This window comes from Schistocerca cancellata, chromosome 8 (assembly GCF_023864275.1).
Source record: "Schistocerca cancellata isolate TAMUIC-IGC-003103 chromosome 8, iqSchCanc2.1, whole genome shotgun sequence".
Taxonomy (NCBI): domain Eukaryota; kingdom Metazoa; phylum Arthropoda; class Insecta; order Orthoptera; family Acrididae; genus Schistocerca; species Schistocerca cancellata.
In genome coordinates, this window is record NC_064633.1 from 90199038 (window position 1) to 90333009 (window position 133972).

Consider the following 133972-nt stretch of genomic DNA (forward strand, 5'->3'; position numbering starts at 1 on the left):
GTATATTTCACACATATTTATACACGCATTTCACCCATTTCTTTATAGAATTTCTCACTCAGTTTCGTTTCCACGCATCTCAATATTTATGACGTCATATCTCTTGAACTATGTGTCATACAACGATATAATTTTGCGGACACCATCAGTGGTATACAGCGGGTGTTCGTAATTTCCATTTAAAAATTCTAGGCCTTGTAAAGGGGAGGGAGAAAAAAATATTTTGAATATAAAACCATGTACAGAAACGTAGTGTTTCCGTCATACGACGGTTGGAATTCCTGTGCGTAACGCCTTCATGTCTGTTGAGGCAAATGTAAATATGTAAGAGTTGCTTGTACTTACATGATATAGGGTAAACAGGATGACACGTACTATGTCAGACAGTCAGTTAATGTCACTTTACGTGCGCCTTACAAAGTTAAATTTACGAGATTCCTGTAGAGACTGAAGAAGACGACCTGGCCCGAGTTTGTCAGCTGCACTAGAAACTGAAAAGACAGAAGATGGAATGGAGAGTATGTACGAGAACATGTTTCAAAGGTGCAACAATGTCTGTAACAATGTTGGTGGTCGCCACATGCGAGATGCTGTTGTAAAAGATCAGTACTCTTCTGTAGAGTGGGTTCTATTTGTTGTCCAGTAATGTCAACACGGAACGTATAAGTGTCGATGTAAAAAAATGTACTTAAGTGATAAATGGATGTTTCACTATGTTTCCTTTCGAATTGTTCCCTAATAATTGTACTGCGTCACGGATAATTCACTTCCTCAACCAGAAGTGGATGAACCTGAATAGAAACCGTCATAGAACGGAAACAGTACTTTTCCGAACAAGGTGTTGGTCTTCAAAATATGCTGTACTCACTCCCCTCCACAAGTCTTACTAGTCTGCAACACGAATTTCCCAACACCCTGTGTATGAATACTGTCTGCGAAATGTGTTGTGAATACAGTTAGTAGTAAATCAGTAACAAATTGAAACGTGTTACCCGATGCCACAGTTTTTCTGCATGAACAGCGGAAGTGTAGTAAGTGATAAACTCGTTCCGTTTGATCATTTTATGTTGGGGACTGTCAGTGAGAAAGGTGGTTGCTACCCAACAGCGATTCTCTCCAGACAGTAAGTGATATGTGAACCAAGTTTGGTTGACATCGGTCCAGTTGTTTAGAAGGAGATGTGGAAAACGCACGTAAGCGCACTCGAGCACACACACACACACACACACACACACACACACACATTATTATTTATTATTTTCGATTATTCCCTTTTGAGAGAGCGATTGAACTTGAGAAGTCATGATTTCTTCTTCTTTCTTCGTGACTGTGTTCTCTCTTGCGTTCTTCCGACCATCTTTTTCCCGTTCTGTTCTCCGTACGTTGTTGTTTAAGTGTGTGACATTTCTAAACTGTTCTCTATTGTTTATGTTGTCATGTGTGATCCCAAGTTCTTTAATGTCTTCTTCTGCTTTAGTGATCCACTTTGTCTTGTTTTTACTCTTGTTTACTATCTCAAAGATTTCTCTTGTGAGCCTGCTTTTATTCATCCTGCTGATGTGTCCATAAAATTTCATCCTTCCTTTCTAATGCTGTCTGTTATTGTTTCTATGTCTTTGTAAATCTTTCTAGTTGGCCTCTTCATCCAAATTCCTTCCGGAAACACTGGTCCATATATTTTCCTCAGAATTTTTCTTTCCTGCTTTTAAATCTCTCTGATCTTAGTATGACCATGAATCACTGTAGTTTCTGCAGCATAAAGTGCTTGTTGTAGGAGTACTGTGTTCTAATGACTTAGTGTCACATTGACAGAAATATATTTTTAAATTATAGTGTTTACAAGTAAGCGTGTATGCTTTTTGTAATCTGGAGATTCTATTTTTATTGGCTATTGAATTCAGTCCTGACGGTTGGATTATCTCTCCCAGATATCTGAAGTGGGCAACTTGTACCACTTTCCGATATTGAGTAGTAATGGGGAGATTATCTACAGGTTTGTTTTCGATATACTGTGTTTTCCCGTAGGAGATTCGTAGACCGGTTTTCTGTAATATTTCGTGTAGTTTTTCCAATGCAAGTTTGGCTTTCTCTCTATTGTTCGCTAGAATGGCAAGATCGTGCACGAAAGCCAGACACTACACCCTAATTCTCTGCTCTTTTTTAATCCGAAGTTGAATTCCTTTTATTTCCTTTTCCCATGTCCTCACAATTTCTTCCAGAACCATGTCAAACAGGAGGGGGGACATTCCATCTCCTTGGCGAACATCAGTATGGATATGAAATGCTTCGGATGTTTCTCCCATGAGTTTAACTTTCGAGGTTGTATCTGTAATGCCTGTTGAATAATTGACCTTGTTTTCTTGTCAATCCTGAACTCGTAAGTTGAGAAATAATGTTTGTCTATCTATTGAATCGTAAGCATTATATATATATATATATATATATATATATATATATATATATATATATATATATATATATATATATGTTTGCTTAATAGCCTACACATACTGTGCAGATGCGGTGAAATACTGATGAATTGGATACGCAAGCATGTGGTACACTTCGTTTAACGTTCGTGAATTGCTGTATTTATAGTGTTGTAAGCCGGCCGGAGTGGCCGAGCGGTTCTAGGCGCTACAGTCTGGAACCACGCGATCGCTACGGTCGCAGGTTCGAATTCTGCCTCGGGCATGGATGTGTGTGATGTCCTTAGGTTAGTTAGGTTTAAGTACTTCTAGGTTCTAGGGGACTGATGACCTCAGGAGTTAAGTCCCATAGTGCTCAGAGCCATTTGAACCATTTGAACCATAGTGTTGTAATTTCAGTGGCCAATGGTGTAATTGAGATCTCGTGTTTAGTGATAATTTTCTTCGTGGCTCTTAATTTGTTCGAGCCGGTGGTGTTCGTAACGTCAGCAGGGTGCTCCGAGCCTCCGCCTGGTGCGAGGGCAGCACCGTCGGGCGAAGCGTCGGGGCGCCGGCGGCAGCGTCGGCGGCGGCGGCAGCGGGCAGTGCGCGCCGGCCGCCCGTCGCGACGCCCGCACACCGCGACGCCGCACCGACGCACGGCCGCCGCGCGACGCCTCTCTCCGTCCGCCTTCAGCAGCCCGCGTGTGCCTACCTGCCGCGCCGAGGACGCTGTCGACGGCGTCTCGTCCACACTTAGCTGCCACCATCTGCTTCTGGAGTGCTGAGTGCACTGTTCAAGCAGCACTACGCGTGCGTGAAAGTGTAAGAACGGTGCTGCGAGACCAACAAACACACCTAGTGTGAACTGCATTTTGAGCTCCGCTGCTCTCGTTGCGTAAGCTAAAAGAAAGCGGGAACTTTTCCCAGTTTGAAAACCCTTGTCACCTTGAAAATTTCGCTAGCTAGTGACTACATTTCCCGTCTACTAGCCTGTAAAATAAATGCCCCGAGCCGGTTAATTAACACTACACCACTTCCAAGTTACAGATTTCACAATTCATAATTCACATTCAGTTTTGATACTCCTTTACGATTTCAGCTTAAGTAATTTGTGAACCACTGATGAACCATAAATGTTGTTCATCGATGGCGAGAACATAGATGCAACGGCAGTGGTTCTTGTATTCCTAATAACGAAAATGATGAAGTAGACCACTTTAGTAGTTCTCTCGTTCATCGTTACGGCTACAGACTACGTTGCAACATCCTTGTGCCATTGAAAATGGAGACCAATTCATCTGCCCAAGTTCTGTGTACGAAGAAGAAAATGCAGAGCTGTTTTGAAATTTCTCAAAGTGCTTGAAATCGACTGTAATGTCTGCCACGGAATGTAGTCTTTGAGGAAATGACTCAACATTATACTGAATTAGCCTTCACTTCCTACTAATTAATGTAGGTGCGTAGTAAATTCCAATTGCTTGTGCTACATTTCTCCTCACTTTACCGACTAATCCACCCTCCCAATTAACTCTCCAAGCCCATCTCTCTCTCTCTCTCTCTCTCTCTCTCTCTCTCTCTCTTTGTCTCTCTCTCCCTCTCTTTGTCTCTCTCTCTCTCTCTCTCTCTCTCTCTCTCTCCCTCTCTTTGTCTCTCTCTCTCTCTCTCTCTCTCTCTCTCTCTCTCTCTCTCTCTCTCTCTCACACACACACAGCTCATTTCAAGCTATAGGACTGAAAGCTTAAGAGCCATCATAATACGAACAGCCAATGTCACAATTTACGTCATCCATAAATGTTCAGGTGAATCCGGTTGATCGAAGACCAACTCTTCATGAAGACTCGTGTGTAGTTATGATTGTGTGATAGATAGCTATTCATATCTGGGTCCGTTCGATACATCACATTGCGCTGTAAATCCGTTTTTGTAATAATGGTAGTGTAGTAATATCATCAACATAAAAAAAAAACGTATAGCACTGTGTAATCACGTCCCTGACATTGGAGGCGTATCGAAAAGCTTCTCACGTTCGCTTTATACTCATTATGGCACTGCAGTCTGAGGTGTGTAACAGGAAGAGGGTGTCGCTACTATTCTCTCATTTCTTGTACTCTTTACACTGCGAAAGACATTGACGCATCCCTCTACAGAGAAGAAGATTAGCAAATTTTCATTTCCGCATCAGTTTCGAGAAATTATATGCTAGCTTCCTGCTTAAGGACTCTGGCGTTAGTGGGAGCCTCGTAAAATTTGTCCCACGTTTAGCTGCCACTTTGTATTTAACAATGTGGGGAAAATAGAGCGATAAGAATCGAAGATTTTTCTACTGTCGCATTTGTTTATGGTAATGCTTTCCTGCGAATGGCATGCAGTGCATTTTCGTTATCTTGATAAAACACAAATCCCTCTGTTCTTTCACTGAAATCAAACAAAGAATCAGTTTGTTTCTAATTGGATACGATTCGCAGATGTGAGGCATACATCGGACGTGTAATTTTCTACTCTACGTGGCATTGTAGTAGGCAGATTGGATTACCTTCTTGTCATGTGAGTAATATGCTCTGATTCACGTCTGGTTTCTATTAGATGCACAAGTACGAGTAATAGTTCCGGTGCGTGAGATCAAGGCGGCAAGATAGTCTGTGGAGAGGGATACTATTTGTACTGAGTATACAAACATGATGCAACATCTTTCTGACCCAAAGTAGCTGTAGAATTTCATGCTCTAGGAATATTTTATAGATGCCATTGTGGGTTACCTTTTATTTGTCTCCTGTAGAGTCATCTATGATTTCCATGTGGTTACTGAGAGGAGTACAAGCACGAATGATATATTTTGTGTATGAGAGAACCTCAGCACGATATCCTGTGGCAACGGACTCATCAAGCGAGTAGTGTCCGAAACCGTTTCGGTCAGTCATCAAGACAAAGGGGATACATTTCGCTGGACTGTACGTGACCAAGTTTCAGGTCCAGGTGAGGTACCTCTCTTCAGAAAGCGGTGGTTGGAACCTGCCCGGTAGGCTACGGAAAGCGAGTTGTCAAGCTAGTGAACACTCTTCTTTCTTTTCCTACCATTCATCCCTTCTAGCACGTGGTTCACCTTTCCACTATGTGGCAGAGTTTTGGTTTTATTGCTTATCTTTCTAGCCGGCTGGCATACCTGATGGCATGATCGTCAACCATAAGAGAGGGAAATCGTTTGCAACATCAATTTAAATCGTGTGAATTTTGTCGTGTGTATTATAGAATGTAAGTATTTGTGCGTCGTATTATCCGAGGCGGAATTTGCAGTGCAGTCCAGCCTTTTCCTAAACGAGCGTCGGAGACTGACTAAAAACCATACTCACACTAGTTGGTTTACCAGACATGGTCGTTAAACCGCCGCGCAAATCGGACACGGATCTGGATTACCTCCTGGTCTCGAAAGCTATGGCGCAGTGTGTTGTACTATACGAGTGGGTCAAGCGAGTGCAGTGTTAATGCTGGTCGACAGTCGAGAGGAAGAAAGCACCCTTATCAGGCATGGAAACGACCACGTTTCGGCCTCATATATGGAACCTGTCATCAGACAGCGTTGATAGGAACAGGACACGATAGGCTGTTGCTCTAGGGGGTGCGCAGTGTTTCGAACAATTTCACTCCGTCATCAGCAGAAAGAAAACGCATCTCACCGGACATGGAAGTGACGACGCTTCGGCCCGAGGTGTGGAACCTGTCGTCAGTGGGCGGCGGAGGCGGGAACTGGAGCTGCGAGCCGGCGCCGACGCTGACGCAGGCGTCGTGGGTGCGCGCGTGGGTGCTGTCGGCGATGGCGGCGCTGTCGCTGCTGGGCAACGCGGCGACCATCGCCAGCATCCGCCGGCGGCACTGGGCGGCCGCGCCCGGCAGCTGCCGCCACCAGCCCTCGGCGGTGTACGCGCTCATCCTGCACCTGTCGGCCGCCGACCTGCTGGTCACGGTCTTCTGCATCGCGGGCGAGGCCGCCTGGAGCTACGCCGTGCAGTGGCTGGCCGGCAACGCCGCCTGCAAGCTGTTCAAGTTCGCGCAGGTGTTCAGCCTCTACCTGTCCACCTTCATCCTCGTGCTCATCGGCATCGACCGCTTCGTCGCCGTGCGCTACCCCATGCGCGCGCTCGGCGCCGCCAACCGGCTGGGCCGGCTCGTCGCGGCCGCCTGGGGCCTCAGCGCACTGCTCAGTCTCCCGCAGGTAAGTCCCACCACAATCTCTGCACACTGTGCTGCACTAGTCCAGTTTCTACCACTGTAGAATCGCAGATAGGATATGGCATCCAGGCTATTCCGGAACTATTCGCTTGGGTTACTACAGCAGGTTGAGAACATCAGAATAAATATATTTAGTTATGGCACATATGGTCCTCGACGGTAATTTCTGATCCTAGGGACGATTAACACATACGGTACATTTTTCTTTTATTTTTTGACTTTTTGGTCTTCTGACTGGTTTGATGCGGCCCGCCACGAATTTCTGTCCTGTGCAGACCGCAGCTCATGGTCTAGTGGCTAGCGTTACTGCCTCTGGATCATGGGGTCCCAGGTTCGATTTCCTGCCGAGTTAGGGATTTTCTTTTCAGCATCATCATCAACATTCGTGACAGTGGCTGGATTGGACTGTGTAAAAATTTGGAGTTCGTGCAGGTGCTGATGACCATGCAGCAGAGCGCCCCACAAACCAACCATAACCATCATCATCATAATCATCATCATCATCATTTTCTTCTTCTTCTACACCAACCTCTTCATCTCAGACGTCCTCAATCATCTGTTGGATGTATTCCAATCTCTGTCTTCAAAAATGTTCAAATGTAAAATCTTATGGGACTTAACTGCTAAGGTCATCAGTCCCTAAGGTTATACACTACTTAACCTAAAATATCCTAAGGACAAACACATATAATCACGCTCGAGGGAGGACTCGAACCTCCGCCGGGACCAGCCGCACAGTCCATGACTGCAGCACCCCTAGACCACTCGGCTAATCTCGCGCGTCTCTCTGTCTTCCCCTACAGTTTTTGCCCCCTACACCTCCCTCTAGTACCATGGAAGTCAGTCCCTGATGTCTCAACAGATGTCCTATTATCCTGTCCCTTCTCCTTGTCAGTGTTTTTCACGTATTCATTTCCTCTCCGATTCTGTGCAGAACCTCGTCATTCCTTACCTTATCAGTCCACTTAATTTTCAACATTCGTCCGTAGCACCACATCTCAAATGCTTCGATTGACTTCAGTTCTGGTTCTCCCACAGTTCATGTTTCACTACCACACAATGCCGTGCTCCAAACGTATATTCTGACAATGCCTATGTTTTATAACTAGTAGACTTCTCTTGGCCAGTAATGCTCTTGCTGCCAGTGCTAGCCTGCTTTTGATGTCCCCCTTGCTCCGTTCGTCATTGTTTATTTTGCTGCCTAGGTAACAGAATTTCTTAATTTCATCTATTTCTTGACCATTAATCGTGATGTTAAGTTTTTCGCTGTTCTTGTTTCTGCTACTTCTCATTAATTTCGTTCTTCATCTATTTACTCTTAATCTGCACTCTGTTTTCATTAGACTGGTCATTCCGTTCACCAGATCATGTGATTCTTCTTCACTTTCATTCAGGATAGGAACGTCATCAGCGAATCGTGTCATTGATACCCTTCCATCTTGAATTTTAATTCTAGTCCTGAACCTTTCTTTTATTTCCATGATTGCTTCTTCGATGTACAGATTGAACAGTAGGGGCAAAAGAATACATCACTGTCTTACGCTATTTTTAATACGAGCACTTCGTTCTTGCTTGTCCACTCTTAATATTCTCTCTTGGTTCATATACTGACGTATATCACCCTTCCCCATATTTTGCTCAGAATTTCGAATATCTTGCACTATTTTAAACTGACTGTCGATTTTTCTAGGTGGACATATCCTATGAACTTATCTTGATTTTTCTTTAGTCTTGCTTCCTTTATCAACTACAACGTCATAATTGCCTCTCTGGTGCCTTTACCTTTTCTAAAACCAAGCTGACGGTACTTTAGCAAGCTAATTACAGCCGCGGCATCCACAGGAACTGCTCGATTGCGCTTCGAATGGCCTCTATTCACCTAGTACAACGTCGGACCATATTCGTGCGAAGATTTCAGGCATGAACGCAGTAGTACCAGAAGCGGTGGCAGTTCTAGGGACGAGATGCTCTTGTGTTTCTACAACAGTTTCATACCCCAGTTGTTTCATACGGCTCCGAAGAAAGAAATCCAGACATGTGAGGTCAGGTGACCTGGGTGGCCATGCCACAGGGCCACCTCGGGGCATCCACTGATAACGTAAGGTGGTTCTCAGAAGATTCCTCACAGCAATACTCAATTTGTCTAGAGCCCCATCGTGAATGCCGGCCCATACATTAATATCGAACCTTTGTTTATGAGCACAAGATCGAATACCTCATTGAGTCACGTGTCCCCGAACATGTGAATTGTTGATACTTGAATGTCACCACACATTCCCTGTCAGTGACACCAACACAACAGCTTACTTCAGCACAACTAACAAAATATTCTGCGCAGAGGACTGCAGTAAATGACCTAAAAAGAAAGACAAACCAAGAAAGAAAGATACTTTTAGAGTTAACCAGGATATGTATGTCAGTTCTTTAACCTTTGTTTCAACCATTTGCTTATGAAAAAGGCAATTCCCTCGCACTGCGAGCGTAAATGCGTGTTACTTCCACAGCGCCATTTCGTTCATGTAACGTCGTAAAGGAATGGCTACTTCTGATCAGACATCTATCGTTAACGTAGTTTATGTAGTTACACTGCACTCGGTTCACACCGCTGTCGCTTATAGAGCTCGTCATAGTCAACGAAGGGGTTTCTGCTGCTACTTCGCTACGGTATTGGCTCGTAGGCCGGCGAGCGGCTGCTGAAGCAAATATGCTACTTGACCCAAGTCTACCGCTTACTGCCGACCCATCATCGGAACGAGACGCGCTGGCGAAGGACATAAGCTGGAAACAGGGGGACAGCATATGCTGTATAGTGTACTTGCCTCGCCAGCCAGTACATATGATTCTACTAGCTTTTAGTTGGTACGATCTACACAATGGAGTAGCTAGTGTTTATGTCTATAGGCAGCTGTAATCTATGCGTCGAAGACGAATTCTCGTGTAAACAGACGTAGGCTGTGCCATTGGTTTCAATTTTCAAGCATTTCGTGTGTTAAGAACACTGAAAGTAGGTCTGTCGTTATTGTCCTCTTGAGTCAGAAGACTGGTTTAATGCAGATTACTACGGTACTCTATCCTGAACGTGCCTCTTCATCTCTGAACAACAACTGCAATCTTCATGCTTCTCAATTTGCTTCATGTTTTCATATCTTGGTCTCCTTCCACAAATCTTATCCCTTCCCCGCCCCCTCCCACCCTGACACACACACACACACACACACACACACACACACGCGCGCGCGCGCGCGCGCGCGCGTAGACACCTCCCGCCAATACTAGATTTGACGTCTCGGAATGTGTCCCATGAACCGACCCCTTCGTGTAGTCAAGTTGTGACACAAATATCTTGTCTCCCCGGGTTCTATTCAGTACCTCTTCATTAGTTATGTGATCTACCCATCTAATCTCGAACATTTTTCTATAGTACCACATCTCTAAAGGCTCTATTCTGTTCTATGTTTATTGTTCATGTTTCCCTTTCGTACATGGAGATACTCCAGACTAATACATTCAGAAAACAATTCCTAACACATGAATCTACAGGGTGAGTCTCTATTGCCACCAAGAATAACTCCGCAAGTATGATAGGAGCTGAAACATTTGTAGGACAAAAGTTGCACGGGGCAACGGGGGCCATAATATGACGTTGGTTTTCTGTTGCTAGGTAGGGTCGCGTCAGAGATATGAAGGTCAGCTTTGTTTTTTAAATGGGATGCTAAAATTTGGCACTTATTTTCTGATAGCGGCCATCGAGACGAATCTACATCTACATCTACATCTACATTTATACTCCGCAAGCCACACAACGGTGTGTGGCGGAGGGCACTTTACGTGCCACTGTCATTACCTCCCTCTTCTGTTCCAATCGCGTATGGTTCGCGGGAAGAACGACTGTCTGAAAGCCTCCGTGCGCGCTCGAATCTCTCTAATTTTACATTCGTGATCTCCTCGGGAGGTACAAGTAGGGGGAAGCAATATATTCGATACCTCACCCAGAAACGCACCCTCTCGAAACCTGGCGAGCAAGCTACACCGCGATGCAGAGCGCCTCTCTTGCAGAGTCTGCCACTTGAGTTTGCTAAACATCTCCGTAACGCTATCACGGTTACCAAATAACCCTATGATGAAACGCGCCGCTCTTCTTTGGATCTTCTTTATCTCCTCCGTCTACCAGATCTGGTACGGATCCCACACTGATGAGCAATACTCAAGTATAGGTCGAACAATGTTTTGTAAGCCACCTCCTTTGTTGATGGACTACATTTTCTTAGGACTCTCCCAATGAATCTCAGCATGGTATCCGCCTTACCAACAATTAATTTTATATGATCATTCCACTTCAAATCGTTCCGCACGCATACTCCCAGATATTTTACAGAAGTATCTGCTACCAGTGTTTGTTCCGTTATCATATAATCATACAATAAAGGATCCTTCTTTCTATGTATTCGCAATACATTACATTTGTCTATGTTAAGGGTCAGTTGCCACTCCCTGCACCAAGTGCCTATCCGCTGCAGATCTTCCTGCATTTCGCTACAATTTTCTAATGCTGCAACTTCTCTGTATACTACAGCATCATCCGCGAAAAGCCGCATGGAACTTCCGACACTATCTACTAGGTCATTTATATACATTGTGAAAAGCAATGGTCCCATGACACTCCCCTGTGGCACGCCAGAGGTTACTTTAACGTCTGTAGACGTCTCTCTATTGATAACATCATGCTGTGTTCTGTTTGCTAAAAACTCTTCAATCCAGCTACACAGCTGGTCTGATATTCCGTAGGCTCTTACTTTGTTTATCAGGCGACAGTGCGGAACTGTATCGAACGCCTTCCGGAGGTCAAGGAAAATAGCATCTACCTGGGAGCCTGTATCTAATATTTTCTGGGTCTCATGAACAAATAAAGCGAGTTGGGTCTCACACGATCGCTGTTTCCGGAATCCATGTTGATTCCTACAGAGTAGATTCTGGGTTTCCAAAATCGACATGATACTCGAGCAAAAAACATGTTCTAAAATTCTACAACAGATCGACGTCAGAGATATAGGTCTATAGTTTTGTGCATCTACCCGACGACCCTTCTTGAAGACTGGGACTACCTGTGCTCTTTTCCAATCATTTGGAACCTTCCGTTCCTCTAGAGACTTGCGGTACACGGCTGTTAGAAGGGGGGCAAGTTCTTTCGCGTACTCTGTGTAGAATCGAATTGGTATCCCGTCAAGTCCAGTGGACTTTCCACTGTTGAGCGATTCCAGTTGCTTTTCTATTCCTTGGACACATATTTCGATGTCATCCATTTTTTCGTTGGTGCGAGGATTTAGAGAAGGAACTGCAGTGTGGTCTTCCTCTGTGAAACAGCTTTGGAAAAAGGTGTTTAGTATTTCAGCTTTACGCGTGTCATCCTCTGTTTCAATGCCAGCATCATCCCGGAGTGTCTGGATATGCTGTTTCGAGCAACTTACTGATTTAACGTAAGACCAGAACTTCCTAGGATTTTCTGTCAAGTCGGTACATAGAATTTTACTTTCGAATTCACTGAACGCTTCACGCATAGCCCTCCTTACGCTAACTTTGACATCGTTTAGGTTCTGTTTGTCTGAGAGGTTTTGGCTGCGTTTAAACTTGGAGTGAAGCTCTCTTTGCTTTCGCAGTAGTTTCCTAACTTTGACGTGTGTAACAGTAAGGTCTTTGAAGGTCAAGGAATGTCAAAAAGGTGACATGAACTTCCATTTACAGAAGGTGTACGAGGTGATGACCCCTGGTATCAATGCAGTGCTCCAATCTTCTTATCATGGATTGAATGGTACTCCTTATCACATCGGCACTTATCAAAGCACATGATCTGACAATTGTCTCTCACATATCTTGAGGTGTAGTTGGAACGTCTTTATAAGCAATGTCTTTTATGAATCCCCACAAGAAAAAAATCCCGTGGCGTTATGTCTGGCGAACGAGCCGGACACCGCCGGCCGAAGTGGCCGAGCGGTTCTAGGCGCTACAGTCTGGGGCCGCGCGACCGCTACGGTCGCAGGTTCGAATCCTGCCTCGCGCATGGATGTGTGTGATGTCCTTAGGTTAGTTAGGTTTAAGTAGTTCTAAGTTCTAGGGGACTGATGACCTCAGGAGTTAAGTCCCATAGTGCTCAGAGCCATTTGAACCATTTTTTTGAGCCGGCCACGACACATCTATGCGTCCAGTCCAACGGTTTGGGAACTGTCTCTGCAACTCATTTCTAGCCATCAGCGAAAAATGTGCCGGACACCCATCGTGTTGATACCATATTCTGTTCCTTGTTCCTAAAGGTATTTCTTCCAATAACAGACCTAATGTTTCTTGCAGGAACTTGTTGTACTTCCTACCTTTAAGATTTACTTCGATGAAATGGGGGCCTATACTTCTGTCCACAATAATCCCACACCATACTTTCACGACCACGGTCGTGTGCAACTTGCCGCAGCCAACATGGATTTTCAGTTGCCCAATAATGCATATTATGCAAATTAACATTTCTATGGTTCGCGAATGTAGCCTCGTCAGTAAATAAAATCAAATTAATAAATGTGTCATCCCTCTGAATCTGAAGTTCAGCCCATCGGCAGAATTCAATGCGACGAATACAATCCGTACCAGTAAATTCTTGGTGGAGACTAATATGGTAAGGATGATATTTAGGGTGATGCAGAATAAGAACGACACTACTCTGGCTTATGCCAGATTCCCTTTCGATCTGACGCGAACTAACACAAGGATCTCGAACCACAGTGGCAAGAGTACCAATTTCCGTTACCTCGTTAGTAACTTTCCTTTGCCTGATATTTTTCCGTTGTTCTCAATTAATCGTACACATATTTAAATGTACGACGTGTAGGACGAGTACGTTGTAGATATCTTTCAGCGTATAAGTCTCTAGATCTCACTGAATTTCGTTGGCATTCTCGGTAGATGAGAAGCATATCAACGTGTTCTTCGAAGGAATACATCATTCACATTCGGTTGATTTGACGGTACTTTTGTATTAGTGTTGTATTGCGAAACCGTAGAATGGTGTTTACACGACAATGGCACGTTAGATGGATACGCCGTATTCGGCGAATATTTACTATTTGCACGATCTACGAGAGAGAATTGTCAGAGCATGTGCTTCGATAAGTGCCGAAGTGGCAAGAAATAGCACTCAATCCATGATAAAAATATTGCAGCACTGCATTGATATCAATGATCATCGCCTCGTACACCTTTCGTAAACGCATGCCACCTTTTTGACCTTCGTTGACCTTCAAAGATCTTATTGTTACACATCATTGGATTCGTCTCGACAGCCGCTATCAGAAAATAAGTACCAAATTGTAGCATCCCATTTATAAAAAACAAAGTTGACCTCCATATCTTTGACGCGACCCCACCTAGAAACAAAAAAACCAACGTCATATAATGGTCCCCGTTGTCCCGTGCAATATTTGTCCCACAAACTTTTCAGCTACTATCATATTTTCGTAGTTTTTCTAGGTGCCAATAATTAGTGACTCACCCAGTATATTCGATGTTAGCAAATTTCTCTTATTTAGAAACGCTTTTCTTGCCATTTCTATTCTACATTTTATATTTTCTCTACTTCGACCACCATCAGATAGATTGCTGCCCAAATAACAAAACTCATCTACTGCTTTAAATGTGTCGCTTCCTAATGTAATTCCCTCAGAATCACCTAACTGAAGTCGACTACATTCCATCACCCTTGTCTTGCTTTTGTTGATGTTCATCTTATGTCCTCCTTTCAAGACAGTGTCCATTCCGTTCAACTGCTCTTCCAAGTCTCTTGCTTCCTCTGACAGAATTACGATGTCATCGCCAAGCCTCAAAATTATTATTTTTCCCGACTCTACTTTAATTCATACTCCAAATTTTTCTTTGCTTTACTTTATTACTTGCCCAACGTACAGTCGGAGTAACATCAGGGACAGGCTAGAAACATGTCTCAATCTCTTTTCAATCACTGCCTTTCTTTCATGACCTTCAATTCTCAGCATTGCCTATTGGTTTCTCTACAAGTTGTAAATAGCCTTTCACTCCCTGTACTTTACTCCTGCTAATATTTGTTGCTATTCTAGCGTAAATGAAACTCTGAAATGGGTTACAGCAAGAGAAGTCTTATGTTTCTACGCTAATCAATCACAGTGATAGAATAACCAGCGAAGTATGGGAATTACTGGAGAGACAGTTCTCTTCTGCTTCATTTTTATTGTACTTAGAAAATATTTTTAAAAATCTATGTAGGCAAAATTGTAGAGACGTACTTTTAAGGTCGGTCCGCAGCTCGTGGTCTTGCGGTAGCGTTCTCGCTTCCCGCGCGCGGGGTCCCAGGTTCGATTCCCGGCCGGGTCAGGTATTTTCCCTGCCACGTGATGACTGGGTGTTGTTGTGCCGTCTTCGTCATCACCACTCATTACGGTTGGACGAAGGCAATCGTAAACCACCTCCGCTAGAACCTTGCTTAGTCGGCGGTGTGTTCCTCGGAGTATGGGACGTCATCATCGTCACTTTTAAGGTCTATGATGTACGGGGCGCAGCAATCACCTCCGTGCCGTTCTGGGGGGGGGGGGAGGGGGGCACATTCAGTTGTATGCACTAATAATTGCTTCACCTGGATTCTGTGTTCCCTGATAGCTTATCCAGCCTTTCTTAGCGGGAGAAGGACTTTCTGGATGTTCCAGTCATATTTGCCTGCTGGCGGATTTCATTATATAGGTTCAACCGAGTTAGAGGGTATCAACAGCAGGCGATGAATTCGTCAGTACTAATACCAATACGCCTCCTCAAAACCGCATATGATATCACGGAGGTCTCCTGCATGTTTTATAATTCCGTTTTCGAGTCTCGGTCTGGCACATAGTTAAATCATCCAGGAAGACCAGGTATAATTTTGTTCTTAGAAATTTGCAGATATTGCCAATTTTGTGACATAGTTGCCTTAATTTTCTAAGCATTTTCAATAATGGCTTTATGGAACAACCAAAAGGCGCTGTAATGTATGTTTAAGTGACAGATTAACAGTACATGAAATTAAATGAACATCTTTTGGTGTCAAATACAAAATTAGTCTGGAGCCCAGATTCTATTATGGACCGTAATTTTTTAATTACGTACTTGAATTTTGCAATAAAAAGTGACTTCCCATATGTCAATTTCTTTTCTATCATATCTAGGATGGTGATGCAGTTTCCGCAACTGTAGTATTTTGAACAAAACTCCAGCTCGAGTCCAAATGCTACTGGCATTTTATGTAAAATTTATGCACGTTCCCTGATAAGTACGAGGTGCATTCAAGTTCTAAGGCCTCCGATTTTTTTTTCTAATTAACTACTCACCCGAAATCGATGAAACTGGCGTTACTTCTCGACGTAATCGCCCTGCAGACGTACACATTTTTCACAACGCTGACGCCATGATTCCATGGCAGCGGCGAAGGCTTCTTTCGGAGTCTGTTTTGACCACTGGAATATCGCTGAGGCAATAGCAGCACGGCTGGTGAATGTGCGGCCACGGAGTGTGTCTTTCATTGTTGGAAAAAGCCAAAAGTCACTAGGAGCCAGGTTAGGTGAGTAGGGAGTATGAGGAATCACTTCAAAGTTGTTATCACGAAGAAACTGTTGCGTAACGTTAGCTCGATGTGCGGGTGCGTTGTCTTGGTGAAACAGCACACGCGCAGCCCTTCCCGGACGTTTTTGTTGCAGTGCAGGAAGGAAATTGTTCTTCAAAACATTTGCGTAGGATGCACCTGTTACCGTAGTGCCCTTTGGAACGCAATGGGTAAGGATTATGCCCTCGCTGTCCCAGAACATGGACACCATCATTTTTTCAGCACTGGCGGTTACCCGAAATTTTTTTGGTGGCGGTGAATCTGTGTGCTTCCATTGAGCTGACTGGCGCTTTGTTTCTGGATTGAAAAATGGCATCCATGTCTCATCCATTGTCACAACCGACTAAAAGGAAGTCCCATTCATGCTGTCGTTGCGCGTCAACATTGCTCGGCAACATGCCACACGGGCAGCCATGTGGTCGTCCGTCAGCATTCGTGGCACCCACCTGGATGACACTTTTCGCATTTTCAGGTCGTCATGTAGGATTGTGTGCACAGAACCCACAGAAATGCCAACTCTGGAGGCGATCTGTTCAACAGTCATTCGGCGATCCCCCAAAACAATTCTCTCCACTTTCTCGATCATGTCGTCAGACCGGCTTGTGTGAGCCCGAGGTTGTTTCGGTTTGTTATCACACGATGTTCTGCCTTCATTAAACTGTCGCACCCACGAGCGCATTTTCGACACATCCATAACTCCATCACCACATGTCTCCTTCAACTGTCAATGAATTTCAATTGGTTTTACACCACGCAAATTCAGAAAACGAATGATTGCACGCTGTTCAAGTAAGAAAAACGTCGCCATTTTAAGTATTTATAACAATTCTCATTCTCGCCGCTGGCGGTAAAATTCCATCTGCCGTACGGTGCTGCCATCTCTGGGACGTATTGACAATGAACGCGGCCTCATTTTAAAACAATGCGCATGTTTCTATCTCTTTCCAGTCCGAAGAAAAAAAATCGGAGGCCTTAGAACTTGAATGCACCTCGTATATGCAGGATGGTTGATTCAACTCAAAAAACGACGCAGCGTCTGAAAAAGAAACATCCTGGTGTAAAGTCAATATTAGTAAAGTGGACATCCGTCTCTGCTACAACTGGCCACTTCCTAACCACCCGTCATGTGTGGGCGGGGTATACTTTGTATTTCCCAATGAGTAGAATTCTACGCCAACAAATACGTACAGTTTACTCAAACGGTTCGTGGTATATGTTGCTGCAATCGAATATCAAGTTTTAACCTTTGTTGTAACCGTTGACACTCACGTTCAAACGTTATTAGTTTGCTGCAAATGTAATTGCACAATACAAATAATACGGCTACACACTGACGTTCACTGAACGGAAGAGAGGTGGTTGGCAGGTGGCCAGATTTCTGCTTCACTAATATTAACATTTCACCTAGAACTTTTTTTGTTCAATGTATGTTTTAGAGATAGTAAGTCACCTCAACTTAATACAAGCAATCTTTATATTATGCAGACCTCTTACCTTCTGGTTCTCAGGAGTGGACACTCCTGTGTCCAGAGAATATCAGCCTGCTTTCAATACGTCTGACATCGCTGGTATTTTATATACAGGGTATCCCATTTACCTTCACCACCCTTAGTAACTGTTTGTCCAGCTGCAAATTACAAAATGTTTCAAGCAAATGTTCTTTAACCGTCAGAGAGACATCAATCACCATGATTGCCTTCGTTGTAGGTCTGCTTTTTACAAAGATATGAACAGCGGTATGACTTTTTTAAATGGCACCCTGTATTTTTTATTTAGTAATTCATTTCCTCTCCTAAATACCTATTCAACAATGTATCACAGTGTACCATTCACTGAAACACAACTTTATTGATTACGTAACCCAACATTGACTTTGAGCCTGGGATCACAAACTCGTCCACTTGCTGGAGTTTTCAGAAAACAAATGAAAACCAAGTAAAAACATAACATAAAAGTGACTTTGACTCCCCTGTACCACTGCCCAGGAGTAGAACATTCAAAGGTGCTCAAAGCGGTGACCCTGTACAAATGTTCAAATGTGTGTGAAATCTTATGGGACTTAACTGCTACGGTCATCAGTCGCTAAGCTTACACACTACTTAACCTAAATTATCCTAAGGACAAACACACACACACCCATGCCCGAGGGAGGACTCGAACCTCCGCCGAGACCAGCCGCACAGTCCATTGACCCTGTACACCGATACACTGTGGCACGCGTTGAATGAAAGAATTATTTACTGCTTCCAGTGTTACCTGCTGAAGAGAATTACAAGCACGATACGTTCCTGCATGTCCTCTGCAGTTGTTGGAATATCGCGATAGACAACGTCCTTAATGCATACCCAAAGAAAAAAGTCCAGACGATTTAAATCAAGAGACCTAGTAGGCCAAGTAACTGTTGCTCCTCGACCAATCCATCTGGCAGGATATCTTCGGGTCAGTACACGACGTGCACGGAAAGCATTACGTGCTGGACATCCACCGTGTTGACACGACACAAGTATTCTGGTTCTTAGCAGCACTTCATCCAGAAGAGAATGGAGAATTCGTCTGAGAAAGTTGGAATACGCTGTGCCGTTTAGACTACCATTGATGAAAAACGGGTCAATGATTGTAATACCAAGCATCCCACACCAGACGTTAACTCTCCATTCACACTGATATTCCACCTGTCTAAGTCATCGTGGGTTGTCGCTGGACCAATAATGCATGTTCCTTGTATTTATCTGTCCTTCGTTTAAGAAGGAACATTCATTGTGAAATAGAACATCAGAGGAGAATTTCGGGTTCAAGAGGATTTGCTGCTGTGCCCAATGACAGAACTGTACACGATTCTGTAAATCATTCCAATGCAGTTCTTGATGTACGTGTACATGGTAAGGATGGAACCGGTGACGTGTAAGAAAACGATGCACACTGATTTTAGGAATGCCAATCTCGTGTTCAAGCTGTCGTGTGCTCACATGTGGATTCATAGCAACGGAAGCGAGAACAGAAACTTCGGCAGCTTCGTCTGTGCGAGTGCTACGACGATTGCGTTGTCGTGGCTTGAAACTTCCCGTTTGCTGAAGTGTCGCAACAAGACGAGAGAACATCTGTCGGGAAGGTGGGTTCTTGTCAGGATATCGCTCACTGTACAGTTCCGCTGCCTACGTAGCATTTCGCCTAACTTCAACATAAAGAACAATAAAAGAAACGTTATGTCGATGCAGTTTGTAGGAAGGACAGCCTTTAGTGTATGCATGCTCTACATAACAGTATTTAAAAGGACTTGACTACTGTACTAAATGTACCCGCGTATAAGAAAACAGTATTGCAATTACTGTTCTGCTAACGTACATTCTCCATAGACGAGTAGCCTTTCTGCCTTCTCTCCGTTGGTGTACATTCTACTGACAATGGGTGACGGAATGACGGGTGCGCATTCTACTTATGTTTACATTTGTCCTCCGTCAACGTCAGCATGTACTCTGAGCACCTGCACTAAGCGCTGGGAGCGTCAACGTCAGTGTTGTGTTATGTAATTAATAACGTTGTCTTTCAGTGAATGGTACACTGTGATACATTTTTGAAAAGGTCCTTAGAAAAGGAAATGAAGTACTGAATAAAAAATATAGGGGCGATTTAATAAAGTCATATCGCTGTTCATATCTTTGTAAAAAACAAAGCTACAACAAAGTCAATCATGGTGATTGATGTCCCTCTAACGGCTAAAGAACATTTTCATGAAACATTTTGTAATTTGCATCTGGACAAACAGTTATTTAGGGTGGACAAGATAAATGGGACACCTTGTACCGCTTAACGTTAATAAAACAAGAAGAAACGTTATTAAAAATTAAATCAGTGAGTAAACTAAGGAACATGAAACTGATAAAAATTCAGAACCAGTAACACTACCTCTAGTGAGCAAACAGTACCTTTCGCATATTCCATTATAATAGAAGAAGATAGGATTTCCGCAGTCGCGCCCAATCCCTGCACGTAGGACACTATAATTCACCTGAAAAAGCTGGCTGGATAAGGTACCAGCGGACAGGGCAATTCGGGGAAAAGCATTAGCGGGGAAGGGGTAGGGAAGGATGCACGCTCTCAAAATACCATAGCTGAATGGGCCTGCTCCCCCCCCCCCCCCCCCTCCAATCTCCCTCCTGCTCTGCAGTCATCCTTATTTCCTGTGCTTTCCCTAGTAATTTCCAAACTTCTTAGAACCTGTCTTACAAATCATGCTTGACTAGCACTCCGAGAACAAATAGTGTCGCCGAGAAATTGCTTAACCGAAGCATAGAGCTTTGTTCTCAGAATTAATCTTTCGTTAAGCCGCAAAATGTGTCTGCCTCGAATGCTCCTGGTAGACTGTTATTCTGTGCTGGACAAGGAACTGAACCCAGGACTTACCTTTCACTAGAAAAGCAAGAGAGAATTACAGACAGAAGAGAAGCTGTAACGGTGAGTCGTGTCTCCTGCGTTTACAGCTCCGTCCCAAGGACCCGGGTTCGAGTCACAGTGCAACACACAGCTTCGATCTGACGTGAAGTTTCATAATAGTGTACTCTTCACTCCTCAGCGAAACCTTCGTTCGTGAAAACTGTTGTGTGTAACTGACGACAGTGATCCAAATTTAACCCCTGCACTCCACTTCGAAACCATGAACACGAGTCCCGCTCTACATTTCCTAAGTTTGAGCTCTGGCTGTGTCTGTTCTTTTCAAATCTGCCATGCTGGAGTAACAGTTGCAGATATCACCGATTACCTTCTTCCTATTTCCGTTGTGGTACGTACTACACCCTAGAACTAATAACTTTTTCTCTCTTTCATCCAGCAGGTGGATGTATACAGTTATGGCTCTTCCTGACAGGATAATCGTGTGCCGAACATGGACACTTGACTTTCTTGTGCAATGCAGGAATTGATGAAATTAGTCACGGACTCACGATCCGCTTTCGCTGCGTTCGGACCGTTGTAGAAAAAATGGTTCAAATGGCTCTGAGCACTATGGGACTTAACATCTACGGTCATCAGTCCCCTAGAACTTAGAACTGCTTAAACCTAACTAACCTAAGGACAGCACACAACACCCAGCCATCACGAGGCAGAGAAAATCCCTGACCCCGCCGGGAATCGAACCCGGGAACCAGGGCGTGGGAAGCGAGAACGCTACCGCACGACCACGAGATGCGGGCCCGTTGTAGAGAGGTCGTCGCTAACTGAGGATATGAATAGGACTCGGAGGTTGCACCTGGAGAGCTTAGTTTATAAGAGCTTTAGCCGCAGAAAGACAAGTGCCTGAGTAGCAGCAAATTCGCACCACTATGAGATTTGACGACATTTCTGGGCTAAGTATGATTAAAGACGGGACAGTTATAGCTGTTTAATGAAGTGAAATTGTAACGGTGGTCTTCATATTACCAACACATACAGATTCAGTGCTCTGCAGTATACATTATTAGCAGGAATGAATCTGTCCAAAGATATCGTCTACGTCAGTGTCACGAGGCTTTCACTGTCACACCCTAATTACACGATGGCCCCTCCACAACGCCTCCCTCCACCACAAAATGGCGGATATAGCTAACTTTTCCTAGGCAATGGAGCCAGAAGGTCGTGGGTTCCAATCCCCTCATGTTCAGTTTCCTTTAAATTCATCTTTTTGGCACAAATTTCTAAACATTTAATGTGCGTCAGAGTCTTAGCCCAAGTGGACGACTGTAATACGTGTACCTACCGTGCGCTATTTCTCCAGTTGTTTAAAAATGGACGCACAATTGTTTAAGTGACAGTCGTTGTGGTGGTTTGTTTAAATGGAAGTCGTCGTTGTGGTTTTGGTGATTCGTGGGCACCTCCGATAGTTACCGGACTATATAGAGCAAGTGAGCTACTGGAATTGTGCAAAGAGTCTTATGCACATTAAGTATGTCGAAGCTCGTGGAACACTCATCAAATTTAAGAAAATTAGCTATGGTAGGACTCGAACCCATAACTTTCCGTCTCCATTTCCTACTATAAGGCGGCTTTATCATCGTCTTGTATATAGGGAGGATGGGGAATGGGAGGAGGATGGGGGGAAGGGACATTGATGTAATTAGCGCGTGACACTGACGTAGACGGTCTATAACTTGTCTTCGGATTGTCTTACGTCCACTATTAGCGTTCTAAGTATGCACGCACAAAAGCAGACTTCATCATTTTGGCGAATTACTGTTGTTTGTGGAAACACTGCCAGACGGCTTACTCAGCGTACATGTATGATGGCTCCTTCAGATACAAAATTTCTATTGTGCCTGGGGATATTTCGTATGACTAACACATTAGCTCTAACTCGCTGCAATCAACGGAATGTACGACACTGCCGGTTTACAGAGACGAATACACTCCTGGAAATTGAAATAAGAACACCGTGAATTCATTGTCCCAGGAAGGGGAAACTTTATTGACACATTCCTGGGGTCAGATACATCACATGATCACGCTGACAGAACCACAGGCACATAGACACAGGCAACAGAGCATGCACAATGTCGGCACTAGTACAGTGTATATCCACCTTTCGCAGCAATGCAGGCTGCTGTTCTCCCATGGAGACGGTCGTAGAGATGCTGGATGTAGTCCTGTGGAACGGCTTGCCATGCCATTTCCACCTGGCGCCTCAGTTGGACCAGCGTTCGTGCTGGACGTGCAGACCGCGTGAGACGACGCTTCATCCAGTCCCAAACATGCTCAATGGGGGACAGATCCGGAGATCTTGCTGGCCAGGGTAGTTGACTTACACCTTCTAGAGCACGTTGGGTGGCACGGGATACATGCGGACGTGCATTGTCCTGTTGGAACAGCAAGTTCCCTTGCCTGTCTAGGAATGGTAGAACGATGGGTTCGATGACGGTTTGGATGTACCGTGCACTATTCAGTGTCCCCTCGACGATCACCAGTGGTGTACGGCCAGTGTAGGAGATCGCTCCCCACACCATGATGCCGGGTGTTGGCCCTGTGTGCCTCGGTCGTATGCAGTCCTGATTGTGGCGCTCACCTGCACGGCGCCAAACACGCATACGACCATCATTGGCACCAAGGCAGAAGCGACTCTCATCGCTGAAGACGACACGTCTCCATTCGTCCCTCCATTCACGCCTGTCGCGACACCACTGGTGGCGGGCTGCACGATGTTGGCGTGCATCCGTGCGTCGCTGCGGTCCGGTCCCAGGTCGACGGGCTCGTGCACCTTCCGCCGACCACTGGCGACAACATCGATGTACTGTGGAGACCTCACGCCCCACGTGTTGAGCAATTCGGCGGTACGTCCACCCGGCCTCCCGCATGCCCACTATACGCCCTCGCTCAAAGTCCGTCAACTGCACGTCCACGCTGTCGCGGCATGCTACCAGTGTTAAAGACTGCGATGGAGCTCCGTATGCCACGGCAAACTGGCTGACACTGACGGCGGCGGTGCACAAATGCTGCGCAGCTAGCGCCATTCGACGGCCAACACCGCGGTTCCTGGTGTGTCCGCTGTGCCGTGCGTGTGATCATTGCTTGTACAGCCCTCTCGCAGTGTCCGGAGCAAGTATGGTGGGTCTGACAATGTGTTCTTTTTTCCATTTCCAGGAGTGTATATCGACGTCGTATTACACGGAACAACAGAAATGGAATACAGAAATGTAGCTGTAGACGCGGAACTAGTTGTGTTCTAAGATTTGGTGGGTTAAAACCGGAAATTACGTTAGAGATTTCAGCAACCCATTACGCAGACGTAGGTGATATATACGCTTAATATCATGCCCTCAACCAAATCGTTCATGTTCGGTCCTCAATAAAAAAAAAGCTTAAACAAAATGGCTCTAAATATTATGAGATATGGTACCTCAACATTGCAGCGTGGCACATGACAGTTCCGGTTTGCAGAGACGAAGATATCCACGTCGTAACAAACGTAAAACGGAGATGAGATAATGTGATTATAGAAGCAGTAGCGGTGAGGCATTGCGAATAAGTGCCGAAGTGACGTAATCATGTTTTATAAGAGAATATTGAAAAGAAAGGTACAAGTCACCATGTACATTTCTTAACAGTTTTGCTAGGAGAAGAAACACCCGATCCATTTGTTGTGTGCTCCAGCCATGTAATACCACGTTCTTTAGCCAAGGGGGCCATAGACGTTTTCCTGTAGTCTATAAGATGGTTACCAACACCGTTGTCGCTGTATATGCGAGATGTCGCCTCCAAGCGAACCTTACACGGCACCTAGCAAAATCTTTATATAGAACTACGAAAGCATGCTGGTTGCGTTAATGTAGATTCAAAGTGTAGTTTCGTGAAATAGAATCATATGTGAATCCTACGTGTGCTGTGCAAAGATTAATGACGTCGTAGTATGTGCCACAAAAAATAGCAGCGAATAATCACGCAGTGGGATAATTGAATGGTAAGTATAGCGATTTGTGTTTGTGAGAGTATCAAATAGCGACAGACACTGGCGGTATTTTGGGGAGCAACGCTTCTCCTCTTTAAATACAGTACTTTTGTCGGAGTCAGAGCCGCTTATCTTAGCTGTATGCAGATAGAATACTTTTAATTGTGTAACTGTCATCCAACTGTCATCCAATTCTCTTACGCCATAAACGATCTGACTGCAGCAGGAAGGTGGAGTTACAGCGGTGTTACTGATCAACAACAAACCGATACTGCTGACATTGTGCTCTCAGACCACGTCATTCTAGCAAGCCTATCAGTTTATGTCACGGTAATACCATATACCAGTGGTGATGCAAACACTATTTACTGCTGGGAATTTCTAAATAGGGTCTGTATCTCGTAGTCTGAACATAGGCTGCTCTGACTCCGACAGATGCACTGTACTAAAATAGAAGCGTCGCTATCGAAAATAGCATCAGTGGTTTAGCGGTAGTCTGTCAGCGGCTATTTGATTCTCTCACACACAAATCGTGCTACTTACCATTCAGTTACCTCATTGAGTTCCCATTCACCGCTATTTTGTTTGTTTGTTTGTAGAATATGCTATGACCCCATTAATTTTCACAGTGCACGCTTAGGATTCACATACGAGACTACACTTTAAATCTACTTTAACTAAACCAGCATGCTTTGGTTATTTTAGAAAGCTTTTGCTACGTGGGGAAAATTTTGCATTACAATAAATACATAGTAATCTGTGAACTATGGAGTTTTGCATGTTGCCTAACCAAGAAAGTGCACTATCTGCTGCTTGGTGATACTGTCTTAATTATGTTAGGTGAATACTCTGACTGTAGATCCTGTAGATCTCCAACATGCAACACGTGAGAAAATGGAGAGCGTAATCTGAACACAGAGAGCGACGATGTGTCCACATGGATGAAACATTGCGCCCACCTGGTCTTTGAAGAAAATTTTACACGGAGGGTTACCCTCAATTACCTGCTGTTCGGATGAAACTGTTTTGTTCGGAATATCTGTCTCCAGTTTAATATTCGAGACAACGTTTGCTGTAAACTTTTCGTTCCACAGATAGTACCCACAAAGTCAACACCATTTACACAAACGAGACACATACATTTGCAGTACCACAGAGTGTGTAATGTCCATGGATCACCCTCATCATGCTAATGTTTCATCATCAGTACCGCTGTAAAAATACACCGCTTCATTCAGCTCATCTGGTCAGTGCTCAGTTACAAGAGGGCGCTCATCGAAAGATGCTAATCTACCCTCCTGTGTGGTGTATTTAGGCCACAATGGTCCTGGCACAATTTCAGCTTAACTGTTGATTTGGGAAAGGAATTGGGATGTATTGTGGAAAGGACTCTGGACGTACTCTGGAAAGGTATTTGGACGTATGTCCATCGCGTGCAGGTGTACCTCCTACACACACACACACACACACACACACACACACACACACACGCACCCGCACCCGCACACGTGGGGAGAGGGGAGGGCTGTTCCCCCGGCCCTGGCATATGGAAATATGTCATGGAGATAAGGAAGCGCTGATGATGCTGTCAGAGAAATATGACATCCACAATTGCCTCACCTGTCATATGACACCTGTGACAAAGGTGTTGACAGATGCTGAATCAGTGTTTTCCGCCAGAGCACACAGTGCAACCCTAACAAATATCAAGATATACCGGTTATTAAGAACTAAAATACTGGAATCGGTTTTACCGGTTGCTTTTTTCCACCCCTAGCACGATCTTGTACCACCGACCAAACAACATGTCTGTCCACTCGAGTGCTGGTCACGCAGGTCCTTTGAGACTCTCCTGGCATCATCAGTTACATATTCGTACTTCAGTCGTCGAAGCCTAGCCCATACTAACAGCAATATCGGGGAACAATAAAGCGCACCTCGGTAAGTCATAATGGTGTCACTGTCGACTTACGACACGCGATGGTTGACGTTTCTTCTTGTTACACGTCACATAAGGATCTTTTCACGAGCAACAAAATTTGAAATGCAATTTCTGAATGACAAAACCTGTTGCATAGTCTTAGTTTGTGCACTCTAGCGGTCGTGCATTCACAGACTGAAAAAAAAACAGGATTAAATATTACTTTATTTATTTCTCTGGTGGCTTAACAAAATGGCGAGGAATCTTCTGACCTCAGTGGCTAGTTTGGGCTGGCGTATCTGGCACTGTCCTCACGCTGGTGACTGGTGTGGAAGGCGTGCCACAGAGGTGACTACGGTGCGCTTGTCTCTCACGCGCCGTTCTGGGAGTATTCTGTCCCACGTCACATTCCCTGTTTTCCCTACAGATGGATCATGATGTTGGAAACCATGAGTCGTGTAGTATGGTGATCCTAGCCTGCCAGTTCGTTTAACCGTCTGACCCAAGCAATGAATACCCTCATTCCATTTTTGTCATCCGTGGTTATTTATCTGTGGTCTTCTCTTATGGCAGCAAGAGTATGAACGGTACTGAAGCAATCTCATGCATAAGATCCTACAATACAATCAACAGAGAATCGATCTGACTGACTGACTCTGGCGTGCCGGAGTCGAGGAGAGGTACTGCTTTCTGACGTTATTCGTCAAAACGAAATCGGTTCTGCTCTTTACAAAATGCCAGCAATCTCTCGTTCTACTACATTTCCCTAACCAAATTGTTTCGGTGTCTTACCTACTTTTTCAAATCCGTGATAGGTGCTATTGCGTCCTCCTTACGGTTTGTTACATGAAGCTACGAGAGTACGGAGCCAGATTGGTCTGCACTCGTCGAACCGTTTTCTGCTCAGCTCGCTCGCACTCACACACGCCATGTCTTGGTGACCAACTAACCGTTTTCCAATGCTTACACCTAGAAGTTTGCTCGTGTTGATACGTCTGTGTGCTTGAGCAATGCCGTCCTGTTCGGACTTTGAAAATTTTTCATTCCCGTCCCCTTACTTTGTTGAGGCGTAACAATGCAGACTGCGGACTGAGTTACTTATACCTAGTGTGTGCTGTTGTACTGATCTGACAATCATTTGCACACTCAGGATTGCAACCTCATGCAATTTTGACGTTTGCTGCATCCTTATTCATATTGCTGTAATTTTAATGCTCAGTAAAGTATTTACTTTTTGAGTCAGGTCAAGGATTAGGCAAGATCAGGAAATTGTGTTGTTACGGATTCAAATGGCTCTGAGCACTATGGGACTTAACATTTGTGGTCATCAGTCCCCTAGAACTTAGAACTACTTAAACCTAACTAACCTAAGGACATCACACACATCCATGCCTGAGGCAGGATTCGAACCTGCGACCGTAGCAGTTGCGCGGTTCCAGACTGAGCGCCGAGAACCGCTAGACCACCGCGGCCGGCTGTTACGGATTCTGTTCAAATGGTTCAAATGGCTCTGAGAGGTATGGGACTTCACATCTGAGGTCATCAGTCCCCTAGAGTTAGAACTACTTAAACCTAACTAACCTAAGGACATCACACACATCCATGCCCGAGGCAGGATTCGAACCTGCGACTGTAGCAGCAGCGCGGTTCCGGACTGAAGTGCCTAGAACCGCTCGGTCACAGCGGCCGGGTTATGGATTCTGTACACATGTTATTGTTTCATTAAGGCAAATGCAAATACAGTGTTTCTCCATGGCAGGAAAGAATAGTGACTGAGAAGGTTTACTTTAGGTGTAAACGTTCATTTCAAACTTTGTACCAGGCGAAGGTACAATTTAAAGCTCCAGCACACATCCAAATCAATGGGTTGAATGTAACACATTCAGCGATACTGTCTACCTGTGAGTCTTTGGCAGAGCGAATTATTAGTAGTAAACATCACTGACATTACTTTCACATTAATCTCACGAAGATAGTGACCCCTCCTCCCCCTCTCCCAGCAGCGTGATGGTGCTCTGTGTCTTGAAACAAACTTGATCACCTTAATACTGGACCTGCGCAGCTTGTGTGGATGAGAATAAAATTTTCATTCTGTAGGGAAGTGTTTGCTTGTATGAAACTTCCTGGTGCATTAAAACTGTGTTCCGGACCGGCGCGAGACGTCTGGCTTTCGCGGCCAAGTGCTCTGCCAACTGTGCTACGGAAACAAGACTCACTACCCGTCCTCACAGCTTTACTTCCTTCTCTACCTCATTTCCCATCTTCCACACTTCATAGAAGCTTTCCTGCAAATCTGTGAGTCTAGCAGTCATGGTAGAAAGGACAGCCAGAGTGATGTTCACTCTGGAATTTTCTTTCTGGAAACGTCCCCCAGACTGCTACTAACCCATGTCGTCGCAATATCCTCTCCTCCAGCATTACTAGTATTGCAAGTTTCACAGAAGAGTGTCTGTGAAGCTTAAAAGATAGTTGACCAGGTACTGAGAAAGTAAAGTTGTCAGGAAGGATCGCGAGGTGTGCTTGGGTACCTCAACCGGTAGAGCATTTGCCCATGAAAGGCAAAGTTCCCCCGTTCGAGTCCTGGCCCGGCACACAGTTTTAATCTGCCGGAAGATTTCTTGTCTACAAGAACTTCTATCACGAATACACACTTCACCTCTAATCTCCATAATCACATAAAGTGTGTTTCTACAATATCCATGTGTATGTACTTGCAATGCTACGCCATCAGGTGTGTAAAAGTTGTGGAAAAGTGTGCCAAGTACTTTCACAGATGACGACTACCGCATAACATGACGTGTTTCGAATAACCTATGGACGTTTTCGAAGCGTAAATGACAATCAGATTTAATATCTATAAGTTGTTTGAAATCTGATCTAGCTCCGGTGACGTTTCTCAGTTTTCAGTATCTTTTCTCGTAGTTAATGGTGCTTATTCTCTAATCTGTATTCTCTAATCTGTATATTCTGTAATCTGTATTCTCTAATCTGTATATTGAGCAAGCAGTGAAGGAAACAAACGAAAAATCCGGAGTAGGTATTAAAATCCATGGAGAAGAAATAAAACTGAGGTTCGCCGATGACATTGTAGTTCTGTCAGAGACAGCAAAGGACTTGGAAGAGCAATTGAATGGAATGGATAGTGTCTTGAAAGGAGGGTATAAGATGAACATCAACAAAAGCAAAACGAGGATAATGGAATGTAGTCGAATTAAGTCGGGTGATGCTGAGGAAATTAGATTAGGAAATGAGACACTTAAAGTAGTAAAGGAATTTTGCTATTTGGGGAGCAAAATAACTGATGATGGTCGAAATGGAGAGGATATAAAATGTAGACAGGCAATGGCAAGGAAAGCGTTTCTGAAGAAGAGAAATTTGTTAACATCGGGTATATATTTAAGTGTCAGGCAGTCATTTCTGAAAGTATTTGTATGGAGTGTAGCCATGTATGGAAGTGAAACATGGACGATAAATAGTTTGGACAAGAAGAGAATAGAAGCTTGTGAAATGTGGTGCTACAGAAGAATGCTGAAGATTAGTGGGTAGACCACATAACTAATGAGGAAGTATTGAATAGGATTGGGGAGGAGAGAAGTTTGTGGCACAACTTGACCAGAAGAAGGGATCGGTTGGTAGGACATGTCCTGAGACATCAAGGGATCACAAATTTAGCTCTGGATGGCAGTGTGGAGGATAAAAATCGTAGAGGGAGACCAAGAGATGAATAGACTAAGCAGATTCAGAAGGATGTGGGTTGCAGTAGGTACTGGGAGATGAAGAAGCTTGCACAGGATAGAGTAGCATGGAGAGCTGCATCAAACCAGTCTCAGGACTAAAGACCACAACAACATTCTCTATTCTCAGAGACACGTATTCAGAAACATGAATTCTACTACGCGGATTGATCAATTTGCGACAACATTCTGGTACTACTTTCCATACATCAACACGGTAATTCAATCACTCTTTATATCTGAAAAGTCTTACGCTTGTGTCACACTATACTTTAAACATATCAGTTTGATTCTACGTTGGCATACCTCCAGTCCTGAAGAAATACTTCGTGAGCATGTGGTATTTTCTTCTTGCTTATTTTAGGCACATTTCTCTCCTGGAAATGGTTGACGTATTTGTATACTGCATAGGGTACAGACCTGTTCTCCGTCCTGAGCTTATAGTAACTGCTGGAAAGAGCTTTCATAATTCATAAGTGATCGATACTTTTTACAAGGTATTTTGCAGCTGCTTCACAGAAAGAATATATGTTTTGTTTTCTCTAGTTGCCCCACATAAGGCTTTAAGGCACACCCTGAGACATGCAGCTACGTCTGTACTTCATCTACATCTACGTGATTACTCTGTTATTCACAATAAAGTGCCCGGCAGAGGGTTCAATGCGCCATCTTCAACCGTTCCCCTCTCGAACTGTGCGCGGGAAAAACGGGCACATCACTGTAACTTCTTGTCAGTAAACCAAATATTGTTCTGGAAGACAGTATTCTTGTTTGTTCAACCCTTTGTAAGCAATAGTCTGCCAGTTTGATGGTCTTATTAGTGTGTGTTTTACGAGAAACCACGGATTATATTTCGCGTCTTTGGATGCCCTTCAGATTGTCTTTGCCGATGACTCGGAACTTAAGAGCTCTTTGAGTCCCTCTATAAGTTTAAAACGACGAAAAGTCTTACGCTTGTGTCACACTATACTTTAAACATATCAGTTTGATTCTACGTTGGCATACCTCCAGTCCTGAAGAAATACTCCTTTTAAGTCTGTACGTACTACCGCTTCCTGGAGCTGCTGTAGCCAGACCTCGCCTCCCTCCACTTTCAGCGCAACTTTGACACTGCAGCCAAGGGACGGCGCTTCGCGCTGATGGCCAACCCTGCCTACGGCTTTTCCGAACTTTGAAAGAGATTTTCTTCCATCATGAAAACGAAAAAGATTAAGTCTTCCTCCCTTCTGCTGTCGACTTCTCCATTTTCATCCCAGACTGGGAGTGTATAAACTGAAAGCTTACGTGTATTACTATGTTATTTTAGTTCACGTCATGCATATGAATAAATTGACTCCATGACGTGGCGCGTTTACAGACGACGATCTTTACGCTACCACTGGCCACAGAAACTTACTTCCACCGCTTGGCTCCGAACAGAGTAGCACGGGATCCAGCGCCGGTGCACTGACAACAAAGCAAGGTAAAACGTAGACTTATCGATGTTACATTGGTAAGCATAAATTGAGCCATATGGTTTGTGAAGGCTCAGAACTAAAGTAGACCATGTCCACTGAAGCAAATTTTGAGTTAACTACTTGCACTGGTTGACCATGGTGTTTTACTCGTTTTCAGGGTTAAGATATGTTTGGTACGTGTTTAAATGGACTACCAGGGTAGTCAACTCTGTGGAAGCTCACAGGAAGTAGCTAAGCTCGAACTTATGGAATCATCGTGTGGAGAGATATTAGATATGAGAAGGATTTGGATACAGATGGCATAGCCCAACACGATAAGGCCCCTCCCTGCACTTCATACTGCAGATGGCCTGAGAATCCTTGAGTGACTTGTCAACCACAGAACGTGTCTAGGATGCAGCACAAAGACGTATACCTTCATAAAAGCCTTCATGCAGCAGAGCATGTGTTTCCGGCATGGCAAGAAATTCCCCAAGATGTCACTCGGAGACTGAAATATTCGCGCATGAGACGAATGAAAAGTCACTGTCTGCAGTCTTCGGTGAGGTCCCTAAAATCCATTATCGTATTCTCCTGATCCTCTACCCATGGTTTTACCCTCTTTTCATTCTGATATTTTATTTCGAGTAAGGTTGTTGGACGTGTGACCCAACAGAACAGTAGTGTTGAACGTGTGACTAAACATGACAGTAGTTTGCACATGATATGCTCTTTTTCTGATCTTGCTGGACGCTACATCCTAAGAATACTCGGCGTCTTCTGTTGTACCGTCGTTTGATATGCGCATATAAGGATATCTGCTGCTGCGGCTTACTTGTAACTGCCAGACGATATTCCGCTTTCTCTCATCTTCCGCCGCCAGGAACAATGTATACATCGTAACGTTCGTGGTGTAACTGAAACAGGCATTCATGAATGACACCGAAATTTGGAGGGTGCTGAATTTTGATCGGGTATTAACAACGACGCAACACAAACAGTTTCCTCTTGGTTTACAAAGTTAGCGATGTTATCTCTTTAGCAGCATGACGCAATACCATTACACAAGCACCTGATGTGTGCGATCCATCTCGACAAGAGCATGTGCGTGTAAAGAGTACCCAGACAATAGCCAGTGCATACGGACTCAGTCCCCATGCTACGATGAGTATACATCCTTTTCACCTCGCCCCGGTAATTTTCGCATCACTAAAGTGAGGGAGAGTAAATGAGATGTAAGCTCAGAAGAAATCTGATAAAACGCGGCGGAAAAATTTACTACCTAATCAGTGGTATTTTATGCACTTTTGTTGTGACTTCCGCATGCATGGATGAATGAACACCAATGCAAAAATGACGTGACGACTGATTTATTGTGGTGCGATTTTTGTAAGTATTTGCTCTCATTTAACAAAAATTCGATCTTAATCTCCGTCCGAAGAGGCCCCGGAATCCTCTACAGTACCTAGCGACGGATGTTTCAGCTTCAGTATACAGGCGTCACTGGATGTGGATATGGAGGGGCATGTGGCCAGCACACGGCTATCCCAGCCGTTGTCAGCTTTCGTGGGCGGTATCTGGTGCCATTTAGCTGCTCATTAATCTAGCAACTTAATACGCATTATTAGCGTGTAATCTGCAGCAGCGTAGTAATCTGATAATATTTTGGTACCAAAATACGAAACTTCTGCCGAAGAGATGCGATACGCCGGCCGATGTGGCCGAGCGGTTCTAGGCGCTTCAGTTCGGAACCGCTCTGCTGCTACGGTTGCAGGTTCGAATCCTGCCTCGGGCATGGATGCGTGTGTTTAAGTAGTTCTAAATCTAGGGGACTGATGACCTCAGATGTTAAGTCACATAGTGCCTAGAGCCATTTGAACCATTTTTTAAATGCGATACGTCCTTTAGCGTACACAAAATATTTCCAGTTGATTCCAGATAGAGGAGAAATACCGTTTTGCTTTAAGGGCGCACCATATCACAATAAAAAACACATAAATACTATTTGGGACCTTTAAAGTTATGAATTTGATGCAGAGGGTAAAAGACAGTAAATTATAATCTCAGTTTATGGAGATCCTAACCCGGAGATTTCCTGATTTATTCTTTTATCACACATACATCATGATCAGTGGTGTTGGTACATCTCACTGTACCAAGAAAACAACGACGTTTGCATTGGATTTTCGTGAAAGTATATGATCGTTTTAGTTCTGAAGAAACTCGTGCTGTTTTTAGATTGAAAAATTCACGACAGGAATCAGGAGAGAGCCATAAAGAGAACTATGGAGCACATTTAGAGCAGTCGACACAATCTAATCGTTAGGATACGCGTTCAGACTGCTGGTGGAATCCAGCCGCCGAATTTTCGCGAGGTAGTTTGATCGTCACTCATTATTAATGTTGTTGCTTCTTAACTTTTCGTAATGCTCTGAGCCCTGTAATTTGCTATCGTTCTGCTGTTACTTTTTACTTCACCGGTACATAGCTCACATGTTAATTAGTAAGACAATTTAGCGTCGCTGAGTGGTCGCGCGTTTAGAGGCGTCATGTCACGAACTGCGCGGCACCTCCCACCGGAAGTTCAAGTCCTCCTTCGGGCACTGTGTTTGTGTGTGTTGTTCTTACCATTAGTTAGTTTAAGTAGTGTGTAAGTCTAGGGACCGATGTCCTCAGCAGTTTGGTCCCTTAGGAATTCGCATACATTTGAACATTGAAGACAGTTTAATTTTAATTTATTCCCCTTTACAAATTACCTCCATTGGCAAACAGTAAGTGTGCCCATTCCAGCACATAATAGACTGTAACGCGGAACAACTTAAAATACTATACGCTTTCAGCCCTAAACATTTTGACACATCCTCAATAGCTTACCGAGTATACCTGAACAAAACGCAGTAAATGATATCCACAACATCTTAACTGGGCTCCACCCACGCAGATAAAAAGGGTACGAAAATTGATCTGCTAGAACGACTGGACATATTGCTACACACAGTGAAACGTTTAGAAAATGCGTTCATCATCATCATATTGGACAGTTTCCAGCCTCTGGCCGCGTCTTTATGATGGAACAGAGGCCTGTATATCGTCTTTTGTCTTGCCACCATCTCTCCGTCTTCACCTTGGACGTCTTCACCTTGGTCCGATCTTCTCCTTTCTTCTGAACGCATTCTTCCATTCAACAATCTGTCTCTTGGTCTTCCTCTTGGTCTCTTTCCTTCCAATTTCGTCTCAAGTAACCTCCAGAATATCTTCTTCTCCTCCATTCACTTAACGTGTCCATACTATCTCAACCTTGGTTTCTCTATCTCCTCCTGTAATGGTTCCACCTTCATTCACTCTCTGATCCTCTCACTTCTTAACCTGTCTATCTACTGTTTCTCAAGAACTTCATCTCACTAGCTTGTATTTTGCTTTTCTCTCTTCCATCTTCATTAACTCTCTGATCCTCTCACTTCTTAACCTGTCTATCTACTGTTTCTCAAGAATTTCATCTCACTAGCTTCTACTTTGCATTTCCCTCTTCCTTTCGTAACCCAGGTTTCTGATGCATATGTCAGGATCGGGTCATATTTTGACCGGCATATAACCATTTTACTGATTTTGCTAAAATGAAAATGCGTTAAACGAGAAAACTGTTACTAGTCACGGTTTCGTTTCCTAAAAAAAGCAAGAATTTTATAGTTGAAACCGTGTTGAAACGTAAGTCACATTAGACAATTAAAGGAAAAAGTTTTTTTGTAAGTAAATAATAATTTGATAGCTGTAAATCATCTTACATACACTGGAAGGCCAAACAAATTGGTACACCTGTCAAATTTCGTGTAGCTCCCCTCCCGCGCAACACGGTATGCGACATGGTATGGACTCGACTAATGTCTGATGTAGTGCTAGAGCGAACTGACACCATGAATCCGTAAGAGTACGAAGGATTGGAGATTTCTTCTGAACAGCACTTTGCAAGGCATCCCAGATATGCTGAATAATGTTCATGTCTGGGGAGTTTGGTGGCCAGCGGAAGCGTTTAAGCCCAGAAGAGTGTTCCTGGAGCCGCGCTAACAATTCTGGATTGTCGACGACATTGAAGGTATATTTAGGGGAAGGAAGAACTGATGAGATACCATTTTATTAAAGAGAACAATAGTTGACCAGGGACTGACGCCTGTGACATTGTTGAGAGAGCATGCTCCTAGAACGACTTTTGATTCCAACAGGTAACACGAAGTTTTCGCTTCTCAAGTAGGTCTCAAACAATATCAGTTTAAGTTGTCACATTTTTCTGATCAATATGATCAAGTTGAGTTTGCCTAATTACTCACTCAGTTTAAACATGAACAATTCATTCCACTGCTTTGGATACAGCGAATAAGACGTTGACTAGCTGCTATAAAGTGGTTGTGAAATTTCCTCCTAAGGGCACACCCTGCGGGGTGATGCCCTTGTTAGCACAGTGGAATTGCATTCGGGAGGGCGACGGTTCGAATCCGCGTCCGGCCGTCCAGATTTAGGCCTTACGTGATTATTCTAAATAGGTGCAGGCAAATGGCAGAATGGTTCCTTTGAAAGGGCACGGCCGATTTCCTTCCCATATATCCAAGCTTCTACTCCGTCTCTAATGACCTCACTATCCACGGGACGTTAAACCGTGGGCTGCCTTCTGTAGGGACAGATTGGATTATGCTTCTTTTCCATTGAGTCGGATGTATGCCATTAACGATAGAAAATTATCTTCCTTTAAGACAGGTAGTAAGCTTTAAGCGGCACTCACGATGATGATTATACCGATACCATCGTTGCCGATCATTTGGGAAGATATTCTAGTTACTTCTTTACTTTTTTGCGTGTTATGATAAACATCAGTACCCCCTCACCTCCCACCACCGATATTATACAGAATCGATGCCTAATGCATAGAACAGAACTTTTAATGTTTGTTAGAAATCGCTAAGGGATGTCATTGCCAAACACAAGATGAATACAGTCTAGGTAATTTGCTCTGCTTTTGAAGAACAGTTTTTCACGCAGTGTCTGTAACGTCGTGTTTCTTGAACTATGTGTTCTACAGTGATGTAATTTTGTAGGTACAATCAGCGTTATTAATGGATACTGCGAGCAAAATGCAGTAAATGTTACGAATAAAGTTAGTAGTAAAGAGTAATAAATTAAAATGTCATGTCTGATTCTGAAGTTTACTACATGAACAAGGGAAATGTAGCAAACCATAAACCTTTTTCCTTTCATTTTTTGTGAGGCTTCATAGAAATAAAATACACTCCTGGAAATGGAAAAAAGAACACATTGACACCGGTGTGTCAGACCCACCATACTTGCTCCGGACACTGCGAGAGGGCTGTACAAGCAATGCTCACACGCACGGCACAGCGGACACACCAGGAACCGCGGTGTTGGCCGTCGAATGGCGCTAGCTGCGCAGCATTTGTGCACCGCCGCCGTCAGTGTCAGCCAGTTTGCCGTGGCATACGGAGCTCCATCGCAGTCTTTAACACTGGTAGCATGCCGCGACAGCGTGGACGTGAACCGTATGTGCAGTTGACGGACTTTGAGCGAGGGCGTATAGTGGGCAGGCGGGAGGCCGGGTGGACGTACCGCCGAATTGCTCAACACGTGGGGCGTGAGGTCTCCACAGTACATCGATGTTGTCGCCAGTGGTCGGCGGAAGGTGCACGTGCCCGTCGACCTGGGACCGGACCGCAGCGACGCACGGATGCACGCCAAGACCGTAGGATCCTACGCAGTGCCGTAGGGGACCGCACCGCCACTTCCCACCAAATTAGGGACACTGTTGCTCCTGGGAGGACCATTCGCAACCGTCTCCATGAAGCTGGGCTACGGTCCCGCACACCGTTAGGCCGTCTTCCGCTCACGCCCCAACATCGTGCAGCCCGCCTCCAGTGGTGTCGCGACAGGCGTGAATGGAGGGACGAATGGAGACGTGTCGTCTTCAGCGATGAGAGTCGCTTCTGCCTTGGTGCCAATGATGGTCGTATGCGTGTTTGGCGCCGTGCAGGTGAGCGCCACAATCAGGACTGCATACGACCGAGGCACACAGGGCCAACACCCGGCATCATGGTGTGGGGAGCGATCTCCTACACTGGCCGTACACCACTGGTGATCGTCGAGGGGACACTGAATAGTGCACGGTACATCCAAACCGTCATCGAACCCATCGTTCTACCATTCCTAGACCGGCAAGGGAACTTGCTGTTCCAACAGGACAATGCACGTCCGCATGTATCCCGTGCCACCCAACGTGCTCTAGAAGGTGTAAGTCAACTACCCTGGCCAGCAAGATCTCCGGATCTGTCCCCCATTGAGCATGTTTGGGACTGGATGAAGCGTCGTCTCACGCGGTCTGCACGTCCAGCACGAACGCTGGCCCAACTGAGGCGCCAGGTGGAAATGGCATGGCAAGCCGTTCCACAGGACTACATCCAGCATCTCTACGATCGTCTCCATGGGAGAACAGCAGCCTGCATTGCTGCGAAAGGTAGATATACACTGTACTAGTTCCGACATTGTGCATGCTCTGTTGCCTGTGTGTATGTGCCTGCGGTTCTGTCAGTGTGATCATGTGATGTATCTGACCCCAGGAATGTGTCAATAAAGTTTCCCCTTCCTGGGACAATGAATTCACGGTGTTCTTATTTCAATTTCCAGGAGTGTATTTCCACATGGTTTGAAATTATACACGAAGTTTGCTGGAATTCGCTAAGTGCTCCCATTCTCAAATACTGGTTGAATATAGTCTTCGTAATTTACGCACTCTATGACATACTAACTCAAGAGATGTACACAGTTCCTAACTTCAGTATTTGACTTAGCATGTTAAGCTAAAATATGGCTAAATGGCTCTTAGCACTATGGGACTTAATTCTGAGGTCATCAGTGACCTAGTACTTAGAACTACTTAAACCTAACTAACGTAAGGACATCACACACATATATGCCCGAGACAGGATTCGAACCTGCGACCGTAGCGGTCACGCGGCTCCAGACTGTAGCGCCTAGAACCGCTCGGCCACCCCGGCCGACGCATGTTAAGCATTTAACTTTATATCTCTTAATGAGTACATTATGAGAGCATTTTAAATTTCTGAATTTGGGCGATAGTTACATAAATACCTAAAATTAAATTTTTATTGTCCATAGAAGCTGTTTTATTGGAACCTGAAATTGGAAATGTATGACCTTTCTAGCTCCTTAGTAACATAAATTAGACGAAAAGTGCCATGAAATGATCGTGTGGAACTATTATTGGCCGGCAGACCTCATCTGCAGTAGTTCGGTTGCTTGGTGCAACTCTTTCTATTTGACACACTTCGGTGACTTGCCTGTCGATGGTGATGAGATTAAATGATGAGAACAGGACGACAACACATTGCTCGAGCGAAGAAAATTCCTGACTTGACCGCTAATCGAACCCGGGACGTGCATCTACAGGCAGCGGCACTATTCACTTTTTCAAGGGCTCTGATGACTTTTATTTGTGTTCTGAGGATTCTTGTGACGTTTTTTGCAGCAAGCGGGTGACTGCCGCCGAACAACGATCCATATAGTTCGCCAAGTGAGGCCTGAAAACCGCTTTTTGAGTTTCTTTCCGATACCCAAGCTGCAGATATTCTCACACAGAATCTCGGGGCTTCCATCGCTGTACGCAGAGGAACACGCGCTCCCGAGTTTTGAGCTTTACGAACGCATTTTACCCTGTTTCTCAGTTTTCCGTGTTTACTGCAGTATTTGATTAGAAACTTCCGTGTACAGTATCACGGTTGTAGATCATTTGCCGCAAATGATGCCTGGAACAGGAAGTTTCCTTACCCGGTTTGCTTGGATAGCAGTCTCTTCGTCGTAGAGAGCCGTGAGCGCCAGGTTCAAAAATTTTACCACCAACATTGGACGCCCTGCTCCACTGATCCCATTGGAGATCTGAACAGTGTGGTGGCAGAGATATATTCTTTGCATGTTTCATGTTCCAGCAAGGCGTTTCACGCCACACCAGCTTTGAAGACTGACCACTAGACACGAATATCATATCATGTGCTGGAAAGCCTGGGGATAAAGACTGTCCGATATCACTTACATTGTCAATGATTTCGTTCACCCCAAGTGCCGACGGAGAACATACACGATATGCAGAGTAAAATGTCAAAGCAGGTTTTAAGTAACCAATTCGTTAAACTACATTACAAAGTTGTGGTGTAAAACATGGGTGCAAAGCGGCATGTACAGTAAAGGAGACAGAACAGAACCTCGTCGAAAAACTCTTTGCTTGTTCTACTTGAAGTAACTCTGTCATTAGTCTTACCCTTTCGTTCAATACGAAAGACAGTTGTGGATAAAGATACGCGGAATGTCTTGATTTGAGATGTGGTATCCAGAAGGGCTGGAAATACAATGTCATGTTGTTGTTGTTGTGGTCTTCAGTCCTGAGACTGGTTTGATGCAGCTCTCCATGCTACTCTATCCTGTGCAAGCTTCTTCATCTCCCAGTACCTACTGCAACCTACATCCTTCTGAATCTGCTTAGTGTAGTCATATCTTGGTCTCCCCCTACGATTCTTACCCTCCACGCTGCCCTCCAATACCAAATTGGTGATCCCTTGATGCCTCAGAACATGTCCTAACAGCCGATCCCTTCTTCTGGTCAAGTTGTGCCACAAACTTCTCTTCTCCCCAATCCTATTCAATACTTCCTCATTAGTTACGTGATCTACCCATCTAATCTTCAGCATTCTTCTGTAGCACCACATTTCGAAAGCTTCTATTCTCTTCTTGTCCAAACTATTTACCGTCCATGTTTCACTTCCATACATGGCTACACTCCATACAAATACTTTCAGAAATGACTTCCTGACACTTAAAGCTATACTCGATGTTAACAAATTTCTCTTCTTCAGAAACGCTTTCCTTGCCATAGCCAGTCTACATTTTATATCCTCTCTACTTCGACCATCATCAGTTATTTTGCTCCCCAAATAGCATAACTCCTTTACTACTTTAAGTGTCTCATTTCCTAATCTAATACCCTCAACATCACCCGACTTAATTCCACTACATTCCATTATCCTCGTTTTGCTTTTGTTGATGTTCATCTTATATCCTCCCTTCAAGACACCATCCATTCCGTTCAACTGCTCTTCCAAGTCCTTTGCTGTCTCTGACAGAATTACAATGTCATCGGCGAACCTCAAAGTTTTTATTTCTTCTCCATGGATTTTAATACCTACTCCGAATTTTTCTTTTGTTTCCTTTACTGCTTGCTCAATATACAGATTGAATAACATCGGGGAGAGGCTACAACCCTGTCTCACTCCCTTCCCAACCACTGCTTCCCTTTCATGTCCCTCGACTCTTATAACTGCCATTTGGTTTCTGTACAAATTGTAAACAGCCTTTCTCTCCCTGTATTTTACCCCTGCCACCTTTAGAATTTGAAAGAGAGTATTCCAGTCAACATTGTCAAAAGCTTTCTCTAAGTCTACAAATGCTAGAAACGTAGGTTTGCCTTTCCTTAATCTTTCTTCTAAGATAAGTCGTAAGGTCAGTATTGCCTCACGTGTTCCAGTATTTCTACGGAATCCAAACTGATCTTCCCCGAGGTCGGCTTCTACTAGTTTTTCCATTCGTCTGTAAAGAATTTGTGTTACGTTTGTGAAAACCATGAAAGAGATTAGACTGTGTACAAGCACACTACCAGCTATGAAGGGGCCGCACAATTACTAGCCCAAAGGATCATGACTATTCCAAGAAGTTACATGTGTTGCTCACGTAGCACGCTCATTGGTGACGTTTAGCCGTTCTTCTCTGGTGTGGATCTCCCCTCAGGCGTGCACGACGAACTGCGCCCCGTCTGTCAGGCTCAGCTGCTCTGGGCCGTTCCTCTTGCAGCGGCTCTACACGGTCGGGAAGCAGCCTAGCTCCTCTCTTCTCTCTCTCTCTCTCTCTCTCTCTCTCACACACACACACACATACAAATTCCCACATTCCCTGCTGTGCGGAGAGGAATTTCCCTCTCCCTGCTCCTCTCCACCGAATCTGAAAGCGACAAGATAGTGTGGGTCTTCTTCTCTCCGACGGAGGATTTAGGGGGCTTCCAAACGAGATTCGCGTATTTTATTGCATTTACGGTTGGTTTTATTTTAAACCCAGCGGCTTACTTCTGTTATTCGGCTGCCTATTCTACCCACCTCTCTTTCTATAAAGCTCAGACCGGGTATTAGTTGACACTAGTCTGGTTGACAGCAGCAATTACCAGTGGACCGACATATTTCTGCCCCCTTCACTTCTGTATAGTAGTTTATATTTTGTTACCAGGCGCCGTTTAGTCACGGTACTTCTCGTGTGCCCTTCGCACCACATTTGCTGGAGACAGAATTTGCCAATATTAGTTTCGTGCCAGGCTGCACACCTCGCTCATTTTGAGAGTGAGCACTGTCGCTTGCTCCTGCTGTTGCTCGCGAGAGCAGCAGTTGAGGCATGCTAGGGAGCGAGGGAAGTTACGCAAGCCACACGTGGCCGCGACAACACGGGTGAAGCTGCAGCTGCGATGTACGAGAGGCGGTGCCATCTGACAGCAGCAAAGATGGGACCGCATTGTGTAAATTCGACTGCACTTCAGTCGGCAATGCAAGAAATGTTATCATTTTATACAAAAAGGTGGCATCACAAAATTTTTAGTGCAACGGAAGACATTGAATACTTTCGAGTAGTTCAATTTACAAAGTCACTGCATGGCTTGTCAAGTCAACGTATTCGGAAACGGAATTGTGAAAGATCTAGCGTCTACAACATATTGTAAAATGTAAAAGGCAGCTCTTTGAGGAAGAGGGAGAAAAATCAAGTGAATGTGCCGTTCAGATAGGCTATAAAACTGAACGACTTTTAGCAAAGTCCTAGCGCCGTATTACGACTGGTGATTTAATAAGAGAATACTCTTACAAATTAAAAGTGCTACTTTGCTTCTGTTCTAGAGTATTACTTTTATTGTGTTAACCGATTTTCGGTTTACGGCGCCATCTCCAAACATTTACTGACAGTTGTCGCCAAAGAAGTTACAAGGTTTGTAAGCGACATTCAAAGAGAAGTTACACGGCTAGATTGAATCAGAAACATACAGTAAATAACCATCTCTCTGACAGTGTCGTGATAATGCAATGTAAAAAGAAAATGATGAACAGTAAAGAAATATAAACGGAGTAAACAGGAGAAAACTGGAACGGAAAGCCTGCATAACACTTTACATTAATAAACGAAACCAATAAAATTAAACAAAATTAGTACTTGATAAGCCTACTTCAGCAGACATAAAACACCAGTTAAAAGTAGAAAGAATTATCAGTGTAACTACAGAATATATATGGAACATAACCGATATCAGCAGAATAAACGGAAGTGAATAAATGCAGGAAAATTGAGGAGTGTGAGTGAACTCATGGCAAATGCCATCTGTGACAGTATAATGAATTCTACTGTAATTGATGAAAGTATGTGAATGCAGCTTGCCGCTAACTTCGTGTAATGTTTTGTCTGTACAGAGGTGTATCTGTCGCCTTTATTAGCCCTTCACTCTCACACATAAATCGGTATAATACAGTTAGGGCCTCCTGTTTTATCTTTTGGGCTTATCCGTGATAAGACAGGCAAACAATTATGCTAATTGAGGATTCTGAGTATTTTCTCGAGTTTCATTCGCTCTCTCTCTCTCTCTCTCTCTCTCTCTGTCCTTTATCTGTGTACAGTTTTAAATCTATTATTTTATTTAGGTGGAATCAGCCCAATAGAATCTCTGGTGGAGCCCTTCGTCTTAATATTCAGCGGCTGGTTTGCTGGAAAAGATCTTTACATTTGTTATTATTGTTAAGCGCTGCATTCAGTTGGGAAAAATCGATCGTTTGAACAATTCGTTCATTTTACGACAGATTTAGAATTTCAGATGTGGACGAAGCTTTTTGGACGATTTTATCAAAACTCGGAGACTGCAGGCACTCTTCGTCACAGCTGAAACTTCCCCACTAATTACAGGGCCAAGACAATCATCAATGATTCGGACAGAGAACTCATTCGTCATTCACTCTAGAATAAAAGGGTCACAAACCTTATTTCTGAGGAAAATAGTATATTCAATCCATCTCCATTACATGTTCCGTTTTCTGTTGATTCCAAGTCTTACGTAATTTTCGTTTACCTTTTTTCTCTATCCACCAATAACACGCTAGTGGCACAAACTTTACTAGCTCGTTTTAGCGAGAAGAAGAGCAAATATCTCATTTAGCAACCCGACAATCTTCCAACAGATACTTCCGAGGCTGTACCCGTTCTCTCTCTCTCTCTCTCTCTCTCTCTCTCTCTCTGTCTCTATAATAACCATGGAGAATACATCTATGTATCTCTGTTATTCCAAAGAATAATCTTACTAGAAAAATACCTTGGCGTCGACGGGCTGTCGGCGCATATATTACTAGAAATCCGATCAGATACTTTCTAAAAGTGAATAAATGTGGATGATTTGATTGACCATTATTAATTATTGCGTGGTAGAGGGTAAATTTCCGTGGGGGAGATTACAATGCCCCTCGCAGCGAGCGAAGTTTGTGAGCTCAATTTTGATATACCGAACACACTTCGCGAGCTATCTATTAGTGTGGATAACCCGGAAGTGATGATTGTCAGTCCTCCGACTCAAAATGAGAATATTATGTTTAAGACAGACGAAGAAAAGAAATGTTGAAAACAGAAAAAAGATAAAACAGGAGGCCCTAACTGTATTATACCGATTTATGTGTGAGAGTGAAGGGCTAATAAAGGCGACAGATACACCTCTGTACAGACAAAACATTACACGAAGTTAGCGGCAAGCTGCATTCACATACTTTCATCAATTACAGTAGAATTCATTATAACAATGTGGTGCTACTGCATTTCAAAAAGTAAAACGTTGAACCGCATAAAAGGAGCAAACAGAAAAAACATTACATTATACTCAAAACTGTGCCTATGTAAAAGTTTGCAATAAATAAATGAACCAAGTAAAATAATAAAAACTGTACTTGATGAGGCAGATACAAGAAGTCCATTATAATTATCCGGGCTGTTATGCCGTGGTCGGTTGATGAATTCTGTGGTGATTCCCAACGTTTCGTCTCCGACTGCGGGAGACATCATCAAGGGGGTCCGTAGCTCGATGGAAGGTCCAACACACACACTGGCTCGCTACTGACTGCCGCTAAATTCCGTGTCCGCGCGCCCCCGCGCCGCGGCGTGACGTCACGTGTTTTGAAAACGTCAGTGCAATTTGCCGCTGTCCGTCGCCGTCGATCGCCGTTGCCTAGTGGACGAGTGGTACACATCTTCTTTAACACCGGCATCCATATACCGTTTAATTTCACACCCTCCTCCTTTCGGTTGACATTAATTGTGTGTTTAGCGATTTCGATTGCCTCCCTGTGGAGCCTTTCGTAATATCCGCTCGTGGCCGCTAGTACTTGCGTCTCCTCGAAACGAATATTGTGGTTCCCTGGCTGGAAAGCATGCTCCGCAACAGCTGATCGTTCCGTTTCTCCTCTTCTACAATTTCCCTTGTGCTCTTCCAAACGTTTAGAAACAGTTCTTTTAATGGTACCCAAATAAACATCACCACAGCTGCATGGGATCCTATACACTCCAGATATTTCCAATGGTCTGCGAGCGTCCTTGGCAGGCTTAAGGTATTCCTGTATCTTCCTGGTGGGCTTGTAAATTACGGTAATATTCCGCTTCGTCAAGATCCTCCCTATTCTTTCCGTTACATTTTTAACAAACCGCAGGAAAACCTTAGATTTTGCAGTAGCCTGTACGTCAGTATGATTTCTGCGTGGCTGCCTCAACGCACGTTTTATTTCGGAGGACGAATATCCGTTCTTCGTTAGTGCATTGTGGAGATGTTCCATCTCAGCGTCGAGCAACTCAGGTTCACAAATATTTCTAGCTCTGTCCGCTAACGTCTTGATAACACCCCGCTTCTGTTGTGGGTGGTGGTTCGAATCCCGGTGCAAATAACGGTCCGTGTGCGTGGGTTTGCGGTACACTGAGTGGCCCAAACTACCATTTTCGTTTCTAAACACAAGCACATCGAGGAAATGTAGTTTGCCGTCTACCTCCTCCTCCATTGTAAACTGAATTCTCGAGTTTATACTGTTCAGATGTTCGTGGAACCGGCTTAGTTCCTCCCTACCATGTCTCCACAACACAAACGTGTCATCCACGTATCGGAACCATACATTTGGTTTCTTGCTGGCAATACCTAAGGCCTGTTCTTCGAATTTCTCCATAAAGAAGTTTGCAATTACGGGACTTAGGTGGCTTCCCATAGCCACGCCATCCGTTTGCTCATAAAACTGTTTATTCCACTTGAAGTATGTGGTCGTCAAACAACACTTAAACAGTTCTAAAATATCGGCAGGAAAAATTCGATCCAGCTGTTCCAATACATCATTAAGTGGAACCATGGTAAACAGCGATACCACATCGAAGCTGACCAATATGTCCTCCGGCTGGACCACTATGCCATTCAATATGCTGATGAAATGTGTCGAATTCTTTATATAAGAGTCCGAACGACCCACATGTGGTTTTAACAGCGTAGTCAAAAACTTGGCTAACGAGTAGGTGGGCGAACCAATGGCACTTAGTATCGGTCTTAACGGCACATTTTCGTTATGAATTTTGGGCAATCCATAAAGCCTCGGTGGTAGCGCAACCGAATTGCAGAGACCTTTCTGTACACTCTCTTCAATGGAGGACTTTTTGTGGGTACCACTAAAAGAACTGTTTCTAAACGTTTGGAAGAGCACAAGGGAAATTGTAGAAGAGGAGAAACGGAACGATCAGCTGTTGCGGAGCATGCTTTCCAGCCAGGGAACCACAATATTCGTTTCGAGGAGACGCAAGTACTAGCGGCCACGAGCGGATATTACGAAAGGCTCTGCAGGGAGGCAATCGAAATCGCTAAACACCCAAATAATGTCAACCGAAAGGAGGAGGGAGTCAAATTAAACGGTATATGGATGCCGGTGTTAAAGAAGATGTGTACCACTCGTCCACTACTGGGTGATGGCAACGGCGATCGACGGCGACGGACAGCGGCCAATTGCACTGACGTTTTCAAAACACGTGACGTCACGCCGCGGCGCGGGGGCGCGCGGACACGGAATTTAGCGGCAGTCAGTAGCGAGCCAGTGTGTGTGTTGGACCTTCCATCGAGCTACGGACCCCCTTGAAGATGTCTCCCGCAGTCGGAGACGAAACGTTGGGAATCACCACAGAATTCATCAACCGACCACGGCATAACAGCCCGGATAATTATAATGGACATGATATTTCCGGCCGTGAAAGTCTACATTTTAGAATCAGATACAAGAAGTATTAAACATGGAAAGTAATACAAGTACTAGTTCAGGGAAAGACTTAACAGCTGTAACTAAACTCTATGTGGATTACATAGACAATTTCAACAAAATAATGTAACTCAATGAATACAGGAAAATGGGGGAATATATAGGAATAGAGAATGTGGGAATAATGAAAAACAGTGGGGATCGTGTGAAGTTTAGGAGAGTGGCAGTGTTAAACTTTTATGTAGTCATTTAAGATGCAATCTGGACTGTGAGCCAGACGTTTGTTAATTTCCAGGTCTTCCAGCAGGTTGAGTTTTTGGCCTTAGTTTGCTAACTGAAGGTCATGGGACTCTGTGACCCTCTCTCAGTATATGCTCAGCAAATATGGAGTCAGACCCCGTAGGAGGTTCGAGTCCTCCTTCGGGGATGGGTGTGTGTGTGTCGTCCTTAGTTAGTTTAAGTTAGATTAAATAGTGTGTAAGCTTAAGGACATATAACCTCAGCAGCTTGGTCCCATAAGACCTTACCACAAATTTCGAAATTTGTGGAGTCAAAATTCTGCAACTCCATGTTCAGCTAGTTATTATGTCTCTGCCTGACTAACCGATGTAAAACTTGTCACAATCAGAATAGGTAATTATGTATATCACACTGTTGGCTAATAATTGAATCTTATCTTTGCTATTGAACATACGATGGGCTGTGTTGCCCATAACATAGGAGAAAAGCGTATACTTGCAAGATTTCAGTGTTTTTCCTACAATCTGTGATACCTCCTCTAGAAATGGTCATGTACATCACATTTTGCATAGTGGAAGGGACAGTACATGGGGCATAGTGGAGTATAATTTTCAGTTTTTGTTTCCTATGTAAAACGTGGCCAGTCAGGGCTGGATTGTTACCATTGTATGAAGCAATAAATTTTATAGTATCGAACTGTGCTTTAAAATCATCTGAGGACATGGGGACAGATATGAGACAGTGTACCAATGCGTGGAAAGCTGCATGTTTGTCAGGTAAGCGGTGTTGTGAGCAAGAAGGTATTATTGTCTCTGTAGTCGTAGCTTTTCTATAAATTTTGAAACAATGTGTTTGGGTAGTTTTGTCAATGGTGAGGTCTAGATGGCTTAGCTATGGGTTCTCCTATTAGTCCATTGTCGGCTGAAATATTCATGGACTATTTTGGACAACATTTCCTGACAAAGGAACCTGTGAGTGCAAATATTAAATTCTAGTTTAGATAGGTAGATGATACGCTGTGTATGTGGAGTGGCACTCCGAGACAGCTCAACACATATTTGCAAACCCTAAACAATCAACATAAAAATATTCATTTCACAATGGAGAATAACAACAAATCCACAAACTTCTTAGACCATTGACACCAGTACCCAAACACATTATTTCAAAATTTATAGAGAAGCTACAATTACAGACACTGGCTACAGTCCAGTCCTAATTAATCACATCTTATATAGGATCAAAAAGTGAAAAGTATACTCCTCCTCGACGTCCCATCTGCTACCCCTTCAATTGTCTGCAAGAAACGGTGTACATTACCATACCTGGAAGAGGTATTACAGATTGTAAAAAAACTCTGAAATCTTGCAAGTATAAGATTTCCTACTATGTTAAGAACAGCACAGCCCAGCGTATTATTAACAACACAGATAAAAGTCTGGCGGAGACGTAGCAGCTAGCCTGGCTGAACTTGGAGGTCGCAGACTTCTGACTCCACATTTCCTGAGCATGTACTGAGTGAGGGTCACAACTATCAACCAGAGTCCAACTTAGCAAACTAAGGCGAAAAACTCAACCTGCTGGAAGACCTGGAAATTAACAAACAATTGGCTCACAGTCCAGATCGCATCTTAAATGACCACATAAAAGCTTAACATTGACCCTCTCCTAAACTTCACATGATCCCCTCTCTTTTTCATTATTCCCACACTCTCTGTTCCTACATATACCCCCATTTTCTTGTATTCATTGAGTTACTTTATTTCATTGAACTTGTTTATGTAATCCATCTAGACTTTAGTTACAGTTGTTAAGTCTTTTTGTAACTGGTACTTGTATTATTTTTCCATGTTTAATATTTCTTGCAGCTGCCTCTTGAAGTGCTGTTTTTATTTTACTGGTTCATTTCCCTAATGCAAACTGTTACATAGGCACAGTTTTGAGTACAGCGTTAATGTTTTTCCTGTTTGCTCTTTTTATACAGTTTAACCTTGTAATTTTTAAAATGCAGTACGACCACACCCCTAAAGATGGCATTTGCCGTAAGTTCACTCACACTCCTCCATTTTCCTGCATTTATTCATTCTGTTTATCTTACTCAAATTTCTTAAGTTCTTTAGATATTTTTCTTTCTACTTTTCACTGGTGTTTTATACCTGTTGAAGTAGCCTTATAAGTATTAATTTCTATTTTATTGTATTGGCTTTGTTTATTAATATAAACAGATATGTAGGCTTTACGTTCCATTTTTGTAATGTTTACTCCGTTTATATTTATTTACTGTTCAACTTTTTATATTTCATATTGCATTATCACCATACACTCAAATAAGGCTATTTACTGTACCTTTCTACTTCATTCTGCATGTGTAAGTTTCATTCCCAACGTCGTTTACAAATATTGTAGCTTCTTTGGCGACAGTAGTAAAAAGCTGATGGTGGCCTTGTAAGCCGAAAATCGGTTAACACAATAAAGGTAATACCATAGAAGAAAAAGAAAAGTAGCGCGTTTCATTTATTATAAGTTTGCTGAATATTTTTAGCACTCTATGGATGTGTAGACGTCACAGACACAAAGCTGGATGTGATATTCTTATTAGTGTTGAAGAAAGTGCGGGAAATGTAAGTTTGTCATGGAATTTATTAGTTTGTGTGTCCACAGCTGTGACCAGTCATGTCAAAATAAATCAGGAACCGTACCGTAACTAAATTGTAGAGAGAAAAAAACTTCTAATACCAAACTCGCTCACGTCTGCAGCTAGAAGTAACTGATCTGCAGTGCGATAGGGAATACAAAACACCAGTACTCACTGCCCGCAGGCCAGGCCTCAGTGTCTGCTCACGGAGTGCGTTTTCTGTGAAACACTGGCTCCGTGGAAACAACAGCCACGCCAGCTCCGGGAAAGTAACGATGGTCTGCATCTCTGACTGGAAGAGCCCCTCCTCACTTACTTTCTGGAACACGGCTCCGTAATTGGCGCACAGCGTTGCAGTGGACACTTTGCAAGAACTGAAGCGCGCCTGAAGTTCAGACGCCAGAAACGTTGACGGACGGCATCAGTTTATTGCAGGATTGTCAGTGTGATTGTCAGTACTGACAAAAACATTTTAAGTAATTTAATGTACACGGTCGTATAATATGCAAACGACCGATTTTATTTTATAATGTTCATCACTACTCGAAATGGAACAAAATGAGCGAATAAACAGCTACAGTTCTTTTTCTTCTAAGCAATCACCATTGAGTGCAGTCATTTAAATGCTATCATCCTCATTATTTGCAATCACAGTTCGTCTGAACATTTTATTGACTCTTCATGCTTTATTGCTAATTTACCACAGGCCACACCTCTATAATGAAGCTGTAGTAAAAGTGTGGGCGATTCTCCCTTTCGGCTAGGTAGGTGAGCTACAGCAACCAGCTGGGTCTTACCGCAGCCGGAACCCATATTACCAGTTCGATTTCGAATTTGAGATACCTTCAGGTCCAACCGGGTTTCTTGACAACACACAATAAAACTTCCTTTGTACGGATAGTTCCAGGCCCCACCTAGCGAAGTAGCTTACAAACACAACGCAACTTTTTCGAATATTAACGTCCAGTCGCACCTCTAACGAATGTAACGACACATGTGATCATGTCTTGTTGCGCTCCTCCTTTTGCCAATCTGTAAATATTACCAGCTCCTATCCCTTAATGTCTCGCTTCCTTCTAAATTTCTCTCCGAATCATAGTTTCTGTTCTTAGTTTCTGTGTCAAAGGTTCTATCGAGTTACCTGTTCCTGCATTCAGCCTCAGTCATGCTGATAACATGGTCCAAAATCGTGACAAAAGCTTCTGCCACTTACTAATTAGAGATCTTTTCCTTGAATGTAGAAATTCTAAGTTAGTCTCCATGGCAGACAGAACTAATGCATGTCTTCATGGCTGAGTAGATTGGCAGCAGATTAAAAATCCAAATGTTAAGAGTTTGAATCTCGACAACACCCAGCCGTTTTATTCTCAAATATCGCTTTTTTTTTCCATGAACCATGGACCTTGCCGTTGGTGGGGAGGCTTGCGTGCCTCAGCGATACAGATAGCCGTACCGTAGGTACAACCACAACGGAGGGGTATCTGTTGAGAGGCCAGACAAACGTGTGGTTCCTGAAGAGGGGCAGCAGCCTTTTCAGTAGTTGCAAGGGCAACAGTCTGGATGATTGACTGATCTGGCCTTGTAACAATAACCAAAACGGCCTTGCTGTGCTGGTACTGCGAACGGCTGAAAGCAAGGGGAAACTACAGCCGTAATTTTTCCCGAGGGCATGCAGCTTTACTGTATGATTAAATGATGATGGCGTCCTCTTGGGTAAAATATTCCGGAGGTAAAATAGTCCCCCACTCGGATCTCCGGGCGGGGACTACTCAAGAGGATGTCGTTATCAGCAGAAAGAAAACTGGCGTCCTACGGATCGGAGCGTGGAATGTCAGATCCCTTAATCGGGCAGGTAGGTTAGAAAATTTAAAAAGGGAAATGGATAGGTTAAAGTTAGATATACTGGGAATTAGTGCAGTTCGGTGGCAGGAGGAACAAGACTTCTGGTCAGGTGACTACAGGGTTATAAACACAAAGTCAAATAGGGGTAATGCAGGAGTAGGTTTAATAATGAATAGGAAAATAGGAATGCGGGTAAGCTACTACAAACAGCATAGTGAACGCATTATTGTGGCCAAGATAGATACGAAGCCCACGCCTACTACAGTAGTACAAGTTTATATGCCAACTAGCTCTGCAGATGACGAAGAAATTGAAGAAATGTATGATGAAATAAACTAAATTATTCAGACAGTGAAGGGAGACGAAAATTTAATAGTCATTGGTGACTGGAATTCGAGTGTAGGAAAAGGGAGAGAAGGAAACGTAGTAGGTGAATATGGATTGGGGCTAAGAAATGAAAGAGGAAGCCGCCTGGTAGAATTTTGTACGGAGCACAACTTAATCATAGCTAACACTTGGTTTAAGAATCATGATAGAAGGTTGTATACATGGAAGAACCCTGGAGACACTAAAAGGTATCAGATAGATTATATAATGGTAAGACAGAGATTTAGGAACCAGGTTTTAAATTGTAAGACATTTCCAGGGGCAGAGGTGGACTCTGACCACAATCTATTGGTTATGACCTGTAAATTAAAACTGCAGAAACTGCAAAAAGGTGGGAATTTAAGGAGATGGGACCTGGATAAACTGATTAAACCAGAGGTTATACAGAGTTTCAGGGAGAGCATAAGGGAACAATTGACAGGAATGGGGGAAAGAAATACAGTAGAAGAAAAATGGGTAGCTTTGAGGGATGAAGTAGTGAAGGCAGCAGAGGATCAAGTAGGTAAAAAGACGAGGGCTAGTAGAAATCCTTGGGTAACAGAAGAAATATTGAATTTAATTGATGAAAGGAGAAAATATAAAAATGCAGTAAATGAAGCAGGCAAAAAGGAATACAAACGTCTCAAAAATGAGATCGACAGGAAGTGCAAAATGGCTAAGCAGGGATGGCTAGAGGACAAATGTAAGGATGTAGAGGCGTATCTCACTAGGGGTAAGATAGATACTGCCTACAGGAAAATTAAAGAGACTTTTGGAGATAAGAGAACCACTTGTATGAACATCAAGAGCTCAGATGGAAACCCAGTTCTAAGCAAAGAAGGGAAAGCAGAAAGGTGGAAGGAGTATATAGAGGATCTATACAAGGGCGATGTACTTGAGGACAATATTATGGAAATGGAAGAGGATGTAGATAAAGATGAAATGGGAGATACGATGCTGCGTGAAGAGTTTGACAGAGCACTGAAAGCCCTGGGTCGAAACAAGGCCCCCGGAGTAGACAACATTCCATTGGAACTACTGACGGTCTTGGGAGAGCCAGTCCTGACAAAACTCTACCATCTGGTGAGCAAGATGTATGAAACAGGCGAAATACCCACAGACTTCAAGAAGAATATAATAATTCCAATCCCAAAGAAAGCAGGTGTTGACAGATGTGAAAATTACCGAACAATCAGTTTAATAAGCCACAGCTGCAAAATACTAACACGAATTCTTTACAGACGAATGGAAAAACTAGTAGAAGCCGATCTCGGGGAAGATCGGTTTGGATTCCGTAGAAATACTGGAACACGTGAGGCAATACTGACCTTACGACTTATCTTAGAAGAAAGATTAAGGAAAGGCAAACCTACGTTTCTAGCATTTGTAGACTTAGAGAAAGCTTTTGACAATGTTGACTGGAATACTCTCTTTCAAATTCTAAAGGTGGCAGGGGTAAAATACAGGGAGCGAAAGGCTATTTACAATTTGTACAGAAACCAGATGGCAGTTATGAGAGTCGAGGGACATGAAAGGGAAGCAGTGGTTGGGAAGGGAGTAAGACAGGGTTGTAGCCTCTCCCCGATGTTATTCAATCTGTATATTGAGCAAGCAGTAAAGGAAACAAAAGAAAAATTTGGGATAGGTATTAAAATCCATGGAGAAGAAATAAAAACTTTGAGGTTCGACAATGACATTGTAATTCTGTCAGAGACAGCAAAGGACTTGGAAGAGCAGTTGAACGGAATGGATGGTGTCTTGAAGGGAGGATATAAGATGAACATCAACAAAAACAAAACGAGAATAATGGAATGTAGTCGAATTAAGTCGGGTGATGCGAGGGTATTAGATTAGGAAATGAGACACTTAAAGTAGTAAAGGAGTTTTGCTATTTGGGGAGCAAAATAACTGATGATGGTCGCAGTAGAGAGGATATAAAATGTAGACTGGCAATGGCAAGGAAAGCGTTTCTGAAGAAGAGAAATTGGTTAATATCGAGTATAGATTTAAGTGTCAGGAAGTCATTTCTGAAAGTATTTGTATGGAGTGTAGCCATGTATGGAAGTGAAACAAGGACGGTAAATAGTTTGGACAAGAAGGGAATAGAAGCTTTCGAAATGTGGTGCTACAGAAGAATGCTTAAGATTAGATGGGTAGATCACATAACTAATAAGGAAGTATTGAACAGGATTGGGGAGAAGAGAAATTTGTGGCACAACTTGACCATGTAATGGTCACCTGGTCGTAGATATTGCTAATTGCTATAATCGCACTATTTCACTCCCCTTTACGGAGCTTGTTAGCACTTGATGTTAGGTTGGCGCCATTACAATGCATTGTAGTACTCACTGCTGCTTGCTGGATCGCTGCTGTGTCTCGAGGTTGATGCTGGTTCTAAATCTGGTTGTCTAGGGTTAAAAACATGAGGTCCCGTGATTTGTTTTATGTGCTTTTGATGATAAAGGATGAACGAAACCAACAAATATGTAAACTTCAAATATTTATTTCTCTGGTGGCCATCTTAATTCCACTGTGCACCAAAGACTATGACACAAGACAACTTCCTTTACATGTTCTTTGCATTGTTTATCCACCTCAAACAATAACACACTAACACACTGTACCAAAGTGACATTCCGACTGCTTTTCGACCCTTCTTGCTGCTCGTATTTATAACATTGTCAAAGAACTACTAAAAAGAGATATAGTTTACAAGTCACATGTACATCTGTTATCATAATTTGTGCAGAAAAGTTATTAATTTGCATCGAGTGACATAATTTAACATGTTATTAAAATGACAGACAGATTTGTTGACTTGACAGAATAATTCTTTGTTACAAAAAGTCCGTTTTTTAGAAGTTTGTCAATTGACTTCTCTAATTTGCATAAATAAGTAATTAACATGAATTATTAAGAAATACATTGGTTTTCGTCTAAAACAGGATTGATTTCGTGAATACTAAGTGAAACCGCTCCTAGTGAACAAATAGGTTTCACTGGGTGATTTTTATTTAAGGAGATCCAAAATACCTAAGTTGTACACTATTTTTCGTACTTCATATTAATTATTTAAGATGAACTCAGTGTTTTTACATGATGACATTTGCTGTATCAGTGATCAAGTGACATTAACATTTGTGTGGGTTAGTTATTCAGTATAATTTAATGGGTTGACTGTTTATGGAGACATGTTACGCAATCATTGTTAACATACACAATAGCTTTTCTATAATCATAAATACTCGTTAAACTGGTTGAATTTGGAGGGTATCACATACTTCGGTACAGTAAAGCCTTTAATATGTTCCGTTACAATACCCCCCTCGGGTAATATCATTTACAGAATGTTAATGATTTTAGCCGACTAGGACAAATGTGTCAAATTGTTAAAATTTGGAAAAGTACTACTTTAATAATTTTTTTTGTTTTACTATGCATAATGTGTCTGTATGCAATGACCATTACACCGTTTCAAAATGACTTTTTCCTGCAAATATTTTAGTTGTGTTGTTTCAAATGCACTTTGTGTTATGTCATTCAGTATGACAGCATAATAAAAATAATTAGTAATATATGAAAGTAAAAAAAAATGTTAATCTTTGCTCCCAGTGAGCCACATGGAAAATGATTAAAAACAGACAGAAATATATCACATGCGATTTTAAGATATATCAAAAAAATATGTATATTGTTTCAAAGTCAGTTCTCATTGAGTCACAGATTAATCAAGATAATAGAAGGAACATAAATATATTACATAGATGGTCAGGTCATATGTCCATAGGAAAATATTGCAACTGTCTGCTCCTTTTGAGCCACATAAAAGAAATGAAAACAAAGAACATAAATATAAGTATGGACATGATATATAAACACAAACACTAGAGAAGTCACATGTATGAATATAATATGCACTTGCAAAAAAAAGGAAATATTTAAATAACTTGTCTCCCATTGAGACGCATAGTCAAGACAGTACAAGAACATATTAATACTAAAATTGGACACTTAAATTGGTCACAACATAACACAAACATCATACTTGGTGAACATCTGATTAACTGTAGAAAATTGTACAGAAATCTTATGCCTAAGAACACAATAGTCACAAAATGATGGGTCTTGCACAACAATTTTTTCATTGTCTTTTATTTGGTGCAAGTATGTCCCATATTCAACAATACAAAAGGAAAGTAATAAATGTTTGTCACCTTCTTGCCCGTTGCAAGTAAAGAAGATGTCTCAAAATTTAATATTCGATAGTGACAATATAAATATAAAAACATTCTCTCAGAGATCTGGAACTTCTCCGGGGTCTGTAGGATGAGTGGTAGTTGCTATTAGACACACCCAGTAAAAAACTTTGCTGATAACATGCTTTATGGAAAATGGGTAAGTAACTGTATTCAAACAGGGAAATGTGCTTAACCATGTTTATACGGTTTCAATTCAGTGATGTTTCTTAATCCAAATAACCTTCTTGATCTGGGAAAGATAAGTCTATACGCATTAGGATGTGGGCTTTCTTTTATTTCAAATGGACAAATGTCAATGTTTACTTTAACATATGGACAACCTAGCTCAACATCTTTGTCTATTTCAGTATTTTCAAACAATAGATCATTTTCAATTTCTTTAGTTCCTAAGTCTAATGTCTCTTTCCTACACTTAGACACACCCCTCTCTGTTTGCAGACCATTGAGAATTAAACATAAACCTTTGTTTTCACCTGTTCCTTTTAACACTGTGTTGTCACTTAACAAACTACTGTTTTCACCCCCTTTTTTATAAAGTCCACTACAGATTCTTGTCCACCATGTAGGATACAGGGTTGCACTTACCTTTGCTAATTCTTTCCAAAAGGCACCTTTGTTTATACAGTTTCCATAGTTGTTCCACAAAACTTCTAAAAACTTTCCCCCTTTTTGTTGAAAACACACATTCACATTCCATCCCTTCATATTTTCTTTAATATTATTATTATTACCATTCTCATAGATTAGTGTTTCATAGTTCCCAATAGGCAATAGCTTGTCCTCAGATACACATTCCCTAGTCTGCATTTCACTTACATTAACTTCATTATTACCCATGTTTGTCACACCACTTACCTTTACCTCATCATCACTTTTCAATTCTACAAATACTTTTATTTCTTCCTCCACACTCTCATCAACAACATCACTTGATTTAGGATCATTATTTAAATGTCCCTCTATTACTTCTTCCTCCTCCTCCACAACAACCCCACCTTCAGTTTCCCCCCTATATATCTGAATCTCAGCAATTGAGTCTTTGGCTCCATTAAACACCTCGTCATCCCCCTTCTTATTAAATAAACCCCCCAAAATAGATTCTATTTGTGGTGTGTCTGACTTGATATTAACACCAGTATCTTTTTCAGCCCAACTATGGAACTCTGCAATACCTTCAACTTCTGCACTTTCACTAACTACCTGTGCTTGAACACTGTTTTTATTTACTGTATCACTTTTACTCATAGTATCCCAAAACCTTTTATTAAATTCTAATTTATTCATTCTAACAACATCAGTGTTTTCATGGTACTTACTCTTTACATTGTATCCTCTCCTTTTCCAGTTTCGGTTATGTGTTGTCCTATCATAATATTGTCTAGCCCCAAAACTACGGACATCTAGTGGGACTGTCCACCATTCCCCGGCTGGTTCCCTCGGTCTGTCCGTTTGTAGTTGTCGTTTTGTTCACTAGTTTCAGCAAACCCCCTTCTATCTTGTTCTCTTCCCCAATACCTACTTCTATCATTCCTGTTATCTCTCCTCCATCCTCCCTCCTGTGTATTGTTTCTGAAATCATTTTCATATCTCCTATCTCCCCTATTTGGAGCATTATTTCCAGAATTTTCAAAGTCTCTCCTCCCATAATAATCTCTATTTACATTCCTGTTCCACCCCCCATACTGGTTGTTGCCAGAGCCAAAACTTTGGTTATTTTCTCTTTCCAAGGCCCTATCTAATCTATCTACAAATTTCAGGAACTCTTCCATTGAATCGTCTGGTCCATGGACCAATTCCCACTGCAGTCTCTCTGGTAACCTCCTTTTTAAAACATCAATTTGTGTCATAATATCAAAAGAGTTATTCAAGTGAGCAAGCTTTTTCAATTGATCTCTGCAAAATTTTTGCATTCCCCCACTTTCCCTCTATACACTGGTCCATTTAGAAATTCTGACTTTAATCTGGCTTGTATGGATTGTGACCAAAATTTGCAAATAAATTTAGCTTCAAACTCTTCAAAAGTATTCCAAGAATCATTATTCTCATTTGCCCAGGATAGGGCCTCCCCTTCTAGAAACCGTTTTACTAACTTAATTTTTATGTTATCTGACATTCCTACCACAAACATATCCTTACATTGGTGAATAAAGTCAATAGGGTGCAGATTTTCACCAGGAAAGCATTTCACTTGGATGTGCCCATACATTGTATTTTGATTGTAAATCGTTTGTTTGGACATCAATGCGTCCTCTAATTGTGTACATTTAGTGTGTATATTTTCTACTTTTGTATCTACATTAGTGGTATACAGGTTGTATTCTTGTTTAAGGTTTTCTGAAGTTTTGTCTGTTCTCTGATCTAATCTTTCAACTTCAGTATCTACTCTGTTGTAGATGACAGCAATGCTGTCTGTGTTAGCTTGTATGTTTTCATTTAAACTTTCAACTTTAACTTGAAATTCTTTTCTGAAGTGTATCAACTGTTCTCTAGTGTCCTTACTGAGAGTAGTTTTAATTTCCTCACACTTCTCATTGAGATGAGTACTTAATACATCAAAATTGAAACTTAACTTATCCAGTCTATCTGTGTTTTCTTTCAGTTTCACACTTATTTCTTCACTGGATTGTTTAAGTTGCGAGCTTATTTGAGTTGCAAACCCTGCTAGCCACTCTGTTAAGTTTAATTGTTCACCATCCCCTGGTTCGATTTTTACATTTCCTACGATCTCATCACTCTCAGGTAGAGACATGTTAACTATTAATTATTTTAAATGACAACAACAACAAAATACCTTGCTTTATGCTATGATGTCGTGTTCGGTGTTCCTGTTGGTTTCTTCACTTCTATTCGGTTTTATTGAAGCTGAGGTCTTGATTGATGACTTCTGTTGACATAATCCAGACGTTAATCTTCCGAGCGGTGTGATGATGGTTTTTGGTAGTCGCACAAACACACTTTATTTATTTATTTATTTATTGACATATTTTCACTGTTGCCACACTGCACAAATAAACTTTTTTTTTGGAATGTTAAGCACTTACGAAATTTATCGCTGCACTATTATCATCGATGCACTTAAAGATCCCGGCTGAGCCCCCACTTTTGTAATGGTCGCCTGGTCGTAGATATTGCTAATTGCTATAATCGCACTATTTCACTCCCCTTTACGGAGCTTGTTAGCACTTGATGTTAGGTTGGCGCCATTACAATGCATTGTAGTACTCACTGCTGCTTGCTGGATCGCTGCTGTGTCTCGAGGTTGATGCTGGTTCTAAATCTGGTTGTCTAGGGTTAAAAACATGAGGTCCCGTGATTTGTTTTATGTGCTTTTGATGATAAAGGATGAACGAAACCAACAAATATGTAAACTTCAAATATTTATTTCTCTGGTGGCCATCTTAATTCCACTGTGCACCAAAGACTATGACACAAGACAACTTCCTTTACATGTTCTTTGCATTGTTTATCCACCTCAAACAATAACACACTAACACACTGTACCAAAGTGACATTCCGACTGCTTTTCGACCCTTCTTGCTGCTCGTATTTATAACATTGTCAAAGAACTACTAAAAAGAGATATAGTTTACAAGTCACATGTACATCTGTTATCATAATTTGTGCAGAAAAGTTATTAATTTGCATCGAGTGACATAATTTAACATGTTATTAAAATGACAGACAGATTTGTTGACTTGACAGAATAATTCTTTGTTACAAAAAGTCCGTTTTTTAGAAGTTTGTCAATTGACTTCTCTAATTTGCATAAATAAGTAATTAACATGAATTATTAAGAAATACATTGGTTTTCGTCTAAAACAGGATTGATTTCGTGAATACTAAGTGAAACCGCTCCTAGTGAACAAATAGGTTTCACTGGGTGATTTTTATTTAAGGAGATCCAAAATACCTAAGTTGTACACTATTTTTCGTACTTCATATTAATTATTTAAGATGAACTCAGTGTTTTTACATGATGACATTTGCTGTATCAGTGATCAAGTGACATTAACATTTGTGAGGGTTAGTTATTCAGTATAATTTAATGGGTTGACTGTTTATGGAGACATGTTACGCAATCATTGTTAACATACACAATAGCTTTTCTATAATCATAAATACTCGTTAAACTGGTTGAATTTGGAGGGTATCACATACTTCGCTACAGTAAAGCCTTTAATATGTTCCGTTACAACCAGAAGAAGGGATCGATTGGTAGGACATGTTCTGAGGCATTAAGGGATCACCAATTTAGTATTGGAGGGCAGCGTGGAGGGTAAAAATCGTAGGGGTAGACCAAGAGATGAATACACTAAGCAGATTCAGAAGGATGTAGGTTGCAGTAGGTACTGGGAGATGAAGAAGCTTGCACAGGACAGAGTAGCATGGAGAGCTGCATCAAACCAGTCTCAGGACTGAAGACCACAACAACAACAACATCGCTTTTTTCAGCTCTGTTGGTGTTTTATATCAGTGAGAAATATCTAGCTGCCCCGTTCTCCGAAGACCAAGATGATCTGTAGGTCCACACGGTTGGGTCAGCTTCTTCGAACGTCGCAGGCGGACAAGGGCGAACCATCTGAGTTGGTAGCGTGTACAGTAAAGCCTTGCTGTATTCAGACCAACCTTCGCAATGATGATATTTCCGCCTTATACAGTGAAGTGCCAAAGAAATTGGTTCACCTGCCTAATATCGTGTGGAGCCCCACGAGAACGCAGAACTGCAGCAACACAACGTGGCTTGGACTCGACTGATGTCTGAAGTAGTCCTGCAGGGAACTGACACCATGGATCTTGCAAGGCTCTCCAAAAGTCAGTAAGAGTAAGAGGGGGTGGAGGTGTCTTACGAACACCACGTTGCAGTGCGTACCAGATATGCTCAATAATGTCCATGTCTGGGAAGTCTGGTGGCCAACGGAAGCGTTTAAACTCATAAGAGTGTTCCTGGAGCCACACTGTAGCAATTCTGGACGTGTGGCGTGTCGCATTGCCCTGGTGGAATCGCCCAAGTCCGTCGGAATGCACAATGGACATGAATGGATGCAGGTGATCAGACACGATGTTTACGTATGTGTCACCCGCCAGAGTCGTATCTAGACGGATCAGGGTCCCATATCACTCGAAGTGCATACGACCCACACCATTACAGCGATCACGAAAGCTGCCAAACAAGTACTAAGTATTACTTCACTATTATGCCATCCAGAGGACGCCACAGTGAACTCAGCTACATTCCTGCATTCCAACAGACCTTTGGTCTGGTGCAAAACAGTACAGTACCTCTGTAACACCACAGTCAAAATGGAAATGCCAGGGTACCAGTGGCTGAAAGGCAATGGTCAGAAACTAAGGCCCGCAACTTGACCAAAACACCATAAAATGTTACCGAAACCCAGAACGACTGAAGAGGTGACCGACATATGCAAAGCTTAAGCTAAACAGTCCTCCAACTTAGGTCAACTCGGAGGAGGCAGCAAGATATGCAGTCCACGGGTGGAGTTAATGATACACACCTATTACCCCGAATATGTCGGAAAGTATCCACAGTAGAACACCAGGTGGGCCTCCAGATTATTTGGATCAACACACGGAAGAGCCACAAAAGCTGCTACACATGGCTATCATCGTGTAGCGCCCCTGTGAACATGCAGAAGTGCCGCAACACGACGTGGCATGGACTCGACTAATGTCTGAAGTATTGGAGGCAATTGACACCATGAACCCTGCAGAGCTGTTCATAAATCCGTGAGAGTACGAGGGGGTGGAGATCTCTTGTGGACTGCACGTTGCGAGTTATCCAAGATATGCTCAATAATATTAATACCTGGGGAGTCTGGTGGCCAGCAGAAGTGTTTCAACTCAGAAGAGGGTTCCTGGAGCCATTCTGTAGCAATTCTGGACGTGTGGGTTGTCGCATTACCCTGCTGGGATTGGATAAGTCCGTCGGAATGCACAATGGACACGAATGGATGCAGGTGATCAGACAGGATGCTTACCTACGTGTCACCTGTCAGAGTAGTGTCTAGACATATCAGGGGTCCCATATCACTCCAGCTGCACACATCCGATACCATTACAGAGCCTCCACCAACTTGAACAGTTCTTTGCTGATATGCACGGTCCATGCATTCATGACATTGTCTCCATACCCGTGCACGTCCATCCGCTCGATAGAATTAAAACGAGACTCGTCCTATGAGGCTTGAACAGTCCAATGTCGGTGTTGACAGGCCCAGGCGAGGCGTAAGGCTTTGTGTCGCGTAGACATCATGGGTACACGAGTGGGCCTCTGCTCCGAAAGCCCATTTCGATTATGTTTCGTTGAATGGGCAGCACAATGACACTTGTTGATGGCCCATCATTGAAATCTGCAGCAATTTGCGGAAGAGTTCCACTTCTGTCACGTTAAACGATTATCTTCAGTTGTTATTGGTCCCGTTCTCGCAGGATCTTTTTCCGGCCTCAGCGATGTCGGAGGTTTGATATTTTACCGGAATCCTGATATTCATGCTAGACTGGTGAAAGAGTTGTCACGAGAAATCCCCACTTTATCGCTACCTCGGAGATAATGTGTCCCATCTCCGGCGATTATAACACCGCGTTCAAACTCAATTAAATCTGCATAACCTTCCATTGTAGCAGCAGTAACCGATCTAACAACTGCGCCAGACATTCTTTATGTTATATAGGCGTTGACGATCACTGCGCCGCATTCTGCCTCTTTAGGTATCCCTGTATTTGAAATCGCATGCCTGTACCGCTTTCTTTGGCGCTTCAGCGTATAACAACCACAGGCAAGGCGACATTATCCAGGCGTATTGTTCCAGGAATACACAAAAGCAAAAGGCCAAACCACAAGTCAAGTTGGTCACTATGATCGAAAATCGTATTCTGGATCACATCATATGGCCACTCCACCGAGTAACGGAAATTATAGGAGGTCACTAACAAGGGAACCTCCCAATCGCTAACCACGGGACCACGGCGCTCCTGAGCTCATGCTATCCTTGATGTTGCCTATCTTGGACTACTCAGTTTGTATATTTTGCTTATTTTTTTCATAGTTCCACACAACTTCTTCCTGTTTTCTCGATTGATCTGTGTTCAGTTTTTCAAGGCCTGTCCACTGTGCCAACTTATAACTAAATCTGATGGGGTTGCGATTTGGAGGTTCCGTTGTAAGTAATGGAAGCAGGACCAGGGCGGGAGATGATCCCTTCTACCGGACGCCAATACCTGTGGTTCTCGTTCTAGAAAACGATCGGGCCGTCTCCTGTCTGTACTGATGGTCGTGTCATAACTCCTCTTGCCATCCCCGTCCTGCCAGAGGTGTTCCACTCGGGCACCCTGCGTCGATCGTTCTGTCCGCCGTACTGCCTATCGCCTCCTCTGCGGCCACCGTCGCTAAAATCGGGCTGTCGCTGCGGAGCGAGCGCCTCCACCAGACCAAGAACACCCCAGAAGCGAATATACACTCCTGGAAATTGAAATAAGAACCCCGTGAATTCATTGTCCCAGGAAGGGGAAACTTTATTGACACATTCCTGGGGTCAGATACATCACATGATCACACTGACAGAACCACAGGCACATAGACACAGGCAACAGAGCATGCACAATGTCGGCACTAGTACAGTGTATATCCACCTTTCGCAGCAATGCAGGCTGCTATTCTCCCATGGAGACGATCGTAGAGATGCTGGATGTAGTCCTGTGGAACGGCTTGCCATGCCATTTCCACCTGGCGCCTCAGTTGGACCAGCGTTCGTGCTGGACGTGCAGACCGCGTGAGACGACGCTTCATCCAGTCCCAAACATGCTCAATGGGGGCAGATCCGGAGATCTTGCTGGCCAGGGTAACCTTCTAGAGCACGTTGGGTGGCACGGGATACATGCGGACGTGCATTGTCCTGTTGGAACAGCAAGTTCCCTTGCCGGTCTAGGAATGGTAGAACGATGGGTTCGATGACGGTTTGGATGTACCGTGCACTATTCAGTGTCCCCTCGACGATCACCAGTGGTGTACGGCCAGTGTAGGAGATCGCTCCCCACACCATGATGCCGGGTGTTGGCCAAGATGCCGGGTGTTGGCCCTGTGTGCCTCGGTCGTATGGAGTCCTGATTGTGGCTCTCACCTGCACGGCGCCAAAGACGCATACGACCATCATTGGCACCAAGGCAGAAGCGACTCTCATCGCTGAGGACGACACGTCTCCATTCGTCCCTCCATTCACGCCTGTCGCGACACCACTGGAGGCGGGATGCGCGATGTTGGGGCGTGAGCGGAAGACGGCCTAACGGTGTGCGGGACCGTAGCCCAGCTTCATGGAGACGGTTGCGAATGGTCCTCGCCGATACCCCAGGAGCAACAGTGTCCCTAATTTGCTGGGAAGTGGCGGTGCGGTCCCCTACGGCACTGCGTAGGATCCTACGGTTTTGGCGTGCATCCGTGCGTCGCTGCGGTCCGGTCCCAGGTCGACGGGCACGTGCACCTTCCGCCGACCACTGGCGACAACATCGATGTACTGTGGAGACCTCACGCCCCACGTGTTGAGCAATTCGGCGGTACGTCCACCCGGCCTCCCGCATGCCCACTATACGCCCTCGCTCAAAGTCCGTCAACTGCACATACGGTTCACGTCCACGCTGTCGCGGCATGCTACCAGTGTTAAAGACTGCGATGGAGCTCCGTATGCCACGGCAAACTGGCTGACACTGACGGCGGCGGTGCACAAATGCTGCGCAGCTAGCGCCATTCGACGGCCAACACCGCGGTTCCTGGTGTGTCCGCTGTGCCGTGCGTGTGATCATTGCTTGTACAGCCCTCTCGCAGTGTCCGGAGCAAGTATGGTGGGTCTGACACACCGGTGTCAACGTGTTCTTTTTTCCATTTCCAGGAGTGTATATTCGCACGGCGGACAATATAATCAACAAGGATGCAGGTTTTCAACTGAGCGCCGCCTGGAATCCAGCACTGGCTGCCATTAAATCAAAAACGGGGAAAACAAGAACTTCTGTTTCCTCAAGTGACGCAACGCGTAGTTGAGATTTAGTTCATACTTTACCCGCAGGAGCACCCGGCAGCACAGTCATTGGCCATAGCGCACGCGCGGATGGCCTTTCTGCGGCTCCCAGTATGGGGCACCAGGAGCGCCGCTTTCTTCCAACTACGAGTGTCCTCCAGCGCACGCGTAGTGTCTTCTCCCGGCATGATAAATTCAGCCGCGCGATAGTCATCAGCCGCGCCTTTCAGCAGTGACAGCAGCAGCTACCACCACCTGATGATGTCGAGGAGTTGCATCGAAGAAATATTGTGCGATTTACACAATACGATCCGGCGGCAAACCCGAGAAGCGTATTTACAATAACTGTTGTGTTTAGTTTTATTCTGTGTATACTGAATTTCTTGGTTATGGAACCAACTTTACGTAGTTTCTCTAGGGCAAGGGAAAGAAATACGAAGTTTACAATACAGTTATGAATGCATTTTTTGAGTAATTATTACGTAATTTCTAATGATGCCATTTGGAATCATTATTTTATTTATTAAGCAATAGCTTAAAAAGAACTTTTGCAATGGATATGGCATATGTGCAACATATACAGTAATTATTCACCACAAAAAAATTTCCCCAATTTTTTTCGAAATGTGACGCACAAACGGTTAAAATCCGCGCATATGCGCAAGTTGGGACTTCAAACAGAAATGGCCACATTTGGACGATAATCGTCTATCAGGGAAGCCTGTCAGTTGAAGTTATGTTTACATACTTGAGGAAAGAGCCCTCATCGCTGTCTTGAATAGCGTCTGTTTCTCTCTTAACCTCGTGAAAGGAAAAGAACATAGTGGATCGACTCGATAGCAGGCGTATTTACCTCCACGTGGTGGGCGTCGCCCTCCCAGTGGCAGTGAATGGCGCTGATAAGTCACAGCGCCCTCCTAAGCGACGTAACTGTCGCGGCCGCCGACCGTAATGCTGCGAGTTACGACCGGAACCCGGGTCTGTCAGCATAAAAGCGACCGAACGTTTGCAGGGCTGGTCCGATATCAGCAGTGAAGACAGCCCTTCAGCGAGCAATAACCACCCGCAATATCAGCGGAGGCGGAATAGCAGCAAGCAAGTTACGAAAACACAACATCCTGATATAAAATGTAACATCAGCAAGCAGCCTACAGGTGATCGGGGCGCTGCATGGCGCAAAAGATGACGGCTGTGCGGTTACGTAGTCTGTAAAAAGTCAAACCACGACATCAGCACTGGCAAACCACGGTGGCTGCAGGCAGGAACGCACAAAGAGTTGTCTTCTGATGGCTTTACACGTTAACAGCCTTGTTCTGATGTGCTTTTTTCTTTTGACGAGATTCACTTTGTAACGATGATGTGCCTTAAAAGTCTCCTTAGGTACCGATTCCTTAGTAAGCATGGTACGTCTCTTACTACACTCATCTTCAGAGAAAGCAGGACACCTTGAACGAGTAGAGACAGGACGTTCATATTCACAGGACATGTACATCAGTATGCACATGGGATTTAGAGAAGGGCAGGATTTGGTTTGGTTGGGGCCTTACCCAGTTACTGTTAGTTGCTCAGTATTTTTTAAAATCACGTACACTTTGTTTGGAACCAATTGCAAGTGAGATTGACAATAAGGAACAATATCAAAAATTGACTGCTAAGACACAATATCTAATAAAAGTTCTTCAGCAAATTGCACTCACGGCTGAAGGCCTTATTGACCAGAAACTCAAATTATTTGTTGGCTGAAGGCCCCAATACTGATAACTGAAAAACAATTTGACAGGTGAAGGCCTGCATAACAAATTCTTAAAAACAGTTAAACTTCTCCAAGGAATACCAAAATTTAAAGAAAAAAAATTTCACTATTAAGAGACAATGTCTAATTACAAATTCTTAAGACAGATCGCATTTATGGCTGAAGGCCTTAATTGTCAGCTGAAGGTCCCAATTGTAATAAAACAAAAAATAATTTAACGGCAGAAGGCCTGGATAGCCGATTCTTAAGAACCGTTAAACTTCTCCAACAGATACTACAATATTAAAAAAAACACAATCATCAAAATTTCACTATTAAGAGAGAATATCTAATTAAATATTCTTAAGACAAATTGTATTCACGGCTTAAGGCCTTACTCTCCAATTATTTGTTGGCTGAAGGTCGCAATAGTAATAACTCAAATTTAATTGTTTTTGTAAAAAAAAAAAATCATCACAATCTGATCAAACCAAGAGAGAAGTGGACCTCAGACAATGCTCGAAGGATCGGCGTGGGAAAGACACTCAACTTCGTAAACAATGAGACATGCAGCCAAGAGTTGTATTCACTTAACCGGATGGCTACTCAAAGTTGTGACAGCTTAAACGCAGACCGACACCCTTGCAAAATCCCCTTAGCGTCTGGTAACCAACACAACAATGCAATAACACAGGCCAGGCAGAGCTGGCGGACAGCACTGCGTCTTCAGAATCCGTTGTTTAGAACATCCAGAAGCAGAAGGAACCACTACGACCAAGTTAGTCAAAAAGAACAAAATATCCGAACCACAATCAAGGAGCTTGTCGAACTACACGCCTTACCGGAGAGCAGCGGCAAGGCGAGGAATGGTACACTGCCGCGAAAATACGCTAACCTACAGGGCAGGTAACTCAGGCTTTAGCGGCCACTAGGCAGAAAAATACCGCTGGTTGAACTTCATCAACAAACACAAGGAATTCAATGATTAAAATTAAAAGATGGAGGATGGCTAATTAATTTCGCCAACTCCAAACACTCCACTCGTTGCTCTTCGTCTCAGTGACCCTGCGAGCAGCAACACGTGATAAACAGCTTGATCTGAAAATAGTGGAGGTTTGACTACTGGTTAATGCTCACTCAACTAAAACGTCCTCGGTCCGGTGGAGAACGAGGTTGTCGCCATCACAACAGCCCCTCGATCTAGCAGTGCCTGTGTCCCGCCAGCGGTCCCGGCATGTCCTTGTGCTGTCGGACGTCACTGCTGCTCCGTCCCAACTGAACTACCCGACACATTCCGATCCGGATAACACTTGACGCCCTTCCAAAGATAGTACTAGGGTACTAGATATTGATAACTGCTGCTACTGCTGCCACTCACAGACAGACAACGCGGACAAATGTAGTGGCACCGGTAAACACGAGAAGAAAACGAGACGCGGCTACCCCTGTTACACGATGCCAATCCACCAACGGCACCAACGCCAGCAGCAACGTGGCTCAGAAATGATTAGCATTTGAACAACATCGGCCTGTGGGTTCCAGGTCATCATCGATATCGCGGCGCAGCACCACCTACCGGTAAAATCTGCCTTTGCTCTCATTATCGCTATAAACCAATGGATCATTGTGACTTGAGCAGACATGCAGGATGCCTCACAGACATATGCGCGAACCGTAGTGTCAAATCAGTGGGTTTGTAAGAGGGCTCATTATGGGCATAAGGGAATGTGATGCATCCATCCAAGAAACTGCTGCTCGCGTGAGACGAAGTGTTTCGGCTGTGCAACGCGTGTGAGCAGACTGGTTCACGTAAGGCAGTGGAACATGATGGGATTGGTCAGGTCGCACCACACAGACCACTCACTCCCCGAGAAGAACGATACCTCATCCGAACGGTTTCGGAGGACAGATCTGTGTCCTTCTCGACTCTGGCGAAACAGTGTAACAGAAACATGCAGAAGCATACTAGGCGGCAATGGTGTATGGAACTACGCCACTGGGGACGGGAATGGCATCAAATAGTGTTTTGGGACGAATCCAGGTTCTGTTTGAAGATGACGACCGCATTTCGGTTCGCCACCGACAGAGGGAGCGGCATCACGGTGACAGTATTCGCACAAGACACACGGCGTCGACTCAAAGCTTTATGCTGTGGGGTGCTACTGGGTAGAGCCACAAATCACAGCTGGTGCATCTCCAGGGCACTGTGACCAGTGTCCTACGAGCTGCCACCTGTAGCCATATCGTCTCTGCACAACGCTCCATACGCCATTTTTCATCAATCCAATGAACGACGACATGTTGCTGCACGAACACGAGCCTTCTTGGTGTGACAGGATATCAACCCCTTGCCCTTGTCCAACAGATCATTAGTCTTGTGGCCAATCGAAAATGTGTGGACTGTGGTGAAACGACGGCTGCAGCACGGGCAACCACCACAGATGAACTATGGAACCAGGTCAATGCACCATGGATAGCTATACTACAGGGCGCCTCGATGCCATCACGCGTGAAACAAGTTATCAGGGCCGATGATGGTCCCTATGCCTGCTAAGCAACAGGAAACACGCAGACCGAGGTGGCTGAAATGCTATTCATTTCTGCAGAACATACTAAAGTACATGTCTGTGAATATGAACATCCTATCTCTAATCGTACTTGCAGTATGTTTTTCTGAATATGAATGTATTTCTTATGTTTCTCTACTTTTACACGTCATTTGTATTTATGAAGAGTGTTGAGTTTTCATATTAACCGAAAGGCAATTTTCCGTTTATTTCAACAGATCAGTGTTACACACAGTAACGGTGGTGTTACGGCCAGCATTTTACTTAGGTACTGGTTCTTTAGTATGCATGGTACGCTTTTTACTATAAACTATTTATATTTTTATACTTTTTAAAATAATCTATGTTTCCGAAAAGTAGTGCTCGCATTATCTGAAAAGCAATTGTCTTTTTATGTTTATAGGTCTCGAAAATGGCTCTAAGCACTATGGGACTTAACATCTGAGGTCATCATCGGTCCCTAACTAATCTAAGGACATCACACACATCCATGCCCGAGGCAGGATTAAAACCTGCAACAGTAGCAGCAACGCGGTTCCGGACTGAAGCACCTAGAACCTCTTGGCCACAGCGCCCGGCTTATCTCGGTGATCAGTCCGCAATTTCTGCCTGCCTTCAGCTGAGCTGAAAACAGCCATTCAGGCGGTCATCGACAGCATCGATGTTCCGACACTTCAGTGGGTCATGCAGAATTTCGGTATTCGTCTGCGCCACATCGTCGCCACTGATGGCAGGCATATCGGTCATGTCATAACCAAATCCGAATAGATGTAGTGACATTTACATGTTGAATAAAGTCTGTGCGCGCCGTAGTTTGCAACTAATTCACGTTTTTTTTTCATATAGTTCAATAATTGTCACCCTGTACAACGGCATACATTAAAATTTAAAGTCCTCTCTCGCGTTCTTCAGTCTGTATGCTGTCGCTAATCCCAGAAATTACTTCAGGGATTTATATACGGTTGTCATTAATGTGTAGACAGACTGACGAGAAACGTTTGTTTGTATTACTAAGCATTACGGACAAGTCTTTCGGCTGTAGGTACTTAGTGGTACCATTGTAAAACTTTGACGGGTCTCTCTTATTAAAGTACGCCCTTTCTTGTTTATAAGGATTCGACAGATTCCAGAATGTCAAAAATTAGTAGGGAAACCTGATACTGTTGAAAGGAGACGATAAGAGAATCAAAAACGTTTCAGTAAATGAGCTGTTTACAGGATAATTACGAATGGTCTTTTCGAGCTGCCATTGACTTCTCATACACATTACAAATGTATTTCACCCGTAACCTTTTCGATTAAGCACACATTTAATAAGACTCAAATTGTGCTCGTGGCCAGTGGTTGGGAAATGTCATAGATGTATGGTCAGGCAATGTTATATTTTCTTGCTGATATAAGACAACATGTAACACACCTATAACGTCCAAGATGGATAAGTCGGGAAGCGCCCCTACCTTTGCCTCCGAGGTCACCTGACTTCAATCCTCCGAATTTTTTATCTGGGGTCATCTCAATCCTCTCAGCGTTTTGACTTGTTGTCATCTCAAAAGTGAAGCGTGCGGTAGTCCCACTGATACGATTGAAGAGCTGCGCCAGTCAATTGGACAACCTTGTCAGGATTTAAGAGGTGATGTGTGATTGTTTCAAAGAAATCGTACTCATTCCAAAGAGAGGTGCAGAATAACTTGCACTAACCTAGCAGTAGTAAACTGTACCATGTTACTTGTCAAGCAATATTGTGTTTTCTGCAGAATCTTTATGAAATTTAAGCCTAATTATGAGTATATGGGCACCTACGCGAAAAATTTTAACTTACATACATTTCTGCTAGAAACATTTCTAAGTGCCAGTGAACGATCTCGATGTAAAAGTTGGACATAGAGGGCAAAATAATGGAAAATTTGTTTTTTGTTTACCGCCAATTACACTTTTAAGGGGTAAAAAACAAACCGAATAATAATTTAGAAGGAATATCTTCGAAACGGTGATGTATAAAAATGTTTTGAATATAAAAGTGCATATCTAATTAATGTTGTGGAAAAATGTAAAATACACTTTAGTAATAATTTGTAATGTTGCAAAATACCCCACCACCATCAATGATTGCGGAAAATTAAAACTTTCGTTACAATGTAAATTAAAGAAGCTTTCAAGCCACATACATCCCTGTCTGATAGAGCTAGTTCCTGAAATACCCTTTTTAGAAAATAAGATGTACACAGTGAGGTGTCGAAGTATTTTCAGCATGACTAATTAAAGACATTCAACACTATTCTAATTATTTGTTTCAGTTAAGTTTGATTTACGTATTAAATTATTATAATACGTTTTACATTCCAGTTTTTGTTTTCTAATTTACTGTGTACATACTTCGTTTGCAGAGTAAATTGTGCCAAATCTCTCAAATGTAGTTGCGGCAACGTTCTGCTGAATTGGGAGTATCATTTCTGGTGAAGACTTGAGTAATCCCTCGTCTCTGTATTCCACGGAGTGCTTCCTTTGGTTTTTATTTATCTTCTCAGGACGACACTCGGCAGTTTTCTGGCTTGTCGATGTGTGCGTTCATGCAGCTCTAACATTTTCGAATTTGTCATATTCTGTGGCGCTCCTCACACATACTTACGAGTATCTTACATAGGGGCAAAGTCTGCACATGTCTGTCCCTGGTCACATCGTATATATTGCTCACAAATAGTCCGGTGCTACTGGAAGGGGGAAGCTTATCATCACTTGGTTGCAGGATGAAGCACTGAGAGTCTGCCATAAGAAAGAGATCGAGTACTATGTAGATTCTTTGGGAGATTAAATATGCAGGACCCAGTACTGCAGGCACATTAATTAATAGTGCAAACATTATGAGAAGCCAAGCCAGGAACTACAGCTTTCACTTTAAGAGAAACTAAATTGCCTTTGAATTGAAGAAATCTGTCAGTACAACTTAACGAAATCCAGTTCCTTTTACTCTTCCCAAAAGCGAACAGCTGCCCATTTGCTTGCAGCGTAAGAAATATATCAAATAAATACTACAAAATTTAATAAGACACAATATAAATCTTTGCTACGAAAGCCTCTACATTGAGCACCGTAATGTACCAGTAATGAGTTCGATTGGTGTCCTCACTTGTCACCAGTCGTAGAAGACGCGGAACTAACAATCAGCTCGGTCAGCATCAGGAGATGACGTATGTACTGATCGACCAACACATGCCTGCGCATTCGTTTTGAGACCGATTAAAGAACGCGGTACATTCCCACAACGAAATGGCTCTGAGCACTATGGGACTCAACATCTGAGGTCATCAGTCCCCTAGAACTTAGAACTACTTAAATCTAACTAACCTAAGGACATCACACACATCCATGCCCGAGGCAGGATTCGAACCTGCAACCATAGCGGTCGCGCGGTTCCAGGGCCGGCTTCCCACAACAAGCAGCCTCAACTAATCGAATACCAGCTGTACTGCTGATTCCCCTATGCAGACGTAGTAGAGCACTGTGTTATGGGTCGCACCACAGACGTAACAATACTACGGTAACAGTATGGCTTCGTGGGTTGTCGCTTCGATGCACAGAGGTCCGCCGTTCATATACGACTCCTGTCCCATCCAGGCTGTGCGTGTCACACCGTCCACATGGGATGCTAGATGTCGGAACCTACAGGACCATACCGCCACTTCACCGGATCTCTGGAGACGAAGGCTGTGACGCGCTCTTCGTGGTATAATTTTCAAATAATTCATGGTCCAGTTTCTTACAAAATACAGCCTCTGCTTCACAATAAGTATAACTGTAGAGTAGCCTTTTTGACTAATAATTCTTTTAAAAATATTATCATACATAATTTGAAATCTATGCTTTTCCATTTGCAAAATTCTGGCGTTTATAAAATTATTTGAGTCAACTGTCCCGCCTATTACGTAGGTCAAAGAGGCCGAGCTATTTCGATGAGATTCATGGAACGCCTTCTAGGGAGAAAATGCACCAATGTTCATAATTTAACTTTCACCTATCATTTATTAATCACAGGGCATAATCCTAAAGATCTCAAAGACGTTCAGGTCTTGCATTCAGAGAAAAAAGGCTTTAGGCTTATCATCTTAGAAGAGCTAGAAATTTTTAAACACCTATCTCTGAAGGATGGTCTCATTCTTAACGAACAGTTGCAATTACGCATTAAAATTGTTTTTCAATGTACACAGCCGCTAATTAAAATTGTCTGAATGGCGATACTTTCCTCAGTGTAGTCTCCTAAACATATTTTATCCTTCCAATCTTATGTTTTCTCTGTACATTATCTGAACTGTATTTTCTTTTGTAAACAGACTGTTACACTGGTTCCTATTTGGTACCGGTAATGTTTAAATTTGCGCTTGCAATGTCTCGTTTGCTCTTAAGTTATCTGTATGTCGATTACCTCCTGCCAGATGGAGCGAATTTGTTTTCGTGTCGATCTCGTGGCTTCCTCGGAATGTTAGCCGTTTAGTCCAACAGTAGCTGCTGTATTATGCCCCTCTTGGCCGTAAGCGACCTTGCGGTTGTCATTATATTCCACAGAGTATTTTATCTGGTCGACAGTTATGTTATACTTTCACATTTTAGTTTTTATTCCTGTGACATTTCTGTTTGACGAGAGCACTTTTGCTCAGACGTTTTAAACTATGGTCTGATTACATGTTAAGTACCTTCTGTTTGTACGTAATTTATGGAAGTAATGCTATTAAGTAAATATTATTTCAATCCATGTCATTATAGTTTTGGGAAACGGCCTTGCCGCAGTGGTTACACCGGTTCCCGTGAGATCACCGAAGTTATGTGGCGTCGGGCGTGGTCTACACTTGAATGGGTGACCGTCCAGGCCTCCATTAACTGTTACCATTTTTCGGGGTGCACTCAGCCTCGTGATGCCAATTGAGGAGCTACTCGACCGAATAGTAACGGCTCCGGTTAAGAATACCATCATAACGACCGGGAGAGCGGTGTGCTGACCACACGTCCCTCCTATCCGCATCCCCCACTGAGGATGACACGGCGGTCGGATGTTCCCGATGGGCTACTTGTGGCCTGTAGACGGAGTGTTTTTTATGTCATTATATTTTTAGGTATTCCATGTCATTTTTTATGGATGAAGTTTGGCCTTGTGCAATCGAAACCGCAGTCAGCTGACAAAATTTTGTGCAACCGTAGTGGCTGTGTATACGTTCTGTAATGTCTTAACAATAGATTATGAAATTACGTGATAAATTTAATTAATCTGCATATAAATTTGATAACAAAAGTGGAGGATAACTCTTCTCTCTAGGACACAGTTACATCAGGTTTTTCCATTCAGAGGTGTGCCGAACATTCGGAAGTAAAGTTTCTGAAACACATTTTCCTTGTGGCATCTTTCGCCTAACAAAGGCTCTGTGCACTATGGGACTTAACATCTATGGTCATCAGTCCCCTAGAACTTAGAACTACTTAAACCTAACTAACCTAAGGACAGCACACAACACCCAGCCATCACGAGGCAGAGAAAATCCCTGACCCCGCCGGGAATCGAACCCGGGAACCCGTGCGTGGGAAGCGAGAACGCTACCGCACGACCACGAGATGCGGGCTTTCGCCTAACATCTCATGTCGCAAGTGCGGGATGCAACTACTGACGCCGATGACATTGCAATGGAGTGGTAATACATGTCAATACATTTCTGTGGAAATTCAACATTCAGTAGATAGGATGAGAAACATGTACTGTGTAGAATGTAACGAACGCCTGATCTCAGCACACAAACATAGAGAACTTAATGTCTAGAGCTCTTATTTCTTCTCATATTACACTTTAGATAAACTGTTCTGCATCTCTCATGATTTATATACAGAAAGATTAGATTTCTCTGAGAATATCAGCTCTATGTGCAGTGCTCGATAATTGAGCAGACGATCATGTGTATAGCAACTTGAACAAAGCACAGGAAAACAATACGCCTACGTAGCACGGAATGTAACCGCAGGACCTCTTTAGATGCAAACACATACTCAGTGATATAAATCGCCAGTGTGGACAATACGACACACTTGATTTTATTTACTCTAGAGAAACGCAGCTAACGTGGCGTCGGCCCTTCTCCATGTTTATTCATAGAATGTGGCTGTGATTCTCAATTTACATAACAACAAAAGTATGTCAACCACGTCAATCGATGCATATCGTGTATCTGCCCTTTACGTCCATGTAAAAATACTGACCGTTGGCGTTCAACCGATCAGTATTTTCACGTAAATCATGTCTGAGAGACTTTTGTTAACTGAGAAGTGGAGAGCGTTGTACTTGGAGTATATAGAGTACTCAGGAACACACGATGCATTCTGAACAGTGTTTTGCTCTAACGACCAATTTTAGACTCACATGGAGGAAAACTCACTGAGGCTGCAATGAGCAGCTTCCTGCGTTTTCTACTGTTTTTGTTGTTGTGAGACTTGAGGTTGCATTCCGTGCGGCGTTTGATAACATTATGTGGCCGGCCGTGGTGGCCGAGCGGTTCTAGGCGCGTCAGTCTGGAACCGCGCGACCGCTACGGTCACAGGTTCGAATCCTGCCTTGGACATGGATGTGTGTGATGTCCTTAGGTTTAAGTAGTTCGTTCTAGGGGACTGATGACATCAGCTGTTAAGTCCCATACCGCTCAGAGCCATTTGAACCATAATATTATGTGTTGTACATATTTATGTGCTCAATATCACTGCAATGGTATTTGTATTATATTGTCGATTCTTCAGTTACAGAGTTTTGAAGTGAGTGAAATTCTGTATATTTTTAAAACTTGTTACACAATATGTGGGTTGTTAAGCCATACTTCGTCTGTCGTCCATCATCTTGTGGCCTTAATTTGAAGGTCTGCTGCCAGGGAACACGTGATATATGCAAATAAACGTTCTTTAGTAACGTCTCTTTAATGTGTTAACAGTATTTCTTTGTCTTGAAACTGAAGAGTTGTCTTATTTGCTAACAATTTCCATTTCAAAATATTTATACATAAGTACGTTTGCATTTGTTGTAAATGTCAATACCATTTTATGTGAATTCTATTTCACTTACTGATTCATTGTAGTTGAGTAATAATATAGCACGTAGACTTTTAAATGAAGAATTCAGAAAATTGTATCAACAACAAAACATTTAAATCTGAACAGATTATTTGTTCCTAAGTACATGACCATGCTGTATCTTGGAACATTTTTCACGTTTTGAAAAACCTTAGTTTTTCATGGTACTTTATCTAACTGACAAAAAGACTACAGCGCACATTAAATGAATACTACCATTACAAAATGTAGTAAGAAAATACGTTAAACTTTTACTACAGGGCTGGCTAGAGGCGTAAATCTGAAACTCTCTCATACTTGGCCGCCCATGTTACACTCTTTGCGTGGTTGCCTGCCATTTGACGTTATCTGACGATTCCATAGGCCGAGTAAACTGCCTTTTCCTGCCGCTTACGATAACAGAGGAACCTATACAATGTATATCGTGAGTAAAACTTGTTTTCAGCTAATCGGACAGTAAAAATCAATGTTTATGAACTGCGATTATAGGAGCTGACCATTAGAATCTGTGTGAGTGGCAGTAATATTCAAACGCTACAGGAAAACACATGTAAACATTATCACAATTAAACAGGCTAGATATTGGCCTTGAAATTAACTCCGAATAGTTTTCTTGTTATTCTAAGCTCAAAACCTGGATCCCTTATAAAGTTCAAAGTTGAGTAGACGATCAGGCGACGGTGAAATCCAGGTTCGTGTTGCTTTTTAACGTTCCGTTGTACTGAACGTTGGAGTATACGGTAGACAACACTAAGAGATAGGAGATTTGTAAACTACTTTCTCCTGGAAATGTTTTAATGGAAGTATGCTATTTCATACAACGGAAGGTACCATAGGGCTAAGTCATTTACGATTACCCAAATCTGAACTGCCAATGACCTCATTATTAAGCAGTACTCTTGGTTCTAGTAGATTTTGGAGTTTTAACTCACTATTTGTTTCTAACAGAATAATTGAACCTCACTGCTAATCATCATGGCAACTATCCTTAATGTATGTTTTCTAGTGAAAAGCAGCCACGAGCCTCTGATATACAGTAACCCAGACTTAGGATTTTGAAGTTACCTTCCTAAAAGAATACGATATTGTGTGTGCCGCTTGTAGGGGAGGTAACCTAGTAGAAGAAGTCTCCAATATCTTTCTCTCCAGCTCGTATCCCGTTTTACAGGGGCTCCTTAAAAGCTTAATTTGCCATTAAAACAACGAAGTTCTGATTCTTTGTTCACTCAGTCTCCCGTCCCATACCCGATAAAGAAAGTTGAGCAATTTAATACACTTATGATGGATCTCCATCTTGACCCTTGCATCACAAGGATATTAACTAAACTTTAGAAGAGGAGCTATATTTTTATAATCTGTATGGAAAGACAACCTATAACATTGCTGATTGCAGATATGACTGTTTGATGACAGAGTGCTACAGGTTTGGTATAGGTGGGAAGTACAAGTGCCTTTAGAGGCCGCACCATAATCAATATCGAAAACTGATACGGATGAAGGGATATACGATAACACACCGCCTGAGAAAAAACAAAAAAGTGAAGCACCCAGATAACATGGTCGGACGCCGATGTAGTTTTGCGCACTTACACTCCACCGACGGGTATGTGCATAATTATAGCTGAAATTCTCAGTGACATTTTGAACCGCCACTAGAGTTAATTAGTGTTGTTGCGAGTACTTAAGAGCGTCAGATTTTGAGTGATTGCTGTGACGGATACGGAGCTGCCGCGTACGCGTATGAGACAGAGTTATCAGCACCTCCGCCTCCATTTTGTTAGATGGTCGAATAGCGCATCACCCAGACTTGTCGAGGTATTCGGATGTGGAACTCTTCTAGTGTTGGATTACATGGGAACATGAGGCCACGTACAATCGTTCTCAAAGTTCGGGTCGACCACGTCTTGCCACCACAAGCGAGGATCGGTGTAGCGCGCACCAAGCAAGCAAATCGTAACTCCTTACGTGTACACCTGCCATCCGTTAAAATGTCACGTGCTCTCTGCAACGTTCTTTGTCATTCCACACTTCGGGGACTAGCAGCAGCCGCACTAGGAAATTACATTCCTATGGGAATGCTGCCGTTAACACCGCAACACAATCGCCTGAGTTGTAAGTTACTGGTGACTTTTAGATTAGATTAGTACTTGTTCCATAGATCATGAATACGACACTTCATAATGATGTGGAACGTGTCAGGTTAATAAAAGGTGTGTACACAAGATATTATATTAGATGAAACGTTACATGACACTCAATATTAATATTATTATTATTATTTTTTCTGGAGGTTGAGGAATTACCCACTTACTATATCCAAAAATTCATCTAATGAGTAGAAGGAGTTGCCATTAAGAAATTCTTTTAATTTCCTTTTAAATGCTATATGGCAATCTGTCAGACTTTTGATGCTATTAGGTAAGTGACGAAAGACTTTTGTGGCAGCATAATTTACCCCCTTCCGAGCCAAAGTTAGATTTAACCTTGAGTAGTGAAGATCATCCTTTCTCCTAGTGTCGTAGCCATGTACACTGCTATTACTTTTGAATTCGTTTGGATTGTTAATAACAAATTTCATAAGTGAATATATATGTTATGAGGCTACAGTGAAGATTTCTAGCTCTTTAAATAAGTGTCTGCAGGATGATCTTGGCCGAGCTCCAGCAATTATTCTGATTACACGCTTTTGTGCAATGAACACTCTTTTACTCAATGATGAGTTACCTCAGAATATGATGCCATACGAAAGCAGAGAATTAAAATAGGCGTGGAAAGCTAATTTACTCAGATGTATATCACCAAAATTTGCAATGACCCTAATAGCATAAGTAGCTGAACTCAAACATTTCAGCAGATCCTCAGTGTGTTTTTCCAGTTCAACTCCTCATCAATGCTTACATCTAGAAATTTTGAATATGCTACCTTAGCTGCCGATTTCTGATTGAAGTCTATATTTATTAATGGGGTCATTCCATTTACTGTGTGGAACTGTATATACTATGTTTTGTCAACGTTTAACAAGAGCCCATTTGCAGAGAACCACTTAATGATTCTCTGAAAAACATCATTTACAATTTCACCAGTTAATTCTTGTCTGTCGGGTGTAATAGTTATACTTGTATCATCAGCAAAAAGTAAAAGCTTTGCATCTTCGTGAATATAGAATGGCAAGTCATTAATATATATTAAGAACAGTAGAGGACCCAAGACCAAGCCTTGTGGCACCCCATTCTTGATTGTTCCCCAGTTTGAGAAATCACCAGTTTTTGGCATTTTATGTGAATTTATTTCAACTTTCTGCACTCTTCCCGTTAGGTATGATTTAAACCATTTGAGCACTTTCCCATTCATACCACAGTACTTGAGCTTATCTAGAAGTATTCCATGATTTACACAATCAAAAGCCTTTGATAGATCACAAAAAATCCCAATGGGTAACTTCCAATTGCTCAGAGCATTTAATGTTTAATATTTAATATTTATACTCAGAGCATTTAATATTTCATTAGTGAAAGTATATATAGCATTTTCCGTTGAAAAACCCTTCTGGAAACCAAACTGACATTTTGTTAAAACTTTATCTTTACAAAGGTGTGAAGCTACTCTACAATACATTACTTTTCCAAGAATTTTGGATAAGGCAGTCAGAAGAGAGATTGGGCTCTAGTTGTTGACATCAAACGTATCCCCTTTTTTATGCAGTGGTATAACAATGGCATACTTCAGTCTATCTGGGAAAATACGCTGATTCAGAGAGCTATTACATATGTGGCTAAGAATCCCACTTATTTCTTGGGAACAAGCTTTTATTATCCTGCTGGAAATGCCATCAATCCCATGTGAGCTTTTATTCTTGAGAGAGTTTATTATCTTCCTAATTTCAGATGGAGAGGGGGGTGGAATTTCAATTGTATCAAATGGTGTGGGTAAGGCCTCTTCCATTAACTGCCTTGCTTCTGCTAACGAACATTTAGATCCTATTTTATCTACAACATTTAAAAAATGATTATTCAAAATTTTTTCAACTTCTGGCTTGTTGTTTACCAAGTTTCCATTCACTTTGATGGTGATTCCATCATCCTGTACTCTTGGTTGCCCTGACTCCCTTGTAATAATATTCCAAATTGTTTTGATTTTGTTATCAGAGATATTAATCTCAGACATGATGCACATGCTTCTCGACTTTTTAATAACCTTTCTTAACGTAGCACAGTAGTTTTTATAATATTTGGCTGTTTCTGGGTCATTACTGTTTCTTGTTGTTAGATATAGTTCCCTTTTGTGGTTACATGATACTTTTATTCCTTTAGTAAGCCAAGGTTTTTTGCATAGTTTCTTGTAATTAGATTTAACTACTTTCTTGGGGAAACAGTTTTCAAATTCTCTTGGAAGTGTATCATGAAATAAGTTATATTTTAAATTAGCATTGGGTTCCTTGAACACCTCATCCCAGTCTAACTGCTGAAGATTTTCTCTGAAATTTCTAATTGTTGAGTCATTAATTGAATGCACAACTTTGGAGGGAAGTTTTGAATTACTGAATGGAGCTATGTCATATACTGTAACTAGCTGATCATCATGATCAGAAAGCCCATTCTCAACAGGACCAGAATTTATGTTTTTAAACATAGCTTGGTCTATAAAAGTGTTATCTATCAATGTGCTGCTGTCTTTTACTACCCAAGTAGGAAAATTAATGACAAATGACAAATTGAAAGAACCGAACAAGACTTCCAGGTCATTCTTCCTATTACACTCTTTCAGTGAATCAACACTGAAGTCCCCACAAATGATAATTTGCCTTCCCCTATCTGACAGATAGCACAACAAGGCATAAAGTTTTCCAGGAATAAATGAAAGTTTTCTGAAGGGGACCTATATACTGTTACAATTATAAAAGAGCCCTCCTTCAGTTTAAGTTGACAGGCACATGCTTCTATATGTTGCTCTAGACAAAACGTTTTTGTATCTAAGCTTTCTACACAGTGATAACTTTTGACATATATGGCAACTCCTCCTCCCACCTTATTCTCTCTACTCATATGTGCAGCTAGTTTATAACCACTGATATTTACCTTTTGCATATCAGACACAATGTGATGCTCAGACAGGCATAGTATATCTATTACATTATCAGATTCAATGTCATCTAAACAGACCAGGAGCTCATCTACTTTATTCCTTAATCCCAGAATATTTTGGTGAAAAATGGTAACATTATTTTCTGCTTTACTTTTCTGCGAATCTACTTTTTTCTTTAATCCACCAATATTTTGGTTAAATATGGCAACATTATTATTTACTTTCCTGTTGTGAGAATTGTGTGAGTTTTGGACCTCTTTAGCACCTGCCTGCCTGAACTTCTCATTGGACACTGATATTAGCCTAAAAAGTCGTACGTCCATGAGTACTAGTGTCCCCCCCCCCTTATGGATTTCACTAACAACCCTGCCAGTTTATCCATCCCATTCCTATTGCGATGTAGGCCATGCCTTTTGGAATCCCCCCTATCAATAGCCTCGATAGGAATCAATCCAACGTCTGACAGAGTGGCCGCCCTACGCAACTGATCCAACCCCATATTTACCCTCCTGACAGAGCGGTTCAACTGGGATGACCATGCCGCACGAAAGCAGGAACCAGCCCAACACTGGTATGGGTCGTTGCTGAGGCTATTTTCACGAGGTCACACTCAATGCTGTAGCCCTGATCCCAATCAATACTGTTTCCCACTCCACCCACTACCATCACATGATCCTGCTTTGTGAATCCCTTGCACAAGGAACCTATATCCTCTACCACCTGGCTAAGCCTTGCACTTGGCTTGAAAGAGATTGTGACCTGGTACCTGTCACCTACTTTTTCCTGCAAATTCTGGCCCACACCTCTTCCATGGCTGCTACCTACCAACAGAACTTTCCTCTTACTTTTTACTTTTTTTGAAACGGTTGGTTTCCTAGTGAAATTCTGTTGCATCTTAACTACATCTACTTCTACTAGAGCCTCATCCTTACTTAACTGTGGTATCAAGGCAAATCTATTGGTTGTGCCAATTGGGAAACTGTCAGACACTGTCCTCTTTCTGTGGCCCCTGTTCCCAGCTACCACTTCCCACCGCTGTTAGCCCTCCTCCCCCCTTAACCTCTTCAGTTCCTCCCTCGCTCTGTCAAAATCAGCCTGAAGGGCTCTAATTTTCTCTTCCTGTTCAGGTATAATCCTATCTCTTGAGCAAACCCTGCAAGAGAATGGAAGAGTCTCGTTTGCTTCCCCAATTCCCACGCCGCTACAATTTCCCCAGTGAAACCACCTGTCACAACAGCTGCACAAAACCCCTGAACTAACTTTCCTACTGCAGCTCACACACTTAGTATCCATGGAAGTTTGGAAATTAGTTAAGAGATTTGCTACGTGATAACGATAATATATTAAATACATATGCAAAAGGACACTAAATATGTTTTGGAAACTAATATGTAAGTAAACTATTACCAAATGCACTCAAATTTGTGGTATAACACTAAATATGCACGATCTAAAATTAGGCCTAAACAGCCGAATGTAACCAAAACGAACTTTTTGGGATAAGTGGAAGAATACGTAAATAAAAGAAAAACCTTTAATGGCAAGCTTGAAGAACACACTAATGAATGTATTTAATTAGTTAATCTACACCAAATACACTTAAGATTGCGGTATAACGCTAAGTATGCACACTCGGAAAGTAACGCAAAGCCGCGATCTTTTCGCGATTACTGGAACAATACGCAAATAAAAGAAAAACCTTTAATGGTGAGCTTGAAAGGCACCGTAATGAACATATTTGGCTCAAATGGCTCTGAGCACTATGGGACTTAACATCTTAGGTCATCAGTCCCCTAGAACTTAGAACTACTTAAACCTAACTAACCTAGGGACATCACACACACCCATGCCCCAGGCAGGATCCGAACCTGCGGCAGTAGCTGTCGCGCGGTTCCAGACTGAAGCGTCTAGAACCGCTCGGCCATACCGCCCGGCTCAACGTAAAGTACAGCAAATGCACTTCCAATTGCGTTATAATGCTAAATATGCACACTCGAAAAATTAGGCCTAAGCAACAGTAAGTAAACAAACGAACTTTTCGCGATTAGTAGAACACTACGCAAATAAGAGAAAAACTTTTAATGGTGAGCTTGAAGGGTACACTAAAGAACGTATTTAATTAGTTAAAAGTGTCCAACTACAATTAATTACAACCTAAATAACTTATCATTCACGAGAGCTCTGTCTCCGTCCGTGCGGCCTTGTGCAGGGCTGTTCGCATTGTGTTCAGCAAAGAATCACGTTTCTGAGCTCCCCCGAATGACCATGGTCTGCGAGCGCGACGGCGACTTGAGACGACGTGTTCTTGCAGTGTTTTGGAGAGGCACAGCGGCGTCACTCTTGTTCTCGCAGTGTGGGGCGCCATCGTGTATGATTCCAGGTGGGGGCTGGCAGTGCCTGGCGGTGCCTGGTGGTACGTCACGGACATCTCAGTCCTCAAGCGTTACCTCTCGTGCGACACTGCTGTGGTGCCATTTTTCTGGAGGACAGATTTCGTTCACTCGTGGAACGATTTTCCATGAACTCTTTGTGCGATGAAGAGGTAGGCTGCTTCCGCTGCCAGCAAAACCCGCAGATCTGTCACCAATAGAACATCTGTGGATCCACCTCCTACATCGTCCCAGAGCCAGAATCCAGGACGTCAAGGAGGAGTTACAACTACTGTGGGCCAGCTTGAGACAGGAGAGGCTACAACAGCTGTGTGATACCCTTCCCAGACATCAGTGCTCGCATCCTGACCAGACTGAGTATATCACCACATTGGTAACTGGGCTCATACTCCAAAGTTATTTGTAAATACAATTAGATCTTGTGACTGCCGGCCGGTGTGGCCAAGCGGTTCTAGGCGCTTCAGTCTGGAACCGTGTGACCGCTACGGTCGCAGGTTCGAATCCTGCCTCGGGCATGGATGTGTGTGATGTTCGTAGGTTAGTTAGGTTTAAGTAGTTCTAAGTTCTAGCGGACTGATGACCTCAGATGTTAAGTCCCATAGTGCTCAGAGCCATTTGAACCATTTTTGGTTAAAGGCGCTTCAGTCTGGAACCGCGTGACCGCTACGTTCGCAGGTTCGAATCCTGCCTCGGGCATGGATGTGTGTGATGTCCTTAGGTTAGTTAGGTTTAATTAGTTCTAAGTTCTAGGCGACTGATGACTTTAGAAGTTAAGTCGCAAAGTGCTCAGAGCCATTTGAACCATTTGAACCATCTTCTGACTGCTGAAGAAACTTCACATACGCTTTTAGCCCACGACATTTTATTTAGTTTACTCCTTCCTTTCTAATTCCTTCTCTTTTTTGTCGCGCAGTATAGGAGCAAAATACTTCCGGTGAACATTGGTCTGCCAACTTCACGTCTGCGAGACAACTGCGAATGTGTCGCAACGATCCGCCACAGACTTCAGTATGGAATGTTGCCCAAGTTACTACAAATGAATTTAAAATATAAACATTTCGATCAAGCTGCATTCTAATTCGGCTCATGTTACACGAATGGAATTTGGTTAGGGAACGTCTTAGATACCCTTTTTCTTTTGCTAATGTAAGACGTCAGTGTTTGCGCTATTATAGGACAAATTTACACCACTTGTTCTCATGTAGATGAAAAATTGGAGCAACAGGCAGTAAAGACTAGTGAACACTTACGAGATGATCCGAGGTTACTTGGAAGAATTCGAAGCTCACCGCAGAGGCAAGAACCGTATTGCATGTGGATGCGACGACGCATCATGGAAAACCACAGGTATCAGTGTGCATTAAATTGCAACACGTAACATTCTGAATTGCAGCTGTACTTCTTGTTAAGGTAGACCGTCCATCAAACTTGAGTCCAGGTACATGGGGATTGAACCAAAAATGTTTGCATTTCAAACATGTTTGCAGTAACTAGGTCAATATTTCATGTTGAAGCCAATGGCGGCTCCTAAACAAGTTTCATAATTCTGTCTAAATTGTCTGTTTAGGGATCCAAGTGTAAGGAGCCTTTCTCCTTTCGTATCCTTTAACACTTCATCTTTCGCTATTAGTTACGATACGTCACTGAAGAAACTGCAAAGAGGGGACGGATTCGAATAAACTGAAAGTACTAGACGTTTTTAAAAGTTAGCAGAAGGGAGCATTAGGCAACGATGGCCTCAAACAGGGGAAAAGAGTATGTAAGTAGGCTGTTTATGTTTTCTTATTGGCAACGTTACGTAGCGCTCTGTATGAAAATCACTGGCTGTGCTGTGTGCAGTCTGTGGCTAGTTTGCATTGTTGTCTGCCTTTGTAGTGTTGGGCAGCGGCAGCTGGATGTGAACAGCGCGTAGCGTTGCGCAGTTGGAGGTGAGCCGCCAGCAGTGGTTGATGTGGGGAGAGAGATGGCGGAGTTTTGATAATTTGTAATACTGGATATTATGAACTACTATATATATTATGACTGTTAAGGTAAATACATTGTTTGTTCTCTTTTAAAATCTTTCATTTGCTAACTATGCCTATCAGTAGTTAGTGCCTTCCGTAGTTTGAATCTTTCATTTAGCTGGCAGTAGTGGCGCTCGCTGTATTGCAGTAGTTCGAGTAACGGAGATTTTTTGTGAGGTAAGTGATTTGTGAAAGGTATAGATTAATGTTAGTCAGGGCCATTCTTTTGTAGGGATTTTTGAAAGTCAGATTGCGTTGCGCTAAAAATATTGTATGTCAGTTTAAGCACAGTCTTGTATAATTGTTCTAAGGGGACGTTTCATATGGCGACCCTGCCGTGAGTGTACAAGTGGTGGTTATGGACTTGCTATATTCTCCGCAAGACTCTTCGATGGTGATTGTGCACCTGCACAGACGGAACAGATGGCTGCTGGCCGTCTCTACAAGGACTGCAGTGGGTCCGCACCTTTGATGACCCACCAATACCATTATTTCTACAAGGACTACAGTGGGTCTACACCTTTGCTGACTCACCAATACCGTAATCTCTACCAGGACTACAGTGGGTCTGCTCTGTGATGACCTACCTACCAATCTTCTTAAAACGTCGAATGACTCTGCTGTGGGTTTGCTCTGTTGTGGCTCATTACCTGTCAGCATGTCAAGAGTCAGCACTGTCTTTCAGTTGGAAGGACAACACTACTTCTTCAAGACTGCATGGAAATCCACTACTTCCGTGTGCATTGTCTTTTACTGCTCAGACTTTGAAAAAAAAAAAAAAAAAAACACTGAAATTTTACTGTGATGAACAATCTGGACTGTCTTTATGGACTGTGAGAAAATTTTAGCTTTTGACCAATATTGTATTAATAAGTGTGTGCATTTGATTTCTTTGTTATTGTAATCACGATTATGAAAAATTTTAACAAATATGTATTGCCCAATGCCCAAAACAATTTGTAAAATTTTTTGTGGGGAGCATGGGGGCTATGTATGTAGGCTGTTTATGTTTTCTTATTGGCAACGTTACGTAGCGCTCTGTATGAAAATCACTGGCTGTGCTGTGTGCAGTCTGTGGCTAGTTTGCATTGTTGTCTGCCATTGTAGCGTTGGGCAGCGGCAGCTGGATGTGAACAGCGCGTAGCGTTGCGCAGTTGGAGGTGAGCCGCCAGCAGTGGTGGATGTGGGGAGAGAGATGGCGGAGTTTTGATAATTTGTAATACTGGATATTATGAACTACTATATATATTATGACTGTTAAGGTAAATACATTGTTTGTTCTCTATTAAAATCTTTCATTTGCTAACTATGCCTATCAGTAGTTAGTGCCTTCCGTAGTTTGAATCTTTTATTTAGCTGGCAGTAGTGGCGCTCGCTGTATTGCAGTAGTTCGAGTAACGGAGATTTTTGGTGAGGTAAGTGATTCGTGAAAGGTATAGATTAATGTTAGTCAGGGCCATTCTTTTGTAGGGATTTTTGAAAGTCAGATTGCGTTGCGCTAAAAATATTGTATGTCAGTTTAAGCACAGTCTTGTATAATTGTTCTAAGGGGACGTTTCAAGTACAATAGAATATATAATGTTGCTCTACTAATCAGGCATTTTGTTACTAAACTGTTGCAATTTCTCCTTCCTCAGAATATTTTCCGCTGCTGACAAACGTTTTTCAACTCGCTAGCTTCATTTGACTCCTCGTAGGTTATCTGGCTGGTGCCTCTAAGGTCATCGGTAGTTTCAGTCGGCCACTCAGGTAAGCCGCGCCAGACATTCGATCAGTCCATTTGCTCGCGCACGCTGGTACTGCCGCCGCTGAAGTCGGCGTGCGCCGCCTGTGTCTTCGGAAACATCGTGGCAAGTAGCTTCTGGGCGAAGACAGCGAGCAGTGAATGTGCTCACTGGAGTGGTTTTTCGTGAAAATCACCGAACACCCATCCACGACGGCGACGACACAGCACTCACATACAGTTCCTGTGATTCTAGAGGTCCTCCTGCAGTGGGTTTGCGTACTGCACCGAACTGTGTTATAAGGCGATGTAATAACATCAGCGATCTTGTCATCGGTGCATATGAGCATTGATGGGGAACTATGGATGATTATTAATGACAGAGAAGAACGCACTGGTCGTGAATTAAGAGCGTCCTCTACAATATACATAGTGAAATATTTCAATGGACATACGTGTCTAGAAAAATTTTGCTCAACCTGATCATCTTTTAATTTTCACTGAAAGCAATGAACTCTTCAGTACTCGAAAAACATTTGTCAAGTAACTTTTTTCTGAGTCTTCTCTGCCGATGTGGATAATCATTGTAATATGTCTGGAGAAGTCTTTCACATTTACAAAATGAACATCTTTTCTGACTAATTACCTCTTAAGGAAACAAAGACAAGTCATCGAGTACAAAGTTAGAACTATTGCGAGATTTAAAGCTTACCATAGGTAAAAAATATTCAGTAATGGTTTCACACAAATTTCTCGAACAACATTCTTAAAAACTAAATTTTAAATGTTTATGTGACTTAAACCTGACCATGTTACTAAAAGACTTCGCCTCGCCTATTTTCTTGAAACTAACACCACATTATAAGATTACGATGAAAGTGTAAGACTCACAGATAAATGTTCTCGTAGCATTTACAGAAAGCGGCCGTCGTGTATATTATTTCCAAACCTCTAAATCCTGTTTCGAGACCCGCGTAAAAGATCAAATGCAGCGTTTTTACTAAATAAAGGTCGTTTCTCCTAGTCAACTGTACAATATTCTTAACTTTTACAATTATCTTATCTGTAAGCATTGTAAGCGCAAAAGACAAATTAATTAAGTTTACTTCCTTTAATGCGGCTGTCCATTACGGTGTGACGTCCTACACACCGCGTTGTCGGTCAACCAAACTGCAGCACCATCGTCTTTAGTGGCCACTAAAGCCAACTATAGTCGTGACTCTTCAAGGCTGACGTAGCCCCATGTAAGTAGTATGAGGACACTTTTCTCTGACTGCCTTCCTCTTCCCCATTGTAGTATACGCTGAAATCTCCTGGTGAGCATATTTTGAGAAGAATAAGGTGAAAATCCCTGTCCGTCGCTACTGCGTTAGGATTTCCAAAAAAAAAGTTTCAGTCACATATCTAGAAGCTTCTTCAAACGAGAATTCAGCTAGTGGGCAGATTCTAATGAGCTCTGTTCTGGACATCAACATTATTGTTCGCTGGTCTTTTGACTCTGGTGTACATATGGCCCTGTCTAAACAGGAACAGAAGCCGAATACAAATTGTCCTCCTGCAGCTACTCAGTGTTAAATAATTGATTTGTACTTCTAAAACGCCCTGCTGATATACACTTTTGGTAAACGTATTATATGGTGTAGAAAATACAGCGCGTATTGAAATATTAATCTCACTTTCAAATATTGTAATGGTATAAACGCTGATTTAATAAATTATATAACCATATACTTAAAACCAGTGCTTGATTTATAAAAAAAAGATTCCGGTGCTGTGACCTACCGAAGGAAGTTTTAGAAATTTAGACTTCGTAAAGCGTTAACGATTTTATGAGCATTTCAGAAGTGTGAACACAACATTAGTTTAACATCACTTCAAGTGCAGAAAAAGTCCTATCGTATCACATCTCAAAATCTGCAGCTATCATCATATTTTTGCTTCAGTGTTACCGTTGCGTACTGTCACAAGTCAAGCACTGCCTAATTAAAAAGAAAGAAAAAAATTAGTTTAGTTAATTAAGAAGAAATTTCGTAACATGTTTACGTTGTAGAGACAAAAATGAAACGCAAGAGCAAGGCGGGAGGCGGTGAAATCGTTAACTGAAGTCAAATTGCGTTCGCTTACTAAGAAAATTACCACATATCTACAGCGCGTGGGAAAGCGTCATTTCGCGGAAATATCGCGAAAACGAAACTGTAAGTATTATGAGAAGGATCCCCATACCTAACATAACCGAGCAAGGTGGCGCAGATGTTAGCACACTGGACTCGCATTTTTTAGGACGACGGTTCAAACCCGCGCCCGGCCAACCTGATTCAGATTTTCCGAGATGTCCCTAAATCACTTAAGGCAAATGCCGGGGTGGTTCCTTCGAAAGGGCTCGGCCCCTTTTCTTCTCCCTTTCCCTAAACCGAGCTAGTGCTCGCTCTCTAATGGCCTCGATGTTGACTGGACGTTAAACACTGAATCTCTTCCTCCGTCTAACATGCAGCTGCCTTTGCGTAAAGCTTGCTGCTAGAGGGAACGGTTGAATTTCTGGTCTCGGTTTCACTGACAGCAGAGCGTATACGACTCTCAATTAACCTATTGCGCATCTCTTATCGCGCAGATACCACATCTGCGCCAGCTGACGTCACTAGCACAGCCCCGAGGGAGATGAGGGAAGATCTGTGAGCCTTGCCTCAGTCAAGTTGGCCTGTCTCGGAGCGAATGGGAAGCGACAGGAGGGGAGCGAGGCCCGTGCTGAATGGCTGAGTCCCCAGAAATACCTTCCTAAGGCTGCACATCCCAGCGAGGAGGCTGCCTGTCTTGTACCGCACCTCTCTAATGCCGTATGCCGTGGGCGCCCTACACAGTAGTTTCTCAACCAAGCTTAACGTAGGTTGGAACGATGAAGCATATACACTCCTGGAAATTGAAATAAGAACACCGTGAATTCATTGTCCCAGGAAGGGGAAACTTTATTGACACATTCCTGGGGTCAGATACATCACATGATCACACTGACAGAACCACAGGCACATAGACACAGGCAACAGAGCATGCACAATGTCGGCACTAGTACAGTGTATATCCACCTTTCGCAGCAATGCAGGCTGCTATTCTCCCATGGAGACGATCGTAGAGATGCTGGATGTAGTCCTGTAGAACGGCTTGCCATGCCATTTCCACCTGGCGCCTCAGTTGGACCAGCGTTCGTGCTGGACGTGCAGACCGCGTGAGACGACGCTTCATCCAGTCCCAAACATGCTCAATGGGGGACAGATCCGGAGATCTTGCTGGCCAGGGTAGTTGACCTACGCCTTCTAGAGCACGTTGGGTGGCACGGGATACATGCGGACGTGCATTGTCCTGTTGGAACAGCAAGTTTCCTTGCCGGTCTAGGAATGGTAGAACGATGGGTTCGATGACGGTTTGGATGTACCGTGCACTATTCAGTGTCCCCTCGACGATCACCAGTGGTGTACGGCCAGTGTAGGAGATCGCTCCCCACACCATGATGCCGGGTGTTGGCCCTGTGTGCCTCGGTCGTATGCAGTCCTGATTGTGGCGCTCACCTGCACGGCGCCAAACACGCATACGACCATCATTGGCACCAAGGCAGAGCGACTCTCATCGCTGAAGACGACACGTCTCCATTCGTCCCTCCATTCACGCCTGTCGCGACACCACTGGAGGCGGGCTGCACGATGTTGGGGCGTGAGCGGAAGACGGCCTAGCGGTGTGCGGGACCGTAGCCCAGCTTCATGGAGACGGTTGCGAATGGTCCTCGCCGATACCCCAGGAGCAACAGTGTCCCTAATTTGCTGGGAAGTGGCGGTGCGGTCCCCTACGGCACTGCGTAGGATCCTACGGTCTTGGCGTGCATCCGTGCGTCGCTGCGGTCCGGTCCCAGGTCGACGGACACGTGCACCTTCCGCCGACCACTGGCGACAACATCGATGTACTGTGGAGACATCACGCCCCACGTGTTGAGCAATTCGGCGGTACGTCCACCCGGCCTCCCGCATGCCCACTATACGCCCTCGCTCAAAGTCCGTCAACTGCACATACGGTTCACGTCCACGCTGTCGCGGCATGCTACCAGTGTTAAAGACTGCGATGGAGCTCCGTATGCCACGGCAAACTGGCTGACACTGACGGCGGTGGTGCACAAATGCTGCGCAGCTAGCGCCATTCGACGGCCAACACCGCGGTTCCTGGTGTGTCCGCTGTGCCGTGCGTGTGATCATTGCTTGTACAGCCCTCTCGCAGTGTCCGGAGCAAGTATGGTGGGTCTGACACACCGGTGTCAATGTGTTCTTTTTTCCATTTCCATGAGTGTATACTACTAAGATTTTAACAACTCTAGAACGTCAGGAAATGAACGGATCTACAGCACGTAAAACTTAAATTTAAAGTGTAAAGAAACACCTACACAAAAAAACGAAATTTAAAAAAAGGAGCTAACAGCACGTTTCCTTTTTAGAACAGCATACTTCCTTTATTGCTGGCTGTCAACCTCTTCTGTTCGGCATCATCTCTTGCAGTCACTCGCGTCCCGCATCCACATCTCTCAGTAGCTAGTGAATTTATCATTAGTTATTATACACTGTAGCACCAAAGAAACTGGTATGGGCGTGAGTATTCAAATTCAGAGAGATGTAACCAGGCAGAATACGGCGCTGCGGTCGGCGACGCTTATATACAACGAGTGACTGGCGCAGTTGTTAGATCGGTTACTGCTGCTACAGTAGCACGATATAAAGATCTAAGAGAGCTTGAACGTGATGTTATAATCAGCGCACGATCGATGGGACGCAGCATCCCAGATGTAGCGATGGATTGGGGATTTTCCCCTGCGATCATTTCACGAGTGTACTGTAAATATCAGGAATCCGGTAAAACATCACATTTCCAACATCGCTGCTGCCGGGAAAAGATCCTGCAAGAACAGGGCCAACGACGACTGAAGAGAGTCGTTCAACATGAAAGCCCGCCGGAGTGGCCCAGCGGTTCTAGTCTGGAACCGCGCGACCGCTACGCTCGCAGGTTCGAATCCTGCCTCGGGCATGCATATGTGTGATGTCCTTAGGTTAGTTAGGTTTAAGTAGTTCTAAGTTCTAGGGGACTGATGACCTGAGCTGTTGTCCCATAGTGCTCAGAGCCATTTGAACCATTTTTTCAACGTGAAAGACTTGCAACCCTTCCGCAAATTGCTGCAGATTTGAATGCTGGGCCATTAACAAGTGTCAGCGTGCGAACCATTCAACGAAACATCATCGATACGGGCTTTCGAAGCCGGAGTCCCACTCGTGACCGTTGATGATTGCACGACACAAAGCTTTGCACCTCTCTCAGGCCCGTCAACACCGTCATTGGACTGTTGATGACAGGAAACATGTTCCCTGGTTACACGAGTCTCGTTTCAAATTGTATCGAGCGGATGTACGTGTACGGGTATGGAGACAACCCCATGAATCCATGGACCCTGCATGTCAGCAGGGGACTGCTCAAGCTGGTGGAGGCTCTGTAATCGAGTGGGAGTAATATCGGACCCCTGGTCCGTCTAGATACGACTCTGACAGGTGACACATACATAAACATCCTGTCTGATCACCTGCATTCATTCATGTCCAATGTGAATTCCAGCAGGACAATGCGACACCCCACAAGTGCAGAATTGCTGCAGAGTGGCTTCAGGGTCACCCTTCTGAGTGTAAACTCTTGCGCTGGCCTCCAGACTCCTCAGGCATGAACATTATTGAGCATATCTGGCATGCCTTGCAACGTTCTGTTCAGAAGAGATCTCCACCTCCTCGTGCTGGTACGGATTTATGCACAGCCCTGCAGCATTCATGGTGTGAGTTCCCTCCAGCAGTACTTCACACATTAGTCGAGTCCATGTCACGTCGTGTTCCGGCACTTCTGCGAGCTCGCGAGGGCTCTACACGATATTAGGCTGGTGTATCAGTTTCTTTGGCTCTTCAGTGTATATGATGTGAAAACCAATACGTCTTTAATTAGCTTAACGTTAAAGACTAGAGTTCTCTATTTATTTAATAGTCTGCAGCTCGTGGACTTGCGGTAGCGTTCTCACTTCCCACGCACGGGGTCCCGGTTTCGATTGCCGACGGGGTCAGGGATTTTGCCTGCCTCGAGATAACTGGGTGTTGTCGTGTTGTCTTCATCATTCATCCCCATTACGGTCGGAGGAAGGCAATGGCAAACCACCTCCTCTACGACCTTGCCTAGTCCGCATTGCGGGTCTCCCGCATCGTTCCACACGCTCCTCGGAATATGGGACCAAACCATCATCATTTATTTTATCATATTTTTACATACTTAGGAGGCCCATGTCGTGATGTGGTCAAATGATAGGGTACTGACTTAACGCTTCATTAAACCGCGAACGCGAGTCGGGCGGAATGTGGAGCGGGGCGTGAGGTGAACCGAGTGCTGCGACCCGAACAAGCAGTCGCGTGGCGGCAGGCGTCTTTGATGGTTGCGTCTATATTACGAAGATTTCGCAGTAAATTAATTGAGACTTAGATTCAACAATTTCATTTTGTTATTCTGATATTTACGTACGTTGCCTAGGAAGATTGTTTGTATTCTAATTTCATACTCTTATCATTTTTAAATCTATTGGTGTTATTTACTTAGATGTACCTATGCTCTCTCGGACTTTTATTTATATCTTTTTGGCCTTATAATATTACTCCAACTGCTGTTCTGACTAAAATACGTCTCATAATGATAGATTCATCGTAGTATGAGAGTCATGTAGTTTTTGCAGTGGAATACATAGCTTTCAACCGTCGAATCTCCTCCACCGATGAAGACCATTACGGGATGTATATTGTAGATCTGTCTGGATTTCGGGCATGATGAAAACATGGATGTTAAAATAAGTTTTCCAAAACACTGACGAATCCTTTTCACAGCAGACGTATTTTCCGTAAGTGTTTACAAAGATGTTCGCACATAAACTGTTTTCTACCAACATGACTGAGGAAATGGCAACTGCTACACTCTTTGGGTAATTACATTGCCCAAACTGCAACTCACTTTAAGTGCTTTGCACAGCTCAATATAAACCCTATCTTAACCACGTATGTTCTTTGGCATATTGTCAAGTACAATTAAATTCGCTGATTGATAATGAAGAGTTAATGATTTACAACAAACTGTTAACAAAGTTTTAAAAATAACAAATGATGATTCAGTCCGATCAGATTTATAAATATTGTTCTTTTGACTTTTGTGTGGAAATTTATTTATGAAGTTATAATAACGATACCTATCGTAAAATCATTAACTAAATCTTGGTTTCACACTGGGTTTTATTCATGACATTAGTTGTGGCACAGCAAAATGAGATTTCAGGTTAAAGTTCTGCATGATAAGTTCGTAGTATCAAAAAGACTGAAAATCAATTATGTTTACATCAGAATGTACGAGAACCGTAATGAAAAAGTTAATTATAACTTATCTAATTATTTTTTCTTTATTGACATGATACATGAAGTGCACAAGTCACGTTTAATACATCAGATGACTGATAAATTTCCCAAAAGTCTGTTTTTAGGTAAGTTGGAATTTAGGAATTTTCCTAGTTAATTATTGTTTTAATTGCAACATAGATATTGTTCGTAACTTCTGTATGGGAGTGTAATAATGCATTCACGAGAATGAAGTTATAAATTTGGTTGAAATTTACGGCACTATGTTAATTCGCGACTAACTATAAATTTCTGGTAACTACAGTTAAATATTCTGAAATAATGTTAATGATATCGATTCTGTATATAAGTCAACCATACCGTCCATATTGCTGATAGAAATTAAGAAAAATCATATTTTGTTTCTTTCGTCCATTACACATTGTGGGTCGCGTAATATACAATCTGTTAAACTTTTGGTGGTATCGAAGCATTCGTTAACTACCCTAGAACTAGTCCTACCCCAAGCTCTAAGCTGGTGCTACGTAACTTGATGTAGCCCTTATGTATTGCTTAGAGTATATCAAGAAAGAGTGCTGTCAGAAAAAAATTGTACTTAATTTAACTGATGAAATTTAAACAGTTGACTTTCATAGTACATAACTAAGAACCATCCCCATTGAACCAGCTTTTAAACAAAAAAAAACTGCATTAAAATCGGACCTTTCGTTTGAGAGCTACGCTGTCACACACTTAATCTTAATAACACCTCTCTGCGTCGGGGGTTAAGAACTTGACTGTGTGAATAAATCAGACGTGAGACACAAAAAACAAGTTACTGTCACACACATGGATATAGGTCTGTCCCAAATTTTGCCCAATTGTGTCTATCCCATGCCACACTTGCCGTATTAATCCTAAATATGGTCGAATATCATGTCATCATCTTCCACTTTTTAATACTTTTTCCTTCCTGGAATAGCCACTTGTTGTAATGCTTCGTCAGGAAATGTCACACCTACAGACGATTTCACGTTTTAGCTTGCGTCATCACATCATTTATTCCTATTTCGTTTCTTTTGGAGTTATTTTCTTAGCCTTACTCCTCTCATACTTAACATTCTACATTCCAATTCCCCTTGTGTCCCTGCGAGTTTATTTTGATTTTTATGTCGGAGAGACCAACCCTTAAACGTACGGATAGAATCTTTACACATATTGAAAATCTTTCGTTTCAGGCATACTGGTTGGTATGTCTTCTTAGCATATCACGTCTGCCGATATCAGTAACATTCAGTGGGCCAGGAAGCAGTGAAAAACGCATAGCAGGGAATAAGCTTTCACTTCCCACGCTGGCTGAAGTAGTCTCTGGAACATCTGGTCTGCCACGCGGGATTTGCCGAGCAGTCTGAGGGGCTGCAGTCATGGACTGTGCGGCTGGTCCCGACGGAGATTCGAATCCTCCCTCGGGCATGGGTGTGTGTGTGTTTGTCCTTAGGATAATTTAGGTTAAGTAGTGTGTAAGCTTAGGGACTGATGACCTTAGCGGTTAAGTCGCGTAAGATTTCACACACATTTGAACATTTTTTGAACATCTGGTCTCTCCGCTGGACTGTGGGGTGAGGCGCTGTGGCTTCACGCGAGCAGGTCATCGCACTGTAGGCTGGGAAACCGTAACCATTCTGGCTCGTAGCAAGAGGTTTTGTTTAATAAATGTTTCCTAATGAGAGACAATTTTCCCACTACAAATATCAGGAGAAGCCTACTGGTCACAAACACATTCTTACAACCATATTACGAGGCGAGAAAACAGCCGTTTCAATAAGCAAATGAAGAATGTTTAAGGTAAAGAAGTAGGTGGGACAGTTACAATGTTTCACTATTGTAGGTACCAGATCTAGACTGCGCGCCGTTTTCGCCAGTCGCCGACAGGATGCCTTGCGAACTCATTCTGTCGGAAGACCATGTGGCTGCTATTTATGAGTTAATAAGTGATATATTGTTTCATTATTAACAGATTACAATGTTTTCGTAAATAAATACGTCAAAAGGATATTCACGAAATATTTTAAGTAATGTAGCCCCCTGCATCGACGCTCAGAACTAAGGATATAGAACTGTACTTCCCAAAGAATCCGATGGCGCTGATACTGTTCCTGCAAGAGACGTCTTTTGGTTCAAATGGTTCAAATGGTTCTGAGCACTATGGGAGTCAACCGCTGCAGTCATAAGTACCCTAGAACTTAGAACTACTTAAGCCGAACTAATCTAAGGACATCACACACATCCATGCCCGAGGCAGGATTCGAACCTGCGACCGTAGCGGTCGTGCGGTTCCAGACTGTAGCGCCTTTAACCGCTCGGCCACTTCGGCCGGCAGAGACGTCTTTTACGTGGGGAAAAACAGGTAGGTGGAACTCCTAAGCGACTGCTCACTAATACAGCGCAAGAACGCATTGTCTTGTTCTCCGCAAGTCTCAGATGGAAATGTTTGGTCAGTCATACCGTACGATTCTTATGCCATTTTTTACCGGCTCACTAACTAAACTGACACACTTCAGGGTGTTTAGTGAAGTGATGTGATCTTAGAATGTGTAGATCCAAGCCGAAGTTGGAACAGCTTTGCATTCTCCTGTGTGAAATGAACTTGGCTGTTATTTACCTATCTGAGTGTCTCTTACGGTCGTTAGTCATCATCTTTTTCTTTGTTAAGCTAATGCGTACGCCAGTTTCTTTATTGTTCAAGTATCTTCCGTTGTTTATGTAGGCTGTATGGAATAAGCCTCTACTGTAATTTCGGCAATGCTGTTATATAGAGGCAATAGAAAGATTTCTCCACTTACAAATATACACTACTGGCCATTAAAATTCCTATACCACGAAGATGACGTGCTACAGACGCGAAATTTAACCGACGAGAAGAAGATGCTGTGATGTGCAAATGATTAGCTTTTCACAGCATTCACACAAGGTTGGCGCCGCTGGCGACACCTACAATATGCTGACATGAGGAAAGTTCCCAACCGATGTCTCATACAAAAACAGCAGTTGACCGGCGTTGCCTGGTGAAACGTTGTTGTGATGCCACGTGTAAGGAGGACAAATGCGTATCATGACGTTTCCGACTTTGATAAAGGTCGGATTGTAGCCTATCGCGATTGCGGTTTATCGTATCGCGACATTGCTGCTCGCGTTGGACTGTTGATCCAATGACTGTTAGCAGAATATGAAATCGGTGGGTTCAGAAGGGTAATAGGGAACGCCGTGCTCGATCCCAACGGCATCGAATCACTAGAGATGACAGGCATCTTATCCGCAAGGCTGTAACGGGTCGTGCAGCCACGTCTCGATCGCTGAGTCAACAGATGCGGATCTTTGCAAGACAACAACTATCTGCACGAACAGTTCGACGTTGTTTGCAGCAGCATGGACTATCAGCTCGGAGACCATGGCTGCGGTTACCCTTGACGCTGCATCACAGACAGGAGCGCCTGAGATGGTGTACTCAACGACGAACCTGAGTGTACGAATGGAAAAACGTCGTTTTTTCGGATGAGTCCACGTTCTGTTTATAGCATCTTGATAGGCGCATCCGTTTTTGGTGACATCACGGTGAACGAACGTTGGAAGCGTGTATTCGTCATCGCCATATTGGTGTATCACCCGGCGTGATGGTATGGGGTGCCATTGGTTACACGTCTGAGTCACCTCTTGTTCGCACTGACGGCACTTTGAACAGTGGACGTTACATTTCAGATGTGTTAGGACCCGTGGCTCTACCCTGCATTCGATCCCTGCGAAACCCTATATTTCAGCAGGATAATGCACGGCCGCATGTTGCAGGTCATGTACGTGCCTTTCTGGACACAGAAAATGTTCGACTGCTGCCCTGGCCAGCACATTCTCCAGATCTCTCACGAACTGAATACGTCTGGTCAATGGTGGCCGAGCAACGGCTCGTGACAATACGCCAGTCACTACTCTTGATTCCCTAAATCAGTCCAGGCAAATGCCGGGATGGTTCCTTTGAAAGGGCACGGCCGACTTCCTTCTCCGTCCTTCCCTAATCCGATGAGACCGATGACCACGCTGTTTGGTCTCTTCCCCCAAAGCAAGCAACCAACCAACCAACTACTCTTGATGAACTGTGGTATCGTATTGAAGCTGCATGGGCAGTTGTACCTGTCACGACCGTTATTACGGCCAGAGGTGGTTGTTCTGGGTAATTATTTTTTAGGATCTATGCACCCAAATTGCGTGAAAATGTAATAACATGTCAGTTCTAGTATAATACATTTGTCCAATGAATACCCGTTTATCATCTGCATTTCTTCTTGGTGTAGCAATTTTAATGGCCAGTAGTGTAATAACATAATGGTTTCTCGCACATCACACACTTCCAGTGGAGATAAGAAGAAGAAACGACTTCATATCCCCCTGTTGATGGCAACATTGTTTCTTCTTAACCGCTGATCAGCTGTGATTAGGTGTAGTTTTCTACGTATTTTTGTCAACAATATCACCTTTACGTTAAGAGTAGCTACAGTAGAATAAATTATGGACGGAAAGCAGATACTAGAGAGAGCATAAATTCAAGAATTGTAACTCAGTTATGCTAAACTACAAACTATGAATCAAATAGTATTCAAATATAATGAATGAAGTAAAGCTTTCTGTATAGCCTATACCCATTATGTAAGCGCTTTTCTCCCTTTGTTTCATAAAACCATGTTTCAAGCCTTAAAACTTATGAATACACCAACATAACAGAATATGTCCTCCTACATTAGTACAGTATAATACCGTATTTGTAGGTCTTAGGACGAAAGCTAACGCCGGCCGGAGTGGCCGTGCGGTTCTAGTCGCTGCAGTCTGGAACCGAGCAACCGCTACGGTCGCAGGTTCGAATCCTGCCTCGGGCATGGATGTGTGTGAAGTCCTTAGGCTAGTTAGGTTTAATTAGTTCTAAGTTCTAGGCGACTTATGACCTCAGAAGTTAAGTCGCATAGTCCTGAGAGCCATTTGAACCTTTTGAACGAAAGCTAACAGACAACACGTCGAATAGTTTTCTTTAATTTTCGTTTAGCGCAGTCATCCGAAAGTTTCTAAACGCAATATTTTCGGTACTCGATTATAATTAGGTTTGTAATGTACATAATGAAATTTCGGGTTTGGAATACATTTCACGATGACAAGTACACAGCATGTTTCACAATTCCTGTTACAGGCTTCTAGGGTTTGTAGATGGGTCTTAGCAAATAATGTTTTGATAAGGAACCTCTGCACGGAAATGAGCAATTCGGATGTAAAATTAATTTATAGATTGGACCACTTTCGAATGTCCTGTTACACGGTACACACACAGCGGCACAAGGAGCTCCACAGGAGCCGTGGTACGGCAGTGTTTCGAGCCCTCATCGTCGCTAGGTCCGTGGAGCGCCACAGTCAGCCCTCCCAGCTACGGACGAACCGTACCAGTTCGTCGCAGCAGTTGTAGTTGGACGGAAACTGTGTGTCGTGCCTCAATTCCACGATTACAACTACACAGAGACTTACTACGGCACCATCTTCTCAGTTTGTGTACCTAAAGTGAAGCGTGAGATCTCGAATTGATAAGATCATCAAACTGTACATTTCCGGCCGGCCGCGGTGGTCTCGCGGTTCTAGGCGCGCAGTCCGGAACCGCGCGACTGCTACGGTCGCAGGTTCGAATCCTGCCTCGGGCATGGATGTGTGTGATGTCGTTAGGTTAGTCACGTTTAAGTAGTTCTAAGTTCTAGGGGACTGACGACCACCGCTGTTAAGGGGCTCCGGAAAGGCTCAAATTCATGAAACGTTCAATTTTTACTTTTTTGCGTTTTCTGAATCTGCAGACTATTACCTTTTAATAGATATTTAATTTATTCAATTCCGAAGACTACAACTATTTTTAAATTTTTTTTGAAATGTGTTCTACATGGGTGTGACCCACTGTGGCGCTGTTAAACTGCTGTCAAATGGTGTTATTATTAACGTCCGTGTTCATCAGGTACGTTTTAGTGATGTGAGATAAAGTATGCGTTGTGGCTAACCTGTGATGGTTCAATATATATGAATGGTGTGATTGTCGATTGTTTCATATTTATTTACTCTGTCGTTATCTCGAAAATATTCGTAATTAATTCTGTTTCTTGAGTCTCTGTTTTGTTGAAGTATAATAATGAGTAAAAGTAAAGTTATTAGAAATCCTCTGAAGGCTTTTAAGAAAAGGAGAAATGTTGGAAACCCAAAGGTATGTGTTATTACTGTAAATAATAACATTCTAACATGGTACGAGCTATGCTTGCTTTAGACAAGGAACGCCTTCGGGCTGCAGACAGGGCTGTAAAGAGTCTAGAAATACAAGCAAGAGTAAACAGGAGGAGGAACAAGAGGAAACTGGAGGAGGAGTTTGCAGAGGATGAAGCTAATCCATCCTATGGACCTGGAATGCACTAAAAAGTTAATCCAATCTTTGTCGCTCGATTCCCAAAACTTTTATTTTCTCATACTAATTACATGTTTTCTAAGGATCTTCCAAACATATTTGTTTCAAACTTTCACTAAATGTTACACAGTACCTTCTGCATAATTTAACACAGCCTTTTTCCAAAAAACTGTATTGTTTTGAATATATAAATAAAAAAATTGCAAAAAGATGTTGTGAATTTTCATTACAATTGAAAAAAATCATCTTTAATAACTGAACTAAAATTTTGTAAAATCCCTGTGTTAAGTTGTAGCCCATATTCCAATAAATAATCTGTAAAAAGTTCAACTTCCTACCTCAAATACTTTGTGAGGGAAGATGTAATTTATACGCGTTATTTTAACATTGCAAGTATAGGGCGTTCCCGAGCCCCTTAAGTCCCATAGTGCTCAGAGCCATTTGAACCATTTTAGCCTGTACATTTCCGTACATGGATTCATTAGCAAAATTCTCTCTGTTAAGTCTCTCTAGGAACCGTGAAACATCCTGTACATGTATTTCCGCTAAACATGTTTCACGTGTACTTGGTGATGGTCCTAAAACCGAAATTGCGATAGTGTATATACACTACCGGCCATTAAAATTGATACATCACGAAGATGACGTGCTGCAGGCGCGAAATTTAACCCTCAGGAAGAAGATGCTGTGTTATGCATATGATTAGCTTTTCAGAGCATTCACATAAGGTTGGCACCGTTGGCGACACCTACAAAGTGCTGACATCAAGAAAGTTCCCAACCGATTTGTCATACACAAACACCAGTTGATCGGCGTTGCCTGGTGAAACGTTGTTGTGATGCCTCGTGTAAGGAGGAGAAATGCGTACCATCACCTTTCCGACTTTGATAAAGGTCGGTTTGTAGCCTATCGCGATTGCGGTTTATCGTATCGCGACATTGCTCCTCGCGTTGGTCTAGATCCAATGACTGTTAGCAGAATATGGAATCGGTGGGTTCAGGAAGGTAAAACGGAACGCCGTGCTGGATCCCAACGGCCTCGTCTCGATCCGTGAGTCAACATATGGGGACGTTAGCAAGACAACAACCACTTGCACGAACAGTTCGACGTTGTTTGCAGCAGCATGGACTATCAGCTTGGAGACCATGGCTGCGGTTACCCTCGACACTGCATCACAAACAGGAGCGCCTGCAATGGTGTACTCAACGACGAACCTGGGTGCACGAATGGCGAAACGTCATTTTTTCGGATGAATCCAGGTTCTGTGTACAGCATCATGATGGTAGCATCCGTGATTGGCGACGACATCGCGGTGAACGCACATTGGAAGCGTGTATTCGTCATCGCCATACTGGCGTATCACCCGGCGTGATGGTATGGGGTGCCTTTGGTTACACGTCTGTGTCACCTCTTGTTCGCATTGACGGCACTTTGAACAGTGGACGTTACATTTCAGATGTGTTACGACCCGTGGCTCTACCCTTCAAAAATGGCTCTGAGCACTATGGGACTTAGTTTCTAAGGTCATCAGTCCCGTAGATCTTAGAACCACTTAAACCTAACTAACCTAAGGACATCACACATATCCATGCCCGAGGCAGGATGCGAACCTGCGACAGTAGCTGCCGTGCGGTTCCAGACTGTAGCGCCTAGAACCACTTGGCCACCCCTGCCAGTGCTCTACCCTTCATTCGATCCCTGCGAAACCCTAAATTTCAGCAGGATAATCCACGACCGCATGTTGCAGGTCCTGTACGGGCCGTTCTGCATACAGAAAATGTTCGACTGCTGTCCTGACCAGCACATTCTCCAGATCTCTCACCAATTGAAAACGTCTGGTCAATGGTGGCCGAGGAACTAGCTCGTCACAATACGCCAGTCACTACTCTTGATGAACTGTGGTATCGTGTACACGCCATCCAAGCTCTGTTTGACTCAATGCCCAGGCGTATCAAGGCCGTTATTATGGCCAGACGTGGTTGTTCAGGGTAATGATTTCTCAGGATCTATGCACCCAAATTGCATGAAAATGTAACCATATGTCAGTTCTAGTGTATATATATATGTCCAACGAATACCCGTTTATCATCTGCATTTCTTCTTGGTGTAGCAATTTTCTGGCCAGTAGTGTATTTCTGCTTAACATGTTTCACGTGTACTTGGTTATGGCCCTAAAACAGCAATCGCAACAGTGGATGTTCTAAACCAATATTACTGCCAGCCCGAGGGTGTGGCCGAGAGGTTCTAGGCGCTTCAGTCTGGAACCGCGCGACTGTTACGGTCGCAGGTTCGAATCCTGCGTCGGGCATGGATGTGTGTGATGCCCTTAGATTCGTTAGGTTTAAGTAATTCTAAGTCCAGGCGACTGATGACGTCAGATGTTAAGGCCCGTAGTGCTGAGAGACATTTGAACCATATTACTGTCAATTGGAGAAAACGTAGCAATTTCCAAACTTCAAAAAGTGGCCGCGAGAGCCTGATTCATTTATTGACTTTTTGTTACTCATTCTACAATACACACTGATCAGGCAGTACATTATGAATACCTACCCAATAGCCGGTAGTCCACCTTTGGGGAGTATAACAGTGGCGAAACGTCTTGGAATGGAAGCAGTGAGGCCTTGGTAAGTCACTGAAGGGATTCGGCGCCACACCAGCACACACAAGTTGTCTAGTTCCCGTAGATTCGAGGGAGGGTGGCGATGAGCTCTGACGCCACGTTCAGTCACATCCCATGTCTGTTTGATCGGGTTCAGGTGTGGCGAGTTTGGATGCCAGCACATCAACTTGAGCTCGTCACTGGGTTTCACGAACCACTCAGTTACAGTCGTGCCCTTGCGATGTGGTGAGTTATGTGGTTGAAAAATGATCGTCGTGAAAGCTCAAATGGTTCAAATGGCTCTGAGCACTATGGGACTCAACTGCTGTGGTCATAAGTCCCCTAGAACGTAGAACTACTTAAACCTAACTAACCTAAGGACATCACACACATCCATGCCCGAGGCAGGATTCGAACCTGCGACCGTAGCGGTCGTGCGGTTCCAGACTGTAGCGCCTTTAACCGCTAGGCCACTCCGGCCGGCGATCGTCGTGAAGGGATGTACGTGGTCTGCAATCAGTGTACGACACTCGTTGGCCGTCGTGGTGCCTCGCACGAGCTTCACTGGACCCACAGATGCCCACGTGAATGTTCCCCAGAGCACATGGAGCTGTTCCCCTGGAAGACGACAAATTTGCGCCCTCACATTGGCGTCATGAAGAAGGTATCGGGATTCATGAGACAATGCAACGCTCTGCCACTGCACAAACGTCCAATGCCGATGGTCACGTGCCCATTTCCGTCTTAGTTGCCGTTGACGTGGTGTTAACACTGGCACATGCATGGGTCGTCGGCTGCGGAGGACTATTGTTAGGAGTGTCTGATGCACTGTGTGTACAGACACACTTGTACTCTGCTCAGCATTAAAGTCTCACGTCAGGTATGTCACAGTTCGCCGCCTGTCCTGTTTGATCACTCTGCCCAGACTACGACGTCCGAAATCCTCAACGAGGGGTGGCCGCCCAATCCCATGACGTCTGGAATTTGTTTCTCCACGTGTTGAAGACATTCACAACAACACTCTTCGAACGCCCAATGAGTCGTTCAGTCCCCGAAATGCTCGTTCCGAGCCATCGGGCCGTCACAATCTGCACTCGATCGAACTCAGATAGATTGGGCGCACGCTAACTGGTACTACATGCACTCTGCGTGAGTCTAACTCATTCCTCGCCAGGTGACGCTGCTAACGGGTTTATATCGATAGCAGGTCGCTGGTTATAATGTTCTTGCTGATCAGTGTATGTGGGCTGCATATAAAGTAGTGGCAAACTGACGTAACAGGAAGGATGTGTGTCACATGGCATGCTGCTGTCTCTGGCTGACAGCAAAAGGTCAGTCGAGGTAGTGGAGAGAGTGCCGAAGGCTGTATTTGAGTCTGTTACAGTGTGAACTGTCTGAAAGTGCGGGAGGCCAGCTCAAGCACCTCAGCAGCATGTTTAGGAAACACGAACAACGTTCATGGATCAAGGCTGAAGTGGCACGCGGTCGGAGCACACAACATTTTTCCTTGTGGCACTGCATCCCATCATCCTTCATAACAATGCACGATTTCAGATGGATAGCGCCATGCAGGAGCTCCTGCATACGGGGGGGGGGGGGGGGAGATATATTGGAACATCCAACGTAGGGTACAAATGAAGGAATCTCTTCGTGACATGCGCTACAAAACCAACAAAAGATACCATCCGTGCCATTTGTCGGTCCTCATTTGTCGGTCCTTGAGAGATGTAGGTGAAGATGGTCCCGTTGCGGTATGCGAACCTTTGTGGGGGAAGGTGACCGAGATGGAGGGTCATTATACACTCCTGGAAATTGAAATAAGAACACCGTGAATTCATTCTCCCAGGAAGGGGAAACTTTATTGACACATTCCTGGGGTCAGATACATCACATGATCACACTGACAGAACCACAGGCACATAGACACAGGCAACAGAGCATGCACAATGTCGGCACTAGTACAGTGTATATCCACCTTTCGCAGCAATGCAGGCTGCTATTCTCCCATAGAGACGATCGTAGAGATGCTGGATGTAGTCCTGTGGAACTGCTTGCCATGCCATTTCCACCTGGCGCCTCAGTTGGACCAGCGTTCGTGCTGGATGTGCAGACCGCGTGAGACGACGCTTCATCCAGTCCCAAACATGCTCAATGGGGGACAGATCCGGAGATCTTGCTGGCCAGGGTAGTTGACTTACACCTTCTAGAGCACGTTGGGTGGCACGGGATACATGCGGACGTGCATTGTCCTGTTGGAACAGCAAGTTCCCTTGCCGGTCTAGGAATGGTAGAACGATGGGTTCGATGACGGTTTGGATGTACCGTGCACTATTCAGTGTCCCCTCGACGATCACCAGTGGTGTACGGCCAGTGTAGGAGATCGCTCCCCACACCATGATGCCGGGTGTTGGCCCTGTGTGCCTCGGTCGTATGCAGTCCTGATTGTGGCGCTCACCTGCACGGCGCCAAACACGCATACGACCATCATTGACACCAAGGCAGAAGCGACTCTCATCGCTGAAGACGACACGTCTCCATTCGTCCCTCCATTCACGCCTGCCGCGACGCCACTAGAGGCGGGCTGCACGATGTTGGGGCGCGAGCGGAAGACGGCCTAACGGTGTGCGGGACCGTAGCCCAGCTTCATGGAGACGGTTGCGAATGGTCCTCGCCGATACCCCAGGAGCAACAGTGTCCCTAATTTGCTGGGAAGTGGCGGTGCGGTCCCCTATGGCACTGCGTAGGATCCTACGGTCTTGGCGTGCATCCGTGCGTCGCTGCGGTCCGGTCCCAGGTCGACGGGCACGTGCACCTTCCGCCGACCACAGGCGACAACATCGATGTACTGTGGAGACCTCACGCCCCACGTGTTGAGCAATTCGGCGGTACGTCCACCCGTCCTCCCGCATGCCCACTATACGCCCTCGCTCAAAGTCCGTCAACTGCACATACGGTTCACGTCCACGCTGTCGCGGCATGCTACCAGTGTTAAAGACTGCGATGGAGCTCCGTATGCCACGGCAAACTGGCTGACACTGACGGCGGCGGTGCACAAATGCTGCGCAGCTAGCGCCATTCGACGGCCAACACCTCGGTTCCTGGTGTGTCCGCTGTGCCGTGCGTGTGATCATTGCTTGTACAGCCCTCTCGCAGTGTCCGGAGCAAGTATGGTGGGTCTGACACACCGGTGTCAATGTGTTCTTTTTTCCATTTCCAGGAGTATATTAAGGACACGTAATACGGTTAACTGCTGCAGATAAAGTCTTGCATGAATAATAACCAGATTGCCACTCATTTTTATCCAAGAAGTATAAATAATATTACCAGCCGTCGAATTATCATTATTTTTTCGTATATTGTTACTTCTCTGACTGCGCAGAGATTCGCTATTAAAATTAGCCTCTTTTGGAGATTTCATATTCCCGGAACATCTGAGTGATTCATGCTAAGCAGGTCACAAGAAGCACGCACAGCGGAAGGGCGGCAGAAAGCTTTCGCCAGCGCCCGGCGGCGACCCCCGCACTACACATTAAATCCCCGACACAAAGCAGGCTGCACGCGGACCACACCACGCCGAGCCGCCCGGGATGGCCTCTCCGCCTCCGGCCACCAGCTACTCGTCATTCATGCCGCGTCCGGCGGCGCGCGCAAGAGTTTCGGCGACAATGCGAGCAACCGGCCGCAGTGGTCACCCCCACCCCTCCCAACCTAACGCACAACTTCTGCTTCACAATCCCCCACGCCTACTGCACATTCACGAGCCAGTACTGTTCCGTTCTCTCTCCAGTCGACCCCACATTCCCTCGCCACACACCAAAGTCGATGACAAAGCGATGCTCATCAAAAATTTAGGGCCAAATTCCATACCTGGTGTAATTTGGTGTGTCTGCTAATCGGAGAATTCGTATTGCAGTTACAATACTTATCAATCTCCCACACATTTGCAACACAGCTCTGTCCATTTACAGTTTTCTACCTACAGTTAAAACATCCATCAACGAGGATTTCAGTCCTGTGTTCCAATGAACTTACCAGACGATCTAAAACTACAGAAAGACAAAATTATATAATATCAAAATACTAGCGCCATTCGTGCACGGGGAAATGCACAGGAAACACGGTGTGCCGCAGGGGAGTGTCGTAGGACCGTAGCTATTCACAATATACATAAATCACCTTGTGGATAACATCGGAAGTTCACTGAGGCCTTTTGTGGATGATGCTGTAGTATAAGGAGAGGATGTACCAATGGAAAATTGTACTGAAATGCAGGGGGATCTGCAACGAATTGACGCATGGTGCAGGGAATGGCAATTGAATCTCAATGTAGGAAAGTGTGATGTGCTGCGAATACAAAGAAAGAAAGATCGTTTATCATTTAGCTACAATATAGCAGGTCAGCAACTGGAAGCAGTTAATTCCATAAATTATCTGGGAGTAAGCATTAGGAGTTATTTAAAATGGAATGACCACATACAATTAATCGTCGGTAAAGCAGATACCAGACTGAGACTCGTTGGAAGAATCCTAAGTAAATGCAATCCGAAAACAAAGGAAGTAGGTTACAGTACGCTTGTTCGCCCACTGCTTGAATACTGCTCAGCGGTGTGGCATCCGCACCAGATAGGGTTGATAGAAGAGATAGAGAAGATCTAACTGAGAGCAGCACGCTTCGTTACAGGACCATTTAATAATCGCGAAACCGTTACGGAGATGATAAACTCCAGTTGAAGACTCTGCAAGAGAGACGCTCAGTAGCTCGGTACGGGCTTTTGTTGAAGTTCCGACAACGTACCTTCACCGAGGAGTCAAGCAGTATATTGCTCCCTCCTACGTATATCTCGCAAAGTGACCCTGAGGATAAAATCAGAGAGATTAGAGCCTACACAGAGGCATACCGACAATCTTTCATTCCACAAACAATACGAGACTGGAATAGAAGGGAGAATCGACAGAGGTACTTAAAGTACCCTCCGCCACACACCGTCAGGTGGCTTGCGAAGCATGGATGTAGATGTAGATGTAGATGTAGATGTAGACTCCTTCGCCAAAAAGGAGAAAAATTGCAATAATATCTGTCGGACTACCCACAGCTCTGTACACTGCTCTTTTATCTGTTGTTTTTAACGCTGCCTATGACATCAGCTTATCAAAGTAGTTCTGTAACTACAAGTCGCTATTTATAAGGAATGTTGAAATGGGAAGGTACGCAATGACGTAACAACCATGCTGGATGAAATTCGCATATACGGCTTGAGGATGAAACGTCTAGGACGCATGGTAGTGCAGATGCGCGGCCACATGATGCAAGTGAGAAACAGCGTACACGGGCGAACCGTGTGCCCAGCAAGTCAGTGAGAAAGTGGAGTGACCATTTTCCTGAAGGGAGTGTTTGAGTGATGATCCGAAAGCAGGCCAGGCAAACGCTGTAATCAGTGCCCAACTTACCGACAAGATGAACGCCTTGGTGAGAAGTGATCGGTCTGTTGCAAAGCAAATGTTGGCGGTGATAGTGGGGGCTAGTGTTGGAGTAGGATGGACAGTTGTCCACAGCAGGTTTAGTTCCAAAGAAGTTCAGCGAACCGCAAAAGCAACTAGGTCTGGGGCTAGGATTCCAACTCCTGTTCTGGTATCATCGAGACCCCTCTTTCCTGGAGTGGATCGCCGCGGTGACGAGAGCCGGTACCATCACTTCGAGTCAGAGACAAAGCGGACAGCGTGCAACGCAAGCATGTGTTGTCATATCCCTCTACAATTGAAACTGTGCCCTCGGCAGGCAAGGGATGCTCATCCTCGCTTTCAATGTCAGAAGTTCTATATGCACCTAATTCCTCGAGCACGGAAAGACCATTAACAAAGATGAGTACTGTGTGCTTCTCCGTAGGCTACACAAGCCCATCAAGAGCAAACGGCTTGGGATGACCACGGAAGGGGTGACTCTGCTGCACGATAACGTCTCGGGGGTCACACAAAGGGTAATGACCAAGTCCAAGTGGAAGACGCTGGAGCATCCGCTCTACTGACCGTACATGTCATGCTGGAAGTTCCACGTGTCTGTTCCACTTAAAAAATGTCTCAAAGAGAAGCGCTTCAACTCGGACGACGAACTGGAGGACACTGTGGAGAACTGGCTCCTGTCGCAGCCACAGGAATTTTGGGAACAGGGAATCCTTTGTCTCGTGCAACAATGTTATACTTGTGCTCACACATCTGACGAATTACTTTTGAATAAAGCCTAAAATTATACCCACATTTTTGTTTCGTACCTTTTCGTTTCAACACCTCCCATATATCACTAAACACATAAAAGGGTCACTCATTGTCAATTTCTGACAGCCTTTCTAACGGTCAACAGAAATTTGATTTTCTGTAATTTTTTTTAATTACGGACCTAATTTAAAAATTTAAAATTCTATCACAATCTAATCATTAAGAAGTATAACCTTAAGTTAAAGATATAATACGACAAGTGTTACAGTTAGAAACCTATAATCATCCATTATTTGAGAATGGGAGTATTCAGAGACTTCCAACAAACACGTACTTTCAAACCTTTTTGAAATTCATTCTCGCTGTCATCCCCCTGATACTAAAGACAGGAGAAAAGTTTACCAGTTATTGTATTTTTGCTTTTCTTGCAGTAAAATATCAGAATCACGCATGGAGTTCGAATATATTACTTGTTTCCTACTAAGTCTACTCGCAACACATTTTGGAGCCAATATTCACGAACACCACTGAATGTAACTACTAGATCATATTATTCAGCGGGACATAGTTCAGGCAATATTACGCCTTAAATATCAAGATGAGTGATACCATGTTCTTAAATCGTTCGAAAATTATCTATAGTAAGTTTGATAATGAGCGCACTTAAAATCCCCCAACCAACGTTATTTTTGAAGATTTTACATGTTTAACGTTAAATTAAATCATCTGTGAACTTATCAGATATTTGAAGGTTTTTCATACACGGAAGTTCGATTCTTTCAACAATCGGCGGCGAGACGAGGACTACTAACGTGTAAGATTCATTGTTGCCATAAGCGGCAGAAGAGTGACCAAATTGTCACTGGTAACACTTCATCTAGGGAATACACGATGTGCAGATACGTTCTATCGAGTATTCATTTTCACTTCGTTATTGTTGACTTATTTTCGGAGTACTATAGCACGACGCTTACCTGCAGTGTTAAACATTCCTAGTGTTACAATTTTATTTCTCAGGAGACACAGGGTCTCTTAGTGAGGAATGCAGAAAATTCATGATAGATATATGTGTGTTCTTCTTGGCTCATATCCAGGAGACGCTTGTATTCATCTACATCTACATCCATACTCCGCAAGCCACCTGACGGTGTGTGGCGGAGGGTACCTTCAGTACCTCTATCGGTTCTCCCTTCTATTCCAGTCTCGTATTGTTCGTGGAAAGAAGGATTGTCGGTATGCCTCTGTGTGGGCTCTAATCTCTCTGATTTTATACTAATGGTCTCTTCGCGAGATATACGTAGGAGGGAGCAACATACTGCTTGACTCTTCGGTGAAGGTATGTTCTCGAAACTTTGACAAAAGCCCGTACCGAGCTACTGAGCGTCTCTCCTGCAGAGTCTTCCACTGGAGTTTATCTATCATCTCCGTAACGCTTTCGCGATTACTAAATGATCCTGCAACGAAGCGCGCTGCTCTCCGTTGGATCTTCTCTATGTCTTGTATCAACCCTATCTGGTACGGATCCCACACTTCTGAGCAGTATTCAAGCAGTGGGCGAACAAGCGTACTGTAACCTACTTCGTTTGTTTTCGGATTGCATTTCCTTAGGATTCTTCCAATGAATCTCAGTCTGGCATCTGTTTTACCGACGATCAACATTATATGATCATTCCATTTTAAATCACTCCTAATGCGTACTCCCAGATAATTTATGGTATTAACTGCTTCCAGTTGCTGACCTGCTATTTTGTAGCTATATGATAAAGGATCTTTCTTTCTGTGTATTCGCAGCACATTACACTTGTCTACATTGAGATTCAATTGCCATTCCCTGCACCATGCGTCAATTCGCTGCAGATCCTCCTGCATTTCAGTACAATTTTCCATTGTTACAACCTCTTGATACACCACAGCATCATCTGCAAAAAGCCTCAGTGAACTTCCGATGTCATCCACCAGGTCATTTGTGTTACCGTGCATAATATGAACACATGATCTTAAAGAGACACTGAACACATATCTTTATTATTACACGCACGAAGTTCGCTTATTCTGAAAGCTAACTGTTGTCTTCCTTTTATCAACTATTCAGCCAAAAACAACGTTAACCACTTGCAATTGTTACATACGTTTATCTAGTGAACGCTAGCTAGAAACCTATCTGACTGTAAATTATTTGTGCGAACACAGAGTGATTCGTCTCAGAAAGAAACAACTGACCTCTAATCACCGGAGAGCTTTCTTTGGCCGTCTGCGACGGCTCACCTGAAGATGACTGGCAGGTGCCCAGTTGAAATATCGTGCGAAGTATTGAACGACGACCGGCTGCAAGCCCGAAATTTGTTTGAACAATAACTGTTTAGTTTTTCAAAACAAACAAGTGGAACTACGTGTGTGCAAAGATTATGAAATTCAGCGTAACCGAACTCGCTTAGTATACTATCTTACTTGCAACGCACGTGTTTATGTCGCTTTCATACTCTGAGCATGCCGAAGTGCCCGAGCGGTTCTAGGCGCTACAGTCTGGAACCGCGCGACCGCTACGGTCGAAGGTTCGAATCCTGCCTCGGGCATGGATGTGTGTGATGTCCTTAGGTTAGTTAGGTTCAAGTAGTTCTATGTTCTAGGGGACTGATGACAACAGCAGTTAAGTCCCATAGTGCTCAGAGCCCATTTCATACTCTGCAACAACACTGAATCTCACTCAAATCCAAAACTCCTGACCTCTAATCACCGGAGAGCTTTCCTTGGCAGTATAATTACTTACGGAGAAGCGCTGCAAAATCACGTAATATAAAATCAAACTCGTGGTTTCTTCAGCTCCAGTAGGTATTCAGGAGTGTCAGTGCAACCGAACAGGGAATGCAACCATCGTGTGCTCTGTTGCAGACGTTGAGTATGGTTGCAAAAGGAATGACAATGATCTCAACAGAAATGGGAACGTGGGCGCCATATTTCGTAATAACGTACTATTGTAGAAAATCACTCCTTTTATAGTCTATTAGCATGTGCCGACGTACAGATTACCTCTTCAATGAAAATCGAAATTCACACTGACTACAAATGTGGTAAATTACATTATAGTATGTAAAAGGTTATGATATGAACGAATCGAACTCACCTGCTACTGAAAGAGAGAGTATTTTGCAATCCAAGACGATCATCGACGGCAATAGCGTTGCACGGTATAACGATATGTTTACGTAATGTTTATACATAAACATACAGTTATAAATGTCCCCGTTCGTAGTCGCTAATTATAACAATATGTTTACTTTTGTGCTGTAACATACAGCTATAATCAGCGGTGGAAATATATTTGCGAACGCCGACCGTGTGCGGCTGTTTCTTGTTGGATCGTCTGATCAGTCGGAAGTTGCATTGCAGAGGAGAGTAAATGCCTATTCAAAATATAATTATTTTTGGATAGCTCAACATGAATTTCCTAAGGGACCGTAGTTTATCATGCATTTACCAGTAGAATAAGGCGCGGAGAAAATATTTCGACGCATGCAACTTCCGTCCGATTTCGACGAAAGAATTCGTGACTGTGAACTCTCTATTTGGCAGAAACATAAAGAAAATTAAATAACTTCATGAAGGAGTGAGACATAGATTCTATACTAAATAAATAGTCCATACACCAGTTCAATTTAACTCTGAATTTATGGCAGTTAATAGATGAACTTACACTGCAGTGAAGGATTTAACATGAATGCCGTTTTGACTGGCACTTCTCGTAATGAACATAATTCCTTTGACGTTTTCGCATACACGTCGCACAATAAATCTACTGCTATGCAGTATTGCACTTTTATTTTATACTAAAATAATATTATTTGTGACAATAATAATTCGGCGGCAAGACATGCGCATCCGACACAAGTTAAAAGAGACAAGAGAAGAAAATAACGAGTAACTGTTAATCGAGAATATCTCGTACATCAAAAGAATGTGTAAAAGTGTTCTTTTTCTGTCCGTTTTTCGCGCCGCGGTTTTCAAAGTCAGTAACTCACTGCATCTCTGACGGCGCTTCGACAATAAACAAGTTACGTCACAGGTCGTTCACCTTTAGATTCTCGCAACATTATTTGCTAACTGTAGCTGTTGCCGAGCGACTGCTCGATTAGTGAATTATCTAAAATGATAAGGCAATCACATAATCTTACAACGGGAATGCGTAACCTGTCTGGCACAGTCCTCGTAATCTCAGGCGACGTAAGTGAAAAGATCTTGTCGTAGTAAGCATTAACAGTACACCGGAATTTCAGGTTTATTTCCAAACCAGTATCAGATCGTGGACGACCTCGACTAAATCCCTACTTGCAGGGAGCCACTGATTTGTTTGGATACTGGGGAAAGGTGTCAGCAATTCACAACACTAAGAAGAAAACCATGTAGCAGTACTAGAAACATATTTATTCTGAAACTGGAATAGGACAGATTGCTGATTTTGAACAAAGATAAAACAATATAGAAAGCAACTATTGGACTACAGCTACACACACAAACACATACACATACACATACACACACACACACACACACACACACACACACACACACAAACACACACAGACCGACACATCGAAGAGAGAAAGCTGAACCATGAGACACAAAAGTAAGCCACAGAAAAGGAGGAGGACTTGGATGGATCCCACCGGTCGGCTGGCGTCGCTGCTCTCTAGTAGTATCACGAAATATTCGCGATCACCAAGCGAACGAAATGGCGATCGAGATCGGATGACATTACTAAGCTTTGTACAAAGTAATGAACTCTCAGGAGAAATAAAGCGCGACAGGGAATGCCTGCAGCAAGATACTGTGGCAGGTGAGAATGCAGGTGCTAGTCATGCTAATGAGATCTCAGAGAATGGGGCGCTAGGAACGGCTGTTAAGAGTCGACCAGCGCCGTGACTTCACAGACTAGCGCTGATGCCAACATGATGGGCAGATAAGCGGCTAGTAGTCGCCTGCTGGGACACAGAAGTTGGGCACATCCTTTTTGCCCGTAAGTTCCCTAGCCTGAAGCAGGCTCAGCCATCAGAATGTCGCGATTTCTGTATTCCTACGCATCTCACAATCAAGAAGATTCTCCTTCTAGACTTAAATAAACTGTCACCACCTCCCCAGTAAAAAATCAAGTTCCCTCAAAATGACGGCAGCTGAAATTTGATTCCAGATTTCTATTCCTCCATACATCCGAAATTACTATACAAAAGCTTCTTTCCTCTCAAATTTCTTTAACAGCTTAATTAGTGACTGAACTCTTAAATACTTCGATATATTTATGTAATATAATAGATACGTAAAGTGCGAACACACCAGGGGGTTGTTCGTCATCTAAGGATCTCAAATCTGTCACCTGATTTATTACAGATTGATTTACACTCGACTTATACTTTTTTTTCACACATGTGTCGCGGTTCATGAAAGGTAGCGCCATTTGGCGTGTAATATATTGATTTTTCCTTGCTACTGTAGTGTTATCTTGAAGCTGTGAGAAAGGAGGACAGGCGCCGCAAGGTGCGGAAGCAGAGACGATGCTGAGGGCAGAGGAAACTAGGAGAGATATTGTTACATGAAGTAAAACGCAAGGGGAGAGCCTTGCGAAAATGCAGACGCCCCCAGACGCGGTCCCAGGGCGCTAGTTACTCTTCAGGGAATTAACATGTAACTTCATATGTCGTCTAGACGGTGTGTTAGGTTGCCACCTTAGAACTTTGTAACCAACAGGCACGTACTAGTGTATAAAGGCAGCTTGTTACCAGCCCTGAAAACAACAACGTCAGTAGGCTCACAAGGGTTAGAAAGAGAGCCAAAACGCCAAAAAACTGTTGCCCTAGCAGTCCCTACTCCGAGGAGGCCGAGTGGCGGGGCTAAATGCTGTATAACAATAATGTTGCAAGCCTTATTTGGCAGAGCAGTTACGTTTAGCTTTCAGCTGAGCAATGTTGATACCAAATACGGACTTAGTTAGTGCAACTGCATTAACATCCCTGCCTTAGAGCAGTAGAGGGACCTAACTAAACCGTGATTGGCAGGCGCCTGCAAGAGACCTGCGGGATTGGCTCGGTGGCTTTAAGTGGGAAAAACAGTGTCCCCAGGCGACTCTTTAAATCCCCTAGATTTGGCATTTTGACGGAGTCCTCAGTCAGCCTCGGTCCAGCTCCGCGTGAGTCTGCTCTTTTACTTGGAGTGCCTCAGTGAACAGCGTCACATTATGTTTTGTTTCGCAACTAAGTTGTCGCCTTAAGGTGCTGCTAGTGTTTGCTACTGTGGTTAGCATCCACTCCTGGGACTTCCGCACTGGCTTCTGGTGTAACAGTGTTATTCATCCTTTTTCTAACCATTTAACTAGCCTCCAGTGTATAAGTTAGTCCTGTCTGGACAACTACACTCCTGGAAATTGAAATAAGAACACCGTGAATTCATTGTCCCAGGAAGGGGAAAATTTATTGACACATTCCTGGGGTCAGATACATCACATGATCACACTGACAGAACCACAGGCACATAGACACAGGCAACAGAGCATGCACAATGTCGGCACTAGTACAGTGTATATCCACCTTTCGCAGCAATGCAGGCTGCTATTCTCCCACGGAGACGATCGTAGAGATGCTGGATGTAGTCCTGTGGAACGGCTTGCCATGCCATTTCCACCTGGCGCCTCAGTTGGACCAGCGTTCGTGCTGGACGTGCAGACCGCGTGAGACGACGCTTCATCCAGTCCCAAACATGCTCAATGGGGGACAGATCCGGAGATCTTGCTGGCCAGGGTAGTTGACTTACACCTTCTAGAGCACGTTGGGTGGCACGGGATACATGCGGACGTGCATTGTCCTGTTGGAACAGCAAGTTCCCTTGCCGGTCTAGGAATGGTAGAACGATGGGTTCGATGACGGTTTGGATGTACCGTGCACTATTCAGTGTCCCCTCGACGATCACCAGTGGTGTACGGCCAGTGTAGGAGATCGCTCCCCACACCATGATGCCGGGTGTTGGCCCTGTGTGCCTCGGTCGTATCCAGTCATGATTGTGGCGCTCACCCGCACGGCGCCAAACACGCATACGACCATCATTGGCACCAAGGCAGAAGCGACTCTCATCGCTGAAGACGACACGTCTCCATTCGTTCCTCCATTCACGCCTGTCGCGACACCACTGGAGGCGGGCTGCACGATGTTGGGGCGTGAGCGGAAGACGGCCTAACGGTGTGCGGGACCGTAGCCAAGCTTCATGGAGACGGTTGCGAATGGTCCTCGCCGATACCCCAGGAGCAACAGTGTCCCTAATTTGCTGGGAAGTGGCGGTGCGGTCCCCTACGGCACTGCGTAGGATCCTACGGTCTTGGCGTGCATCCGTGCGTCGCTGCAGTCCGGTCCCAGGTCGACGGGCACGTGCACCGTGTTGAGCAATTCGGCGGTACGTCCACCCGGCCTCCCGCATGCCCACTATACGCCCTCGCTCAAAGTCCGTCAACTGCACACACGGTTCACGTCCACGCTGTCGCGGCATGCTACCAGTGTTAAAGACTGCGATGGAGCTCCGTATGCCACGGCAAACTGGCTGACACTGACGGCGGCGGTGCACAAATGCTGCGCAGCTAGCGCCATTCGACGGCCAACACCGCGGTTCGTGGTGTGTCCGCTGTGCCGTGCGTGTGATCATTGCTTGTACAGCCCTCTCGCAGTGTCCGGAGCAAGTATGGTGGGTCTGACACACCGGTGTCAATGTGTTCTTTTTTCAATTTCCAGGAGTGTATTTCAAAACCCTGACTGTCCAAGAGTCTCTACAACGAGTTCCCTACCAAGTCTCACCACCTGAATTTCTAGTAAATGCCTGTACCATTGTTGGGTCAGATAGAAGAAAACAATCAAATGCCTTCACTGTAAAATGTCCTTCTGCCTTCTGCTCTGTACCGGTCGGGCGCGCAGACTGACCAGTAACCCCTTTCCTCCCTCTCTCACCTACGCCAGGACACGACAGCCGGTCTTAGTGGAGTTTTTACCACGTGGTGTTGCAGTATATGTGGGTATTCTGTTCCAATAGACACACAAGTCATCCGGTACCAAAAAGTAACTACTTTCTGTTTCAAATCGAAAAGCCAACTAATAACGAGGTATTTACCGTACCTATCCGTGACTTTTAAACTAAAGCAGACAATTACATTCGCAACGCGGTAGTTAAGCCAGTATCATTTAGCGATCTCATCCCCGCGCGACAATGACTAACTGGAGCCTCACCACAGCATAACATAACGAATTCTTGCCGCAAGTCCTCCTATCGGCCGTTGCAATCCAAGTCACATAATGACACCAATTTTAAACGCTATGTGACCTATATTTACCCATTCATAGGCAGCCTCCATCAGTTCTTGTAGGAAGCATGTAGCTGGACATAGCTTGCAGGTCAGGAGATGACCGGTGGTTTGCTCTTCTCTGCACTTGCGCGGGGTGGAATCACAAGGAAATCCCCATTTCTTCAGGTTGCTCTTGCAAATGTCGACTTCTTATTGTAGCCCGTATGACATTTTCCATGTCGGCCAGGTTTCTGAAAGTATGTTCTCACTCCATTCTCTGACGTTATGGTCTCGATCGTGTCAGGAATTTAGTCTGAAGCTGGAGGTTGTTCAGTGAAGGTTACTGTGGCAGGGAGGAAACTTCGTCTCGATTTGAGTCAGGTGTTGCTGTGGAGTACACATATAGAGAATGGGTCTGCGGATTTATTGCTTTTTTTAAATATTTAGTCGGGTGGTGTATTCACGGCTGATGTCCGGAGTTGGGATACCTGCTAGACAGTAGACCTTTCGGAATCGAGTTCGTCTCGGGCAGCCTCTGATGATGGAAGTCTCGTTTTGGGCAATCTCTGACTGTCTGGCATGACTGGGTCTGCATCAGACAGGACAGGCAAATTCTGCAGCAGATGTCCTCTGAACACGAGGCTGTGTCCCGCAAGTTGTACCAGTTAGTTTCCAGTGGCGCCTTTCTTTCGTCTTTCAGGCAGTGGGTTCTGTAAGATATTGTTCCATTAAGAGTGACTTCTAAATATTTGTCTGCTGTGCTGTGCTCTAATTGAGTATTTCCTCAGGTGACCTGGAATTTCTTCTTACTTACCTGTACTTTTAAGTTGAAGCCGCATACTAAAGTATTTACCAACTCAATTTCTACGGTAGTAGTTATTGAGGTCTTCCTTATATGTTCAAGATTCGTCTCTTGTGCTGTTATTTCACGGTCGTTCGCATAGATGAAACTGTTTGTTTCTGCTACGCACTGTTCGTCGTAGTTGTAAATGTTAAATAAAACGGGATGCTTCCTTATGGGAGGCCATTTTCCTGGTTCTTTCATCTACTTCAGTGGCCTTCTATCTCAAAAAAAAAAAAAAAAAATGCTTCTGTAGTAGGCATTCTAATATCCAAGTTAGTTTGTGATCATTATTATTTCTTAGAGCTTCATTAGCAATATGGAATGGTAAGCTGTTCCTGTAATTCTGTCAGACCGATGAAAACTACACACTTAATTTTATTGGTATCGCCACTATCTTAAATTTACTGCGCTAGGTGTAACACTTGAAGGTGCAGCCCTTCCATGGTCGGAAATCTGCTTGTTTCAGTATAAGTACTGGTTCTATCAGTTTTGACAGTCTGTTAAATGTAATTCATTCGAGAACTTTGTATAGATGTCATAACAAGGAAATTGGTCTGTAGCGTTTTAGATCTTTAAAATTTTTACCAGACTTCAGTACTACAAAGACTCTGGCATTTCTCCATAGTTGGGAATTTCATAGTTCTTTATGTAGTTGTTTAGTAAATCTAAGAGCCATTGTTTGGTTTTGGAGACAAAACCTTTGAGTTATTCAAGACAGATGCTTTGCCATTTTTGCATTTGTTGGTGCTCTATTAAGATCAATCATCATGAAAGACCATGCAGAGTGTTGTCGTTATGTTCATTAAATGTTTCCATTTTTGCCTTTCATTTGTCTAAAGATTCACATTGTTTGCCGCTTGCAATAAACTGATTTACTGTTTTGTTTGCAGATATGTTGCTGGGGATTGGATCATTAGTGAGGGGTTTTAGTAGCCCCCATGGCTTGTGGATGTTTCTTTCCAAGTCTACCTCCTACATTAATTTAATATATTGGGTACGTTTTGACTCGGAAACAGAGGAAATGACACGTTGACCGCTAGCGATGGTTTCAGCACTAAATGGTTTCATTTTGTAACAGTCTATCTGTTCGCTCAAGATAATGGATGTTTCTGGAGCAAGTGCCTGTAGGAATATATTTCTTCAGCCTCTAGAGATAGCCTCATGGGAACAGAACCTGACTGTGTTAACAGATATTCCAAATGATTCTGGAAGAGGGTGAATAGTTTTGATCTTCTCATCAAACGTAGTGCCGAATGTTTTAAATTTGCTTTTTTGAATGTGGTCGGAATGTTGATACTAACTGACCCTTATTGGCCGGTGTTGTGAATGTGGATTTGGTAGTCATATTGAACTGATGGTTTGTTGGGATAGGTTTTCACTAACAAAAATAAGGTAAGGATTGTAACTACTTTGCAATCTATCACTGTAGAAAGATGGGGATAGTTTGTTGTGACGGCTGATGACGTTCTGCCCATTCTAGAATGTCCTGTACGCGTACGTCGTTTGAGGGTATCGCTTGGCAGTGCTGCGGCTGTTGTAAACGCGATATGAAGGAGGATGTAAGTGTGCAGGCTTTCGTGGCCGTTGTCACTACTAGCAGTAGACACCAGGAGATACTGAGGAAGATCCCAGCAGAGGGGTCGAAACGTCGATCATTTTAGAAGAAACATGACGCGGCCTAATACCCCAGAAGATTTTAACTTCAAGGAGGAGGATGATTGAAAGCAGTCCTCGACTGGAGGTTTGTTGATGGATGAAACTACCAGGTCACCAGTTTTGATCGTGATGATTTCAATGTTATTGTGCATCATAATTGGAGGTGAGAGATTTAAAGGTCCCGTTTGGCAAAACTGATACTACTATGGTGCGCATGAAGTCTTTCTGCGATTAGTTTCATTCCTGGTATCTTAGGACTGTGCTAGTTATAGTGCCTATGAGTTTCTTGTGCGTATAATAGCTCACATTTGTTAGTGCTGCAGAGCTTTGTAGCACCTCTTCCTTAGACTTTAATACTCCTTCGATATTTATAGAAATGATTGTAATGTCTGGATCTACGAGCCTTTCCCGGTGTTTGGAGATACTAGTTAACTTATTTCTCCGATATACACTAAACAGCTAAAATATTATGATCACTGCCCACCGTAGGATCTCTAGCCCACCGCGATGTAGAAAGCAACCTGGTGGTGTTGCGGGCAACTGACGCGGTAACCAAAGCATGTAAGCGCAGCAGACACTTACGGGCGGTCACCCAGGGAAGATATGTTCTGCGAATGGGGAAATCCATTGAGATAAGCGACTTTGACAAACGGCAGATTATTAATACGCAGAGCCTGTACACGAGTATCTCGAAAACGGCGAAGCTGGTCGAATGTGGTGAGCATCTACGGAAAGAGGTGGAAGGAATGAAACTATCGCTAGGCGCTAAATGATTGGACGCGCACAACCCTTCACAGAACGTGGGGTTGTGAAGGTCGTCTGCTCTGTGAAGTAGGATAGATGGCGATCTGTGGCATCTATACGCTGAAAGAGCACAATGATAGTGTACGCACAAGTGTTCCAGAGCACTCTGCTCATCGTACAGTGTTGAACATGGAGCCCCGTAGGAGGTGTGTTCACATGTTGACCCAATGACATCGTCAGTTAAATAGACTGGCCCCGGGGGAGGTTCGAGTCCTCCCTCGGGCACGGGTGTCTGTGTGTTTGTCCTTAGGAAAATTTAGGTTAAGTAGTGTGTAAGCTTAGGAACAGATGACCTTAGCAGTTAAGTCCCATAAGAATTCACACACACATTTTTTTCCAATTAAGATGGCAGTGGGCACGGGGCCATCGTGATTCGACCGTCGATCAACGGCTGCGTCGGCTGAATCGCATTTTTGCTACACCAGGTCGCTGGTCGTTTCCTCAAATGCCGCCATCGAGATGAACGGTGGCTCAAAACGTGGAGCGCCACTGATTCAGGCTCGTCCACTGATTCCGGCTCGTGAGAGCAGTATTATTCCATGTGAGATATCCCCTTTCGCTTGCATGTAAGCTATGGTAGTAATCGAAGACATCCTGACACCTGATGTCATTTTTCAGTTGTATAGTTATCCACGTTTCGGAGCCAGAACCGCGCAACAGTGGTTTGAGGAGCGTTATAGTGAACTCACGTTGATGTCTCAGCCACTAAATTCGCCAGATTAAAATCCTATGTGATACGTCTGCGCAAGCAGAAGAAACTAATGATCAAGGTCTGAAAACAATTTATTGGAATGTTCCATTAACCAATACAAATTCTCCAAGTATAACACCAACACAATACAGTGATCCGTCTTCGAATCACAACTACATACAAGAATAACATAGAAAACAACTGAAATGATTTCCTACTAGTCTCCGCCAGAGACTTCTCCGTTATACCAAGCCTAATCCAGAGATCAGCGAGAAGATACAAGCCGAGTTGCCGGGGCGGCAGCTACCGACGACTGCTGGGGGTCGATTAACTGCCGATATGCGGCCGAGCGCCAGCCTTTGTAGCGCATCGGCGGATGAGTACCTCGGAACTATTTTCCATCACGTGGTTTGACGTGTGAAAATAGTTCCGGGATCTGCAGCGACCTCTACCTTATGTTTATGTGGGCCGCTGGTGTCTTTGATGTGTTGTTGTTGTTGTTGTTGTTGTTGTTGTTGTGGCCGTTCATCAATATTGTCTGGCGGTTGTGTAGTGCTTCGGTGTGCCCGCGAAGTGGGCAACCCGCGGCTGCAGGCTGTCAGTTTGGTTGCTGATACTCTAGGCGCCGTGATGTCTGGTGGAGAACGCCACAGCACTATGAAACCCATCTAGGTCGCCATCGGGTGCCATCACTACGTACACAAATCAGTGGCTCGTCATTTACGCGAATTACTTGACCTGTGCGTAGACATCTGATACCACATATCTCCACAAACCTACCAACAAACTGTCGGATCTCTGATATGCAGAATGGGTGATGTATTTCGTTCCAGAGACGGACAAACAAGCTAATAAGCAGGAGAAGCTGGAAGTTTACCAGTGGTCGCGTATTCGACATCATTCATTACTTGAAAAGGTGTTTCAGTCTGCCACTCCTCGGACATACTGCGTGTAATATCTACTGTCACCGAGAGGCAACGTGAAACGCAGCTTGGCTGGCCGGTGCTAGGCGTTGTGCAGTGGTCTGTTATGTCATTTTGGTAGTTTTTCTTGTTGTTAGCAACAGGGCAACAACTGTAATTTGCTGTAGTACGAACATCGAAAATTTCAGTAATTTCATTACAAGAAACTATCTGCGGTAGATATTGGCTTTTTACCTTTTGTGCAAGAAGCCCTTTGTAATTATCAAATATTATGAACTCTGTAGTGAGAGCTTTAGTTTTTTGTGCATATATTCGTTAAATTACTAACTTCAAAGGCACCTAAATGGATATTCACTTGTAAATAGTCTACACGGTTTTGCCACCGGATCACGTTGTGCCAATTCCACAATATTTCCGCGGAGCAACTGTCCGACATCTTCATGTGGTTCAGCCTTGCTCGTGGTTAGGTACGACTGACGGTATCCGCACACCGACGCCCCGTTTTTAGAATACACGCGCGAAGAATGCGCAGCCGCGGAAATCGCGCATGCGCAGTGATTTGCCATATTCAAACTCCCTCTGCCGAAAACCGCACAGCAGCTCTCCCGCTCGTGAGCGCTGTACGCTTCGTTACTCACCAACGGCCGTACTACGCCAGTGTTACGACGGGCCTGTTATCGAACAATATGAATTTTCGCGTCGTGACTTAATACAGCGTGTTTCAAAAATGACCGGTATATTTGAAACGGCAATAAAAACTAAACGAGCAGCGATAGAAATACACCGTTTGTTGCAATATGCTTGGGACAACAGTACATTTTCAGGCGGACAAACTTTCGAAATTACAGTAGTTACAATTTTCAACAACAGATGGCGCTGCAAGTGATGTGAAAGATATAGAAGACAACGCAGTCTGTGGGTGCGCCATTCTGTACGTCGTCTTTCTGCTGTAAGCGTGTGCTGTTCACAACGTGCAAGTGTGCTGTGGACAACATGGTTTATTCCTTAGAACAGAGGATTTTTCTGGTGTTGGAATTCCACCGCCTAGAACACAGTGTTGTTGCAACAAGACGAAGTTTTCAACGGAGGTTTAATGTAACCAAAGGACCGAAAAGCGATACAATAAAGGATCTGTTTGAAAAATATCAACGGACTGGGAACGTGACGGATGAACGTGCTGGAATGGTAGGGCGACCGCGTACGGCAACCACAGAGGGCAACACGCAGCTAGTGCAGCAGGTGATCCAACAGCGGCCTCGGGTTTCCGTTCGCCGTGTTGCAGCTGCGGTCCAAATGACGCCAACGTCCACGTATCGTCTCATGCGCCAGAGTTTACACCTCTATCCATACAAAATTCAAACGCGGCAACCCCTCAGCGCCGCTACCAGTTGCTGCACGAGAGACATTCGCTAACGATATAGTGCACAGGATTGATGACGGCGATATGCATGTGGGCAGCATTTGGTTTACTGACGAAGCTTATTTTTACCTGGATGGCTTCGTCAATAAACAGAACTGGCGCATATGGGGAACCGAAAAGCCCCATGTTGCAGTCCCATCGTCCCTGCATCCTCAAAAAGTACTGGTCTGGGCCGCAATTTCTTCCAAAGGAATCATTGGCCCATTTTTCAGATCCGAAACGATTACTGCATCTCGCTATCTGGACATTCTTCGTGAATTTGTGGCGGTACAAACTGCCTTAGACGACACTGCGAACTCCTTGTGGTTTATGCGAGATGGTGCCCGGCCACATCGCACGGCCGACGTCTTTAATTTCCTGAATGAATATTTCGATGATCGTGTGATTGCTTTGGGCTATCCGAAACATACAGGAGGTGGCGTGGATTGGCCTCCCTATTCGCCAGACATGAACCCCTGTGACTTCTTTCTGTGGGGACACGTGAAAGACCAGGTGTACCGCCAGAATCCAGAAACAATTGAACAGCTGAAGCAGTACATCTCATTTGCATGTGAAGCCATTCCGCCAGACACGTTGTCAAAGGTTTCGGGGAAATTCATGCAGAGACTACGCCATATTATTGCTACGCATGGTGGATATGTGGAAAACATCGTACTATAGAGTTTCCCAGACCGCAGCGCCATCTGTTGTTGACAATTGTAACTACTGTAATTTCGAAAGTTTGTCTGCCTGAAAATGTACTGTTGTCCCAAGCATATTGCAACAAACGGTGTATTTCTATCGCTTCTCGTTTAGTTTGTATTGCCGTTTCAAATATACCGGTCATTTTTGAAGCACCCTGTAGCAGCCAATGCAGGGTTCCAGGTGTGCTCCATTGAAATCCCGTATCCTTGTTGATGAGATTATCGGCTGAACGGATATGTTTTGCTTCGTAAATGACGCAGTCCCAGAAAGATGATGCCGCGGATAAAACTTGCGTCTTTTCATAAATCATACGATGTCTTCTATTCAGGCAGTGTTCCGCAGTTGCCGACTTTTCCGGTTGACGAAAGCGTGTATGACGCTGGTGTTCATCGCAGCGTTCTTGTACTGTCCGGCATGTCTGACCTATATACGCTGCGCTGCCCCACACTGACAAGCAATTTGGTACACAAATTTCCTCACTCCAAGGTCATCCTTAACCGAACCCAACAGGATTCCCAGTTTTGCAGATCGACGATATTCACTTACTGAAATTGTGTCTGGAGTAATACTGTTATGAGGAAGTGAAAAAATACAAATTCTCTGACTGAAATATTGCTATCTACAAATGTCAACGTTACGAGGAACCTGATTTCTTGCCGCATCTCGAAAATTATGTTATTGCAAAACTGAAGAATTACCAATAGGCTAGTATTCTACCAGCAACTATTACCAAAATTTGCTATAAAAATGTTTCACCAAGTAAGTTTAGCAACATATTAATTTTACCATAATTAATGCAGACTAAATCCGCAATTCCGCGAAGATATTTGGCTCTTCCACTTCTGGTTAACCGTATTGAGTGTTATGAGTTAACAATTGCAATTCTGAAAGTACACGTTCTCTTTCAATTTCACAGGATACAGCGAAGTGTTTCTCACTCGTAACAGAATAGTTTAACTTCGTTGATGACTTCTAAATTCAGAGAATATTTAAATACTCGACAAAGATTTTGCTGCTAACATCTCTTTCTTCCTCCGAAGCGGACACTCGTGTGCTACACAGATTTGAAATTGCAATAACATGAAAAAAATTCAAGAGTACTAATGTATACAAATCATTCATTAAAGCTGACATTTCTGATATCAGCACCTGAAGAAGTCGAGTTTCTAGTAGGCGAGGTTCGCTGTTAAGTGGTCTGTCAGGGGCCCGATGTTCAGTTTTGTGTAAGCAGTTGGGCAGAGCTGGCTTGTGGAAGGCATGTTATACTACTGAGGGTTGCGATGTTGAAGCTTCTGTGGTCTCACAGGGTTATTACAAATGATTGAAGCGATTTCACAGCTCTACAATAACTTTATTATTTGAGACATTTTCACAGTGCTTTGCACACATATACAAAAACTCAAAAAGTTTTTTTAGGCATTCACAAATGTTCGATATGTGCCCCTTTAGTGCTTCGGCGGACATCAAGCCGATAATCAAGTTCCTCCCACACTCGGCGCAGCATGTCCCCATCAATGAGTTCGAAAGCATCGTTGATGCGAGCTCGCAGTTCTGGCACATTTCTTGGTAGAGGAGGTTTAAACACTGAATCTTTCACATAACCCCACAGAAAGAAATCGCATGGGGTTAAGTCGGGAGAGCGTGGAGGCCATGACATGAATTGTTCATCATGATCTCCACCACGACCGATGCATCGGTTTTCCAATCTCCTGTTTAAGAAATGCTTCTACTTTAGCCTTTTCCGTAAGATTTTCCAAACCGTCGGCTGTGGTACGTTTAGCTCCCTGCTTGCTTTATTCGTCGACTTCCGCGGGCTACGCGTGAAACTTGCCCGCACGCGTTAAACCGTTTCTTCGCTCACTGCAGGCCGACCCGTTGATTTCCCCTTACAGAGGCATCCAGAAGCTTTAAACTGCGCGTACCATCGCCGAATGGAGTTAGCAGTTGGTGGATCTTTGTTGAACTTCGCCCTGGAGTGTCGTTGCACTGTTATGACTGACTGATGTGAGTGCATTTCAAGCACGACATACGCTTTCTCGGCTCCTGTCGCCATTTTGTCTCACTGCGCTCTCGAGCGCTCTGACGGCAGAAACCTGAAGTGCGGCTTCAGCCGAACAAAACTTTACGAGTTTTTCTACGTATCTGTAGTGTGTCGTGACCATATGTCAATGAATGGAGCTACAGCGAATTTATGAAATCGCTTCAATCATTTGTAATAGCCCTGTACTTGAGGTGATTGTCTGGCGCTCAGTGTTCATATTTCAGTAAATGAATGCAGCGATAAAGTGCGATGGGGTGCGGAGTTGGGGTATAAGTGGCTAGCAGATGATGGAGCTACTAGATTATCACTGCCATTTTTGGTTTAATGGAACATAATCTAACTCTTATTATGATAGGTACTGGGCGCAGCAGGACTGGATACGCTGTGCAAGCTACGGTGATATTATGCAAGATGATATAGGTTCGAGAGTGTGAAACAGGTGAGGTTCTGGCAGTTACGGTCAGTTATGTGGTGTGCAGTCACACTGATCGGTTACAGTGTACAAATCAGTTCAAAGAGGTGGATAGCTTGGAAGGTATTCGCAACAAAAAATGGTTCAAATGGCTCTGAGCACTATGGGATTTAACTTCTGAGGTCATCAGGCCCCTAGAACTTAGACCTACTTAAACCTAACTAACCTAAGGACATCAGACACATCCATGCCCGAGGCAGGATTCGAACCTGCGACCGTAGCGGTCGCGCGGCTCCACAATGTAGCACCTAGAACCGCTCGGCCACCCCGGCCGGCTATTCGCAACAGTGTTAGTGGCGACGGAGTAAGGAGTTGATTAGGTTACTGTTACTCATGACAGAAAAATGATGATCCCTTGCAGCCAAATCTAACTGCGTAAAGTATTGAGGCAAGCTCAGCAAGAACGGTGACACTGCGCAAAGCTGCGTATACGACAAGGGCCGTGCAGGCCGTGTCATCACTACATCTGCGTTTGGCCATGAGAACGTAACTAATCTGGAGGTAATGTGAAATTCATTTGCAACCTGTGAATACGGTTGTACAACGGCTACACGATTTACTACTAACATTTGAAAATTTATGCCGGACTAGGAGTCGAAACCGGATTTTCAGTAGTAGACTTAGCCGCCTTTTTTATATATTTTTAATGCAGAAAAAATATAAACTTAAAAAGAAAGGAAAGATGAACGGGAGACAGGCCAATGACCCACCGATTTTTCCCTGCTTTTTTTCTTGGGGAGGGTAGGGGGGGAATCGGGGTATCCACTTTATTCTTTTAATTGACGTAAAACCTCATTCTCTTTACGTGTTCACATGTCATTTCAAGGGAAAGCATATTTCAAATGCTTTTACTTCAGCAAGAGACAGAGCTTCTATTCATTTGCACGAAATTTCATTTTCCTTCTACAGAGAATTCCAACAACATTTAAACAAGAGCTAAAGAGTACAATAAAAGTGTCTTCGTGTTGCAGTTTACAGAATGAGATTAAAAATATTTTATGTGGAGCTTAACAGTGATAATAATAAACCACACTAACATAAAAATAACATTGTAATAAATTAGTATACTTTGCAAAGTTAAACACAATAAAATTATACTAAAAAAAATGCTTCTCCATTTATGCTTGGAACTTTAATGAAAATTTCTTACATATTAAATCAAATACTGTTACACATATAACAGTTAAGTAAAGTTGAATTTCAGCAACAATTACTCCATTGTCATACAACAACATCTCCGTGTCCTTCAAAGCTGCATAAACGTAACACAATTCTCGCATAACACAAAGAAGCAAACACGAAGTACACTGGAGAATTTGATTTCCAATATCCCCGCTGCTGTTTCATCCAGATACGTCTTCTCGTGTGTATGTGGTATTTTTATCTTCCATTCATTCTTCCATCGTACCGTTCTATCCCACACGTTACAGCTATGCGGGGGCCATGAAACGCGCTCCATAGGAAGTTAGAGAAATGCTGCTGGTATTTCGGATTGCTCACTATCTTCAGATGTCGTCTCTGTAATAACGCCAAAAGTCTGTCACATTCTGCGGGCCATCCCTGAAGAAACAGTGCACAGTCTGGACTCGAAGTCAAGTTACCACATTCGTTTTAGCTCATGAATAGCACGTCCGAGTCCCGTTCGGGAGGAATACACCCCGGTCCAATACTGCCTTGTCCCATTCCAAGAAAGTATGTGACTACTTTGTCACCAAATGCCACGTTTCTGGCGAGGGCCGCATATGAGACGACGTCCATCGTTATTCAAGAGTTTGACACTGGGGGCATAGTGGTGAATCTGTCGTATGAACCACATGGAGTCTGGATAGGGTGGCAAATTTACCGTTAACTGTTAGCTGCCACATTGCACGTACCTCTGTATATGTGGTATCGACAGCCATACTACATGCCACAATTTAGTCGGATTGCTAAATCGTCCAGTCGTTAGTATCCGATAGATGTCACGTACCGTTTCAGGTCTGATTTCCGGCGGAGCCATCCGAAAGTGGTTGTACGCCATAATAAACTGGTGCTAGTCCTTGTATTAAGATTCCTGTCAGATACGCATGACGTCGTCTCCACAGTTTTAACAAAGTGCTGATACACAGCGCCGCCGCTCGATCGTGTACACCGGCAAGACCCAACCCATCCTCACCGAGAAGGAGGATAAGGGTGTCGTATCTTACTTTAAACAGTAGACTTGATTCACGAAGGAACCGAAAGCCGCCTGTATGGGTGGTGTTATTACCACCGTCATTTGGAGTACTTGGGCAGAGTGAAGAATTCGTGACGTTAGGTAGGTGTTAAAGGATGTGTCTCTCTGAATCATGACTAATGCTATTGTGACATGCCCTTTGACGTCTATCCGGGCTGATTGTAATAGTCTCTTACATTTATACGCTGCTGTGTGGTATGTCGTCGGTTAAAACAATCCCTAGGCATTTCAAGGTATCCATGAGCGTTAAAGGTGCTACACATTCTTCCAATAGATCAAAACCAATATTCGTCGCTGCCAGGTGCATCTAATCTGAAAGCACAAGCATGTCGTTTTCATTTCGCACTATCGGTACCATGTCATCTGCACATGATTTGCACTTAACTGTGCATCCTCGCGAAGCCAGTCCTGTGAAGTGGTGACGAAGGCCGCAGAGTAACGGATCGAGGGTCAGTGCATTTAATATTGCAGATAAGGGACATCGTTGTCTGACCTACTTCGCTGCGGTAACAGATTCCGCCGTCCGTCCGTTGACGAGCACTTTGGAGAAGGCGTTGCTCTAGGACTTGTGCAAGATAGGTATGGCTCACTCTATCAGAGTCTTGATCAAACGCTATCGACGCTAGTGCGGCACGTTTTTTCTAGGTCGATTAGATCACGGTCTTTTACTAAGCTCCGTCTGAATTTTGTTATCTCGCCGAGAGACATGTGACATAGCGAGATCACTTGGCGCAATAACTTTCGAAGGTGCTGCTAATAATGTGGTGAATATTTTAAAATCGCAGTTAAGAAGCGTCAGTGGCCGGTAGTCCCGTTTCTGTGTGCCACCAGAGGGTTTGTATATTGTGATAATCAGTCATCCACAAAAACCGGCGGTAAGAGCCTCCAGGAGACATTAATTCGCAGCAGATAGCAGTCCATCGGGGTATCATTATACAGCTAAAGCTCCTGCAGCATTCCAAATGGAGCTCATCTGGCCCCAGAGATTTATTCATCTCTCCCCTACCAATGGCCTCACTCACTTCCTACCCTGTGACCTCCATCAGTTGTGCATCCGCCTCTGGTTCAATGGCGTTGAAATTCGTGAGTGCAACCTCGGTAATGGCCGCCATATCGGTATCCATTGCGGCGTAAGGTTCAGCGTAATGTTCTACAAAGGCATTGCCTATTTCTGTTGCGCTGTTACGTTGGGTTGGGTTGTTAGGGGGAAGAGACCAAACAGCGAGATCGTCGGTCTCATCGGATTAGGGAAGGACGGGGAAGGAAGTCGGCCGTGCCCTTTCAAAGGAACCATCCCGGCATTTGCCTGGAGCGATTTAGGGAAATCACGGAAAACCTAAATCAGGATGGCCGGACGCGGTATTGAACCGTCGTCCTCCCGAATGCGAGTCCAGTGTCCTAACCACTGCGGCACTGTTAGGTGTCTGCGATTACCCGTGTCTATGGAATGTACCAGGGCTATTGGTCGTCTTTTGCTTTCGTTGATGACGTGCTACATCGATGGATGGGTGGTGCTACAACCCGGTGTAGTGCCTGTAACCTGACCACCGTACCTTCGAGGCGGCGTCGCATGATGGATATAATTTTGGCGTTAGCTGAACGTAGCGACTCTTGCGCTCCGGAGAAGGCACTTGGTCGATGCATTCCTGTAGCACCGTGAAATACGAGGGCAGCTCAATAAGTAATGCAACACATTTTTTTTTCTGAAACAGGGGTTGTTTTATTCAGCATTGAAATACACCAGGTTATTCCCCAATCTTTTAGCTACACAACACTATTTTTCAACGTAATCTCCATTCAATGCTACGGCCTTACGCCACCTTGAAATGAGGGCCTGTATGCCTGCACGGTACCATTCCACTGGTCGATGTCGGAGCCAACGTCGTACTGCATCAATAACTTCTTCATCATCCGCGTAGTGCCTCCCACGGATTGCGTCCTTCATTGGGCCAAACATATGGAAATCCGACGGTGCGAGATCGGGGCTGTAGGGTGCATGAGGAAGAACAGTCCACTGAAGTTTTGTGAGCTCCTCTCGGGTGAGAAGACTTGTGTGAGGTCTTGCGTTGTCATGAAGAAGGAGAAGTTCGTTCAGATTTTTGTGCCTACGAACACGCTGAAGTCGTTTCTTCAATTTCTGAAGAGTAGCACAATACACTTCAGAGTTGATCGTTTGACCATGGGGAAGGACATCGAACAGAATAACCCCTTCAGCGTCCCAGAAGACTGTAACCATGACTTTACCGGCTGAGGGTATGGCTTTAAACTTTTTCTTGGTAGGGGAGTGGATGTGGCGCCACTCCATTGATTGCCGTTTTGTTTCAGGTTCGAAGTGATGAACCCATGTTTCATCGCCTGTAACAATCTTTGACAAGAAATTGTCACCCTCAGCCACATGACGAGCAGGCAATTCCGCACAGATGGTTCTCCTTTGCTCTTTATGGTGTTCGGTTAGACAACGAGGGACCCAGCGGGAACAAACCTTTGAATATCCCAACTGGTGAACAATTGTGACAGCACTACCAACAGAGATGTCAAGTTGAGCACTGAGTTGTTTGATGGTGATCCGTCGATCATCTCGAACGAGTGTGTTCGCACGCTCCGCCATTGCAGGAGTCACAGCTGTGCACGGCCGGCCCGCACGCGGGAGATCAGACAGTCTTGCTTGACCTTGCGGTGATGATGACACACGCTTTGCCCAACGACTCACCGTGCTTTTGTCCACTGCAAGATCACCGTAGACATTCTGCAAGCGCCTATGAATATCTGAGATGCCCTGGTTTTCCGCCAAAAGATACTCTATCACTGCCCGTTGTTTGCAACGCACATCCATTACAGACGCCATTTTAACAGCTCCGTACAGCGCTGCCACCTGTCGGAAGTCAATGAAACTATACGAGACGAAGCGGGAATGTTTGAAAATATTCCACAAGAAATTTCCGGTTTTTTCAACCAAAACTGGCCGAGAAAAAAAATGTGTTGCATTACTTATTGAACTGCCCTCGTATAATTTCATAGTCTGACGTCGCCACAGAGCCTGCTCACGATCATACGTTACCATTGTACGCCGTGGCGCCGGTTTGGCACAATACATCC

At 43.8% G+C, this 133972-nt stretch overlaps 1 protein-coding gene across 1 annotated transcript; it reads left to right on the forward strand.

Annotated features, from left to right (window-relative positions):
- Positions 1 to 6087: 6087 nt before the first annotated feature.
- On the forward strand, positions 6088 to 108323 carry LOC126095386 (gonadotropin-releasing hormone II receptor-like). Its single transcript, XM_049910189.1, has 3 exons — positions 6088 to 6618; positions 107829 to 107845; positions 108065 to 108323. The coding sequence occupies exons 1-3, from the start codon at positions 6088 to 6090 to the stop codon at positions 108321 to 108323; spliced, it is 807 nt and encodes a 268-aa protein (XP_049766146.1).
- Positions 108324 to 133972: the final 25649 nt, after the last annotated feature.

Coding starts and splice junctions, on each gene's coding strand:
- LOC126095386 (XM_049910189.1), top strand. CDS start 6,088: ATGGAAGTGACGACGCTTCGGCCCGAGGTGTGGAACCTGTCGTCAGTG.